Raw genomic sequence first — 135306 nt, 5'->3', positions numbered from 1 at the left:
TCTCCCACTCCCCCTGCTTGTGTTCCCTCTCTCGCTGGCTGTCTCTATCTCTGCAAATAAATAAATAAAATCTTAAAAAAAAAAAAAAGAAAAGAAAAAGCATTTGACAAAATACAGCATCCTTTCTTGATTAAAACTCTTCACAGTGTAGGGATAGAGGGAACATATCCCAATATCATAAAAGCCATCTACAAAAAGCCCACAGCAAATATCATTCTCAATGGGGAAAAACTGAGAGCTTTCCCCTTAAGGTCAGGAACATGACAGGAATGCCCACTCTCACCATTATTGTTCAACATAGTACTAGAAGTCCTAGCCTCAGCAAACAAACAACAAAAAGAAATAAAAAGGCATTCAAATTGGCAAAGAAGTCAAACACTCAGTGTTCACAGATGACATGATACTTTATGTGAAAAATCCAAGACTCCACCCCAAAATTGCTAGAACTCATACAGCGATTCAGCAATATGGCAGGATACAAAATCAAAGCACAGAAATCAGTTGCATTTCTATACAGTAACAACTTGACTAAGAAACTGAAATTAAGGGGGGCGCCTGGGTGGCACAGCGGTTAAGCGTCTGCCTTCGGCTCAGGGCGTGGTCCCGGCGTTGTGGGATCGAGCCCCACATCAGGCTCCTCCGCTATGAGCCTGCTTCTTCCTCTCCCACTCCCCCTGCTTGTGTTCCCTCTCTCGCTGGCTGTCTCTATCTCTGTCAAATAAATAAATAAAATCTTTAAAAAAAAAAAAGAAACTGAAATTAAGGAATCGATTCCATTTATAATTGCACCCAAAACCATAAGATACCTAGGAATAAACCTAACCAAAGCGGTAAAGAATCCGTACTCTAGAAACCATAGAACACTTACGAAAGAAATTGAGGAAGACACAAAGAGACGGGAAAACATCCCATGCTCATGAATTGGAAGAATAAACATTGTTAAAATGTCTATGCTGCCCAGAGCAATCTCCACATTCAATCCAATCCCTATCAAAATACCATTGCCATTCTTCACAGAACAAACAATCCTAAATTTGTATGGAACCAGAAAGACCCTGAATAGCCAAGGGAATGTTGAAAAAGAAAACCAAAGCTGGGGGCATCACAATGCCTGACTTCAAGATATATTACAAAGCTGTGATCATCAAAACAGTATGGTACTGGCACAAAAACAGACACATAGATCAATGGAACAGAATAGAGAGCCTAGATGTGGACCCTCAACTCTATGGTCAACTAATCTTCGACAAAGCAGGAAAGATTATCCAATGGAAAAAAGACAGTCTCTTTAATAAATGCTGCTGGGAAAATGGGACACCCACATGCAGAAGAATGAAAATGGACCATTCTCTTACACCTTACACAAAAATACTCAAAATGGATGAAAGACCTAAATGTGAGACAGGAATCCATCAAAATCCACAGAGGAGAACACAGGCAGTAACCTCTTTGACCTTAGCTACAGCCACTTCTTGCAAGACACATCTCTAAAGGCAAGGGAAACAAAAGCAAAAATGAACTATTTCATTAACTTCATCAAGATAAAAAGCTTCTGCACAGCAAAGGAAACAGTCAACAAAACTAAAAGGCAACCTACGGAATGGAAGAAGATATTTGCAAATGACTAATCAGATAAAGGGCTATTATCCAAGATCTATGAAGAACTTACCAAACTCAATACCCAAAAACAAATAATCCAGCCAAGAAATGCGCAGAAGACACGAACATTCCCATTTGGGTCATCCACTTAATAGTAAGAGTGTTAAACTAGATGCCACAATTTTGCTATTGTCTGTAAGTCCTGAAATCCCATTGTCCATCAAATTCCCAGGCAGGGCCAGCCTTCTTCCTGGATGAGTTAGCATCCTCTTGCATAGGACCCATTCAGACCTTTTCCTCAAGCCCTGAACTAACATTCAAATGTAAGCTATGCCTTTAGTTGACAATAGAGAATACTGTTCATAATGTAGTTATTTGGAATAGAGAATCCAGTAGACTATACGCAGCTATTAATGCCTTCTCTTAAATTACTAATTTTTCCAGCCACTTACCAGGGAGGCAGGATGTTGGGTGAAGGGAAGCTGGAAAGGCAGTTTTCTGTCTCTAGAAGATCAGACGCTCCACCACTGTATACTGGATGTGTAGGGACAAATACCGTGTCCTTTTCATTAGCTCACCAGTCCGCAGGGACTCATATCCAGTCCTGATGGAGAACCCTGTGAACTCCTAGGCTATTATTTCCCATCATTAAAAAAATCACATATTTAATGTAACATAAGTCAGTTCTCTTCCAAGGTGCCTCCAAGAAGGTCCCAGGTGAGGCCAGAGCCGTCAGTGTGGGGCCAGCACTTTGTGAAACACTGGGACCTTTAAAGGTATATAAATGTGTCTGGCATGAATGATGCTGGAAGACTTGAATTTGTGTGGTGGGGATGAGTCTTGGAGACATGACTAGATTCTGAGCCTCCATCTTGGAAAACAGTAAATAGTTTCCATCAGTGCCCTACGGCATTCCCCAGGCCTTGGGAGAAAGACTCAAGATAGCTAAAAACAGACAGAGGCCTGAGGTGGACACTAAAATGGCAAAGAATTCGACTGCAAGAAGAAATTACCATCACATGGACAGCAACACTTGTACTGTATGATTATCCAACTCCGTGCTTTATGTAGATACACCAGAATCAAGTGAGGCTAAATACCAAGTCAGGGGCGTGGGGGTGGGAGGGGTGGAAAAGGCATTAGATGAATTCAGTATTTAACACACCAGGCTGGCTTAACACGTCCATCTCACACAGGGCAAGCATCAATACTCAAAATCCAGACTCCCCTGCTTTAAACACCAATAGGAAGGTAGCCTTACCGTTGGGACTAGAAATGCTCAAAGGGCTGAAAGTCCGTCAGCTGGACACTACCGGTAGGCTGGTCAGACTCGACTTTTCTTGTATTTTCACAGACAACTGCCTTCAGATTCATGCTTTTTAATGATATGCTAATATAGTCAAATAGTTTATATTCAGCAACACTCATCCCACAAATGCTTACGAATATGTGTCAGTTGCTGAGGGCACAGTTGAAGAAAACCAGTAAGCTCCCTACACTCACCAGGCGTCCCGTCTACAGGAGACTGTGAAGGGTTCACGGTCGGGTAAGAAGAGTAAACTGCATACTACATGCCCTCATCAGAGCTTCACAATGTTCAACAGGAATAAATAAACCCATTCACTCTCTTTTATCACCATGTCTCAATCTCACTGGGTACTTTTATCATGACAAACCCATTAATTCTTCTAGAACCCTGAGAAATAGTGATACAGGTTAAAATAGCGACAAGAACTCAGGAAAATGAGAGAACAGTAAAGACAGAACAGTTAGAAAGGCTTAGAGGAAATGAAACTTGCCTGGAGAAGTTGGTTCTTATTTTCAGACTAGTTTGCCCTCAAGCATTAAAGATGAATTTGGGGGGCACCTGGGTGGCTCAGCCAGTTAAGCATCTGACTCTTGATCTCAGCTCAGGTCATGATCTCAGGGTTGTGAGTTCAAGCCCCACATTGGGCTCCACACTGGGCAGGGAGCCTACTTAAAAAAAAGAGAGAGGGGGAAGGATGTACCTAGGTGGCTCAGTCAGTTAAGTGTCTGCCTTTGGCTCAGGTCATGATCCCAGGGTCCTGGGATCGAGCCCTGCATCTAGCTTCCAGCTCAACGGGGAGCCTGCTTCTGCCTCTCCCCCTGTTCATGATCTCTCTCCCTCTCTCTTTCTCTCTCTTTCCCTCTCTCTCTCTCACTCTATCTCTCAAATAAATAAATAAAATATTTTTAAAAAGTGAGAGAGAGAGAGAGAGAGAGATGAGGTTTGGTCTCTGGTTTGCTAAATACTCCAATACCAACAAGCTTGGTTAGCTGGCTCCTCAAGGATGTGCTTGACCCAAGCTCACCTGCATCAGAGTGACCATGTCTGTCTCTTGGACCTAGAGTGAAGCAGGAATCTGGAGGAGGCTTGCCAAGGAGGAGCGCGAGTCTGCAAACAAATGTCCCCTACTTCATGACTTCCCCTGAACCTGGCCTGGTGGCCAGGGAGGCAGCCACTAATACACAGGATTCCTGAAGCTAACAAACACCCCACCATACCTAAGATGTGGAACATAACCTTCTCATCTGGAAAAAAAATCTAGTTGATTATTCAAATATGCTGATGAGTCCCATAAAATGAAAGAGCTATTCATTCACTGGGAAGAGGTATTTTCTTACTTAAAAGCAATTCCATAATCCCTCATTATTCTACTTAAGAGTCTTTCTACCTGACAAAGACCTGAAACGCTACCTAGCCCCGTGTTTATGGAACTTTGATTGCAACCACCTATGAGTGAAATCAATTCAGTAAGTTTCAACCAACATTTTTCTCTAAATGAAAGAGATTGGAATGGAATAGATTAGAAAATACCAGGGCATCAGCTATAGAGCAAGAATTATTCTTTCACTATATTTGTATGTTTATATGTATGTATATATGAATAGATATATGTATATATGTACACGGAATAATAATGTTAAATGTAACTGGACATATTTGAAAGCTAGTGAGGCAGCCTCGTGCCTCCAATGTATGTATGAGTATATTGAAGCCCAGAGAAGTAAGCCAACTTGCCCAAAGACACACAGCTAGTGAGTGCCAAAGCTACACTCAGACTCCAGCAACTCTGAATCCCTGATCACTGCTCTTGGCACTAAGCCAACTAATTTTGTCCACAAACAAAATTACATCTCATTTCCACCTTTTGAAATGCACATTCCCGATGACAAGACTTGTTCAAAGATGGATTTTCAATAACTCTCTGTTTATTGTCTTAAACAAAACTCTCAACAAAATAGTAATGTTGCCCTTTGCTGAGATCTATGCCAGACAGAAATGGAGCCTGAGGCAAAACCTGAAGGTGTTTAATTTTTTACCTTGTAAACTTCCTCACTAAATATGACAGAAGGGAATACAGCCAGAAGCACTGTAAAATTCCTATTAAGCAATGTATCTCTTAAGTGGGTACGGCTTACAAAATAAACCACACTGTCCCATTTTCTCCTTTATGATCTAATTTTCTTGTCAGCAGAGCTTAGGCATTCTTTTCCTGAAGAAGAAAAAGATAACTTCAGCTGCAGTAGTGACCTTACCCCCCAACCAATGAGAGCTTGTTATAAATAATAACAATGTGATCCTCGAGGTTTATAATAGCCTTTAAATTGCACAGCATACTCTCAAGGGATTTGGGTCAGGGAAAAAAAAAACCTGAAAACATAGCATTTTCAATTAAGCTACATACTGGAAAAGTTGGTAAAGAGGAAGAAAATGGACATGAGTTTTCATTGTTTTTCTATCTTCTTCTTTTAATCTTTACAAATATTTATGCAAGGAGCTTCAAACTACTTAAATTGAACTCTGAGCCTGCAAAAAAAAATATTTATGCTCATGTTTCTGAAGAGAATTCTCTAAAACACTAACTGGCACATAGGAAAATACATGCTGACAGGTGTTTCAAAGACAACTTTTATTTTTGTTTTGTTTTTTCCCGCAGGGCGACTTTGTGAGCCATTATTTCTCTTGAAAGGCTTCTCTCCCCAAGGTGTTCCACATATATACTATAATAATAAAATGAAACAGATGCAATTCAAAATGTATGTAAGAGAGAATGTGGGCAGAATAGATTTTATAGAATCCCATGGCGCTGGCTTGAGTGATGGGAGACTTTCCACTGAAATGCCCTAGTCCCCTGAGTTCATGTTCTGTCCAGAGGAAACAGAACTGTCCACCTAAGTGTCTATCCTGTACCGGTGTGTGGGCCCACTGAGCAATTGGGGCACTTAATATGACAGAATGATTTTATATAAAGCATTCATTAGGCCCTGACACAGCTCCATGAAAGGCAGGTCCTGACTTACCTACATTCATCTTTCATATATTTGCTTTTTAACACAGTTCCTTGCTACTAGGATCTCATTCTCACATTAAAAAAAAAAAAAAAGCAGTACAATGCTCATAATAATCATTGTATTTATAATTAATATTTACTATTTTCTTTGTGTCAGTCATTGTTCTAACTGATAAAGTAGATGCATGTTAAGTTCTAAGAAGGCAAAGATTTTTGTCGATTTGGGGTTCACTGCTTTATCTCTATCATTCTAAATAGTTCTGGCATATAGTAGATGCTCAGTTATTGTGGTTGGAAATCTCCATTATACAGTTGAGAAAAACGAGACATAGGAAGGTTTCTTATCCGAGGTCAAACAGGGAGGAGGTGGCAAAGCCTGGATGTTGTCAAATGAGTCTACGATACAGACGTAATGGCTCATAGTGTTATTTCGTGGTGACTTGCTGTCAGTTACTTCTACACGCTGTGTTTTTTCAGAACATCATTTTTAATAATATTTGGGTTTTTCTAATTTGAAAGTTCTTCTCACAGAAAATTTTTTAAGTTCTGAAGATAAAACGGAAAATAAAAAATTGCATCCCACTAATTGACAGATAATCACTGTTAACATTTTGGAGTGTTTTTAAATCTGTGATAAATTTCTCTGAATGTAATTACTAGATTAAGGGATATGATCTCAAAAATATGCAGTCTGAGCTTGGAACTGATATAACAGAGCATTCTACCCACATAAAAAAGGCAGGAATAGCCCTGCCCAGTGATGATAGAGAAGGTGTGTAGTTGCCAATAATTTGCTAAATGCATATTAGATACAATATTATAACAAGATATTATAGCTATATAACAACATAATGTTACAATGTTATAATGTGTTCTGTCTTATACAAGTAAAAGTATCCTCCCCTGTAGTCAAAACTCACTCTCCCAACAACCATTCGTGTGTAGAAGCCATTTTTTAAGATTATTTTTAATGGGAGTACTTTATTAACAAATTTAAATAATGTGAAAATGCTTTTCCAGTCTCTTGCCTAAAAGGACTGGGAAGATCAGATATTATCAGCTCACACTAGAGTACATCCTTCTGACTCCAGACCTAATATTCTTCCCACCATGTTGCTTTATTTTAGTATAGGATTCACTAGTAAACAGGTCAGGGATCTTGAGAATGAGGGCACTCTCATGGGCACTGAAGTCAAAAATAAGGTCCAGTGCTTTGAGATTACAGAGTGACCCAAAACACGACAAAGACCTGGGAAAGGCTAGAGTGATGAGGAGAGCAGGAAGGAGTGGGAGAAGCATGTTGCTCTGCTTCTAAGTGCTGACCGCCCTAACCAGAGTCCTGAGTGTACACAGCCAATGAGTAAGAAGCTAAGGGCCACTTTCAAAGGCAGAAGATTAGCACCCACCCAAAATGTTCAACCGTCCATGACCCGCCTAACCAAGAGGAACTAAAATTGGATGGCCAAGTAACTGGGTTCAAGTTACAGGGAAGTTAAATCAGTACAGAAATATGCACTGAAGTAAAGGAAATGCATGAGAATGCTAAACACCAGAGGGACTGCAACAGAATTAGACCAGTGGCCTCTATTTTTCTTTATTTTTCACCATTACCAGGAAAGCAATCTAAACATCCACTTCTTTTTTTTTTTTTTTAAGATTTTATTTATTTATTTGACAGAGATAGAGACAGCCAGCGAGAGAGGGAACACAAGCAGGGGGAGTGGGAGAGGAAGAAGCAGGCTCCTAGCAGAGGAGCCTGATGTGGGGCTCGATCTCATAACGCCGGGATCACGCCCTGAGCCGAAGGCAGACACTTAACGACTGCGCCACCCAGGCGCCCCTAAACATCTACTTCTAATAGAGGTACTTTTCCTACAGCATATGCGCAGGTATCACGGCATTCATATATCATAAACCATATGCCAAAAACAGATATTTTTAATGAAATAAAATTAATTTTAAAATAAATGTTAATATTCCTGTTCCACCCACCAGTGGGTCATCTTACATCCTGGACTACATTCCCACTCCTGTTTGGTAAGCTGACTAAGGCAGCCTGTGTTTCTGGTTATTGCGTCATCGTCCTTTTTTTTAGATTGATTTATTTATTTGAGAGAGAGAGAGGGCGCATGAGCAGGAGGAGAGGCAGAGGGAGAGGAAGAGAGAGAATCCTCAAGCAGATTCTCCGGTGAGTGTGGAGCCTGACACAGGGCTCAATTCCAGCACGGTGAGATCATGACCCGAGCGAAATCAAGAGTCGGACACTTAACCCACTGAGCCACCCAGGCCTCCCAATGTGTCTTCTTCTGTTTGATTCAAGTCATCTTTGTCTTAAGGGAGCCTTGCTCATGATAGCAACTGAAGTTTAATTTTTTTTCCTGTTCACAATTTTACTTGATCTAGATTTTTTTCACATGGTAGTCAATAAAAGACAGATAATACCCAAAATGCTATGCTGGGTCTCACATCACAATCTCATTTCATGCCACTCCCCAAAGCCAGAAGAGATAAAGAAACTTCTCCTTTCACATATCAAATAAGTAATTAGCAGCAGATATTAATAGGCAATTCAAAAAAGAAATAGAAATAGTCCATGAAATCATGGAAAGAATAGCTAAAACAATCTTGAAAAAGAACAAAATTGAAGCACTCGTATTTTCCAAATTCAAAACTGACTACAGTCTTCAAAACACAGTAGGGGCACCTGGAAGGCTCAGTTGGTAGAACACATGACTCTTGATCTCAGGGTCAGGAGTTCAAGCCCCACTTTGGGTACAGAGATTACTTTAAAAAAAAAAAAAAGACAGTATGGTACTGGCATAAAATGGAATGGGATTGAGTGTCCTGAAATAAGCCCATACACTTCTAGTCAACTGACTTTCAATGAGGGTGCTAAGAAAACTCAGTGAGAAAAGAATAGTCCTCCCAACAAATGCTGCTGGGACAACTGGATATTCACACCCCAAAGAATGAAGTCATACCCCTCCCTCATACCACATATTAGAATTTACTCAAATTAGATTGGTCTTAAATGTAAGAACTAAAACTTCAGAACTCTTAGAAATCATGGAAAGATACTTAAATCACTAATAATCAAAAAATTAAAATCAAAATAATTAGAAACTATTTTTCATCTCCCTAATTGATGAAAGATATTCTGAAGACCAGTACAGGCTAGGTTGGGAGGAAAATGTACCCGGATGTATTCTGATGATTATGTATATTGGCACCTTCTGGAAAGCAGTTTGGTAACATGAATCAATGTTAGAATGTACATACAGTTTGTCTCAGTAATTCCACTCAAAGGAAATTATCCTTTTAAGAAATCTGATAAGGATACACAGTTGTATGTGTGGAAATGCTTAGAAAGTATTGCAGAGAAGAGCAGAAAATTGGAAGTATAAATAAATACATAAATTTATATAAATGTATAAATGTCCATCAGTTAGGGTTTGGTAAAAACATACACAATGAAAAAATAAGCACCATTAAAATTGTTGATGGATACATATATTTTAATGACAAGGAAAGACAGGGATATTTATTATTAAGGCAAAAAAGAAGCAGGAATCCCTAGGCCAGATGGGGAATACAGAAAAGAGAAATCAACACTCAAAGGGAATACCCGAAGTGCTAAAGTTAAATTTTGTGTTCCTCTCTGTTTTTTCGTAGGTCAGATCCGGCTGTATACTTCTTTCCCCTATGCTAACGTTTGATTTTTTTCTCTTATAAATATTTCCAAGAAGTACATCATGCACTCCAAACAGCTTCCTGTCCAGAAACAATTTGGACGTTGGAAATGACAATTATAGCTAATGTAACAATTCTAAATGGGCTGACAGATGTTGAGAAGGCTGGAAGCATCATTATACAGCTTCTTCCAATTACACTAGCCAATGGCAAGAGGTTCTGATCTTTGGATAATTGGGATTGATAACCCTGAGTTCCTGGATAATCCCAAAAATTCTAAATCCTCTTATGCAAAAGAAACAATAACAGCCGACATTCCCAACTAATTAGTGGTAATCCTTTGTAGTATAAAACATGAGTCTAAGGAATCCTTCTATATTCACACTTAGTTAGGAAACTCTGGGAAAAGGACCTATCTGACCCACAGATGTATTTATTCCTCCCAACAAATTCTCTGGGGACAAGCATCTGTCAACACAACTTAAACCTAACCCACCCAAAATGGAGCAAAAGTCAGTAGCTTTGCTTCCCATCTCCTTCAAGAGAGTGTTTACAGCATTAAAACAGTCCATGAAAGATGAGAGATCAACTGTTTTATCACTTGTCAACTGTTTGAGCCACATTTCATAACAATTGCAGTCACACCTCTGATAGCCACAAAAAAAAAAATTTCCCTAGACACATTATATTATGCATAAGTCCATGGGATCAAGGAGCCTGTAAAGCCCCAGAGTGAGAAAATGCTGAGGACCCGGTCATGCCTCAAAAACTCCCCTTCCCTCCCAGGTCTCAGGCGACAGCACACACTCTCACAAACTATCCATGCATCACCCACACCAACAGGAGATTGACATTCCAGGAAATCAATCAAGTGTATATTCAGCTTCACTTCTGAAATGCTCAATTAAATGTGGCTGTAAGTCCTTAAAATTAGAAACAACAACAACAAAGTAGGCTTGAGTAAAGTGAATGATTCCAGCAAGTGTCACATCTCCAAGTGTTAGTATTCCCCAAGGAGGAGGAAGAGGGGCTACTTGTCATTAATTTCAAGAATCACTCAAGAAGAAACCTTAACTTTCCACTCTGTCCCATTCAAGAGAAAACTGGTGCTTCTAGACTAATGCTAATGGCAGCTCAATCATCTTCAATGATTTACCCCCATTATATTTTATCTTTTTCTGTATTCTGTTCTTCCACATTCTTGCCACCAACTCCATTTTTGAAACTCTGTGGGATATTGGGTATGGCATTTATAAAGAGAATCACTACTTAGCTGTTGAAATTAGGAGAGGGATGTATTTAATGTCACATGGGAAGCACCTGTCCTACATTTCTGTCCAACAGAGGATCCATTTTCAGCTCTCACTCTGATCAGAGAGTTATTTTTCCTGTCAACAATGGGAAATCATCTTCCTCCAAGCACTAAAGGGTAGATCACAGCAAACACAAGGGTTGATGGCAAAAGGCTTGAGAACAATTGGAGTAGAGGATGAGAAAACTGTGGGAACAAACAACTCTTATCCCATTCTTGGGATAATAAGAACAATAATAAAATGACAGTTTTGCTGGAGGTAAGAGGCTTCATGATGAATACAGTAGAAAATACTATAAGTAAAATAATTTTTTGCCTCTTCTTAAAAACAAAAACAGTATTTTCAGCCAACTGAGGCCATGACAGAAGCCAAGTGAAATCTCTGAATACACCAATATGGAAAACTAGCACTGTGAAATATACTTCAGAGGGTAGTCACAATTTACGTAATAGAAGAAGAGATGTCCAACTGGGCAGGAACAGGGCTCCTTCTGTTTACATTCACTCATCATTTCCTTAAGAGGAAGAATTATCCCAGAACCCAATTATGTCACTTTTAATTTGTTGTATATAGTTATTTTTAAATGTACAGAAACTCGTGTAACTTCCATCCCAAAGCATGAGTTCCATCATTTTAAACTAATATATCTTCACAAATTTCTGATTTGAGGACCACCTCCAGATAGCATGGGAAGGAGATATCTGAATATGGTGGACCCAAATGACCACAGCAGGCAGGATTCAAGCACCTGGCTAGGAAGGTACTGACTACGTAAAGAATGGTACCCTGGAATGTCACCTACCATCTAATACGTTACCTTATCAGATTTCTAATGTGTCTGGGAGTACTCTTTGCATTTACTTTGGTACTTAGATGACAAAGATGTGATTCTGATTCTTCTAAGAAAAAAGGAGCCCTATTTTTTAAAACTTTATCTGCTTATATTAACAAGCAAGGTTTCCAGCAGAGTTGATTTCTTTGTATTGACCTAAGAAATGCCTCAGTTCACAAGCCCGATTAGCCTGAGGTGTAACAGGATAGTCAAAACTTTTCAATGAAATAGGCATCATTTTCCCCCTCTCCCCCTTCTCCCTTTACTTCTCCTTCTCCTCTTCTTCCTCCTCCTCCTGTTGCTTCTGCTTCTTGTTGTCTTTTAGTGTTTCCAATGCTTCATAGTTATTATGATTCAAATATAGCCACAATTTCTAAGCCAAACACTAGTGTTTATTATCCACTATTTCAGATGAACCACAATACATAAGTGCTTCCCCCGCTTTTTGTAGATGCTTTGTTCAGATGTCAAACTCTTGCTCTTTCTGAAGGTATCAGTAATTATGCAGTAGATTACTAAATCTTTCACCCAACACGCTTTCGTGAAATAGTATTATATGCTAGGCACTGGATGACTAAAGATGAAAAAAGCAAAGCTCCTGACCCCCAAAAACTCCTAGAGGAAAAATCAAAAACAGATCGCACTATAGAAACCTAGGTACCATTGTAGAGATATGAACAAAGGCCACGAGAACACGAAGGACTTGGTGATTTGGGTTGTTTTTTCCAATGTGGTATACCAGTTGTCGGTAGTACTTTGGGACCTGAAGAATATTCCTGTGTTGTTGCTCAGTGTTCTGCAGGAATGGATCCACTTTCCCTTGTCAGGGAATCCTGACAAATCCTCCAGAGAGGATTTTACAGGCTCAGATCAAGCATAATACCACTATTACTATTCATCAGGCTAATGGGTCATTTTTCTTGGATTCATCTCTAGGTGTCTTCTCTGCTAATTCAAGCTCAGTGGATTCTTTGGCTTCATAGGGATGTGAAGCAATTGAGTTATATATGAGTTGGTAGATGAATAAAAAGAAGTAATTCCACGTTGTAGACTTAGAGAAATTAGAATGAAATGGGAAAAAGAAATGAGGAGGGTGGTCAAGAGCTCTTTCAGAAATTTATTAATAATATGCCCCAAACCGCTATCTGTGCAATCATGTCTCCATTTATGTATTATACGCCATCCCAAAAATGGGACTGTGAATCAACATTTGAGTCAAATTCTATTTCAAATGTATCCCGGGGCAATTTAAAGAAATAATTTAGTAAATTTCCTTGTAAAGCAGAGACTATTTTACAATGTGAATAATCACTCCCTTTTTTTATGTCTTATAAGTTGGAGTTTCATCAAAGTTCGCTTAATGCAAGGCAAACTGCACCTTATACTTGATGCTCAAAGAAAAAAAGAAGTATAAAGGAAATGCCTGTAGACTGGCAAACTTTATGTCCATATGCGTTCTAGTCATTAGGTTCATGACATCTGGTGTTCTACTTTTGGATAACTTGCACTGGGTAGACCAGTATCCCAGCAAATACGCAGAGTAAGAAGGGGGAAACTCTACTCTAGAACGCCCTGGTTTAGAAAGAGAGAGAGAAAGAGCTCTAAGCCAACACTTCTCAAAGTTTAATGCACACATGAGTCAAGTGGATTTTTTAAAATGCAGATTCTGACCCAGGAGGTGTGGGGTGAGGCACAGAAGTTCTGCATTTCTAACAAGTTGCTGGGTGATACCAATGCTGCTGGTCCATGGATCATATTTACGTGGCAAGAATCTAAGCTAAGATCCTGAAATAGATGCTTAGATGCATGTCTTGTACTATGCGGTTTGTCAACAACTTGAATGTCCAGGCATAACATCTTTGAGGTCCCCAAACAATATCAGTGAGGGGAAAAGACAGAGAAAAAGGAAACTCCCTGAGACCGTATTTTCTGTTCCTCATGTTTCCTTCCACTGCAACAGTCCCATCCAACCCCACTTTTGCGTGGGGTTGGAGGTGGGGGAATGAGGGTGCTGTCTGGCATAGGGAGTCAGCTACCATAACATTTTCAGCAGTCTTTGTATTTCCTAACAGCAATGAAAAGGCAGGACATACTGGAGATGGTCAAAGGTTTTAGCTTTGATCTCAGGCACTATCATTCCACTGAGCCACCCTATGCTCACTCTTTCAACAAAATTAATGCAATGCCTTTACTCTGGCTCTCTTCCGCTCTTGAGATGTCCCTGGAACCGTGCTGGATATGTAAAGTTTTTCCTTTGAACTACGCAGGCAAAGAGAGTATGTAAGCCCCAGAACACCTTTGGGCTCTGAGTGCTGTATCAACTTTGAAACTAACTGTGAGACAATAGTTTGATATTTTTAGAAACACATATTTACTAAAAAATAATAGATATGCCATTGCACCGATTTTTTAAAAGCCATGGCCCAAATAAAGGTATATAAAGAACTTCTCTTTATCAGGGCCTAGGGATAATGTCTACTCATTGGTTTTCTCAACAGACAGAGAAATCCATAGTAGTATGTATCTCCCATTGCCATTATAATGCTCCATTTCTATGTGGTTTAGAGAACTCCCTAAAACCACAAATCAGCTGTAACATTCACCAGGACTTAACTTCCCATTCAGTTGGAGTAAATTAGCAAAAAGGATACTCAAAATCAAAATAGTCCCACCTAGAAATTGCAGACAGCTCTTCTCCACGCTGGGGGGACAAAAATCTTGACATAGAAATAAATCAGTATATCAGAACTGTTGTTTCAAAAACACATAAGACAAAAGTAGGATATAACAGCAAAGATTCTTGCAAAATGGCATGCCATGCCAATTAATTCTACATTCATTTCTTCTTAAAATCTCCTTTGTGATGTATGTCTTCTGCTTCAAAGGAAGTCTGGCATAACAGGAAACAATTTCTATAGCTAACTACTCTTTCCATGTCCATAAAACCACTATCAGTGAAAGTATAAGTTAAACCATTCTAACAATACCCATACTCACGTAGGATAGATATTAATATTCCATATACTAATACACCCTGTAGATCCTTGTAAATATTAAAGATATACAGAGAAGGACACAGGAACATAATTTTTATGTCACCTTTTTTATTAATACGGTCTTTATTGTAAAGCATAACCTGAGCGTGTTTCAAGACATAGGACAGATCTGCCCTCTGGTGGAAAGATGGGAGCATTTCAGGCCTTACTGTTCGGCTTCCCGCAACAGAAATTGGCCCGCAACTAGAGCAGTATCTTTACCTGAGGGGCAGAAGAGTATGATTTCATCCTGATGGTGTTCAAAAGAGACATCCGGGGACGTCTTCAGAGTAGTTGAGTCACTTCCGCGCAGACATAGTTACATGAGACATGGGGAAGCCCTGCATGAGAGGTCATCCGGCAGGAAGCTGACAGGCTCCTGCTCCTGGTCCCACAACAATGTCCCGGAATCCGAGGGGAGGAAGCATTTCCAGCACTGCAGGGATCCTTCCCTCAGAACGTCCTCTGGCCCAAGGAGCTCCGGTCTCATGTTAGGGTTTTAGGAAGCCGAGGGCCACTTATGAAAACTGAAACATCTATCTTCATTGTTATTTTAGAGGCAGAAGGTAGCAGTGCCTTGGAACCAAGAGGGTGTGACACAAAGCTGGGCAAAAGATGTCACCTCACTTTCCATGTCAACAGAGGTAGCACTGTCACAGGAAGGGAGCCGGCCCTCAAATGGCTCCGGCAGCATCCGCGCATTCACACAAGGCCACAGGGCCGTGCGGGGTGGGCACAGCACAGCTTCCAGCATGGGCCGACGTTGCTGTACAGAGCAGCTCCGCCGGCAGCCACACCCGAACCCACAGCATCACCGACAGCCTTGGCGGGAAATGTCAGGAGCTGCTGTCAGAGGAAAGGGATAGGAGAATGCCTTCCTGGCAGGGGCTGACAGGGTTATTTTCATGAGCAACCTGAGATATTCTCGGAAGACCCTAGAAATAACTGGCTGTTGGAGATCCTGAAACCGGAGGACAGGAAGGAGCCAGAGGAAAGAGTATTTGTTATTATAAGCATCTTTTTCAGATCAAGCTGATGTGACCCCATTAGGAAAGTGACATCAGTCCTGCGCACAGTCGGGAACCTTTAGATGATGTCATGGAATTAAGTCTTGTCACAACTCAGCAATATGCCACGTAAATATTGTTGCTGCTAAAACAGCAACGGCTCTGATGAATGACGAGAGGTGAAGAACTAAGGAAACAGAAGAGCGCTGAGGAAACTAGTTTGGTTAACAATGGAACCACCCAGACTCCACAGAGATGAAACCCTAGAGGATCTTCAATTGTCGAAACCTCACACACACAAGGAGCCTGTGGGCATCTCTTGTACTTGATTACTCCCACCACCGGAATTCATGTTTGGGGAGGATATTTCAATAGGGCTTTTCTTTCAGGCGTCTGATCGCTCCCTTTTCCAAACTCTTCATCACCATTCATGGGACACTTGTTCGGAAGTTTTCACCTGCAAATCTTTCCATGTCGCTTTTAAATGCCATTTCTGGGGTGCCTGGGAGGCTCAGTCGGTTAAGCGTTGGGACTCTTGATTTCAGCTCAGGTCATGATCTCAGGGTCACGAGATGGAGCCCCACATCAGTCTCCACACTCAGTGAGGAATCTGCTTGAGGTTCTCTCTCTCTCTCTCTCCCTCTCCCTCCCTCCCCCTTGGCCAGCCCCCCCCCATGCACGTGCACAATCTCTCTCTCAAAAACAAAACAAAACAAAATGCCATTTCCTCCACAGTGCCTGATACTAAGGGGCCAATAAGTCTTAAACATATTTTTATGAGTGACATATTGTCTAAAGCACAGAACGTAAACCATTTGAAAAACTCACACAGAAACCAGGCTTCAACTTCACTCCTCCTGCTGCTTCCATGTCTTCCTTCAGAATGAATATGACATTGGGAATATTCTAGGAATGGGATATCAAAAACACAAGATGCCTAAATTCTCACCCGTAATTCCTGCATTATCCAAGTTTTCTAAAATAAGCATGTGCCACTTTTGACATCAAAATCAAAGGGCAAAAATGTTTCAAATTTTCCCCACTTAATTATCCTTCCCCAAGCCATTGCCATCTACTCTTTTAGGGCCACCACCCTCCCAGCCACCCAGTGTCAAAGCCTCAAATTTTCCTGGATTCTCCCTGTCCCCGTTTCTTCCCTCTCAAATGCAAACCATCTCCAGATGTCATCTGGGTTATAACCCATCACCAAACAAATGGGTCTGTTCCCAGTCCTCTACCCAACTGTTGGATGTGCCATGTCATAGTCATGCTCACTCCCTTTCCCTCACTGAACACTTTCTCCTACCTCCTGTTACCACACCAAATCCTCCTCTTCCTTTGAGGCCTACGTCAAGGCGCCCCTCTTCAGGGACTCTTTCTGTGAACTCCCAATTTCATAGTGATGACTTTCTCCCCTGAAACTAGGACACCTGTAGTCCACAGGACATACCTGACAGTCTCCATTAGTGTGACTATCTGTCTGGGTTTGTGTGTCACCGTCCTGGTTTGTACCTATATTCCTGGTGAAATACTTCATAGCACCCCCTTTCCCACTCAAAAACACCCCAGTCTGGATGATAAATTGAGATCACTCTACTTATTAAATCCACCTTTGCAAAAATCTCACCTCCTTACCTGACAGTAAATGATTTAGTGATGGGAACTTTATCACACTCCTCTGTCCCCATCTGCACCTGCTGCACATTTGCCCACAGTAGCAGTTCAAACAGCATTTGAAAATCAACTGGTCTTATTATCTTTGACAATGGGCAAGCTTGGGATATGCTTATCTTGCTTATAAACAGTCTACCCAACAGATAATTCTATGGGCAATTACCTATCCTACTCCCCACCACCCTCCCCTACACACACACACACACACACACACACACAGACTGGCCAGAGTACTCATGCAAACTCTTCCACAAGCCCCATTTTTATTGTGCTCCTCATTCCAGGTGGGTGGGGCCAGGAGCAGGGCTCCCTTGTGCCTTCTAGAGCCCAGAACCGCACTTCTGGATTTTAAATGCTCTTACTAAGGACTGTTCTGCAGCAAAATTGTAACAAACAGCTTGTCATCAATGATGCTCACGTCTTCTTCTGGCACATTCACAACCTCCTTTATTCACAAAACAATTCATGAGCACTTGCTATGTTCTAGCTACCACGAAAGGCACTAGGGACACAAAAACCAAGCAGACCGTCCTTCCCGGTAAGAACTTAGAATTTGGTGGCAAAGGAAGGCACTCAATGAGGACACTGCATAACACACACTATTAAATGCATCATGTGCTAGGGGAGCACACAGCAGAGAGTATCTAATTCTAATTGGTCTACTTGCATGAGTTGGGGAAGGTTTCACAGTAGTGACATTTGAGCTGAGTGACCAAATAAAGAATTAGGAAAAAAAGGTACACCTGGAAGATAATTGCAAGAAACATGCCCTGGAAACAGGATCTAAATTAAGGGTGCAAAAAACATGCTGGGCAAGGGAGCTGGAAGTGGAGGGAAAGGATGGTAAATATGGCTGGAAACATAGACTGGAGCCAGACAGAGCATCAGGTAACATGCTTGGAGTTTGGGGCTTTATCTCACAGGCAAAGAAAAACTGGCAAAGGTTTGTTAGAGAATACTGTGACTAGATTTATGCTTTAGAAAGCTTGCTTTTGCAAAGAGCACCAAAATCCACATGCAGGAGGTTACAGGCTGCTTTCCTATAAGGAGAGGTTGGATGGGAAAGCTGTGTTTGCAGAGTAAATATGCCATTTATACTTAGTGTTATGTTTACATGGGATGGCTGGGTATGAGCGGTAGTTCAGTGGAGACTATGAAGGTGCTAAAGTCTTCTCCACCAAATAAGAACTCATTCCACTCATTTGGTGCTCCTCATATCCACCCTCTGTTACTGGCTGAAGTCTGAGGGGCAAGCTGGTGATGTAGGAGGTAGGGGTAGGAGGAGATTGCAAGAAAGGAAGAGAAGCTTCTAGCTTGAGCTACTGGATGGATAGTGATGCCACTAACAAAGGTGGAAAATACAGGAGACCCAGATTTTAGGGCAGTATAATGATGAGCTTGGTTTTAGACATGTGACATTAGAAGTGCTGGTAGGAGTTCCAGATGAAAGAATCTAATAGGTTATAGAAGGATCAGTGTTAGAAATCAGGGAAAGACTTGTTTTGGAGCTAGGGCCTGGGGTGTTTTTAGCATATGGAACCCATCGAAACTGTGGGAGGAGGATGTCATCCAGGGAAAGGATGGATATCAAAATGAAATTCTTTTCATTGTAGGAGAGATATAATTAAGGCAAGCTGGACGGCAAGACAGCCATCGTGTCAACTTTGATCTGTTGGCAGAGTCTCCTTGGAGCCACCAAGAAAGATTCTAGGGCCACATTCGGAGGGGGGGCAGGATGGACTCACAAGGTTTTAGTAGAGAAAGAGATCTAGACATAGTGGCGCCAATACCATCCCAGATTTAGGAGTCTGTGAAACACAACAGTGCAAACAAAGGCAAAAACACATCAGAAAGAAATGTTCAACAGGGCCAAGTGCCTCAGGAGAACACGCAGAATCAAGGGCTGGAGGAGGGAGGTGGAAGCTGGACTCTCTCAGTGATGGAGTGGGTTGAGGAGTAAACGGGAGGATCTGAAATTACCTCAACGAGAGGAAACTGTACCTCAAGAAATCCCCAGAGTCTTTCTTCCCACTCCTGCAATGTCTGTCCAGGGATCACCAACAGCCAAGCTCCATCCCCACCCACCGTTTTAATGGTGCGGCCTTTTCCCGCTCTCTCCCACACACACCCCCACACCGTGCCCGAAAGCTTACCTATCCTTTGATAACATTATGAAATAAATTAGGACTTTTCAAATTTGAAAGACGAAGGCCAAAAGGACATCTGTATACAAAAGCACACAGGCATGCGAGCACGCGGGCTCTTTCACTAAGAAAATAAATAAATAGAAGGGAAGGAACATAAGGTGAAAAAGCAGCAGGCCTCTGCCCACCCTGGGATGGAGCTTCGAAAGGACAGTGGGAGGGGGCAGCCTTCTGGGTTCCAGCAAAACAGGTGAAATGCAACAAATATTTAAGACAGCCCTAAATTTCAAATTAGAGCTGCTTTTGATTGCAAATGTTTAAACTTATATTAAAGGAAAACGGCCATCAAGGGGATTGCTTCTGGAGCCAGGCGCAGCGTGAAGTAATGGGACTGTTCCCTCATTAGAATGAAAAAGGGACAGAGCTGTGATTAAAACCTCACGGATTCAGCGCCCCGGCCCGAGCTTCGGCCATTTTTTACGCTGCACTGACCCCTAGAGGTTCTCCCTTTCATTCAGAATGTGCTAGGCATTTGGCCCAGGGGAAAATAAATAAGTAAGTAAGGGAAATGCAGCTCTGCTTTCTTAAAATCAAAAGGGGTATGGAGAGCAGGGGGAAAGAGGAAAACAGGATCTCACTGCCAAGCGCCATCAATTAAAACCGCCTTAATAGAAGCACCCTTTGTCAGTGCATTTCTCATGCCCCAAGCGCCGGCAGTTAAGCTTGCTACAATATTAGTCAGACAGATTGGAAACAAGCGCTTGCATTTTAAACGTGCATCTTTGATTTCCTGCCCCATGTGGCAGCTGAGACCCTAGGCCAGCTGCCAGCCACTCCGGTCCCCTCCCAACACAGGGGGGCGGTGGGAAGTTGTGTTCTGCTCTGAGCACCAGGCGCCCGGATCTTGCTTCTCACTTTGCCTCCTTTCCCTCTGAAAGACGAGGTAGAGTCCCGCTAAGTAACCAGAGCTGTCATGGGCATGCCTGCTGCCTCAACGCCCCAGGGTGGGGGAAACTATGGCGTGTCAAGCTCTCCCAAGAATCTTAACGGCATACTTCCGGCACCTGAAATTTTGACTTGTAACACGCAGGCCCCCAAACGGAGGAAGAAAAAAGGAAATCAAGCAATGGAACAACGGGGGAGCTGAGATTCCAAGTCTGCAAGTCTGACTTTGGGGGACGGTTGATTCTGAGGGTGCACGCCAGGGTTGCAGTAAGGGGTCAGCCCCACCAAGGGCAGACTGTCCAAGCTGATTGGTCCACAAGGGGCTGGGATATGTGCTCTAAAATTCAAACGGTCCACAGTTTCCATCAGGAAATCTACAAAGTGTCACAAATTGGGACGAAGGAGGAATGTAAGGGTCTTTGTAAACAATAGTTCTAAAACCATGGCTCAATCCCTCTCTAAAACACCATGTAGGGGGCGCCTGGGTGCCTCCCTCCTTAAGCGTCTGCCTTCGGCTCAGGGTGTGATCCCCGCGTTCTGGGATCAAGCCCCGCATCAGGTTCCTCTGCTGGGAGCCTGCTTCTTCCTCTCCCACTCCCCCTGCTTGTGTTCCCTCTCTCACTGGCTGTCTCTCTCTCTGTCAAAGAAATAAATAAAATCTTATCCCTTTCTTCCCCTACCAATCTGCCTAGTTCTTATGTTCCATAGATGAAGAAAGGGATAAAGAAAGGGGGGGTAATCAGAAGGGGGAATGAAGCATGAGAGACTATGGACTCTGAGAAACAAACTGAGGGCTTCAGAGGGGGAGTGAGTGGGGGAATGGGATAGACTGGTGGTGGGTAGTGAGGAGGGCACGTATTGCATGGTGCACTGGGTGTTATATGCAACTAATGAATCATCGAGCTTTGCATCAGAAACCAGGATGTACTGTATGGTGACTAACATAATATAATAAAAAAACATTAAAATAAAAAAAAAGAAACTAAAAGATTTGACTCCCCTACACGTGCTAACCACAGAAGTGTAAGTTATTCTGAGTTAAAAAAAAGAAAAGAAAGAAAGAAAGAGGGGCGCCTGGGTAGCGCAGTCGTTAAAGCGTCTGCCTTCGGCTCAGGGCGTGATCCCGGCGTACTGGGATCGAGTCCCACGTCAGGCTCCTCCGCTATGAGCCTGCTTCTTCCTCTCCCAGTCCCCCTGTTGTGTTCCCTCTCTCGCTGGTGTCTCTCTGTCACATAAATAAATAAAATCTTTAAAAAAAAAAAAAGAAAGAAAGAAAGAAAGAAAGAAAGAAAGAAAGAAAGAAAGAAAGAAAGAAACTCTTTAAAAAATAAAATAAATAAAATAAAACACCATGTAGGACCTTTTTATCCTTGAGGCAGCTCAGACCTACCTAAGGGGCCCTGTCCTTCCAGAACATCTCTGGTTTGAAAGTGGCTTTGCTTGCACCTGGCCATACATCTGGACTCGGGGCTCCCTGATGACCCGTGCACCTGAGAGGGAATGCCGGCTGCCCTAGAGAGCTCACTGGGGGTAACGGGAGAAGCAGCACTGTGTCGGGCTCCTCGTTCCCTGATTGTCCTGGTCTGAGCAGGCAAGGGTTCAGATGAGGCTCCCAATCAATATTCCTCTGGGCAGTAACGGTCTCACCTACAAGACGCTACCCAAAGCTCCTTTCCTCAGCAGAGATAATCATTAACACCTCAAACAAAACCAGCCTCTCCGGAGCACGCACCTGGAAGAGGCTGAATTTATTGAAAGGTGGTGAGCCTGAGAAATATAATCTCAGATAAATCTCTTTATCCCCATGAACTCTGGAAGAAGGATTTTAAGCCTGTATATACATGGGTGAATTTTTTTTCTTTTTAAAAATGAATACCTACGGGGCTTAGGGGAATGAAGTGGGGGAGGCATGATTTCTAAACACCTGATTTGATACCAAAAATAAAAATGTGGAATGTCATGAAACAACCCATACCCAGTGGCTAAACCAGTTGCCAGTCTCATGAAAATTACAGTTGTGCCTTCGACCCTGTCCCAGACGCTATACATCGGCATTTCAGGCTGCCTTTACTACTGATAACTCAGTAATTGATTGGGCAGTGATCTGATTTGACGGGTGACTTGGCTGAAATAATTGGATTGACAATTTCCACAGATGAGGAGGTTACACACCATCTTTCACCCATTAGAATCTCATGCATTTCTTTCAATAGATTCAAGGGCATCCTAATTACTCACAAAATTTTCCAACTCCCCACTGTAGTTGTCACTCGGAAAGGATGCCAAGAAGCTAAGCAAAAGAAATACATAAATTTGCAACTATTGACCACATGTGTCCACCTTACCGTTGGTAACCATTCGTCCGAGGCTCCCACTTTCCTTCCCAGGGAATCCTGACACTAACACGCAGAGGCCCACTCGTACCTTTCAAATATATCTTTTTTCCCCACACACATCTGAGTTTCAAAGAACTATCGTAGCAAACACTGCTACCAAGTCGTAAGGCTTCATGGTGACATCTACAATCTCTGAGAAACTGGGAGAACACAAACCTTTCCAGATGACAAAAAGAGGCGATTCGTACTTACTTTCCTTTAAGCACCTTTCACCCGAGGGAAGGAGGCGGTTCTTCTTGTCCCGTGGGGTTGGCAGGTAGAAGGCTGCGGAAATGAGGCAGCCAAGTACGGGCGTGGGAGCAAAGGCCGCTGGCTAACTCCTCCCAGCTCAGCCCAAAATGGCGACTGCTCCGCTCCTTCCATTGAATCTTTGGGCCTGGAAATGATAGAATGTTGTTGGTTCTCGACCTCAGGAGTTTCCCGGGTGAAATTCAAAATCGGCCCCCTTTGCAGAGGGCGAGGGGAGACCACAGGCAAGTCACCTGAGATCGGGAGGCGGCAGTTTTGACAAACAAGGGAACTTAACTATAGGAGGTGCGTCTTGGGCTCCCCAACACCAGCAGATCTCTGCACCGCCCCTCAGAATCTTCGAACTTGGCACAGAGGCCTCACCTGCGTTCTGTCTCCACGTACAGGGTTCAGACGGTCTCAGCCACACCTCACTCTCTCGAGGTTGCATCCAGGAAATGACTGCTCTCGAACGCACGTCCCAAGGCCCGGGGAGAGGGCGGGGCGCCTCCCATGGCCCCGGGGGCAGCTGGAGGGTCAACCGGGGGTTACGTCCTCTCAATGACCTTCTCCAACAGTTTCATTTAAAGAAGCTCAATGACAACACTATTGTTCTTCCGAAGTCTACAGAAAACGAAAACTTCTATGGAGAATGCCTTCCTTTTCCCTCCAAATGTCGGGTCCATATAGAATGATTGCGATACGGTAAAGAGCCTGATAGAGTTTTAAAGATTATTACTTGAATTATGAAAGTGCTGATTGTTATTCAATTTAGGAGCAATTCCCACTGCCCATACATCTGAGTCGAACAGTTTCACTTAAATGAGGGATGGTAGTTGCTTCCATGCGTGTTGTAGAAACACATTGACTATCGGCTAAATGGAGGCAAAGGGTGTTAAAACTGAAAGTTGCCAAAAGCGACAGGCAAGTCCTGCAAAGGCTGTTGATCACTTTGAAACCCTTCCAATATAGATTTGGGGTAAAAAGGGAAGTTCTGTCAAGGGTTGTGAAGATAATTGATCCTCTAGATGCAAATACCATGGCTTGGCGTCCTGACGCATCGCAGAATGGGAAAAGAGAGTTAGTGGGAAGTGGTAGTTAGCACTCTTAAAGCAGGCTACTTGGGTTTGAATCCTGGCTCTGCCAGTAGCTACCTTTATGATCTAAGCTACTCAATCTTTGGGTGCGTCCGTTTCCTCATCTATAATACTATATAATACATCTATAAATACTGCCTTCCTCGTAGCGTCTCTGTCTCAGAGTTCATATATAACTGAGTTCATATTTGTGGAGCACTTACGACAGTGTCTGGGAGGTTGTAAGGGCTGTACAGTGCTCTGTGTGTGTGTGTGGACTATAAACACAATGGTGAAGTGTGCTTGTTATTTATTGGAAAAATATTCTGAGATGAACAACAACGCCTTTTCCATCAGCCATTAGATCCTAATGTTTTTTTTGCACTACGAACCCTTTAAGAGTCTGATAGAAGCATACTCATAATGCATGACAGTAAGCTTTGGCATATAATTTCAGCACATTTCTGGACCCAAAGTAGTCCGTGGGCTCTAGATCAAGAGACTTGCATTAAACCAAAATCAGGTTTACAGTGAGAGTAGTGGCACAACGAACATTAATATAAATTCCAACAAATGTCAACATGTAAGATGTGGTATCTGGTATTTAGGGTGTAAAGAACCAAATTAACACACCCCTGCCCCGTAATCCCTACATTGAGTTCTAAACCCCAGAACCTCAGAATGTGACTTAAAGAGAGGGTCTTTAAAGAGGTAATTGAGTTAAAATGAGGTCATCAGGGTAGGCCCTACTCCAATCTGACTGGTGTCCTTGTAAGAAGAAATTTGGACTCAGACATGTAGAGAGGAAGGTGACCATGCACAGGTCAAGGAGAGAGAGGCCTCAGGAGAAATCAAACCTGCCAACCTCTGATCTTGGACTTCTAGCCTCCAGAACTATGGGAAAATAAACTGTTGCGTAAGCCCCCCGGGGTCTGGGGCACTTTCTTTCAGCAGCCCTGGCAAACCAATACACAGGGTCATAGAAGCAGTGAGAACAATGGCCCTGGCCACACCGAAGAGCTGAAAGGGTTGCAAAAAAAGAGGAAGGACACTTATTTCTTGATGCTTTGATGTGGGGCTGTTGAAAAGAAGTGAAGAAAAACAGTTGCTATTATGAATTCTACAGAGACCTCGTTTCAAAATCCTACCTCTTTTGAAATTCTTCAACCGTCACAATGTGAGACCGTAGGAGAGTGTCCAAACGAGCCAGCAAGACACGCAAAGCTTTCAGATCCAGATGGATTTAATTATGTGGTGAGAGAGAAAGACTTGAGAGGCAAGTGCCTACAAGCACGGATGATGTGGATGTCGGTGTTGGGGTGGGGTGGGGCTGGGGGGGCGGGGGACTGTGGCTGTCCCGTGTCAAGCACACTAGTCAGCTTTGGCCAGGGAGCAGAGATTGTATCTCCCTGTACAATACTTACGCTGTCGCCATTCATAATTGAGGGTAATGGCAGGGCTGTGTCTGCAGGCGGATAGGACATGAATGTTAACACCAAATGCCGGTTCTAGGAAAATAAGAGCCCCATTCTGTGAGGCAGCCCTGCCTGTTTTTCCCTCTCTTAGAGCAGGTCCTGAAGGGCCGCTCTGCGGGCTGTGGTAATGACTGATGAGAAGGAAGAGGCAGGGCGAAGGAAGAGCAGCCTCATGATGCAAACAGGTCCCTTTGATCTGGTCCCGGCTAGGATTACATACCAGCTCTGGGAAAGACTCAGGACAAGATTCTGAGAACGCGTGGTGAAGAGAACCTCCGGAGCGCTATTTTAGAAACTCAGCCCTGACTTTCGGCACCGGCTTCATTTTAAGTATTTCATGGACATTGATGAATGAGCTGGCAATGCTCGTTTTAAATTTTCTTGAATAAAAACAATTCAGAAACTAGCTTGCATACATTTTTTAGGCTATTTTTAGAAAGAATGTAGCATTCAGGAAATATGTGAAATTGATGACTGGCTCCCAAGAGTACAGAAAGTTTCCCATTTACCCTGCCTGGGTCATTACCTCAGCGTGGCCCATCTGAACCTGAGCTATCCTGACAGCCAGTAAAATATGAAGGTAATGAGGCTGCCTGTCCCACCAAAGGCTAGGGAAAGTGAAGCATTAAAGAAATAAAGCATGCCATTTCAGTGAAGATGCGAAATGCTGAAGCAGCAATATTTTCTAAAATATCTCAGTGTGGCTTCTTTCAACACGGGACGAGTGCACCTATTTCCCTTTGGACTTTGACACACGCCCTTTCTTCACATTTTTATCATTCCCTGTTTTAAAAGATATATATTTCTATTACAAGACATATTTTCTCACTTTCTCCTTCTGCTCTCATTCCCAGATCCTCTGCTCCCCTCAGATTCCCCACTCTCCACTTACTAAAAGTCATGTTACTTCTCTCAGTTCTGGGGTTTTCACAAGAATGGTGCCAGAAAGGTTGTTCTCTCATTTTCACACAATCCATTCCTTTCTAGAATCGTGGTGGTCCCTCATGCTGTTCTTTCTGTGAATGTTCTTTTTGTCCCCACAGCCAGAATGGACAGGTGCGGACGTTGTCCTGCATGCACCCTCTGGCACCTGGGTTCTGCCCTGGATCTGGTGTCCACCAGCTGAGAAGTCTCGCTGAAGGTCCTCTAGGACTCTGTTTTCTCATCTGCAAAGTGGGGATAGTAACACTTCTCTTGAGGGGGTACGGTGGGTCTGGAATGTGATGAGCTAGCTATGTGTCTCGCATTGTCGTTTATTATACCATAAGCTATCCTCTGGAAGTTCTGCTATGAATATAGCAGTAAGAACTGCTGTGCTTTTTTCGTGGAAATAAAAACAGACTGTAACAGGAAGCAAAGGCCCTATGCTGGAAGTGTTTGATCCATGTCACTTCTCTCTGCACTAATAGAAAGTTTAAGGCAGGGAGGTCATCATTGCAGAGATCAAACCTTTTTCTTGTGCGGCACCTTAATTAATGTGACTGCAAGAGTGACCCTGGGCTTATGCCCCATGTTTCCCCTTGTCATTTGTATCTTTACACATAGTTCTAAAAGTAGTTGGATTGTTTGAAAGCACATCACTGGGTCAAACTGTTAACTATTTACTAAGTTCACTAATCCAGACAGCCAATTTTCTATTCTTTAACATCACCAGAGAAGACCAAGTCAGATGTCAGCACTGTTTCCTTCAGGAATTAACCAAAATCTGTCACCAATACCATCCAAGAAAACAAAGAAATGAGTCAGCCACCAAGGAAGGAAAGAAACTGAAAAGTGAAATTTACAATAAGGAAGATGCTACAGTAACAGAAGTTCCTCATTTGACCAACACCGACCAAGGTCGACCCAGAAAGTCTGCCTCTTCGCTGATAAATGAGAAAGGCAACATTGCCCTTTTCCAGACACATCAGCTGGATCTATTCTGTGCGTCAGCCATATGGTAGATGTTGCAACCAGAAAGCCCTCCTCTCCATATTTGTTTAATGCAAAGATAGCCAAAGAAATTCTCATCACTAAGGGTGAAATAGCTTAGTGTCTTTCTCAAAAGACAAGAAAGAGATCATTCAAAATACTTAATAAAGAGATGTTAAAATGAATATCGGGGTTAAGTTATGAATCCATAAGAATATCATTAAGATTCTAAGATAACGTCTTCCTCTTCCACAAAGATTGTGATGACCACGCAAACAGCATTTCCACATTAGAGTGGATTAGCCCAGAGGACAAAGATGATGTCTAACTCACCTGTAGCGTTTGGAGAGTAGTCTGTATTTTCATTATTGTATCCAGCACAATCCTGAGCATATATATTAAAGTGACCGGATGCAACTCGCTAAAGCAAAATACAGAATGATTAAAAATGGAGCAATTGATTCATATGTGTACCTGACTTACATTGAATTTAGAACTTGCCCATGTACAGAATACAAGGCTACTCTTTTGTTTGAGCCTCTCAATAATAAAAAAAATCCTTTAAGATGTGTTAAGATTTTTTAAAAAGCTATGTTGTGTTGCCTGTGTGGTTTAGTCGGTTAAGCGTCTGCCTTTGGCTCAGATCATGATCCCGGGATCCTGGGATGGAGCCTCGCGCAGGGCTCCCTGCTTAGTGGGGAGTCTGCTTCTCCCTCTCCCTCTGTGCTCCCCCTGCTTGTGCTCCCTCGTGCACACTCTCTCTCTCTGTCAAATAAGGAAATAAAATCTGAAAAACAAAAGATACGCTAAGATCATCAAGTTTTGTTATTGAAACAGTGGAGTAATGCCCTTCAACCGATGAATGGATAACAATGGATAAAACAAGCATTCATAGCAATAAAAGAATGAACCATGACTTATTCTCAAATGCGTTATGTTAAGTGAAGGAAGCTAGTCCCATAAAGTACACACTGTGTGATTCCATTCATATGACATTCTAGAAAAGACAAAGACTCTGGGGAATGGAGAACAGATCAGTGGCCCACAAGGGTTTATGGTAGCGAAGGGGTTGACAGCTAAGGGGTAGCACAAGGGAATGTGGGAGGATGGTGGTGATAGAACTTTCCCCTATCAATTATGGAGACGGACATAGAACTATTCATCAGACAACACTCATAGGCCTGTACATCAAAAAGGCTGAATTTTAGTCCATATGATTTAAAAATAAATATTAAAAAAAAAAAACCCAGAGTGATATGTAATCCTTCGGGCATGCGGGAGCACTTTAGAATTCTCTACCCACCCACCCCCATTCACTTCTGTTGAGTAACATTTACCTGAGAGGCAAAATAAAATGCTCAGATATCCCCATAAAGCCTTCTTTTTTTAAGTCTCTTTCTTCACACCAAGGTTTCGGCACCATGGACAGTTGTGGGCGCTGTTCTGTGTCTTACAGGATTTTTAGCAGCGTCCCTGTGCTCGCTCATTTGATGTCAGTAGTCTCTGCACCTCTCCCTTCTTTGTGGGAATCACAGATGTTTCAACATTGCCACGTGTCCTGGTGGAGGGAGCGGGGGAGGTGGGCAACGTTACTCCAGACTGAGAATCACTGCTTTAGACTAATGTTTAGAATCACCTTATAGAGTTGTGTATGTCAAACCATGTATAGCACACTGTATAGGAGATTTAGAGCTTTTGAGGGTAATTTCGACTATATATGTTTTCACTTTTTTTGATGACTTTGTAACCTCAGGACCCCCAGATATGACTCCATTCTGAGTTGGTTTACCACTTTTACTAGAGTCATAAGTTTAGAACCAAAAAACTCTAATATGATAGAGATAAAAGGATGGATTTTTAAAAAGGTCTAAAAAGTATTAAATTAAAGGTAGGGAAGACCTATGACTTTGCAATTGCTGCAATAATTATTATTGCTGAAGTTTAATGGAGATTATTGCTTTTTCTTTGCAGGAGGCAAAGTGTTTGCAAGATTACTCGGTCTGTGGCCTTGTTATTCATTCTTCCACCATTTATTTGCTCCAGATTGAGAAAAAAGAAAGCAATTATGTCTTAATTATCTTATATAATTTGTGAAGAAAGAGCAGCAGAGAGATTCTCTTGCTTATTTTATGTGATGAGTGCAAGGAAGTAGTCCTGTGTAGTAATAAAAGTTGAAAAATAAGGTTTTAGCGGAATGGCACTAAACGCTAATTGCTCTCTAAGTATGATCATTCTAGAATACCTAAATATTAATTTGATTATCAACAGAACTTTGCTCAAGATCCTGGTAATAACCAAGTTAGTATCTGCTACCAAAATACTTAACACAAAGCATATGGTAAAGAATTTGGCCTTGATTAAAAAGGACTAGGGGCACCGAGGTGGCTCAGTTAATTAAGTGTCTGACTCTTGGTTTTGGCTCAGGTCATGATCTCAGCGTTGTGAGATCAAGCTCCCACCCCTCCCCCACCACCCCACCTCTGTCAGGCTCTGTGCTCAATGCAGAATCTGCTTGGAATTCTCTCTCTCTCTGTTCCCCTCTGCCCCTCACCCCACTCTCTCTCTCTCTTTCTCTCTCTCTTTATCTCTCAAGTAAATAAATTTTAAAAATCTTTAAAAGAGTTCCTATTAAAAAAAAAAAAAGGACTAACCGTGGACTTCAGCTTGTGGGAAGTAACGTATCCATACTTCATAAGGGTGTCTCTGTCTTAAGTAAGGGTTTTAGCTGGGGGTGTCCACAGGTAAGCTGTGTAGACCAAGGACAAGAGTGTCATCTGAGGAATTCAGACCTGGTCCAAAAGGATAGATACCCACTATAAATGTGACTCAGAACATCAAATAATCTAAAGGCATTTGAGAAAGACCTGGCAGCAATATTTAAAACGGCATGGGGCTGGAAAAGTTAGAGGCCGGGAGAGCAGAGAGAAGTCACTTTATTTTTTTTTTAAAGATTTTATTTATTTATTTGACAGAGAGATAGACAGCCAGCGAGAGAGGGAACACAAGCAGGGGGAGTGGGAGAGGAAGAAGCAGGCTCATAGCGGAGGAGCCTGATGTGGGGCTCGATCCCATAACGCCAGAATCACGCCCTGAGCAGACGCTTAACCGCTGTGCCACCCAGGCGCCCCCGGGAAGTCACTTTAGTAACCCAGACAGGGTTAACAAAAGTCTGGCATGAATAACTTAAGAAAAACAATAATGAGAAAGAAAACTTGACAGAACTCCTGGTGACTAATTGAACATTAGTGCGCAAAGCAAAGTCTAAATTTGGGCATGTACCAGTTAGCAATAGCTTAAAGAGAGAGAGACATTCATTCATTGCATGTTGGCATTATTGATTTAACAAAAAGCCCAGGGGAGGGATTATCAGAACTGGTCTAAGAATTTAACATTATCATGGCGAATCTGGGCTCTTGCTGGTTTTTCCGGTCCACCTTCCTTGCAGTGTTGGTTTTTCATCTTCAGATTTGTCTCTTCAAGGTCACATGACAGCTGCTGCTGATCTAAGCATCAGATTTAATTAGGAGCGTAAGGGAGGCACAGCACATCTGTGAATGGCTGGCGGCTTAACCAACCTCTGTGTCCGCCACCGATGGTTCAATAAGGAAATGGAAAAGATAAGAGGTTTCCTTTTCTATTTGAGGATATGATCTAAGTTTAGGTGTAGACATCGGAATTAACAAGAGAGCGCACTAAGTGGACATGTTTGTGAAATTATATATTTCTTCCTTGTCACATTTCCCTCTTCCCCAAATTCCTCCCTATCAGGTAGGGATCCCCCATTATTTCCTCTTGCCTCTCTACTGGTCTTTAAGGATATGGCAGTGGGGCCTATAGGATTTCATTAAAAAAAAAAAAATAGACGAACAAAGATTGTGACTATTCCCTGAACGAATTTAAAGTTCCGGGAAAGCGGAACGTGTTTTGCTCACTGAGTCACTGTGTTTCCCCAGTGCCGCGTGTTAGGTGACTAATCCGTCCCTTCTCACAGCAGCTTCGGGAAAACTCAAATCTGGTTTGCTTCAAGGCAGCACCACAGTTTTTAAAAAATAACTGTTCTAGCTATACAGTGTGGTTTTTCTCATTTATAACATTATACTGAGTGACTCTGTTTTGGGAGACGCAGGGGAGGGAAAGAGAAAGATTTTCAAAGAAGGCATTCATGCTGACCATAAACAGCATTTTCTACCATGTTGCCATTTGTATCTTCCTCAATTTCCAAATGTTTCCATTTACACACAACTAGCTATTGTTGGGTCCCAGGACTTCCAGGATCAATCACGCTGCGATCAACAAGGCACTCGGACAGCTCACCATCCACCTTCCCCCCCCCTGCCCCCGACACACAAAACTCCCTGCTTTGGTTCTCTCTTGGTCCAAGGAGTATTTGCCCAGTCACCAAAATTCAGGGAAGCTCCTCAAAAAGCAGATTCTAATCCCCCAGAGTCACTGGGCTTGTTTTGAGGGAGAGGGCTGCTACCATTTGTGAAATGTGTACCATGTACCAGGCACTATGATATATATTCTCTATGGAGAATTTTATGGAAGCTATGGGCATGTTATTGCAAACCTTGCCATCCAATGGCAAGAAGAGGTTCTTCGACTCCAGGAAACATGAACCCCAGATGAGGAGTCCTGCACTGAAGTAGTGGTCTCAAAATTCCTTTAATAATAAACCCTCTCTGGGGTGCCTAGGTGTCCCACTGGGATAAGCGTCTGCCTTCGACGCTGGTCATGATCTCAGGGTCCTGGGATCGAGCCGAGCATCGGGTTCCTTGCTCAGCAGGGAGCCTACTTCTCCCTCTCCCTCTGCCCCCCCTCCACTTGTGCTCTCTCTCTGACAAATAAATATTTCTTAAAAATTTAAATACTAAACCCTTTCTGGGGCACCTGCGTGGCTCAGTCCATTAAGCATCTGACTGTTGGTTTCAGCTCAGATCATAATCTCATGGGTCATGATCTCATGGGTTATGGAATCGAGCCCCGCATAGGGCCCCGTGCCCCGCCCCCACGCTGTGGGGAGTCTGCTTGAGATTCTCTCCCTCTGTCCCTCCCCCCCTGCACACACTCTCTCTCCAAAATAAATAAACCTTTAAAAAAATAATAATCCCTTTCAAAAACAAAAGCACATATCCCAATTATTACCAGATATTTACTTATAAATTTCATACGTGTACTACTCTAATAGAATATGCGTATAATAAAACACGCAAAAACTTAGACATCAAAAGGATGAAATGCAAACAAGTATCAAAAGTCAGATATTTTTCCCACCCCTGCTGAACGCTTTCATTCATGCCCTAGAGGCATGTGTAGACACATCCCACTTCAAACCCCTTGCCCCGGGGTCTACGGTCCGGTCTCATCTTACTGCTGGACTTGGCACAGCACTGAGCTTATGATGCAAAAAGTTGAATGTACTACAGCAGAAAGAAAATGCTAACCCCCCGGAGAAAAATAACTCCCAACATTCTGTGACAAAGTAAGAAACTGCACCTGTTCCAGCTCTTATAAAAGAGAAGCAATCCTAGTAAAGATTGCTCAGCAGAAGAGATCAATGGGAAAGCTTGGACTATTCCCACATAAAAGAAGCAGGTGTCCTATAAAAAAGCCCTCTGCCCTATATAAGCTTTCAGGCCACAGTCACACTGTACTTAATAAACCAAACTGTGTTGTTCTCCGTCACAGAAAGAAATGCAGCTTGAAACCCGTGAGGAAGAGCATTGGAAGGTTGCAGGGCATTCTAGAAACAGAAGACCTCTGCGTATGAGCTCCCTTCTCCACACCTTTCTGGTCTGAGTAAGTCATTTAACTTATCTGCTTCTTAGACTCAACTCTTAAAGGGGGATAACATGCGCATATAACATAGTTTAAATGTAAGCTAAAATTCAAACATGACATTAATGGGGTGAAAGTGTTCTATAAATTATGAGAAGCTATATAAATGAAATAAAAACTTGTCTTCCTGCTATAAAAACAAAAGCTGAGTAATTGACAAAATAACTTCCAAATATATGCTCTTGTAGAGAACTCAGTGTGTAAGTTAGACTTTTGAAGTCCACCCCAGACCCTTTGAGACATGCAGATTTATAGCTCACTGTTCCCGTTCCCAATCCCACAGCTATTCCCAGCGAATCCTGTTGGAAGTGACTGATGGGACCGCCATCATGCAGCTGGAACTTCAGTAGAGGCCACTGGAGTGTATTTTGTGCAGAGGTCACATCTGCATCCCAGGGTGAAGGCAGGCAGGATGGGGGAGCTGTGACAGCTCTGGTGGGGGCTTCGAGGCTACGGCCTCACAAGGTCTAGTGTGGCCTCCCTCTGCTTCTGTGGAGAAGCTTTCAGTCCTTTCTGCTCAGTAGACAGACCCACCTATGATGAAGCAACTGTCTCGGCAAATGAAAGTAATGTCACTGAATAAGCTCCAAACGCTTTGGGAACCTAAACCCCCATCGAAAGCCCCTTGTGTCCAGGAAGCATGGGCCATAGTCCTTCGTGGATTAAGTCATTGAAAATGACTTACACAAACATTTTTAAAGCTTCAAAATTTATTGCTGTACATTTTCGCATAGCATTTACTATGGAAATACTAATAGTGCAAATATTTATTTTGGACTTCGTAGCATTTGAGAGATCACAAAGCTTTTTGATATCTTTTGCAATCATTTACGAAGATCTATATTATTCAACTTATCTTTAAAATTCAAACAAGTCATCTTATACTCAGAGAGATTACATAATGCTTTCTAGATCTCTTTTCTAGAACAAAGCCACCAGTGGCACTCCACTCCTTGATAATACATACGTCTCGCAACACCTGTCCAACTGCAAGACTCTGTTCATTTACAAATTCATTCAACAAATATTTATTGACAAAACTGTTTATGTGCTGGGCACTGTGCTAGGCTCTGGGGACATTAAGATGAAAAGATGCAATTTCTGCTTTCACGGTGCTTACAGTCTAAAAGTAGAAACAGACATGCAAACAAATTTACAATACAATACAGTAAAGTGCTTCCATGGAGGTATTTACAAAGTGCAGCGGGGACTTGGAAGAGGGAAGAACATCTGCCTGGAGAAATCAGGGACAGCTTCACAGAGGAGGTAGTCACTGAGCTGAGACTTGACCAGTAACCGGGAATTTGCTGTGTAGACAGGCGGGCAAAGGGAATGACAGGTGCAAAGACACAGAGGCCCAAGGGGCACTTCGAAGGACCGAGTGATGCGGTTTTTCTTGAGCTGTAGGTGCAATGGGGACAGTGGCAGGATGAGCCAGACAAACAGGCGGGTATCAGATCACGAAGAGCCTTTGCATCATTCATCCGTTTATTCAACAAACATTTATTAAGTGCTCACTACGTGCCAGGCACTAGGCTAAGTGCTGGGGTTGTAACAGGGAACAAGACAGACATATCCTCGCTCTCGTGGAGCTTACATTCTAGTAGAGAGATAGACAAAAAGTTAACAAATAAATACAGATTTAGAAGACTTCTACAAAGGAAATAAACAGAGTGCTGAGGCAGAAAATGAGTATTATGGGGGGTGGAGAGTAGTTACAGTTATTAGAAAAATGCCTCTTGGAAGTGACAAAACAGACACCTGCAGGGGTCATAACAATAGCAAGTCCCAACGGGAGCACTCACAGTGCACCAGGCACTGGGCTAAACACTTTATAAACAGTATCTCACTTAGTCCTCACGACAGCTCTATGAGGTAGGTATTATTATTCCTATTTCACTGAGGAGGAACAGGCTCAAAGAGATTAAGTAACCTGACAAGTCACACAAATGGCAAAATCAAGGTTCAAACACAGGTTCTCTTCATTGCAAAGTGCTCGCTCTTAAAAAATTACTCTTGAAACAATTCTTAAAGATTACACAGAAAAGTGAGAAATTTTGAGTATGGAAATGACATGGTCACATTTGCTTTGAGGACCATTCTGATGACTATATGGAAGAGAAAAGGGAGAGAGAGAGAAGGCAAAGGGAANGAGGGAAGGAAGGAAGGAAGGAAGGAAGGAAGGAAGGAAGGAAGGAAGGGAGGGAGGCCCTGAAAGTCCAGAGGAGAGGAAAGGAGGTTGTAGGAAGGCAGTGGTTGCAGGAATGGAGAAGAGGTATGGGTGTGAGAAGTGCATTTAGTAGTTCTAACAGGACTGATGGGACAGTGGAGGCAAGGGAGAGTAGCATCTGGAATCACTCATGGGCGTCTGCCATGAGCAATTTGATCAGATTATTTGCTTTTACCCTAGTTAGGGGATACAAGATGGTGGTAGATTTGGGAGATAAGATAATGAATTTAATTCTGGACGCGTCGTCCTGTGGGTATCTTGGGAACACCTGGATTTATGGGATGGTCCCAGTTGGACACCATGTAATGGCTTTCATACCTTGTTCTCTACCTGAGCAAAGTATATAAGAACAAAAATCAAAGTTGTATATGTGTGTACATTGTGTTTTTGCTTTTACAAAAGCTGTTTATAAAAGCATGTAAATCTTGGTTGGATAGCTTTGTAAAAAGAACATATGATCACCAAGGTGAAGTTACCCCAAGCTTGATTACAAAAGAGAACTCATGGACTTGGGGGAAGTCTAAGAAAAGCCTTTGGACATCCATTCTAAGTAGTCACACTACTTACAGTCACACTACTTAAAAAGAAATCAGTATTAACTTCCCACTGCCAGCCCCGCTGGGGCAGTTTGATGGGTCTAGAGCAGGCCTCCTTGGCCAATGGTCTGCCCAGAGTCTGCAAGCATCCCTGCTCACTTGCCAGCGAGACCACTCTGAGGATACTAGTGGCCTAAGGCCCAGAGATCCAAGTTGAATATAGATCAGGAATTCCAAAAAGGTGTTATTTATGTAGTTTGGCATAAGGTCCAGAGAGACAACAGCCCCAACCTAGCCAGTTGTATTGCTCTATTTTCTTTCCCTTCCTCAGGAACAGCAAGGGTGCTGGAGGTAGCCGTAATAAAATGTACAGGTGACATTTACATGGAATTGGTCACACTGGTGACCACGTCAATTTCTGGGTCTAATTTTAGAACAACTCAGAGTGAAGAAGTACATAAACCCTTCCCATAGAATGATATTATTTCTCAAAATGTATTTAAATTTGTTTATGAACACTCCCTCCTTTCCTCAGATTAACTTAAGTATGTTTTGATTTTAAAACTCATTTAATAATGTGGTGCCAGTTTTAGTAATTAGGTATCAAGGAATTTGAGTGGGAATGAAGTTACACTTAAGAGTTTCAATAACAACAAAACGTTAATACTGTGGAGGCCGGGTACTGATTAGTAAAGTATTACAGTCTGGTTCATGAAGCAACTCTGTCTGGAAAGCTGCCTCTCTCTGTGGCAAAGGGTCTAACCCGCACCTGTTAACTTGTAGGGCCAGTGGACATTAGAAAATGCAAAGTGTCCTGGAAAAAAACGACAGACATGGACCTTCCAGTACCATCTGAAGGGCACTTGTGTACCTCACTCATGCCCAAGGGAAGAAAATGCTTTATTTTATAGAACTAACAAAAGTACTCATCATGGGCAAGGAAGAAAAAACATCACACATGCTAGATGGCAACTTAAGAATTCAGGGGAAAGCGGGCGTGTTTCCACACTTTCCGGAGGCGAATTGCAAATGGATGAGCTATTCTCCACCACCTCCATTTGAAACCTAAGGCCCAGGGAGGACAGCTGACTGTAAATCAGGAATCCTAAGGGGGGCGGGGAGGGGAGGCTATTTATTACTATTTATTATGTGTGCTCTTTAACAGAAAGAATTCCAATCAGTCTGTGAATATAATCATTTATTTGTCTTTACAGTGATGATGGAAGAATGTACAGGTGTCCTCTTTCAATAAAGTATAAAAATCTGTTTATATACAGTGAAGTCACAATAATCTTTAATTGGGAGATTTATTCGGTACTCCTGATCGGTTCATATTAAAACAGGGGGGAAAACAAATATTTCACGTTAAGTGCTACATTTCCAGTAGATTGCACCTGGCATCAAAAGCTCAGCTTCATCTTAAGGGTCCTGCTTGATATTACAAAAGTCTAATTTTAAGTCCTAGGACTCAAAATAAACATCATTTTTTGAATAATAGATATATACATCAAAAATACATCTAAAAAGGCATTGGTTAGCGCTATTAAAAAGCTCTATGTGCTCGGGTACGTTTTTTCTTACAGGCAAAACCCAGTGGAAACGCTTTTGTTCAATTCTAGAAATTTGCTCTTGGGGAAAGTTGGTCGAAAGTTACCTGTAAGGAAAAACAAACAAACTTAAGTACTGCAATGATTTCTCAGGTGAGGTCAGCAGAAGCTTAATAAGTAGTTAGAAGCTTAATTTCACTTAGAACCATATTTTTAAAGCCTTAACAGTTACAGCACTTTGTACATAAAAAAAATGTTCAATATATCCCCTCATTATTTCAAGTGCTTTAATAATAAATTTATATTCATTTCATTTTCAGAGAAATCATATGCACAACTTTGTATGCTAACACAAATATTTTCTACCTATAATTAATTAAACCTGTACAAAAAGAGAAATCATAGGGCATACAAATAAAAAAAGAAAACTGTAATAGCCAAATCCAAACATTTTTGAGAAAATTTAGGAAAACATCTACTAACCACGATGTATTTTCCTTCGGAGCATTTATGGGGGACAGATACGCACTGAGGCTTTATCATTATTTAGCCCGGCTGACGTGGTACGGTGCGACCACAGACACAACCATTTATATATCTGATCCCGTATCTCATTTGTAGCTAAATATTTTGACACCTTTGTTTTTACAGTTTCCTTTTTCTTGCAAGCACTCCTAAAATTCTGATAACCCGGGTACCCCTCTATGATTGTAAAATTTTAACTAACACAGTAAATCTCAACCTGTTATTGAGGACCTACGTAAAACAAATCAATAAAGGCCCACGTTGCTAATAAGGAACGTGAGAGAAAGCCGTGGCATGAAGAGGCTGGCAGACCCAAACGGAACTACGCGGTACTGGCTCCATCTCCTACCAGCCATGGGAAGCTGGCCATGACCTACACCCTTCGGTGGAGCCACGTCCTATCCGTCCTACAGGTTATTATGAACACCTAATTAAGTCAAGCGGCAGTGCTCTGGCTTATAAAAGACTTTAGGTGTAGACGGGGCTAAAAGAGTCAAGCAGGCGAATTTAATTTTGATAACGAAGAAGTGCTTCTGATTCTTCCACAACCTTCAAGCCTACTAGCCTGGTCTAATAAAACCATTCTCCAGTTTAGAATGTGATACACATACTATGAATCTCTCTCTACCCAACACAGCAAAATAATGGCTCTTTAAAGTATATATTAAAACTCCAATCACTCAACATTCATTATTTTGTTCCCACCATTAGCCACCTCCGTGCCAGGCAGTGAGCGAAGCCGGCTTCTACGGGAGCGAAGTGCGTAGTCCCTAACACCCACGCTTGCTCACATCAGTCAGGGTGCTGCCTTGACATCCCCCCGCAAAGCCATCTGCGGAGTAAGCAAGGGTCTGGTAAAGCCTCGGTTAGATGACCCCTGATTATCTTAAACTGTCTTCAGGAGAAAAGCCTGAGAAACAACAAAAAGCTAAACAGCTCTGAAGAAGAGGAGGGCTTTCCCAGCGTGGGTTCCGGGGCAGCACACACACAGCCATCCCAAGGGCCACCCCGCGCTCCAGAGACAGCGTGGCTGAAGGCCTCAGACAAAAGAAACACACTTCAGGCTTCCCTCCGACTTGACACATACCAAGCACACTAGTCAGAGCCCATAAAACGCATCCTTGCCAGAGCAGAAAACAAGATTCAAGATCAACACGGCCTCTTCCTGTGCTCAGTAAGGGGGAAAAAAAACCTTAAAATCGCCTGAACTAGATCCCAACAGTCCCGTGTGTTCAGGAAACGGTCACAAGATGGTGACGCTTCACTGAATGGGCAACGCAAGGCATTAAAATTACTACCTGATTTCTTGTCCCTGCGGCACGAGCTGCTCCCCGAATTCGCACAGAGGCGCTGACGGGAAGGGAGCGTTGTGTGGACGCGGCCTCTCCGCACACAGCACCCTGTCTGTGCCCGTACCAAACAGGCCCCCGGCCATCCCCCGGGGCTCCAGTGAAAAACCTGGAGTCACCCCGCCACTCTCTCCCCGTCACTTCCAATCACTCACCTGATCGATTTCATTCTTTCTCCAGCACATTTCAAATGGACCTTTGCTTTACCTCTTTTTCTCTGTACCCACTGACAACACCCTCGTGAAGCCACTGCCTCTCGCTGCCAGACTACAGCAGTCTCCTCACTGGTCACCCCGCTTCCAGGCTCTCCCTGCTCCCATCCTCTGTGGCGGGGGGGGGCGGGCAGCCGCAAGGATCTCATATGCATAAGCACATCTGATCACCTTCCTCAGCCAGCGGTGGATTCCCACGGCTTTGATATTAGCCAGCAAGCCAGGAGGCGAAGCATGATGAGACTGACTCTTCACATTCTTCAAGCCTCCCCAGGTTACATTCCAACTGGTAAGATCTCTTCTTTGTTCCCTAAAGGCATCAACTTCTCCTTGGTGTTTCTTTTGATGGGAACACTTTTTACCCAAACTTTGGCCTACTGCGGCTTGCCCTTGAGGCTCAACGTAAACGTAACCTCCTCAGAGAGGCTTTGGTGACCCTTCACATCATATCGGCTCCCCTGCCATCGGCGGGCACTTTTTCTTTTCCTTTGTAGCACTTATCCCAGTTGGTAATTATGGAGTTATGTGAGCATCTGGTTAATACAACTATAGGGCAAGTTCTACGAGCATAGGGACTGTGTGATTGTGGCCACCACTGTGTCCCCAGGACTAGCACCGAATGCAAGAACGACTAGTGGGCAGGTCCCCAGACTGAAAGGGACAGGGAGGCCAGGTTCCAAAACACTAGGAGTTAGGACTCTAATTCACTCTGTTCATTCTCCCTCTGTCTCTCTTTCTCTCCCCGACACCCCTCCGTTTTGGCTTCAAAGGGCACAAATAAAGAATCGGCATATGGGGGGCACAAAGTAAGACAGACCTGCCAAAACAAAGCAGGATGGCAGCTGGAAAGCAAGGTGCCCCACGAGCCCTTGGGGACTTGACCTCAACCACCTGAAGACAGAATACAGCCATCAGGACAGAGCCTATGGCGCTCACGTGAGCTCACAATAGAGTCCACGTTTGTATGTTATAAGGTAAGTTATTTAATGTCTTTGAAAATGCCCTTGCCATTCTTTCTGCATTAAGCCTGTGCTAGAGAGAACCTAGAAAAAGAGGGGAACTTTGCCTACTTTACAGCCGTAATTTTAAAGAGGGGACAACAGACCCCAGAAAGATCGCGTGGTGGGGACGACAGCCACCTTCCTCTCCTGCAGCCACTGCCCTACCTGGCAGAGCCTTTATCTCTTCCCCTGATTGTTTCTAATGCCACCTTGCAGGTTTTCCACCAGGCATTAAAGAAGGAGGTTAGATCCCTTGCAAGTGGCTGCAGGGTGTGGACGTCTTCACATCAAGAGGACAAAAGGATCGGATTCTCAAATAGAGAGGAGGTCACACAGCAGTCCATGCCCCCTCCACAGAGGAGAGGCTCTTTTATGTTCTGCTGAGTCAGGCTACAAAGGGCAAACTCAAGAAAATAAAACACCTTCCGCTGCAAGTCTCTCTCTCTGCTCTCAGTTTACCTGATCATATTCTTAGGCTTCATCTCCACTGTCCACTTCAATATCCATCTCTTCTGTATCAGCAGCTCGAGACAAGATGTCTGCCATCAGGGCTTCTTCCAATTTTTTGCGTACTTGCTGTACTCGCTCTTCCTGTTTCCTTTTATAAAACAGAGTAAATGCACTGAGAATCTGGCAAGTAATGGAAACATGCAGCTGGTACTACAGTTTATCTTTAGTTCAAAATCATGAAAACTCCTGAGAAGAACACATTTCCTTCTCCTTAGACTTTGCAAGACTTTCTTCTACGCCCACAAAACCAAACTGCACAGGAGGCGAGCCTTGCCAAAAAGAGGAATATTCAGACAGGCAGGTATCCCACACTTCACGGAGAATTCTGGTAGGAGTAGATTTATTTCAGTGACTTTTTGTTCAACTGCAAAAATTTCAAGTATGTGAAGATTTGGGGTTATTGCTATAATGGATATTAGAAATAACCTGAAAGCAGGGATAAAAGAAAGAAATTATATGGAAAATTAAGAAGAGATTTTTTTCAACAAAGCAGAGAGTGGAGGAAGTGGGGAGCATGACTGAGTTTGGCATTCTATGGCTATGTTAGGGGAAAGACAGACGGAGCTCTCTCCCGGGTTCCCAGTCCTACTGGCAGCAGGCCACCATGAAGAAGCCAAGAGCACATGATCCTATGTACCAAGGAGAGAAACTGAACAGCATCTCTTTGAGATGAGCTGAGTAGTTAAGAACACGCCACAAGTTTCTCTGTGTCTTGGGGATTGCAGTGGAAGCTCAAAAGTGAAAGTTAATAATGCCAAGTCATTAAAAAAAAAAAAAAGAAAGAGGTTCTGAACCATTTGATGGGAAACAAAGCACAGGAAGAAAGCCTATTGGTAAATTTGTTTAAAAATCAGAAAAAAATTCAGAGTCACTCCCTGACAGTACAAGAGAGGGATTCCTAAAATAGTTCTAATGAGACAAGATGGTAAATAGCAATTCATATCCAGAGCCAAGGGGGAAGGCCAAGAAACAGAAGAGACGGGAGAACACTGGAAAGTAAGAATCTTAGGAAAAAACAAGAAAGGGAAAGAAGCAAAGGTACAGGTGGAAGGGTTGGCCCTGACTAGAAAGCGGGACAAATCATCCCCTGAGACCAGAGGTTAGGATGGATGCAGAGTGGGAAATGGAACAGCCCAGTAACAAGTAAGAGACACAACAAGGACTACTGAGGGCTCCACAGTGGGGGAAACAAAAGTGATTTTCTCTCTCAATATTGAGGAAAACAAAGTGCAGCACTGCCTCGAACCTGGGAACACGGAAGGGTAGAAGGGCAATGTTCTGGAAGTTGATGCTAAGATCCACTGAGTCTGTACTTCTTGTGTCCTCAACCACTTGTAAAGTTACATTTACTAGATTCCAGCTGATACGTCTATCTCATGAGACTATATTCAAAGTGAGAAGCTAACATAAACTGTCCAGCTGCAAACGCTTTAGATGTCCTCTTTACCAAAGTCTAAAACAACACAAGGAGTTAAAAGGTACAGGCTTCCACTTTTTAATTGAATTTTCACAAAGACGGAGGCTGTCACTGAGATAGCCTGAGCTCTCTGTCATATTACAAGAAACAGGAGTTGAACAGATTTTCATGTAGTTGGAGCAGGGTCAAGAAGAACACAGTGTTTATTTCTTACATAGTTAGTCAGTCTTGCCTCTGGCCTCGTGACTCAAGGTTTATGACAAATGCCATATCAGTCTCATTAGCAATCTCTCACTCCTAGTAAGAGAGTATGAGAATCTGCACAAGTGCCCTAGAGTAATGCCGTTAGGAAGAAAATAGAGCAAATGGTGCTTCTGGCTGGAGAGGTATATCTTAAACTCTAATGTTTGCTTTGATTCTCTTTTGTCTTGAGCATTACTTCCCATATTTATGTAAGCTGAAATTAAAGCATTTGCCCTTTGTGGCAGGCAGAATTCTAATATAGTCCCTGGCCCTGGATAGACTCCTTGTATAATTCCACACACCGCCCCCCCTCTCCTTAAGGGCAGGCAGAACTTGTGAATGGGCTGGGATATCCCTCCATGACTAGGTTACTAATCAATGGACCTTGAGTTAATCAAAAGAGATTATCCCACAGGGCCTGACCTAATAAGAAAAACTCTTAAAAGGGTTTAGATATGCCCTTCCTGAAAGAAGTTGGAGAGGGAATGTGGAGGGGACCTCAGGGCAAGGAACTGCTATCCACCTCTAAAGGCTGGGAACAGCCCTATCCCACATCCAGCAAGATACCCAGAGGCCCCAGTCCTACAACTAAAAGGAAACAAATTCTGCAACAGTCATAGGAGCTTGAAAGAGGACCCTGTGCTCCAGAAGGGAATGCAGTCCAATCGACACTTTGGTTTCAGCCTCGTAAGACCCTGGGCAAAGAATCCAGTCACATCTGGCCCAGGCTTCTGGCCTATGGAACTGTGAGTGGTTGGGTGTTGCTTTAGGCTGTTAAGTTTGTGAGAACTTGTTACTTGTATTAAAAAACAAATACAGGGGCACCTGGATGGCTCAGTCACTTAAGTGACGAACTCTTGATTTGAGCTCAGGTCTTGATCTTAGGCTGTGAGATCAAGCCCCACCTCCGGCTCTGAGCTCAGCAGGGAGTCTGCTTGGGATTCCCTCCCTCTACCCCTCCCCTGTTCTCTTGAGTGTGTGCTCTCTCTCTCTCTAAAATAAAAAATTTCTAAAAAAAAAAAAAGAAAGAAAGAAAGAAAAAAGAAAACAAATACAGGGGGTGCCTATGTGGCTCAGTCGGTTAAGAGTGTGACTCAATCTCAGCTCAGATCTTGATCTCAGGGTCATGAGTCCAAGCCCCACCTTGGGCTCCATACTGGGCATGGAGACTATTAAAAAAAACAAAACAAAAAAAACCCCAAATACATCCACGGGTGAAAATATTATCAAATATGATGAAAAAAATATGTACTTAATATTGAGATCTTTAGTTAAAGGTTTAATATAAAGATAATATTGGCTGCACAATTACAGAAAGGGTAACAATTCCATTTGCAGCGATTTATTTTGAACCTGCACTAATTCAACAAGAAATGTTTGCTTAATAATTTCTGTTATGACAATGAAATCAAATGGACAATTTGTTAAACAAGTTTACCTTAAAAGGAAATCATGCAGATCTGGCTTTGAGATAGTTTCCTGTACTATCAAAAGATCTGCTATTGAAGCCATCAGCATTCCCATGACATCACTCAGAGGCCCTCAGTCAACACCATGATGCCCTGGCAGAACGCCTGCTGATTAACTGGGTATTCATTCCAAGACAGGTAAGAACTTGTCTCCAGAGGAATTTCCTTCCTCGAGGGTAAAAATAATCCAAAGAGCAAGCTGATTCCTCCCTTGATTTTACATTTTGTTTTTCTTTAAAAATAAAGCTGATCATGAATTCCTACAATCAATACACATGAATGGAACTTTGAGCCATGTTACATCTTTGCAAAAGGAACTACTTTAAAACCCAGGAAGGGCCTTCCAATTACAAACCTAGCTAGACTCATTCATTTAAAAACATTTTCATGCCAACTTTTATGGATTTAGAAAAAAAACATAAACATAAAACATATTTTTAAATTATATGATTCAAAAGTGCCACCTGCTGGTTTTGTCTAGGAATAATACTCCACAAAAACCTGATTTAACATTCAGAGGGTAGAAATAGTGAAGTATACACACTGTCCTATTTTTAAAGAAAATACAATACAGTACAGTCTCGTTATAAGGTAATGATACTCAAGTTCATAAATCCCATATAAGAATTTCTTTCTGGTCTCAATATCCAAAATAGTTTGCTTCTTCTGAGCAATGGTTTGCTTATATTTTTCTAGGCATTATCAATCTGAGTTGTACGTTTTCTTTTCACTATTTGGAGCTAAAAACCTAATTTGTAGCCCAGTCTTAGAAAGCAAAAGATGTTAAGAGATGCAGCTTATGCCCTCTCCTTACTCCTGACTCTGTTTTATTGCTTTATGCTTTTCCCTTTGCTTGATCTTTGCCATTTGCTTCTCATCTGGCTTTACCGTGTGTGTGTGTGTGTGTGTGTGTGTGTGTGTGTGTGTGTGTAGCCACCTTAAATTTTTACTTGAAACAAGATGAAGCAGAGCTAAACAAATCTCTAAACTGAGTTTAGGAGAGTAAACATAATCAAGATAAGCATACTGAACTCTAAAAACACAACTCAGCTTAAAGCAGCATGGCTGTGATCTGCTTTAAAGAGAGATTGGTTTGCAGACAAACCAATGCAGGAAGCAATCACAAAAGGCATCACTGAATGAGAGGGATTCTTTAGAGCAGAAAGGCAGAACTCCAAAGTGCAAAAGACACTCAATAACAATGTGGAGAGAGTACAACTGATGGGTCCTTCGGATACAACCATGATGCTTCCACCTTTTTCCAAGCACGTATTTGTTTTAAGCGTTCTATATCACCTTCTGTTAATTTCACAAAAGATCTAGTTAAAAAAAAAATGTAACTTTCTGACTGATGCCTCACTTACTAGATGTGCCACAGAAAGGACGAGGCAGTATAAAATGTATCCAATGTAAAGGACAAGTTTTTGAAGTTATGTTAAATTGCCTTACCTAATGTCTTCATCTGTGACAATGAAAGCCTTGCAGAGGGGTTGAGATGTGTTCAGCCAAACAGCGGGGTTCTTTTCCACAGCAGCGGAGGAGACCTGCCCTGTGATTGGTGCAGAGCTGGTGTGCAGAGCACTGGCAACAGCAGATAAGAGGGTCTCATCATTACTACCTGGACCAACTCCTGCAATTAGAAATATATACCAGCTAAATTTTAGGAAATTTCTAGATGTGCTAAACAAATCTTACGTAACCTAAAACAACTGATATTTTTGTTCGTTTGGGATCATATATTTAAAACTGACACAAGCCGAAGAAGTAAAAGATAATATCGTATCCACTTCATAGTTACTGTATACCAAAGAATTAATATTAAAAGAAATAGTAACAAGGCGCGCCTGGGTGGCGCAGTCAGTTAAGCATCTGACTCTTGGTTTCAGCTCAGGTGACGATCTCAGTGTCGTGGGATGGAGCCCCATGTGGGCTCCGAGCCCAGCGCAGAGTATGCTTCACTCTCTCTCCCTCTGCCCCTCCCCGCCAAAATAAATAAATAAATCTTAAGGAAAAAAATTGCAACAAAATGGCCGAGCACTTTAATAAAACTTTAACACAACTTCAACATTCTCCAAGGTACGAAGCTTTTTAAAGTTGGCTACATTTCCTCAAGCAAGGTCACTTATTTTAATGATCTAAATGTGTTCTAAAGTCGCCTTATACCCAAGTTTCCCTATTAATGTATCCCTGGAGTCCTAGAATAGTTTCTTTTGTAGGTTTTAACATTAATTTCTAGCAATATCTCAACACTTTTGTTTTGGGACTTCAAAGGAAAAGCCAATGCAAGCATGCTCTACCTGCAGCTTTCACATCTTTTTCAAACACCAAACAAAATATCCAAGTTAATAGAATTAATAATTGCACACCTTGACTACTTACAGGAGACTGGCAACATGACCACATTTAAACGCACTGCTTAAAGTCCTAAACTTATTAAACCAGTTAAAGCAATAATTTTCAAGAACACAGGGGGTGACACAATGTTCTAACCATCAGTGAGGAGAATTTTTGAGAAATCCACACTATCAACATTTAGAAGCCGAAGTACTAATGCTTGAAAAATAATGCTTCTCTAGAATTGGAATTAACATGTGCTATGACAGGCACACTAGGTAACTGAGTTCTACACCCCACACCCCACTTGCTGCTGTTACTGGACCAAGGTGCGCCTGTTCCCACGGCTACAGGCAGCAGCAGTCTGTGCAGGGACAGGCAGAAGAGTTGTTAGCTGTTCTTTTGGTAAGAGGAAGAGTGAAAGAGCAAGTGCTGGAGCCAGATGCCGCTTTGAGCAGGAAGCTCGAGAAATGCCACCACTCAGCTGCATTTGGTTCTAAAGGCAGCACATGGGTTGATTATTATGATGAACCTAACCTAAAGCCAAAATTTTTAAACAGAAAAAAATCCGAAACATCCCTGCAACACACAAGCTTTTCAGATACATTTTCCCTCGGTTTAATAAAACACAAAAGGGAGGTCATCCAGCCAGGCATACAATCCCCCAATGTAAGGACACTGTCTTCTTCATTTCTGACTCCGCAGCGTCTAACATAGCCTGGCATACAGCGGGTACTGCTCAACTGGATTTTGATAATACCTTGAAGACCTTTAGGTAGTTCCATGGTTTTTATAATTTGTTCTGTTACATCTGATGCACTAAGTCCTTGTAGCCTCTTCTCCCAGAAAAGCTGTAAGGCAAAACATCACTGTTAATATACATTCTTGGAACAAGAAAGTAGCGCATCGATGCTGCTGAATGATGAAATTGAAATCATTTCGAAAGTTTCCTAATTTCCCCATTTTTTTCCTTACAGATACTAAATGACACTCCAAATATGAATTATTTCAGCACACCGTAATTCCTTCAAATGATATTAATCAAAAAATGTTTTCTTATTTTATGCAATCTACTCAGTTGTTACAGCAGGTCAGATTTTTACATGCTATATACTACTACATATAGTACTTCCTAAGGTATCTTCCAAAGAATGTAACTTGAATGCTTAAAGATTCATTTGGTATGAAAATTTAATGTTATAATTTATCAGGGAAAAGAAAACAAATTATATTACGCAATACCCCTTTATCCAATACCATTAGGGAAAGAGCTCCTCCATCTGTGTGATTTTTCCACAATACTGAAGGTTAGCCCTTTGGCATACTTTTAAGGGGTAAAGAGCCAGTTTTAATGGAAACGTTTCTAAAACGTTTTGCATACTTCCTTGCTCTTTAAAAAGGGTGTCCCGTTCATGGGCAACTTTCCCCCTGTTGTGCAGAGCCCAGGTCACCTTAGTCACTCGGCGGCCCTGCATCCTCATTCTGGGCATGAGTCAGCACACTGAAGGCTCCTCATATTCCATGGGGCCACTGAGGAATGCTATTGCTTAGTCAAACACTGAACGGTCCAAGACAGTTCTGCTGTTTGACTTTTATATCCTGTCTATACTTCATTTTCTCTCCGAGTTAGCTATTACTTCTCAATCACGTCATTCATCCGTTCCACATTTATTCACTGAGCTCCCACCAGGAGCTGCCCTGTGGACGCAGCCCTGGAGGAGACACACTGTGTCTTTGTCCTCAAACCTTATCTCGTTTCTAGGCTCTCTCTTATTTACTGCAGCCCCAAAACAAATACAGGAATTCCTTAGGACTCTGTATAACTGTTCATAATCCCGAATACCTGGGGCCTGTCACAAGTAGGTACTGAAAAAATATTGGTACTGAAAAAAATATTGACTGCCTGAATATGGGAGGAACAAGACTCAGAATGAGGATCTTGAGGGACTCACAAACCCAAGCTGAAACTTTGGCTCTAGATGTCTAAACCTTCCACTGCCTCTTCTGTAAAATGTGACAGCAGTGAGGACTACGTAAGATTAATGTGGAGTCTAATAAGGTGATATATACAAAGCGCCTGTCATGGAGTAAAGGTTTATCATATTTACTTTTAGCAAATTTTGACCACTCTGAGGACTTATATTCTGACTTCTAGATACATAAAACATATCAGGTAATTGCCTCCAGACAAATGCAAGATACAACAAAATCTCTTTTTGGCAGAAGAGTAATATGCTGGATCTCTAATAACCCCCATGCTAGCACCAAGAGTAACCTGCAATAGAATGGTTCAGTCTCTTCTGAAGACCTTTGGTACATGGTAACAACTCCTTATATCTCCCTATAAATTATGTCATCAGCAGAATATGTGCTCAAGACATATGAGGACATGAACACATTAATCATCATGGGTGAAAAACAGGTGAAGATAATAGTTGATAAATGTGATAAATGTCCCAAGAAACCCCACCTGCTATTTCCTTTCTGTAGGAAATAATATCATCTATGCATTGATTATCATGACTATGGAAAAAAACAAGGAAAACAAATGCCAGTTAATGCCCAAAGAAAAAGGAAAAAGTATCCGGAAGAATCAGTGAGTATGGGATTAGAAAGTGCTTTTATAATAAAATTATAACTTAACTTACAAAATAAATCAACACTACCAAAAGACAAAGTATAGAAGTTATATACAGGTATGATTACTAATATTTTAATACTACTATTTTACATAAAAATCCAATTCTAGATATCAAAGTTCAATTTTTTACATTCTATAATTTTTCATTCTCAATTTTTTAATTCCTATTAATTCAAAGGAAAATGATACAAAATTCAGAAAGAAAAATTTTGTAAAATAAACCCTGGACTGAGAAACGAGTGTACGGGTCTAGATTACAAGTCCTGGTATCATCACACACCATCTGACAGCCCTCAACTGAGTCTGAAGTTGAATCAGATATGCACCGATGACCTCTCTATAGATGAAATGCTTATGCCATGAAAATGGAGATACATGGATTTACGTATGTGTATGTATGTTGAGTGTGTATTTCTACCCCTACTCACGCTCCCCAGCGGAGATGGGGGATGTGGGAAAGGTCAGAGAAGGAAGGAAAGAGACTAGTTTGATCAAAGATGATGCATGGTGGGCACAGGTCACCAGTGCCTTGTTCTCCATCCTTTCCACCACTCATTCAACACTGATCAGCTTACCTAATTTTCGTAAGAACTGAAACAGTCTTCGTGAGATAAATGTCTGTTTACAAATCCGTATGTTCCTAACTCACCTTTCCTACATTCATCTTCTCAGGCCTCCACCGGTTTTGTTTGTTTGTTTTGGGGCTGGGGGCTTCTTTGCATTTTAAAATATTTTTTAAATTGACATAGGCATTATGCCAAGTGAAAGAAGCTAATCTTTTACATACTGTATTATTCCGTTTATGCTAGTCTTTTACATACTATACGATTCCATTTATACGATATTCTGAGGAAGAAAAAACTATAGGGATAGTTGCCAGGGATTAGGGGTGGAGGGAGGGTCTGACTACAAAGGGTCAGAACAAGGGAATTCTTTTGGGGTACTACAATTGTTCTCTGTTTTTTAATAAAGACAAACTTTAGCCATGGTAGAATTACCATTTTCTTTATTTTCCAAGCCAGTTCCTCAAGGAATGGACAATATGCACTGACTCCATCCCCCAGGCCCATTTCAACTTGATTACCCAGTCCCTTTCCTCATAAATTTTCACCAAATTTACTCTAGGAGGCAGTTAGCTCCTCCCACCAAATTCAATGACCTTTCCTCTTTATCTCTGATCATTTTATAACCCTGCATGCTGTGGAGAGGTACAGGGAGGGGAGAAGTCTTCCTCTGCCTAAATTTAAAATTTCCTGAGCTGCTCATTTATGAATTCCATGTTTTTACTAGGTGACAAATTGTGGCCATCTGGAGTTCTTATTACATTACTTCTCCAGCCATTAAAAGTCTAAAGACACAGGGCGCCTGGGTGGCTCAGTGGTTGAGTGTCTGCCTTTGGCTCGGGTCGTGATCCCAGCGTCCTGGGATCAAGCCCTGCATCCAGCTCCCTGCTCAGGCAGGAAGCCTGCTTCTCCCTCTCCCACTCCCCCTGCTTGTGTTCCCTCTCTCACTGTGTCTCTGTCAAATAAATGAATAAAATCTTAAAAAAAAAAAAAAGTCTAAAGACAAAAAAAAGAAAGAAAGAAAAGAAGAGTCTCCCTAAATTTGTAAGGAGTCTCCCTCTTACCAAAGCTATCCAATCTCTTCCATCACACCTTCATAAGCACTATGGCTTTCATAAATCCTAACCTACCCACTGAATATCTGATTTCACCTGCCAAATCCAATGATAATCGCAGCATAACCCTGCTGCTGGTGCGAGGCCAAATAATCAAGGTAACACTTTTAAGAAGCAGTGATTGAATATTTGGAGAAAATCCCAAAACGTGCTCTCACCCTCAGTTATTCTATCCCTTTCTAATCCCCAATAATAAGACCCTCCAGGTGCCTCTAATACCTTGGTTTTTTTTGTCACCCTCCAGTACATAAGAAAATTGGATAGCTCCAATTTTGGAGCATCACATTCCATTGCCAAAAATCTGGGCAATGCCCTATCCAGTTGACTAGCTGATGGAGAAGCAGAAGCTGGGATTAAAGTCATTCCGAACCACAGCAGTGTCTAAAATATCAGGGACAGGGGGGCGCCTGGGTGGCGCAGCGGTTAAGCGTCTGCCTTCGGCTCAGGGCGTGATCCCGGCGTTACGGGATCGAGCCCCACAACAGGCTCCTCCGCTATGAGCCTGCTTCTTCCTCTCCCGCTCCCCCTGCTTGTGTTCCCTCTCTCGCTGGCTGTCTCTATCTCTGTCAAATAAATAAATAAAATCTTAAAAAAAAAAAAAATATCAGGGACAGGGGCAGCAGAGCTTTGGAGGAACCATCTTCCTGGACACCTGAGTTCATCGCCACACCTTTGCTCCTCACATGGATGTAGGAGGCATGTCTACGACATCAGTGGAAGTACAGACGCATGTATTTATCTCAGAGTCCCAGGGGACACACAGGACAGTGTGTTATGAAAGCTGCTTCTTTAGCGGGATGATCAATCTGTCTTCTGAAAATAAAACCAACCCAGATACAATTGTAGTAGCATTTTCTTTTCTTAGTTGGTGTGGATTTAACTGGGACTTTGGGCGATTTGTTCAACTTGTCTTCCAGAGGGTATCCGAAGAAGAGGATGAGGAAGAAGCAGGGACTGCAAAGCAACTGCTCACAACCACACACAAACACACATCGCTATTTGGATGCACTGGGAACTCGGGCTAGTTATGTCTGCTAGCAGCGTCCTCCAACACCCTGAGCTTGATCATATGTACGATGAAGGAATGTGCGCTCTGCTGCGGAAGTCAGGACAAGACGGTTTACTGGAAAAACGTAATTAGAGGATCAATCCAAATTCAACAAATACTCTTTTAGTGCCCATTATATGTGAAGTATTTTGTTAGGCACTGGGGATAGTTACGAGGATAACTGGCAATCGCTGCCCTCTCAGAGCTTACCATTTGGTGGGAAACTAGCAAAACGCTACAAGGCAGACCATGAGAGCCGCAACAGTGAAGATACAAAATTAACTTCAATTTGGGAGAATCTGGGAAGGCTTTCAGGAAGAGGCAGCTCTTGAAAAAGAAGTGTAAGAATTCTACGAAGCAGCAAAGACTACTGCAAGCCAAGGGACTATCTTAAAGAGGCAAGGAGGGGAGACAGAGAGTACTGCTCAGTATTTCTAAGTGTTCTCATGCAGAGGAATAACCACAGTGGCTTATTTTAAATGTATATCCCAAAGTCTCAGCCCTAGGGATTCTGTTCAGTAGGTCTGGGGTATGGGGCTAGATTTATTTATTTATTTTGTACGTGTCTTAGGTGATTCTGATGCAGGGCCAAGGATCTCAGTTCGAGAAAGACTGGTTTAGTTTGTATTGAAAGAATGGTAGTGCACACATAAGGCTGGTGTACACTGATCACCAACATCTCTGAGCTTTATTCCTCATTACACCAGAAAAGTAAAAAATATATTATTCTATTCTGTCCCTTGCAGAGGACTGGAAGAAGATACTTGCCTTTCTCTTTTTCACTGCAGGAAGACATGTGTCAAGGTATATTTAAGAGCATACTAAATTGTTCAGGCGTGAATAGAGAAAGGGCTGACCCAAAGTTCTGCTGATGCCCAGTCACATTCTCTTGGCAGAAAAGAGGAGGAGGAAGAGGACAACCTACCACTTACCCACCAAGCCCTTTCCAGAGGCCTGGCACTGTGCTCAGTGCTTTATGTACAGAAATCCAGTTAATCTTTCCGACAGCATTTTGAAGAAGGCACTATTAGTCCCATGTACAGTCACTTACCAAAGGTTGCGTAACTAGTCAGTGGTGCAGCTGGAATTAAAACTCAGGTCAGTGTGATTAAACGGTCCTGATCTTACCAATAACAGCCCTGCAAGAGCATTTACGTATTTGGCTCTATGTTAGATCAGAAGGTAACAGGCCTCAGACTCTTTCACTCATGAAATCAAAGGCTGATGAAAGTTCAATAAATGCCAACAACACTGTCAAGTTACTCTTAATTTGCCTAATACTGTGTAAGTCGTTAATTGCAGGCAATTTGTGCTGATGCCCACCTCCTCGTCAGGCAGCATTAAGAAGCCCAGGCTTGTAATGTTTAGACTACAGCTGGCATGGAGTTTTACGGTAGCAAACCATAATCTGGGGGTAGCTTACATGATAAAAACCAAAGAATTGATGTAATATATATTTTCTGCAAATTAGCTTTCTTAGAATTAATTGCAAGTATCAACCCCATTGAACATCACATTTTTATTTGGTGGATGGAAATTAAAGTCTGAGACTCGCCTAATCCAAGAAAATGCTTTCAGATGAGTCCCACTAACAACAGAGTGGTAGCAGGTATGTCATGAAACAGGAGAGGGGGAGTGGTTTCCCGAGCATAAAAACGGAAGACTTTTGAATTCTTTCTATAAGAACACTGTTTTAGGTTAATTATATTCATATCTATTTCTCATGAAACATTGAAAAGTATGTAGCTCAGATATACCAGCATTATTTCCATCCACCATTAGATGTAATTTGAAAAGCACTGATACGTTCGTGTAGTGTCCAAAAAAAAACCTCACTGATGAAAAGAACTTGACCTTCTGTTTATACTCATAACATCAACTTGACAGTCAACTGTCAAGGGTAGGAAGGGTAGGAAGATTTAACGTCTGAGTAGCAGAGTGACTGGCAGCGGGCTTGAGTTCAAATTCTTACTTTGTCACTTACCAGTTTTATAAAGTTAAACAACTTAACCTGTCTCAATGTCAGTTTCCAACTCTATGGAAAGGGACAATAAAAACAACCTCAAAGAGTTATAGCAACTAAATGAGGAGGTTTTACAAACATTTGAACATGCCCAATACAGAGCAAATATCATTTTTACTAAATTTTTCAGCACACTGACCATACAATAGCATTCAATAAGTAACTGGTCATCTTACTAAAATTAATAAATATGAACAAATTAAAAAATAATCAACTCTGAAAGGTGAGTATTCATACATGAAGACTGAGCACATGCATCTGAATCCGCCCTTCCCTCCCAGATTTTCAGCTGGGGTTTTCTTTCTACAAATATCTTAAAACTCCTCCTTTTCCTCTTCTCATCCAAGCCAGACTGCCTCTCACCTAAACCAAAGTTGGTTGGGAGAACTCTGGTGAGCAGGACCGACCACATAATTTGCAGGACTCAGTGAAATGAAAAAGAAAATACGAGGTCCGTTGTTCAAAAAGTATTAAGAATTTCACGATAGTAACAGTGAGCATTCAACCAGGCATGGGACATTCTAAGCACGGGCACATGCACCCCCATGACATCCGTGGAGGCAGGAAACACACTGCAAGAGGAAAGGAGAAACCGGTAGGGAAAGGAGATCCCTGTGCCACGCAGCAGGACTTAGGAAAATGCTGTAATATAATCTCATTCTGTGAATTTCATAAAAGGAGGAGGACGACAGAAAATAGTTCTGGCTGGACCTATCAAAGAAATCTTCCCCTAACTCCCTGTTAAAACGATGCAAGAATTTTTCATCCCTCCTGCCACTGCTCATTTGGAGGACTGTGAAAGGATCACTGCCGAGGCTCTCCACAGTTGAGTAGAACGAGTGAGGAAGGAGGGAACCCAGGGAATGAGGAAACCACAATGGGGAAGAACGGTGGGAAGCCCAGAGAAGGACCAGAATTTTGTTCTATTTAAAGTCCAGCGGATAACATGGGTAGCTTTTAATTAAGATTTCCTGAAACTGTAATTTTCTTGTTATTTTTACTCCATCTATTTCCATGTTGTGATGATAGTAAAGCCCTTAGAAAAACCTCAAAAGGGCTCCGAGCTTATTTCAAGAACAGAAGGTAGGAGAGAATCAGGGAACACGAACTACATTTCTGGTCTGCAGTGAAGCAAGAAGAGAAAGAAAAACAAAAAAACCAAACTCGAACCAGGAAAGATGGCTTCAAGAAGTTTCCCAATCTTGGCATCATTAACGTTTTGGGTTGGATAATTCTTCGTTTTGGAGGTTTAGGAGCAGCCCTGGCCTATGCCCACTATATATCATTAGCACTACCCCAGTTGTGACAACCAAAAATGGCTCTAGACATTGCTAAATTTCCCTGGGTACATGGGGGAAGACGGACAAAATCAGGTCTGTTAAAAACCGCTGGTTCAGAGAAAGACAAAGAGGACAGGTAGGAGGTTTACAACGCTAGAGGCCCAAATCTCATTGCTGAAACAGAAAGAAGAGCCCTCCATTGGTAGATGCCATGACTGTAGCCAGCTCCAAGAGTCTCTATCCTAGCTCCTCACTCCTGGGCCCCAAGTAGCTTGGAGCTGGGCGTGTCTTCTGTCACTGCCAGGCAAGGGTGAAAGACAAAGCAGAAGTGGGAGAAGTATTTCTGACCTTCAGAGTTGAAATTTAAGGCACCTCCAGATAGAAACATGGTTATAAACAGTAATTATTTTTAATAATTCAGACACACCTAAGATTAAATGGTCTTTTATAGGCTGGTCTGGGATGCTAGAACCATTTATAATATCATTTCCACCGGAAGCCGTAGAGTTCCAAACACCTAAAACACGACCTTTGATATTCCAACCCGTGTTAGAAAAGCATCGGTATGTACAGATTTCAGAAGGAGCTCTGTCACTCCCAAAGGATCGGAGACCACACCCATGTGCAAATCTGCCACTGACTACTGAGAAATGCACACCTCTGTTCAGAACGATTTTAGGTATTCAAGTACAGGCAGAGCAACAAAACAGAACAAAAGGTGGATCTTGAACATGTTAATTTCCGTAAGATCTTAATGTGTAGCTACAGGTAGGGCCTGGGCAATTCGAAACTAAAAGCCCCAAACTGAGCCACACAAAAACTTAAAACCGATTTTAGCCCTCATATATTGTTTGAAAATACATCCTCCCTTACCTTTTGAAATTATAATCTCCACTAAAAAAATGAACTGATTATACAGAAACACACTGAAAATTCAATAATGAAACTAAGTTAAAGTTCATCTAAAACTCCCATATATCTGAACTATTTCTCATTGTTTATTTTAAATATGTACCACAAGCTGAACGTCAGCTCCTATGCTAAGTAGCTGTTAATAACAGACATTGTTGACCAGAAAGCCAAGAGTTCAAGCCTAAGGGCCTTGAGCCTCCTCGAATATCCCTTCCACAATAGACCCCCTCCCGGCCATTTACTCTTTACTCTTTCTTTTCTTATCTCTTGTGTCTGAGGAGTAAGTATCCTGCTGCATTTCTAAGATTATCTCTACACTTGGCTCTTGGTGGTATCTTCTGCCTCCTCCTGATCTTGCCCTAACAATTTGCCCAACTTCTCCTCCTACATTTTCCATTTTCCCTCTTCCTCTCCTTGGGCTTCTTCCCCTGAAGGGACTGATACACTCCAACACTGATAACCTAAAAAATGTCCCTATGCACACTACTTCTCCCTCAAACCAGCTCTATCTTCTTTCTACTAGAAGAGAAACTTTCCCTCTTATTTCCTCTCCTTCCATGCATTCTCTTCTTCTAAACTCTACTCTACTCCTATTATTATGTTAACACTGACCTGCCGAAGGTCACAGTAACCTTGTAATTACCAAATCCAGTTCCTGATTCAAGCCCTCACTGTTGAAATCCCCTGCTATCAGAAGACTTATGAAAGACTGCCTTTTATAATGGTTCTCTGTATGTTTCTGTATTTTCTATTACTGTTAAGCAACAAATTAAAACTAATGGTAAGAGTCAAAGAAATAAGACTATGAGCATTTTTTTCTAACAAAAACAAATATTTAAAATGCATAAATGTGATGTAGCTTTTAAAGTGTCTGTTAATAATTTGTAAAATAGAAGAACCAAAAGTCACCTTTAAAATCTCGCCATTTTAAGAGTTTTAATCTGCACAGTCTTAATCTCTGTCAAGAGCATGATGTTAAAAAAAAAAAAAAGAGCATGATGTTAGACACAGTGCAGGCACTCAAATGTTTAGAGATGACTTTGTGGCTAAGCAGGAGTACAGGGTGACGGAAAGACACTGGTTTGGGAGCTGAATGTTTTCATCCTGACTCAACTATTAAAGAGATGTGCTGCCTTATTTACGCAAGTCATTTCATCTCTTTGGATGTGTTTTCACTATTAAATAGAAATACCAATCACTGTCTCATCCATCTCAGAAAAGGTCATCAAAACACCGATTAAAAAATGAGAAAATTCTTTGGAAATATGCAATTTTTATTGAATTTCTCATTTTCTAATGTTAGAATTTCATAAATTCAATGAATATTTTATTCACTTTTCTAAGGCTTTTGCTAAATCCAATCAAAGAACAAAGGGCCTTGTCATGTATTTGTAGACGAAAGCAAAACCCAGAAAATGTGCACTTTATATTCACTGACTCATGAAAAGCTAAATATGCAAGACACTGGGTTAGGGCTATACAGAAGAATGATGCTTCCTGACCAGAAGGAATTCACCGTCCAGTTTAGAAACTATTTCAAATCAACCCCTTATGGTATCTGAGTTGTCTAGTTCTGGTCAGCAAAAACAACTTAACTTAAATACCATGGCCTGCAAACATCAAAGTCAAACCCTAGCCACCTCCTTATTTTGTGAGAGGGGCCCAGGAAGAAACGGCAAGATCATGACAAGAAAACTACTATGTAAATCAAGGAAAAGCTTGACTCATGTGGCTGTGCAAACTATAGTGAGATCTCTTGTTAAGGCAAAAGATAACAATTTGGGCTACAGAGGCTGGAAGAATGACGCAAACAGCAAAACTCAGGGTTGAGGGGGATGGAAGTGCAGGACCATCTGCTGCAGCTGCTTGTCGAGTTTGTCAGGAGCACATCTAACCTACACCGAGTGGGCATGCAATACTTGTCAAAATGTTAGCAACAGTCTGAAACTACTAAATTTGAAAATTATGAAATCTACAAATTCCTAGAAAAACATATTCTCAAATTTGACGTAAGAAGAAATAGAAAATATGAATATTCATGCACATACCTATCAAATAAATTGAACCTAATTTCAAGCTTTGCCATTTAAAAAAGGGGGGAGGAGATGCCTCACAATTAACTTCCAAACACATAGAGATAAGTACCAATTTTACACAAACTCTTCTAGGGAACATAAAAGAAGGATAACCTCCCAGCTTACTGTACAAAGCCAGCAAAACCTCCATACTAAAGATTGAGAAGAAAATTACAAGAAAAGAAAAATGCAAGTCAATCTTTTAGGGAATATAAATGCAAAAAAATCCTAAACCACATAAGAGCAAATCTAAACAGCAATAACAATGATAATACATCATAACCACACTGGGCTTAATCCAGGAATTCAAGGCTTGTGTAATATTCAAAAGAACCAAGGAGCACAATCCACCACATAGACTAATCACTGTAAATTCACTATATTAACAGAATAAAGAATAAAAAACATTTCAGCATTTAGCTAGGTAGAGAAAAAGATTTTGATAAAATTCAATACCCACTCATGAAAAATATTCTTCGTAAACAAGGAACAGCAGTGAATTTCATTTCCTTAATCTAAAAAAGGTATTTACCAAAAAAAACTACAGCAAGTATCATATTTAATGGAGAAACATTAAAATCATTCCCTAGTAACATGAATGAGAGAGGGATATCTGTTACCACTCCTATTCGAGACTGTATTGAAGTCCTAGCTAGCGAAATAAGACAAGAAAAAAAAGGTTTAAGCGTCAGCAGGGAAGAAATAAAACTCTCATTTGCAGGTGACAGGTTTGTTTGTTCATGTATAAAGTTGAAGAGGCTCACTGACTACGTTTAATAAGTGAATTTAGAAAGATAAATGAGTACAATCTACAAAATCAATTTATTTCTACATATTAGCAACAACTAGAAAACAAAAAAAAATGTAATTACTTACAGTAGCATCAAAATACATCAAATATCTAGAAATCAAAGATATATAAGATCATTAGACTGAAAACTATAATTTTAATATAATTTTATGTTTTAATGGAGGGATATATAAGATTTGTGAATTTTAAGACTTAACATTGTAAAAATGATAATTCTCCCCCATATTGTCCTATAGATTACAATCCTAGCAGGGTTTGGAGAATAGTGGACACAGTCAATCTAAAATTTATGTGGAACTGCAAAGAGCCAAAACTAACCAAGATAATCTTGAACCAAGAATAACAAAGCTGGAAATGTATACTACCAGATATCAAGACTTTTTATAAAACTATAGTATTGAAGACAGTGAGGTATTGGGAAAGAAAAGACAAACAGACCAATGAAATAGACCTGAGTGTAGAAACTGATTCACATGTACAAATAGACCAAAAATAGAACTGGGAGCCCAAAAACTGACTTTCATAAGACTTCCACCCTTTCGCATTTCATTTATGACATTCGTGACCATGCAGAGCAATGAAAAAGAATGCTCTTTTTGGTAAATGATGCTGGGCCAAACCTGATTGTGTGCAGGAGGAATAAAGTTATTTCTAATGTACAGGTTCTCAAAAACTTTACTTCCCACTATATTTTATGAGAAAGGTACTGGAGGATTAGCTACAATTAAGGGTATATACTGAGAGAGAAGAAGACAGAAATCCAGAAAAGTCCAGTGCAGAAGTACAGCACAGGAAATCCCTAGAGCCACAGCTACCCAGCAGGACTAGAGAACAAATCCAGCCTAAGGGGAGTCGAGGTGACTCCAGGAAAAACACAAGACAGAATCCCATGGATTTCAGCATAAGAAAAATATTATTGATAGGCCTGTGGCAGAAATAGCAAAGCATTACGAAAAATTAACTATAATCATAAAGAAACCTAGCATACAATTCTTAAGATTAACAACAACAACAAATTATGAAACCCATTCTGATGATGATGATAGGGCATTATTTGCCCTGTGCATGAATATTTTCAGTCATAATAATGTAAACCCTGACTATTTAACCAAAAACATGATACAACTATGTTGGGAACATGAGAGCAGACAGAGAACTATGTACTCATCTACCATTGTGAGAAGTCAAGAAATAATGTTGAAAATTAACAAATAAAAAAATAGCAGAATAAGTATATTATTCAGAAACAGAGAGGTAATTATAAAGGAAAACAGCCAGAATTAAGAATAAAGCCTCTGGAAATGAGACTAGAAGACATAAAAGATAGGAAACTACTCTTTTGAAACAAAATTTTTAGTATTTTTTTTCATCTATATTCCTATGTTACCTAGATAAATACTAAAATTTTGAAAAATGTCATGGGTCTCCCCACATGATAGCTAAAATATTTTTAGATGGACTACAAAAATACAAGATGATTAGAGGTTACTATGAATGAATAACCCATGAATTCATTAATTTAAAAAAATATTTACATCTAAACTCTCGGCTACAACTCTTACCTCCATAAAGACTGACAAGTCTTCAAACCAGTTTTCTCTCCTGGGCTCTAAACCATCATCTTTTACTACCTGGAGAGCCCATGATTGCTTTAAGGGTACAAATTTTCTAATACTCATATTCATATTTTATTATTTAAAAAAACTGATCTACCCCTCAATATTTCCATATTCCTGTCAATGGCATCATTCTCCCAGTTACCTAAATTCTGAGACTCCTTCTCGCAGGCATGGCTGGTAAGTCAACAAATTTTGTCAATGACTTTATGACCAGCAGGAAACAGATCTTATCATCTATGCCCTAATTTCCTACAGCTTCTTCAGTGTTCTCCTGGCCTTAAGTCATCCCTCATATTACATACAATACCCAGATTAAGACCTCTAAGATGTTCTCCGCATACTTCTCTGCTGTTGAAGACCATATATTTTCTCCTTTGCTTTTTTTTTCATTGCACTTTTCATACCATGATAATTACATATGTATTTGTCTCTCTCCCTATTACAGTAGGAGATAAGATCCACTGAGATCAGGAGCTGTTGTTTTGTTCACTGCAGTAACCCTACTACTTAGGTAAGTGCTTGGCACAGGTTGAAGGCTCAGTTAAAGACTTTTTAATTTAAAAAGTTCATTAATTCATAATTCAACAAACGCATATCAAGCACTAACATAGTGAAGATACTGTGGATAAAGCAATGAATGACTAATACAGTTAGAGCAGAAAAGGAGAAGGGAGAGATGCTAAGGAGGATCTCTAAAGCCAGACTTGATAAATCAGTGGTTTTCTGAACAGGTAAAGTGATATCTAAGTTCAGACTTGAGGGAGGAGTAGAAAATAGGTAATTAAATGTAGAAAAGAAAACAGCATGAAATATGACCAGAGAATGCAAGGGCGTGATGTGGGCATGGAGGGGGGTGGGGAATGAATAGCACATTCAAAACTCTGCAAAAAGTTTCATGTGATTCGAGTGTAGAACAAGAAAAGAAAGTGAGGCCAAGGAGATAAGCAAAAGCCAAATTATGAAGTACTCTGTAAGTCATGTCAGGTGTTCTGACTTTGTACATTATATTTAGCAGGTTTTTTTCCCCTAAAAATTTAACAGGAATCATTAAAAGCTTTCCAGAAGAACAGCATTATCAGATCTTCATGTCAGATGGAGCTTCTGAATGCAATATGAAGAATGAATTGAAGAGAATAAGCAGAGAGATGAGATGAAATGACATCTACCTGGTACAGCGATGGAGCAAGTGAGTATTTATGGAGACAAAGTCAATAGGACTAGTTGGCTAATTAGATGTTTGAGGTAAACAATGGCAAGAGTCTAGGATGATGCTCAGGGTTCTGGCTTAGGCAGCCAGGTAGACAGTGGTACTTTCACTGAGATAAAGCACATAGAAAACAGGGCCGGTTTGACAGGATGATGGAGATTATAAAATGAATTAGAAGTGCTGGTAAGACTTCCAAGCAAACAATGTTAGTAGGTGGATTGATACAAACAACTGAAGCTCAGGAGAAAGACGTAAACTTGGAAATCATTAACATATAGATGATAACTGAAGCCATGAGAATGAATGAAATCATCCACGCAGGCTTTACATACAGAGAATGCACAGTATTCCCTGGGAAACCCCATGATTTTAAACGATGGATACAGAAAAAGGAACCTAAGAAGGGGAATGAGAAAAAAGAAGGAAGGAGGAAAACCAAGAGTACAGTGTCACAGAATAAAAGAGTATTTAAGAAGCCAGGGGTAGTCACAGTACCTAAGTCGTGCAACTTAAGGACTGAAATTTGTCCATCATCAGCAACCTTGATGAGAGCCATTCAAATGGCAGAGTGGGAACAAAAGTGGTATTTCAGAGATATAAAAACTAAGAGATAAGGGAGATATTAAATACACACAATTCCAAGAAGTTTGACTGTAAAAGGAAAAGAAAGAAAACAAATCTTAAAAGGGACAAAGAGTAAAATGAATATTTTTTTAAGAGAGGGAAGATTTGTGTATATTTAAAAGCTTTGAAGAAGAAGCCAGTTAGAGAAGTCGATGGTGAAATGTAGTTGACATAATCCATTGAGCGAGATCTCTGAGAAGGTAGGAGGGAATGCATTTGGGGAGCACAGATGTTGGAATTAGCTTTAGGCCACAAGGAGATACATTTACATTCAGTTCAGAGGGGTAATAAAAAAGCTACCTCCTTATTCAAAATTCTTTAAACATTTCTCATTTGCAAAGTTAAACACAAATGCTTTAGTTTGTTCAAATACATGAGTATTCAAATAAATGCAAATATACAATGAAATACCATTTTTACATATTGAGTTACCAACAAGAAAAAGTACTAATAATACTCAATGGCAATGCAGGTAAGCTAAAACTGGAATGCACATAACTTATCCACAGACTTTTAAATTGATGCAACCCTTTGGCAATCAGTGTCCCACTATGTATCAAAAATCACAAATATTCACACTAATTGTATTTCTGGAATCTAGTCTGATGAAACAATGTAAAATATAGAAAGCAACTTATATATATAAAGATAGTCATTGGAGCACTACCTATAATAGTGATAAACTGGAAATAACACTATGGAAATGGTCAAGTAAATCATACGCTAGTATAATACACAGCTGTTGGAGCAATATAAATTAATTATAAAATCACAGCACATAAATTATATAAGACATGGATAACGTGTATAATATAATGGTATGTATACATATTAAAGTATGTATATATATGTATATATATGTATACATACTATGATCATCAAAAGATGATCAAAGACACTATCAAAAGATGCATTAAAATACTGAAAGAATAGGGGTGCCTGGGTGACTCGGTTGGTTGGATATCTGCCTTTGGCTCGAGTCATGATCCCAGGGTCCTAGGATCGAGCCCTGCATGGGGCTCCCTGCTCAGCGGGGAATCTGCTTCTCCCTCTCCCTCCCCCTACTCGTCCTCGCTCACTCTCTCTAATAAATAAATAAAATCTTTAAAAAATAAATTGAAAGAATATAAAAAGTGCTAAAATACTATTCTAATTGCATTTAAAAAATGATGAGAAATTTTTTCTTTTGTTTATCCCAAATTTCTCTCTTATAAACATACCAAATGATGGTTAAAATTGTAAAGACTGACATTTAAGGAAACCCCTTACAATATTCTCAATTCCCACTACTTCCCATGAAAACCCTGATATTCAAACAACTTATCTTCTCATTCCTTGCCCATTGCCATTATAAGAGCTTTGCTAACACTATTCTCCCTAATTGGAACGTCCTCATCCTCCCATCTGCTTTTCTAAATTCCACTCAATCTGCAAAGTCCAGCATATGTCCCATATCTTTTCTAAATATTTCCCCAACCCTCCTAGCTACAGAAAAATCACCCTTCTGGAACACCTACAGCACGTGTCTGTACCAGTTATTTAACCTTTGTACACAGCATCTTTCCTACGTCACCCAGAATAATGCTTTTAAGTAGTACAGGACAACATGCCATCTATTTCCTCTGCGCAGGCAGCCAATTGTTCTATCTAGAGAAGAGGAATATAATATCCTCCATGGAACTCTGTGCTTTAGCTTGTCTATTTCTCAATCATAAAAACATTAATATGCAGCTATACTAGAAATAACCCTCTGAAGTTAGGAAGAAGTAAATGTTGTTAGAATGTCTAGAGCGAAGAGTAATTTTATGGGTTATAATAACTAAATACTGAAATATTTTGCAAACTTTTCATACACAATGTCTTTAGAGTGCACACATTTTTAAAATTTAACTTCGTCTTAAAAGTTTCTTCTAACATATTTAAAAATATTCCCTCTTGGTTACTATCAAAAAGACAAGAGACAGTAAGTGTAAGCAAGGATGTGGAGAAAAGGGAACCCTTGTGCACGGTTGGTAGGAATGTAAATTGGTACAGCTGCTATGGAAAACAGTGTGGGGGTTTTCAAGAAATTAAAAATAGAACTCCCATTTGATCCAGCAATCCCACTTCTGAGTACACATCCAAAGGAAATGAAATTACTGTCTTGAAGAGGTATCTACAGCCCCATGTCATTGCAATATTATTCCCAATACCCAATATTCCCAATATTATTCCTAATATTGGAATTCCCAATATTAATTCCAATATTCTTGGAAAACTTGGCTATTGTCCATCAACAGGTGAATGGTTAAAGAAATATTATCAGCCATAAAAAGGAAGGAAATCCTGCCATTTATAACGACATGGATGAACCTTGAGGGCATTATGTTAAGTGAAATAAGTCAGAGAGAGAAAGACAAATACTATATGATCTTTCTTACACATGGAATCTAAAACAGCTGAACTCATAGAAACAAAGAGAAGACTCGTGGTGACCAGGAGTGGGGGTGGTTGGACAGGTGACAGTCAAAGGGTATAAACTTCTAGTTATAAGATGAATAAGTTCTGGGTACCTATGTACAGCATGGCAAATGTAGATAACAATACCGTACTGTATACTTGAAAGCTGCTGAGAGAGATCTTAACTATTCTCACCACCACCACCACCACCGCAACAACAAAATGGCAATTGTATGAAGTGATGGTCGTGTTACTGAACCTTATTGTGATTATCATTTTGCAATGTTTATGTGTATAAAATCATCATCACATCATAGACCTCCAACGTACAGAATGTTATATGTCAATTATATCTCAATAAAGCTGGGAAAAAATCATTCCAAAAAAAAAGGCTGACTTCTAGAAGAAAGTAAAGTTTCTTATCTTTTGAGAGAAGAATTAGCAAATACAAGGAAAAAATCCAGGATCAAATAGAACATTTAAGTCCACTTCTTCGCTGATTTTTAAATATTTATTTTTTGGTAAAAAAAGTGAATATTCTGTAAGATATGTAATTGATATTCAAAGACTATCAAAAACACCCATAGCCTATGAGCATCCTATAATATACTAATTAAAAGAAGTAATGGCTCAACGATGAAGTTTGAGTTGAGGATAAAAGAAAAAGCAAGAGACCAGAAAGTGTCAAAGATGACAGCAGAAACAGAAACATGAGTTCTTCATATATTGAAGGAAGAAAGCCGGGAAAGACATCCTTAACAGCAAAATCATAATTCAATTAGGTTAAAAATTCTGGATATGTTTTACATATCTGACCCAAAAAGGACATTTCAATGATCTTACTGTTTGGGATAATAGTCTTATAGTTGGTAGAGTACCCTTCACCTCACTCCAGATTCTTTTTTAATCTAATGAAAAGACAAGCACTTATCAAATATGCTGATAATATACCTATAAATATCTCACTATTCACCCATCATAACCAGGTTTTACAAATTCCATCTCTACCATATAGTTTTAATTGTAGGCAGAAATCACTGCTGAATTCTGTTTAATGCATTTTTGTTTCCATGCCCTAATTTGCCATTTTAAAGCTAAGGCAGTTTCAAGGAATCAATACATTAGAAATTTATAATTCATATATTTTACAGAATTCAAATCAGACTGCCATATAATGACGCAGGCATAGGATGTTTGTTATATAAGACAGAATTATTTGGGCGCCTGGGTGGCTCAGTCGTTAAGCGTCTGCCTTTGGCCCAGGGCATGATCCCAGGATCCTGGGATCGAGCCCCGCATCGGGCTCCCTGCTCCACTGGGAAGCCTGCTTCTTCCTCTCCCACTCCCCCTGCTTGTGTTCCGTCTCTCGCTAGCTGTCTCTGTCAAATAAATAAACAAAATCTTAAAAAAAAAAAAAAAAGAATTATTAATTTCTATGATTGCTTCACATCTAAATTAATCACTTCAACCTATTCAAGGTGGAACCTAGTTAAGATCCAAAAATCTAATCCTAGTTCTAGGTCTCAAAATTCAACCCTCTAAAAAGAATGGCAATACCAGTAGCTTGAATACCTTATTAAAAGACTGTGACACAGTTAAGGAATAAAAACATTTATATCCACAGGAACCTCAAAAATAGAAACCTCTTTGTCTAGTTTTTTTACTGGATGATCAAAATAACTTCTCCAAATGGACTATCTGGCAATTTATACTGCCAATCTGGTTCAGCAAGGCTGTGGAAAAGCACAGTTGGAAGAATTACTTTTGCCAATTTTTTTTCAACTATCTCCTCAACAATAAGAGTTGATTAACACATATCTGACATATGTATGTCAAAATATAATTTAAATCAACATCTTTCCTTTACTTAAAAACCTGGATTTATACTGGAATTGTCAGAATGACATTATGATTTGCAAAACATTAATTTAAAGTTGTCTCTGCTATTTTCCTAGAGTTGCTCAATGCCCAGTCCTTTATTCTGAAATCCTATTAGCGAGACAGTAGTCAAATATTACCTCAATTCTTATGTTGAAGATAAAGACAGGGGAAAGACAACTAATGTCTTCGTATAATCAAAAACAGCAAAAACTGTCAGGTGACACGAGGATAAAGGGAAAAACAGTTCAAACTTTCAGAGAAGTAACCTCCTAAATAATTTTAACACTTCCTGTCTGTGCAAGCTAAAAGGAAGATAAAACCCTCAAAAGAGCTGGGTTAAAATGACATAAGATGGGGGGGGGGGAGATGGGATTTAACTTTTTTGACATATACTTCTCATTTGAAAACAATGTCATAAACTTTAGTAAAAGAAGGAAAATGTAAAACTACCCAATGTATCAGTGAATAAGGAGCAACTGATCTGACTACTTCAGCTTTAAAAATCTTCATTACCAGTGTCTCTACAGCCAGGGAAACACCCAATAAATACAATTACTACAGTTGTTCAAATCTGCGACTGAACTAGGTATAGAAAACGATTAAATTACTGTTTAAAGCACCATAATTTGCTACTCAATTGGCCTGAAAATATTAGGGTTTATAGACTATTTTGAGAATGATTTGACAAAGAAAAGATGAGGATAAAATCCATCTACTACCTAGTCTCAATAAGACAACTCAAATTTCCAATATGGAACTATTATTATTAGTTATTCCACTTTCTTTATCTTTTGGGCTTTTTGAAGCAAACGGTCTTATCCAATTACAGACTTTGGAAATTTCAATCGATAAAAATCTTTACAAGGAAACGATTTAAAAATCACCAAAAAGCCAAAGGACAAGATGTTCAAGACTTTAGACAGTATCTAAGAAAGAATACAATCAGGGAATGGCTTTTTCAAGGTGGGCAAAGTTCAGAATGGCAGAACTCCTTCCCTGTTGTCATGACTATACTAAAACTACGGGAGGTCTGGTGACTATCACTGGGTGCAGTAGTGAAACGGAAGGGAAAAGCCTGGTACAGAACGCTGAATGGCCCAAGGGAAACCTAAGTGCTGACAAGAGCCTAAAGGCACATGCAGGTACGCATCTTTTACATTGGATGTGATACACTTACATGGCCCCTGTTGAATCTCTTGGGGACCAACAGTAAAGCAAGTTTAGAACTTCAAATCTTGAGACATCTATAGCAAGATGCTGATCCAATGTGGCTCCAAATATCTTCTGTTTTCCTGGCTCACCTGAAGAGGAAAAAACACTACAGAGGATGTGGGAACTGAATTTCTTTATGTAGTTTCTTCTAGAGCAACTGCCTGAAAGTTTTGGCCCAATCCTTTATGAAGTCTGGAGATGAGACACTTGAGGGACTAGCGAAAACCAAAATTCAAATGAAAAGGTGGAGTGAGGCATCTAAACGGGGAATATGAGAGCAAAAGATAACCGTCGTAGATAAATCAGCATTTCTAATCTGTAAGTGGGAGGAGGCAGAGAAAGGAGAGAAAAAATATGCACAGATGTTTCTCCCTCCACTCCCTCACCCCAATTGCTACTAAAAATTCCAGAAGTACCTAAACTTTTTGACCACAATTAGGGAGTGAATGAGCAAGGTTATTTGGAAAGGTAAGCATTTTGTCAAGTCTCCCTCCCCTGGCTATGTGACATTATTAAGCAGCAGGGAGGCCTCTCAGGCAATACTTTTTTCTAAGAACAGATTCTGGTGCAATACAGCTCGAAGCAATAAAGAAAGAGAAATATAAACTCAATTTCTGCAAAAATGGAAGTCACAGGACAATATACCATATTAACAAAGTTTATTTAATTCTGTTTTTCAAAAGGGGAGGGACAGCTTTCATATAATACGAAATCAGAACAAAAAGTAGTTTCTATATAATAGAAAGTATTTTTAAACTAAGCAACACAAACTGCATGCTTCGTCCCCTTGGGAAATATTACTCCCTGGAAAGATAATCTTTAAAAAAAACTAAGATTAGCAGAAGCAAATCTCATGTACATTACCACACAAAACCATAAAAATGTAGTCCATATTAATTTAGATTCATTTTTAATTAATTTTTTTCCTAAAACATTTTACCTAAATATTATATTATTATTCTCTAGCATTCATGCAATAGCCTAGCACATAAAACAGTTTTCTTTCCAAATATTTTCCATTTTAACCAGTTTACTTGAACTATGTCTGGTAAAAATACCAGAATTTTTTGACAAATAAGATTGGAGAAAAAATTAGATCCTTACCTGACGTGGCTGCTCATTCATTCGTTGTGGGTCTGATTTCACTTTATTACTAGGATGATTTGTGACTTTGGTTACTGGTTGTTTGAAAATTGATGCGGTTTGTCTAATTGGCAATGTTGTATTCAAGTCTGGTTTACCCTGTGGATATAAGCATGTTTTCATTAGTAAATATTACATAGAAATATAATTTGATGAATTTTTTAATTCATTATCCATTACTTTTTTAATTTAAATTCCAGTTAGTTAACATACAGTGTAATATTAGTTTCGGGTGTACAATATAGTGATTCAACACTTCCATACCCAGTGCTCATCACAAGTGCCCTCCTTGATCCCCATAACCTATTTCCCTCATCTCTCCACCCACTTCCCCTCTGGTAACCATCAGTTCTCTATAATTAAGAGTCTGTTTCTTGGCTTGTCTCTCTTTTTTTACCCCTTTGTGGTTTTTTTTTTAAGTTTATTTACTTATTTAAGTAATCTCTACACCCACTGTGGGGCTCAAACTCACAACTCTGAGATCAAGAGTCACGTGCTCCTCTAACTGAGCCGGCCAGGCGCTCCTGTTTTGTTTCTTAAATTCCACATGAATGAAATCATATGCATGGAGCTAGAGATTATTATGCTAAGCAAAATAAGTCAGTCAGAGAAAGACAAATACCATTATCCATTACTTTAAATCAGATTATTCCAAACTTCTCAATCTCAGCACTTTAAGTACTCTAAAGCACATTTTTAGCACTTCATTATGCAAGACATACATGAAGTTTTCTCATTTAAAAGCTTTCTGTGTACTTTAAAATGTAAAATTATCTATATGAAATTCATAATTAATTTGATTAACAAGGTACTTGGGACTTTTAAATGAACAAATGTATTTATGGGTAACACAAAAAGGAATGTTTTCAGAACAACAATCAGGATAGCAATGGTCTAGACATTAAAGAATGGAGGAAATAATGGCATACTTGGCCATTAAAATGTGAATGAAGTGGTCAGCGATTAGGAGGCCAGGCTTACATAAAACCATGTAAGTTAAATTTCACTCCCATATAAAAAGATAATTAGAAATGGAAGTTATAATTCTAGCAAACAGAACTCAAATTAGCAACAAACTTATCTAATTTTAATCAACCAATAAATAAAAATCTACAATGTGTTCTAGTGAAGTCAAAATGTGGCAGGGTTGCTATTAAGTTCATTTGCAATGCTCTAACAACCATTGGGGGGGCGGTGGACCTGCAGGGGAGGAAGGCGGGAGAAAAAAAAAAGAATAAAATGTGATTTAATAATTGTATATTCTGTTGCTGGCAAAAAAAATATAAAAGCTCATCTATATCTGAAAACAATATACCTCTGATATTTTTGATATAGAAATATACTTGATAAATCTACAGGATATTCAATGAACTTGTCTTTGCATCTATCCCCAGACAAAAATTGTGCTATCAACTTCCAGACTCCAAAACAATGGTTCTCAAACTTCACACATCGGAACCACCCAGAGAGTTTATTAAAACAGATTCTTGGGCCTCACTCCTAGAGATTCTAATTCAGTAGAGAGCTGAGGTGGGGCCTGGGAACTTGCATTTCTATTAAGGTCTCAGGTGATGCTGATGCTGCTGATCCAAGGACCACTTGCAGAACCACTGCTCTAAAACAAAGGTTGTAAATTGGTGGCAGGAGAGCCAAATTTAACCCATAGATGTATTTTGTTCACTTTTTAGTGTCTAATAAAATGAACGAGTATCTACAAATCTGGAGATTTCACATAAAATCCAGACCCTAGCTTCTCTTAAATAAAACTCAAAGATCTAGAAATACTGGACTTGATTTGGCAACAACAGGCCATAAAATTAACTGATAATGGCTGCTCACAAGAGGTGTCAAGGGTCCTCTTCTAGCAAAATTCCTCAACAACTCATGTTTGCATTACCTGTGTGGGCCCTACGTGTTGAGTTTGTGACCTCTGCTTAAAGAATGTTACCAATGTCTAGAAAGGTAAGCATCAAAATAAACTAAACTGACAATTAGCACAATTGTGGTATTACTTGGACCCAATACTAAATATGTCTCCATCACCATCCTCTCCACACCCCGTCTTCTCCCATCCCTTCTTCTCTACATGTACTGGGCATGCTTGTCGTTCCTCTATCTCACTCGATTTTCTTCCAATGTATGTGCTTACCTTTAGGAGATATATTCATTGTTTTTTAAGTTTATTTATTTTTTTTAGTAATCTCTACACCCAACTTGGGGCTCAAACCCACAACCCCAAGATAAAGAATTGCCTGCTCTTCCGACTGAGTCAGCCAGGCGCCCCGAAATAGGGTCATCTTAAATAAGACTAAATATCTCTTAGGTATTTAGCTTCCTTATCTTTATAGATTTTCAAAAAATTAGTTAGAAGTGAGCAAATTTGACTGACAGGCTGCAAATGACCACTTAGAATGCCATCTTTAAAAGTGTGAAGCCCAGGAATGTGTATTTTTAAAAGCTCTCCTGGATGGGGCCCCTGGTTGGCTCACCCTTGATTTCAGCTCAGGTCATGATCTCAACATCCTGAGACTGAGCCCCACATGGGACTCTGTGCTCAGCAGGGAGTCTCCTTCTTTGCTTCTCTCTCCCTTTGCCCCTCTCCCCACTCAAATGCGCACACACAGGCACTCTCTCAAAGGAACAAATGAATATTTAAAAAAAAAAAAAAAAAGCTCTCCTGGGAATTCTGTGATGCACAAAAGGTTTGGATATCTCTGATTTATGACATCTAGAGCATTCTGAGGCCCTAAGTGAGGCTACCCAAACTATAAAATAGTTAATATTCAACCCTAAAACTTACGGAGAACTTTTCCTGTCACTAGTTATACTTAGTATATATCACTAAATAATACCTTGTTTGGTTTTCAATGTTTTCATTCCTTATTAAACAATATATTCTGCTGGTATTAGAACAAGACACTATCAGTGGACACAATTACATTGCAACTGTTTGTATGAGCAAACAGTGGAGCCTCCAAGATTCTCATTGTTACAAAGGATGACTAGAGACGGCAGGGATTATTCTAAATGAATCCTGAACCCACAAAGACTGGAAGGAAGCACGAAACATATAAAATTATTGGTGCTCTAATGATAAAAGATTGGTTTTTTTTTTTCATTAACTATGTTTTTGGTGCAGTAAGTAAAAATTAGAAGAAAAAGCTGGCTGAAAGGTAAGCATCAGAATAAATTAAACTGACAATTAGCACAATTGTGGTATTACTTGGACCCACTACTAAATATGTCTCCATCACCATCCTCTCAAATTGTGTGTTCAAAAAACACAATTCCACTGTCTGATAAAGAGTGCATTCCTCAGTGGAATGAAGTAAGAGATTATTCAAGAGCGTGCTGTGTTACTTTTCTCTTGATCTTATTTTGATTTTTATTACATTTTCTCCTTTTAACTGGCTTGAAAACTCTGAAGACAGAATTTTTTACTAATTAATTTTGTATTCCAAAACAGTGGCTTGTAATCTGAAAAACTGGACTAACTGGTTTTCCCAGAAACTGTCACAAAAACACTAAATTTTATTACCACTCTCACCTGAGGAGTGTCAAACAGTTCATGTCAGTTGTGTGTCTGAATCCTTCAAAATAACTACCAATCCACCATAAACTTAGGAGCTATAAAGCAAACACTTTTTTAATGGGACAAGATTAAAGCTACTCTTACAGTTGCAATATAAGAAAAAGTAAAGCAGAAGTTTCTTACATCAGAAAATTAAAATAGCAAACACACACATTCTAATATTAGAAAGAAAAGTATCCAGCTTTGATAAATCTCAGTATATACACCAGCCCTCAAATCAAAATTTAATGTATTTTATAATAATGTGTATATTCGCTGGAAGTACTCAACTCAAATAATTTTTGAGACTCTATTCTATCCCCTTACGTGCTGGGAGGAATACAAAAATAAATCTTTAAATTTTTTAAAAAAGTTTACTTCATTTTGTTCCGATAAATATCTGAGATGGGTCTTTGTACACTCAGGAAGAATATGCAATAAAAATTAATTTTAAAAAACAGAATCAGTGACAGGGAAAACAAATTTCCTTTTGAAAAGATTAATAGTGATCAATACTAGCACTGAGCATCAAAGGTGGATCTGAAATTATTAGGAGTCTGGGTGAAAAGAGAAACATTAAATCATATAGATATCAGGTCAGAGAGAAGGAAGCATACCAATTAATAAGGAAAACAGAGCTGTCCTGGTATTAAATCTAGAAAAAAATTAAAGGGACTAACATCACAACAAATATTAAGCAAATCTCAAATGCTTTTTCTTTTTCAGTGACTTTTCTTAAAAGCTATGAGCATAAAATTTAAAGGAAACTAGGAGAAGGTGATTCTAAAAGGGACTAAACACCAGTGTGGTCTAATTATCATGTAGACTTTCAGCTGACCTAACCTGACTAAGGCTAGAAAAGGGGATAATTAAAGAGGTGGATGAAGAGCATGTGTCATACACCAGTGATTTTCAAACATTTTCACATTCTTACGCGCTAAAAAATTTTTGAAAATAACTTACCTACGTTTCAAAGCTGACATCAAGACTATTTCAAACCTTAATGTAAGTACAAAGAATGCACTTACTACAGTATTTTAAATATTGACACTTTGATAATAAATATATCACTTTAAGATGTATCTAACACAATCTAAATATACCCACCAACCACTTACACATGAACAAACTCTTCAATAGTTACATTTTATTTCACTCTTTTTTCTCTTTGAGTAATTCCATTCCCAAAGTTATTTCTTATTTTAAACCTGAAAACTTTTCACTGATCATTTATACATCATGAGATTACTTTTCTAAGCTTTTTGTTATCCTAAAGTACTTAGTGATTAAAAAAAAATTAATAAATTTCTGGTTTACTACATCAGTAGCATATAACTGCCCCAAAACAGTAAATCACATGTTAATAGATGAAATAAAAATTAGATGTATTAAAGAAGAGATTTTTTTATTTAAAATTAACTTCATGGGCTTCGATGAGTATTGCTAGCTGCTAGATTGTGCCAAGATTTGGTACCAATTTTGTTCCAAGTCTTCATTTTTTAAAGATGGAACACCAAGAAACCTTGTTCGCATAAATGAGTAAATACAGTGAGTTTTATTATCAATCTTTGAACTTCTTTTGAGTTATATGTCAAAATATTGCATAGTGAACCATCAAAAAATTTTTTAATAATCAACGTCTACATTCAGTTCTCTGTAAATTTCAGACAAAGAATTATACTGGCAGAAAGACTTGACCGTTACCAAGTAATTCATTGTCTTGGCATCAACACCAGTATTTCAAATGATTCCTTTACTAGAGATCAAACATTGTGCACCATGGTAATACAGCAGACAAGTAAAAAAGTGTGCTCTTCTGTAAAATGAGAGAAGGTGGACTATGCGAAAGGCACAGGGGAAAAAAGAGCCCCTGTCTCCAGCTCAGGTGTGTGCTCAGATCAACAGCAGGAAAGAGTATACCCAGAAGTTAAGGATACAGAAACACTCTCAACATCATCCCTGCTGTGTATACCATGTAAGCCTGCACATAGCATAGTTTGAACAGCAGGAATTTAATTTTTTATTCTAAATACCACTTTTCCCAGCCTGGCTTTGAATTAAAGCTGAACGACAGTTGGGAATTGTACATATTCTATGACAAGAGCCAAAGGACTCATTTTTATCTTTAATCCTGCAAATTTTGCACCTTATGTTTAAAATTAGCCATGTTTGTTTTCATTTTTTTTAAGATTTTATTTATTTGAGAGAGCATGATGAGCAGGGAGCGGGGGGGGGGGGCAGAGAAGCAGATGCCCCACTTATCAGGGAGCAAGACCCGGGCTCGATCCCAGGACCCTGGAATCATGACCTGAGCTGTAGGCAGACGCTTAACCAACTGAGCCACCCAGGCACCCCAGCCATGTTTGTTTTAATGTAAAAATGCTGCTCTGTCGACCCAAAATGCTCAAATAAAGCTGATACTTCCAAGTATCATTCAAGTATCATTTTAATACTATGGCTTTCCATATAGTACATACCCCCCAAGAGATATTCATGGCCCAATCTGAAAAGCAAAGACTTTATTTTTCTAAGGTCACTTTCTCGTCTGTAAATGAGAATAACAATAACCACTCATAAGGTTCTTACAAAGAGCAAACAAGATAATAGTGCAGCCTTCATTCAGTCACTGGACAAATCCCAAACAAGTCTGCCTACTATGTGCCAGGCACAGACTGGTGGCTAAAAAGTTGTCATCAAAACACAGAAGTCCCTGCCTCACACCTTACATTCTGGGGGTAGGCGGAAGACAACAATTAACAAAATAAGCATGTCTTTTATAGTCATGTTGGCATGTAAATTCTGAATAAATAGCTGCTATTTCCATTAGCAGCATTAACATGGTTTTGACTATGCAACTGAAATTTAGGAACTTAAACCTATTAAGCTTTTCCAGGAGGAAAGCCATCCCCTGGTTCACAAAGAGGGGAGCCTGAGTGGTATCTTTAGACCAAACCAGTATTATTGCCAAAAAAATAATTTCAGATTTGTTCCGGAATATGTACAGTAGCCTATAGTAAATGCCTTTACACAAAATCAAAAACCAACAATGCAAAGCACTTCACAGTCTTTCTGATTTTTTAAAAATTGAGATATAATTCACATGCTATAAAATTCACCATTTCTAAGCGTACAATTTAGTGTTTTTTTAGCATATTCAAAGTTGTGGAAACTCCATAACCTTTGCAAAAAGTAAAGAATATCTGGGATCTATGATTTTGTACTGAAAATCCACTTAGTGTAAAATCCCAAGTGAGGAACAAGATTTTTTTTTAAGGAGATCAATGAGATCATATTAAAAACAAAATAGGTGGACCAAACTTTGAGCTCATTAAAAAAGACTTCTAATTAACTGAAGAGGTGGAGTATTGAAATTCATCACTGAAAACAAGTTTTGAAGAGTTCTACTTGAAAAATAACTTCTTGCAGCTTTAGTGAGTAGGAGGTCATTAAAGGACTTACCGCAAAAGATGGGAATGAGTTTCAACCCAATACTTAGCAAGCAGCTCTACTCAAACTAAGGCAGCTACTGTGTGAAATTGTCTCCTTTGCATCTGGGCTGGCACTAGCTGTGTACACATCCTTGGGAGAATTGTGGAAATAGTCACACAAATTATTGTCTGTAGGGCTTAATTCTCTTTCTGACCTACAGTCTACAGTGTCAGGGAACTTCCTTTGCTATATTCTGAGAGTCTGCAATAATGCCTAAGTATAGAATGTGCTAAAAAATTTCTGTGGGATAAATGGATGCATAAAATGTCCATTATATGTAAAATCTTCTGCAGACCTTACCCTTCGACAGTTTCATTTTCTGCTTTAAACTTACAGATGCTAAATAGGTAGAAAATATAATTCAATGCAGTGTATAATAGCCATCTCAATTTTATTATGTAAAGAACAGAGTCATCTGTATTATCTGCCTTGAGATTATCAATGTAAGAGAAATAGTCCCAAGACTTACTCCATCTATTACTATTTAACATATACTTATAGGTATCTGGCCAGTGTCTTCCTTTAAGTCATACACACAGCCCACAGTCAGGACCATATTTCAACTGCGTACTCTGCTCTAACATTTATCAAAATTAATACCACTGCACATCACATTCCTATCTCTCAGTAGTAACCAAATAGTCAAGTCCCTCTGATCACACATTATTACCCATCACTCAACCTCATAATATTCTGTACATCCACTCATCTACCCCATTGTTCAATGGCTTTCAAACTTTTTTGACCCATCCTACCTCCAATCCTCATACTATATATTCCTGAATGACTGACTAGGCTTTCCTATGTTCTCAATACTTTCTCTAAACATTCTTTCCAGATCCTACACTTACTGACTTGGCCATCCCCTGAAGATACTATCTCCCTTTCCCTCCTCCACCCACTCCTTCCTCCCTTTACCTTCTCATTCTCAACTGCATATCCAAAAGCCAAGAGGTGGTATAGGTTTTATCCTTTCCCCCATTTTTCTCAAATAATTTCTCCATTTTTGATCCTTTAAAAACACCAGTTCTTTGAAGCTCGTATCTGGCTATACCACCTCTTCCTCTCCTCCTTTTCTCCTTCCTTCGCTAGACTTTAGTTTCCATTTCAGTCTTTCTCTCCATCCCAACTCTTGTCCTCATTCTGGGAGACCTCAATATCCATGTGGATAACTCACCCAACATCCTGAGTCCTTTGACCCATTCCCTTGCCCACCCTCACTCACCTAACATTATAGCCACAGGTTTGTCAACACTAGTGACTACGCCATCTCCAGTATCTGAATCAAGCATCCAGCTCTTCAATTCCTACTTCCTATCCTGGCAGCTCACTTCTCAGAACAGTCCTCTGCATTTCTTTCACCCCCGCAATATCTCCTATCCATTGACTGTCCTTTTTTTCTCACTCTGCCTTAACCACTTTCACATTCCACCCTACCCAGTACAGGTTCTATGGTCCATCATCATTACACTGCAAATGTGCTTAACTTTCTTGACCTCTGTGGTCTCTCCACCTGTGCTACAGACCCCATTCTTCTTAAACTTTTCAAAGTTTTTTAAGTTGGGAGATTAACCAAATGACCATCTCTTTCATCTATCTACACCTAGTGATTCTCTTCTCCATCCAAACAAAATTTACTGAAAGATTTGTCCATGCTAATTTTTTCTCTCACTCATTTTCAACCCCGTCCAATCTGGATTCTGTTGCCACTGAAAATCAAGATTATTAATTAGCTTCATGTTGCCAAATTCAATGGAAGTTTCTCAGTCTTCCTCCATTCCACCCTTCAATGGCATCAAGACTACTCTTCTTTTTGAAGCATTCTCCTCTCCCATGTCTCTCCTATCTTACTAGCCAGTCTTTCTCAACCCACTTTGCTGATTCTTCTCCTCTAACCAAGTTCTAATTACTAGATTTTCTCAGAGATTGGTTCTGGATCCTTATGTCTGGGTAATCTCCTTTAGTCCCATTACTTAGAATACTACCTATGTGCTGATGACTTTCCAGCTGAGACCTCTCAATTAGCATACCCACTGCACACATGACATTTCCATTTGGATGTTTAATAAACAACTCAAACTCTGAATGTTCAAAATTCATTTTATACATCCATATAAACTCTCCTAAGGTGACCTCAGTGAATAGTAACCCAATCCACCCACTCATCTAAAAACTAAGGTCTCACACTTGAGTCTTCTGTCATCTTCCCCGCCCAATCATTAGTGAATCCTGTAAATTCTACATTTAAAACAGATCTAGAAACTGCCCACTTCTCTCCACCACCACCTGTCCAGGCCATCATTTATCAGCAGACTACTATAATAGCTACCTGCTGCTCACTTCCACTTTTGTCTATTTCATTTCAAATTAACAGAAACTGAACAGTGGCCCACATTAAGGGAGATGCCAATAAACCCTTATAAGGACTTCAAGGCCTAGAAACGCTAATTTATCACCTGTGATCTGCTTACTCCCCCTCTCCACCCCCAACTATACCCACTAGAGAGATACCAGAAGACACTCCATTCAAGAAATACTTAATACAGTGATGAAGAGAACACCAGCAACTTTGGAAAATATTTTACTTTCTTTCTCTATAGGTCAGGAATGTTGGTAGAAGAAATGAGGTCACTGTTTTCAGTGTGGATGGAAAGATTCTAGGAAGAAGCCAAGGGGCAGTTCTTACCACACAGTGTGTTCTATCAGGAGCTTGTAATCAGAACTGATCCTACCACAGAGCTGGTTAGTACTGGTTAATTGACCATGGGGTCCCAAAGACAGAAATAAGTCAGCCCACTAAGGTACTGCTTCAATAACTGAAAAAATCCCTTATCTGTTCAACAAAGGCCTAATTTGAGCTACAGCAAGTGAGTTGGTCCCGCATATCTTTTGGTCCTGCATATCTTTTGCCAAGGCCTAGCTTCCTCTCCTCTTTTAAAACAATGGTTATTAGCTTTCTTAGTTACATTTCCCTTTGAGAGTTTGATAAAGAAAACAGACTCTCTCCTCAGAAAAATGCATAACAGAAAATACTTCACTCAGTTCAAAGGTTCCTGGAGGGCCTCCTGAAGAATGTACTCTCAGGTTGGACACCTGCCTGACTTCTCTACTGGCCTCTTTCATCCACTAAAGGAAAAAATAACAATAATGAAAATGTTCCTTGGTCATACATTCTCTTCTAAATATTGTCCTCTCTCCTCCACCTCTCATTCAAGCTCTGTTTAAGAGTAGTCAAACCATTTTTATGGGGAGAGGGGTAAAAATGCACATATATGCATGTTTGTAAATGCACAGAAGCTATGGAAGGACATACCAAAAAAAAAAAAAAAAAAGAATAATAATAGTTTCCTCTTGGGAAGAAGACCGCACATGAAAGGCTGGAGAGGGAGGGAGATTTTTTTTATTGACTATCCTTTCATCCTGTGTACAGATTACCCAATCAATAATAAATCAAAATTTTAAAACTTTTAAATGAGCAGGCTACATTTTACTTCTAATTTCTCATTTCCCAGAAATTTTCTAGCTTTTTAAGAAAGACTTCTGGTCCCTCAAAATTGGTTATAAAAGGTCATCAGATGCCTTCTAATTTGAAAATCCAATGGATACTATGAAGTCTTTATCCTCCTTGATCTTGCCATGTCATTTAACAAAAAACTTTCTTTCCTAGGCTTTTAGAACACCACATTTTCTTGATTCTCCTCCTACCTTTCTGGAAGCTCCTTGTAACTCCCCAGAAGACTAATTTATTCATTTATTCACTATCAACAGTGTGATAAGATACTTTTCTCCTATTTGCCCCTTTGTGAGGCGATCCTAACAACTTATGAGGAACTACAAGGACAGGAGTTCTCAAAACGTGACCTCAGAGTTCCTGGGCACGCACCAGATCCTTTCAGAACCCCAAGAAACAAAACTTTTAATTCGGTCTTCTTCACCCCATCCCCAAAGTTGCTCTTCCTCCCCTATTCTTTATCGACCTTCACCCCAAGTGACTCAGGCCAAAACTGCAGCAGGCATTAATAGTTCTCTCTACGATCATCAGTACTTAATACCTACTAATTTCTCTTGATTGAATTTCACACCTTTCCATACCTCCTGCTATAGTGTTAGTTGCCATCATTGCTTTTCTAGACTACAACAGCCCAACCAACTATCCCTACTTCTAGTTTCACCTTTTCCCAAATCCATTCTCCACACTGCACCCATTCTATATCCAATATTCAATCCGATTCCCACTATCACCATCTGTTAACTTTCTCAAACTGCAGATACTGCCCCCAAGATATATTAGCTCTCCACAAGAATTTTATTATTTTGTTGAGGATAATTAAAACAAGCACATTCTACATCATTTCGTTACATACCTAGGACACAGCCATATAGAATCCAAGGCTATGTTTATAAAATCACAATCTCATACTACCATAAACCAAAGCAATTCATGAGAAATAAATAATGGCAGACTTGTACAACTGATTCCATTCAAGACAATATGATGCTCTTTATTTCCACATGTATCAAATCTGTGTGAATAGAGAAATGTGATGAAAGAACTGAGTCTTTCCAAGGTATTAGTAGCATGGACAAGCCAACCTAAAAAGTAACTTGTTCCATACCAATTCATATTGTGAGCATTTTATAAAATACATATGTCACATTAATGTTAGGGAACTTGGTTATTATTAGTTTTGTAGCTTTAATTTATACACATTTCAGTGTGGTTAAGAACTAGAAACATAAGAAATTCAATTTAATATTTACACAACTGAAACACTGAAACAAAAGGAATTGCTAATAACAAAACCAAACTACTGGAGTTCCCAAAACATATTTTGCACCCAGAATCACTGTACTCTTTTTTTCCAATCCTAGTCTTCCCAATTGAATTTTTAAAGAAACTTACCTTTTTAAGAAATTAGCTTCCTTTTTAAAATGTTGAAGGTTGTATCTCTGAAACCTTAAAACATCTCCCCTCTTTAAAAGATCAGAGCCTGGATGAATGCCTATATTATTTAGCTTTCCAAGCAAAGGTTTTGGCGTCTTATTTACATATTGAGAGGCATAACTCTCAATGCTGTCCAATAAATAGCCACTAGAAATATGTGGCTATTTAAATGTGATTAAACAAAACTAAAAATCAGTTATTCAGTCTCACTAGCCACATTCCAACTACTCACTAGCCAGCCACACATGGCTGGCTACAGCATTTCCATCACCACATAACTATAACTTCTCCCTCTGAAGTTTGAGAAAGCTGCTCATCACTTCAAACTCTATACTGATGACTTCCAAATCTTTGTCTAGTCTTTTTCCATTAACCGAATGGAATATCTTCAGCAACCTACTTGACACATACCTTATCGGCTAGAAAGATGGAGGTAGCAACTGGAAATATTTATGGTAGTGGCAAATCAGTAAGACACAATATGATCAAGAATGGAACAGATTTTCAGAGTAAGGTGAAGACTGAGACTGAGGCAAGCAGGAATAGTACTGCAAAAACACCAAATATTAATCAAAAGACAATGCCTGCTCCACTGTAGCCTCTCATCCTAAAATAACTGCCACTTTGCAAAGATCTTCAAAAGATATTTTCTCAACCATACCTGAAGTATTATGCACCCACTAAACTCACTTTTGAAATGGAACATATATTACGATCTCAGTTTATAATCAGTCATTATAAACTACAACTTAACCTGTTTCAAAGTTTATTTTGTTAATTACATTTCAAATTCTTTCGAGGGTTTTTAAAAACCTCAAAAACAACACAATAATGCACTTCAGCCAAGTTTGTAACTATATAGCAAAACTAGGTAACATTCCTATTCATCAATTTGTATCTCCCAGCCTTCTCCATACTGTATTATTTTTTAAAAAGATATAATACAGAACTAGCCACGAATACACTTTCTGCTTTTATAGAGATATTCAATGTTGGCATTACTCCAAAAGAAAGCTTATTTTTAAAACTGCAAAACTCCATTTTTGTGACTGCTTAATTAAAATAATATCAGGTGTAAAACTAAGACTATGCCCCCCCAAAATTCAGATAGAAACTTCAGAAAACAATGACAATGAAAGGCACTTTCAAAATAATGTATGGTATATTAATTTATTCAATATTTATGACCACTATAAACTTCTGGAATGAGGTGGATATTAAGTCAAATAAACATGAAGCAAACATTTACTAAGTACCTACCGTGTGCTAGGCTTTGGACTCCCTATACAAAAAACAAAAAACAAACAAAAAAAAAGACATAGTCCTCGCCCTCATGGAGCTCACAGTCTAGCTGAAGCAGACAAACAATCACAAATACAATGGCAAAGCACCAGGGAGGCATTATGGAAGAAGGGACTGGTTCTGCCTGGAGAATGCAGGGGCAGGCTTCACAGAGGTGGAGACAATGGAGCTGGGCCTTGGATGAGTAGGAGTTCACCAGATGGAGGGGAAGGGGGGAAGCGCATTCCAAGCAGAGGAAACAGCACATGAGCAAGCAGAATCTTGAAAGCACATGCCATGGTGCAGGATGATGAGCGGTCCAGCGCAGCTAGAGCATAAAGGTGCACACAAACTAAAGAGACGAATTAGTTTTTGGTTTTTAGTGAATCATAACTATCAGGAACATATCTTCATATTATACTTAGTGTAGTTTAACTGTGATTCTGAGAACAATAAGGCAGCTTGAAAGCATTCCATTCATTTCATAAATATTTGAGCCCTTCTGACAGGTACCCAGCATTGTGGTTAGAGGTTTTTTTAAAGGCAGTTTTAGAAAACTAAATCTTAATTTTCCTCTGTATATTTAAGAAGCAAAATGAACCCAAAATAAGGGGTTTCTTAAGCTGAATCGCAGAGCTATACACACTAAGGTCCTCACTTTCAGTAATTTGAGCTCCCTCTACCACCATCTTTCTTCACACTTAACACCTCCATAGCTATCAACCCAAAGTAATCCCATTGTTAAGCAATAGAGAAAGCAATTTCAGCAGTCCCTTTCCATTCCGCCTATAAACAAGGTACTTGACAATGCCCCTATGGTAAACTGATGCACAGTAACCAACGCAACAGATGAAACAATGTACTCTGACCCTCATACCAATTTCTGGAAATTAAACTATTATTAACAAACTATTAAGCTGAATTCTGAAAAAAGTTTAGATATGAAGAAGAGACCCATATCCTTCAGGAAAAATAAAAAGATACAGAGGAAGAGATCTTGGGTCAAAAAATTTCCATGTACACTGGCCACCAAGCAACACTGTTCACCAAGGAAGCTTGGTGCTTGGGAAGGTGCAATGGAGAAAGGAAAGGAACTCACATGGGTCAAATACTTTATTAGATGTTTTCATATAAATTCCTATTTACTCCTCGCAATAATGCGAAAGGAAAGAGTTCATTACCTTAGTTTTACAAATGAGAGATCTGAGGCCATCAGAGGTTAAAAAGAGTTACCCATGACTGCCTGAGCTAATAGGTGGCAGAGCCAGTACATCAAACCACGCCTGCCTGGTTTCAAAGCCCATCCCATCCTACACACTGCCTCAGGGTTCCTAAAATGAATGCAGTACTCCCAAGCAGCAAGCGAGGTTATAGTAAGGTTATATGTACCCTGGAAAGAAAAGCCCTTACTTTTCCCTCCACTATTTTCACACAGTCAGTGTAAAATGACCATGGTGGCAATACACATAGATCTCTAAAATTTAGAGGAAGAAAATTCAGACAAAATGGTTATATAAGATTAGTTGCCCTTGTGGGGGTGGGGGGTGGATTTCTTGATAAAGATATTGGGTGTTCTGATACAATTAAATTAGCGTAATAATTCAAATGCTACTTGTTTAAATTCCCATGCAGTAAAAGACCTAAGCAGCTCAATAAAAGTAAGAGCTAATGGAAAAATCCCCAATCACAGTATTAGAATGAGAATATTATTGCTAAAAGTCACTATCCTCAACATCATCAAAAGTCAAAATAAAAACTGCCCTTTCTCAAATCTTAATTCTGAAAATTGATAGGTAAGCACAAACTATGTGGTAAGGATACTTGCCACATTAAAATTTTGTCTCTCTGGGCAACAGGAACTATTTTAAGAAAAAAAAGAGACAATTAACATCAACACAGAAATCTTTTGTAAACAGTCCCAGTGGGCCAAAAAATGTGATGTTGACCTAGACAGATACTGGAATACTATTTTCAACTGTGCACAATTTACTTATGCAAAGTACTGCCAACTACCAGAAAATTAATCAGATTTGTAAGTCCAAATGTTTTGCGGGGGAGGGGGAGAGATTGGGACGTTCAGACAGCCAAAATTCTAGTGACATAATTACAATGTAAGATACTTTGTGGAGAGCTTCTGAAATAGCATCCATACGCTCTAAGTAAATTCACCAACCTTATTTTGATTGAGAGGATCATTCCGCAGTCTCTGTTTGTTCTTCTGTAATTTACTAGGCATCATCTTTCCAGTTCTGAAGTCAAAACTGCTGAGGTCAACAGTATTTCCCAGGTACCTTGCCAACTGAGGTTTGCTTCTGAACTTCTTACCACTTGGACTAGAAGAAAGAAGCATTCATTGTAGAAAAGATAACAGTGTTTCCCCTGGATCTCTACATAAACCTTTCTTCACATCTTTCTTTCTATCCCAATTGTTACCACACCACAATTTTACATGTTTTTTTTTTTCAAAGAAATGGTAAAGTTTAAAGGAATTTCATAACTTCCCTGTAAGAAGAGATAATGTATCGCTGAATATTACACTCCACCAGGTACACCACTGGAGTACACAACAGATGTTACTGCAGATTACCCCACCTGGCACTCAGCATCCCCGTACAAACTGCATGCACAGCACAACATGCACACTGCCACTGTCTTCAATATTACAAACTTATTTCCAAACTGACTTTTGAAGTGCTTTTTATTTTTTGTAAGTATTACATATACACAATGTCAGCAGTGATCAGAACTTCAGAAAAAGTCCTTCTGAAGTCAACAATCCTTATTAAAAACACACACAAAAACACCTGGAATCCATATATTCTTTGGGCTACCAATCTGAACTCACGACATATACAACAGAAAAAAAAATACGGAATTCTAACAATATTTAAATGCTCCCTAATGTAACTACTCAAAGGAGGAAACTAAGACAAACATTTGCAAATGTGTTTGTACGCTGACATGAGTTTTATTAGCCAAACTCCTATCCTGGAGAAGCTTATCAATAACTTACTTTTCATAAGAAATATTGTCAAAGCTAGAAAATTATAAAAGTGTCAGAATTACACAGAAAGCTAAACTAGTTTTTCTCAAAACTTTTTTTTGCTATATGGCACTGATCTATAAGAAAATTTTTACAATGGGGCGCCTGGGTGGCGCAGTCGTTAAAGCGTCTGCCTTTGGCTCAGGGCGTGATCCCGGCGTACCGGGATCGAGTCCCACATCGGGCTCCTTGGCTGTGAGCCTGCTTCTTCCTCTCCCACTCCCCCTGCTGTGTTCCCTCTCTCTCGCTGGCTGTCTCTCTGTCACATAAATAAATAAAATCTTTAAAAAAAGAAAAAAAAAAAAAAAAAGAAAGAAAATTTTTACAGGAAGAATACCCCCATCTTATCTAATAAATTTTCTGAGCCAAGTACACTAAAATCAACTGTTAAAGTCAACATAGATATGCTACTAGAAGAAAACTGTAAGAATTCTAAAATATTTCTCCAAAAAACTAACACGTCCTATTTAGAACTTAACCTTGTATGAACTGACCACAATAAAAGAAAAATAATTGAAGAGGAAGACAAAAGAGAATTCTGGCTGGGAAACCAAGTAATAAAATACTGCCCTGGAAGAGCAAAACTTCTCTCTGGGTCAAATCCAAACCAACACACTGCACTCTGTCGCAAACTCTATGGTATTCTGCCACCACTGGTTTCGAGACAAAAAATGATCGATCATATCAGCATTTTTTCCCCACAATCACATAATTTAAGTATTCCAGAAACACAATTCAAGTTCTAAAATTCAACCTACAGATAGAGGTAATAACAACTGACATTCTCAGTCAGATATCACTCTAATGAGACATCTCATTAGTGCAATAAAAGCCGAGCTTAAGAGTGGACTTAGTTTCGACAGACTAGTGTTTCAGAAGATGAAATTACTAAGGTAGCAACTTCTATCAAAAAGATAAGCACTCTTATTTTTAAGGATATAGCTTAAAGACAACTAGAAAGTCATTTTTTGAGAAATCAATTGACAATTTTCTCAAATGAGCCCTGCAATAAGTCATTCCTTCTGGAACAGTTGACATGCCAGTTACCTACTCCGGCTGAAAGCATACTAGAGCCTCACTACAACATTCCTCCATAGAACAAAACTCATTAGCTATCAGTTTTAGACACTTCTCCCCAAATTAAGGAAATCTAAATACTTAAGAACTCCGTTAAAAGGCCATACTCATAAAATGTGATTGCCTCGTTTATGATCTAGATTAGCAATTTAATATGGCTTAAACTGTTCCTCTGTTTATTGATTTTAAAAACCAAATGGAAACTGAAAGCCTGAGACACCCTACTGATAAACTAAATTAGCAATGAAGTAAGAAAGTGGAAATCAAGTTTTAGCTATTAACATATCCCGAAAAAGATGGAATATCAACTGGTAACCAGTCAGTTACTCATACCAAATTCACTGTCGCCTGTCGTAAGATGGAATTCTATGAAGCATCTGTATTGGAGAGCTACAAGTACTCTTCATATACACTGTGCCTTCAGAACAGTGGTACAAGCCATTTTCTTCTCTGTAACTGCTATAGCTTGCGCTTGGTGCTTTAAGGAAAGTCAACCTGGCTGCCCCAGGAGATTTTAAACAAGGGACCTTCTTCCTCACAGGATGAAGGCAAGCACATAGAAAGGCAAGGCCCAAGGGAATCGATCATTAAATAAGAATTCTGCCCATCAGATATAAAATATTTGCACAGCACCAAAACAACCCTAGAAGTGGCAGACGAAATAATGCTAGATGAACAAAAAGACTTCATGTCAATTAAGCTCTGGACTTAACTCAGACTAAGCTATCAGTCTGCCATCTAAGATGGCTGCGGTAGGTTGCAGTCTTACACACACCAGAACTTAACGTGACTAAGCTTTTATTCTAAAAGTAGCAAACTATAACTAAGGAAAATTACTTTTTAAAAAAAATTCTAGTAGACTAGTGAAGGATATTAGTCATTTTCAGTTTCTAACCAAAGTGATTACTTCTAATCCCAGTAATGAAATACTAATATTTCACTTTCAACCACAAAAAAAAATTCCCAACCAACTGCCTCCTAGATATGCCAGCCCTGAACCAACTTGTGATTTCACCTTTAACTTCTCCTACCCTCCAAATACCCTAAAGTAATGATTAAATGAAAATCAGAAACATGAAATTTTTTTCATATAAAAACATTTCATCATTTGAACTGTGTCTTTGCTTTCATTTTGATTAAACTGTTTAAAGCACTTCTTAAGCCAAACTCTGTCTTAGAGGTTTCTAACTATAGATTGTCAAAAAGAAAGAAATTTTATTTGGCATCTGACTTTCAACTCTAAAAAAACTTCGATGAGATACCAGAAACTACTTAAATTGTGGTCATCTTTATTTAGTGGTATTCACATTTTATCACTCTATAAACTCACCTGTAATCATCATTCCCTGAGCTAGACAACTGTAACATGCCCTGCTAGTCTCCATATAAAAATTAATTCTTCTGAAAACCTGTCGCTTGCCTGTGCAACTGCACTCTGAAAACACTCCTCTAACACAGCAGAACCTCTTTTTTTCATGTTACTTGGGTAACACGGATCATCGTGACGTTTAGTCAAACATTATGAGGAGACCAGAGTCTGAGCAAACACAAGTGTATCTTCAAACCAGTTTCTAACAGGATGAACTGTGGGGGTGGCAATAATCAGACTGCAATAAGGTGAAACTGGCCTATGAGTGACAAGATGCACTGCGGACAGCAGATGGTAGCTATACGGCTGAAGACCATGTTCAGAAGGGCATCACTTGCCAACAGCACTTTGTGAGGAATAATAAAAACCTCCACACTAAAAATTCTCTAAACTACAGCACTGGAAAAGTTTTGAGAATAAAGAAACATCAACTTTCTATTGTTTTCTCCCCTTTAAGTGTTAAAGCTTACTTGTTAGTTACAGAGTACATATTGAAAAGAAAAAGATTTCTCCAACTTTCAATACCAATTGTCTCCACAAGTCAAGTTTTGGCTGAGACTAAGATCTGAAATTAAAATTAACTTTTTGTACTTCAGTACAAAAACATGCAATCGGAAAGCTGTCAAATCAATTAATTCAAATATACGCCATTGCTTCAAAGCTGAATGCCATATACACACAGAGAAATCTACCTACAAGTCATCCCCCTTCTCTAAGTCCTTTCCTCCCACTCCTTACATGCAGGCCTTTCCTAAAGTGACCCATCCTCAGGCCTCCTCTGCAGATTTTATCTCTTGTCTTACTTATATTCTCCCATCTTCTGTCAGTTACTAAATCCAGTTCCTTCATACCTTTGAATCCATACTTCCTTTCCATTGTTGTTGCCTAAATCAAGTCTTCGTCACCTGGGGTCTAAATCACCAGGACAGGCTAAGTGACTCCATTTGCTCGTCTGCCTTCTCAACTAACCAAATTACTCTTCCTAAAACACCACTCTGACCATAGTTCCAATTTAAAAGCCTTCAATGACTTTAACCCATTAGGAAATGGGGGCCAAACATCTTAGCCCTGCATTTAAGACCCTTTTTCATCTAGCCTCCTTGGAACCTTTAAACCCCACTTTTCCACTCCCCTTAACCCAGTGACCTTTGCTCCAACTATATTGGTTTATTCCCTCTGTTCTAAACAGGCTGAACGGTTTCCCTCTTCAGCCCTCTGCAAACCATATCTTTTACCTGATCTATAATGCATGACTCCCACCCTGATCCCCAAGAGCCCAGAAATACCAATTTACATTATACTTCTTCCATAAAGCCTTCCCAGAATGAAGCAGTGGAATGTTTTCTTTCTCTGAACCATATAGCAATTGCTGCCGGTATCAGGTAAATAATCATGAACTGCCTGTTGGCAACTCTTGTATTCTGGTTTTTGAAATACTGAATTCTGCATGGTTATAAAACTTCTACAAGTTTAAGTCCTATCCTCACAAACAGCATACCAAAGTAGTTATTTATGAATGAAATTATTATCTAATGTCAGATTTGCTTCAAAATAATGAAGGTTGAGTCAGGGATAGTGGATTGGGGCACCGAAGAAATAAGATTAACAATTATTGAGTACTTGGTAATTTCTTGTATGATTTTCTCTACTTTTATATATCTGTTTGAAAATTTCTTTTTTTTTTTTTTTAAAGATTTTATTTTTTTATTTGACAGAGATAGAGAGAGCCAGCGAGAGAGGGAACACAAGCAGGGGGAGTGGGAGAGGAAGAAGCAGGCTCATAGTGGAGGAGCCTGATGTGGGGCTCGATCCCATAACGCCGGGATCATGCCCTGAGCCGAAGGCAGACGCTTAACCGCTGTGCCACCCAGGCGCCCCTGAAAATTTCTATACTGAAATGTTTAGTACATTAAAGTATACAAACTGAATATATCCCCTGAAAACTGGAAAGTAGTTTTTTTTTTAAATATGGAGTTTGGGCAAATTTGAGCATTAAATAATTTCCTTAGCAGTTGGGGGAGAAGTAGAGAATTATTTTTAAAGTATCATTAAGGAAAATAATTATTTACAATTTGGCTGCTGGTAAAATGTGACAGCATTCCACCTCTTCCCTTGACATATATATTTACAGAATCACCAACACAATTTTAAACGGTATAAAAGACCTTAAATATAACTCAAATTCTGTACCAATCATCTCATTACATAACTAGCATTTTTGTAACAAAAATAACATGCAAACAGTATATTACTGGTAGCAAATTCTCTTATCGCTACATTATAGTTAATTAAAAATGAAAGCCAGGGTGATCCACTAAAAAATAAAAAACGAATGAATGCAGAATTATACTTAATCTCATCCCACTGCCTTAAGGCACTCGCTTTTTGAGAAAGGGAAAAGGAAAAACACTCGTTATTTTGGTTGAATTGGGGACTGGACACTGTTATGGAAGTATCAGAAATTACATCGGGGAATTATCTCAAAATATAATGGGGTAAGGGGGCTGAATATTGATGAAACAAGCTTGGCCACGAGTTGATAATCGTTAAAACTGATTAATGAGCACATGGGAGATTCATCATACTTTTCTAACTACTTTTCCTCTTGTATGTGTTTGAATTTTTCCATAATAAAAAATGTGCAGGTAAGTATACCCAAAAAACAGACTATATTTTGAAAAAAGCGAGGGGCCTCTGGGAAAGACCTTTTTAAAGAGATGCATATATCACTGCATACATGTTAAAAATAATTTTGAGGATATTCATCTTTGATCTCATCTATGGATTCTTTCAGTATAAAAAGAACAGCAAAAGAACATAAACACATAAACACACAGAATTGAAGGCAATATACCAAAATCTCAACACTGATTCTCTTTAGGACTATGATGCTGATCGTCACTGCTTCTCTACACTCTTCCATATTTCCCAATTTTCCATACTGAACATGGGTTGCGGGGCGCCTAGGTGGCTCAGTTAAATGTCTGCCTTCAGCTCAGGTCATGATCCCAGGGTCCTGGGATCAAGCCCCACATGGGGCTCCCTGCTCAGCGGGGAGACTGCTTTTCCCTCTCCGTCTGTCTGCTGCTCCCCCTGCTTGTGCTCTCTCTCTGTCAAATAAATAAAAGCTTAGGGGGAAAAAAAAAAACTGAGCATGGGTTACTTTTATAATCAGGGGAAAAAATATTTCTAATAACTCTCATGAACATATATAACAACCTAGGATCTGCCATAATCACATTTCAAAATAAAACAAAATATTTGTGAATCTCCACATAATCAACAAGCACATGCTTCTGCTTAGGTTGGTTAATTAAGGGAAAGAAACTACTATTGTATTGATCTATTGACCATCTACTACATGTCAAATGCCTTACACATACTTTCATTTAATCTCAGAAAATTCCATGAGCTAGACTTCTTACCTTCGATTTACGTATGAGGAATCGAGCTTATGTTATGGAAGCTTATAAAACTGTCCAAGTTAATGGGGCACCTGGGTGGCGCAGTCGTGGGGCGCCTGGGTGGTGCAGTCGTTACGCGTCTGCCTTCGGCTTAGGGCGTGATGCCAGCATTCTGGGATCGAGCCCCACATCAGGCTTTTCCGCTAGGAGCCTGCTTCTTCCTCTCCCACCCCCCTGCTTGTGTTCCCTCTCTCGCTGGCTGTCTCTCTCTGTCAAATAAATAAATAAAATCTTTAAAAAAAAAAAAAACTGTCCAAGTTAAAACAGTAAAGGAAGATTCAAGACTCAAGATCCAATTTTCTGACTCAAAAGTCTCCATTCTTATTCTAAACCAGTGCAACATAAGTGTGGTCTACCGACAAAGTTAAGTAAAGGAGTGGAGAGAAAGCATTTAGAAACTGCCATGGCAATCTGATAAGTGAGTTTATAACTGTAGGATCTAATGGTAAAAAGTTGCAACATGTATTTTGTACGTCCACTTTTACATTATTTTTATTATTATAAACTACTTCCTACCAGATACTAAAGCAACTTCACAGTTATAGCACAAAGAAATAAAAAAATAAGTTAAAAGTAGGTAGAAATATATTATCCTCTCATGATGATACAAAAGCAACTTTTGATGGTAGATGTTTAAAGCAAAGGATAAAAGGATTTTTCTAATATGAAAAGGGAAATCGGGGCGCCTGGGTGGCTCAGTCGTTAAGCATCTGCCTTCGGCTCAGGGCGTGATCCCAGCGTTGTGGGATCGAGCCCCACATCAGGCTCCTCCGCTGGAAGCCTGCTTCTTCCCCTCCCACTCCCCCTGCTCGTGTTCCCTCTCTCACTGGCTGTCTCTCTCTGTCAAATAAATAAAATCTTTTAAAAAAAAAAAAAAAAGGAGAAATCAAAAGCCCTACTACAGATCTACTATAGCCCTCCTATAGGTCTAAAAATCTATATACAATATATACACAAACACTAAACACAATTCTAAAGAAAAATCTGAATACTTACTTCAGCTACTTAAAATTTGCATACCTAGTATAGTACAAGACAGGATGCTGGGTACAGCAGGAGACACAAGATGACCTCTACAGTGCAGGCCCACTTATAGCTAGCACTAACCAGAAGTTTCTTGGATTATTCAATAGAAAACTGTATTAACTACTTGCTCCATTCAGCAGGCAATTCTTCAGAGCTTTCCACATAGCAGGGACTGTGGTGGATACCAGAGATTTAAAAATGAATCAGACTCAGCCACTGACCTTGAGGAGGTTAAGAATCTGGTGGTCAACAAGACTGCCAACTATTACAGCAAATGTGGTAAAGGTTAACAGAATTATGCTCAAAAGGCCATAGCACTTGCCCATTTCTGCTAGAGGCCTCCAGGAAATTCTTTTAAAGAGATGCAGACATCACTGTATACATGTGAAAAATAACTGAAGACATTCATTCTTGCTTTAACCCATGGATTCTTCCAGTTTAACACCAAAATATATTTCAAAAATCTTTAATAAAAGAAGATATGTTCCTCTTCCTCTCATTTGTAAATAACTCATAATTGTTCCTGACAAACATGAAATGCTCAATTTTAAAACCTAATTTTAAGGTGTATTTACTATTATTTATATTCACATACAGCTTATGCAATCAAGTTCCCAAACAAATGAGTCTGAATTTGTATTTGTATTATAAGACAAAGCAAAATCATAAGATCCACAGATATTACTTAAATTTCACTCTATTCCATACTTTTATTCCTCTTTGGGAGTTTTAGTTTTTAGAAATTCTGCTAAAAGGATGTCTGGGTGGCTCAGTCAGTTAAGCATCTGCCTTCGGCTCAGGTCATGGTCCCAGGGTCCTGAGAGCAAGTCCCCCATTGGGTTCCTTGCTCAGCAGGGAGTCACCTTCTCCCTTTGCCTGTCGCTCCCGCTCCCCCTACTTGTGTGCTCGAGTGCTCTCTCTGTCTCTGACAAATAAAGTCTTAAAAAAAAAAGTTCTGATAAAGTTAAGAAAAACTTCATTTTACAATTTGCCTGGTCATTTCTTAGTGGAAATGGCAAACAGTAGTAAAAGACCACTAAAAAGGGCTGCAAAGGGTATTAATATTCCAAGCCAAACAGTAAGTCCATAAAATAAGAGCTGGTGATTTCTTTCTTTTTTTTTTTTTTTTAAGATTTTATTTATTTATTTGACAGAGAAAGAGGCAGCCAGTGAGAGAGGGAACACAAGCAGGGGGAGTGGGAGAGGAAGAAGCAGGCTCCCAGTGGAGAAGCCTGATGTGGGACTCAATCCCAGGACTCTGGGATCACGCCCTAGGCCGAAGGCAGATGTTTAACGACCGAGCCACCCAGGCGCCCCTGGTGATTTATTTCTAACTCACCATGCACATCTAAAATGATCTCAAACACAGGCTAAAAAGTTATGAATTTCTTTTTTTTTTTTAAGATTTTATTTATTTATTCGACAGAGATAGAGACAGCCAGTGAGAGAGGGAACACAAGCAGGGGGAGTGGGAGAGGAAGAAGCAGGCTCATAGCAGAAGAGCCTGATGTAGGGCTCGATTCCATAACGCTGGGATCACGCCCTGAGTCGAAGGCAGACGCTTAACCGCTGTGCCACCGAGGCGCCCCAAAGTTATGAATTTCTATTAGTACCACTATGAAATCTAAAAAAAGACCAAAAGAAAACAAAAAAAACCTCCACCAAAGTATCACCTCCTTTGCAAATCACCAACTTCTGTTCCATTAATTAAAATAATGAAAAATTAAATTATGACTTTATATCTCACAAATGAAATTTTAAAAGCAATTTGAAAAAAATCACCAATTTCTGCTAGAGATTATTTTTAGAATGTATGTGTATCGGTTCCTTCTGAGCTATGTATTTCCTCTATTACAGGTATTGTAGGGGTTCTGGCAGGTGAGACTTTGCATGTCAGATTTTAAAAATCAGATGTCGGACAGATGGCAATGTTGCACCCTAACAAAATTTCCTCTAGCACAACACAAAAAACTGTGATGGTTCAGCTCTGAGAGAATTACCAGAGCACAATTTTCACCATACCTATGTATCTTTTACTTCCAGATCCAGGCTTCGATCAGGCAGTATCAAGAAAAGCAGTATCAAGAAAAAAGACGAAAAGGGCGCCTGGGTGGCTCAGTTGGTTAAGTACGGGCCTTCAGCTCAGGTCGTGATACCAGGGTCCTAGGATTGAGCCCCCCCCCACCCCCCTCCCTGCTTCCTGCTTAGCGGGGAGTCTGCTTCTCCCTCTGCCCCTACCCCTGCTCTTTCTCTCTCCCTAATAAATAAAATCTTAAAAAAAAAGAAAGAAAGAAAAAAAACTAAAAGCAAGTCAAACTTGCAATTATGCAATAGGCACTTAGTAATAAACATTACATTTTGTTCCTCCCTCCAACTAAAGAGATTTTTTAATTGGTCTGTAAGGCACATTTCAATTGCACCTCAACTCTGAAAGAAGCACATGAACTGTTTGCAGGAAATACATAAAACTATCTCATAAGCTACATTTAACCCTCAAGTTACAATTTGATTTCCTCTAATTTAAGTGAAAGCTTTTAAAGTGAAGATGATCTATAGCTTGCTCCTTAGAGAAAATGTTGCCTATATGAGTATCTGAGAAATAATAGGGTCAATCCTAAATTACATATATATGGAGAGAGCAAGTAAGAGAGAAGGCAGGAAACATTTCTGAACAAAATGATCACTTCTATTACCCAGAATAAACCTGCTTTAATTATGTTAATTTACCACAATATTTCCATTTTTTTTTTCTCCCCAATATTACACAGAGCTGGAAGATCATCTTCTGGTACAACAGCTTCGCTACCAAAGAGGATTTAAAATTTACCCTTTGTCAACTTAAGGGTGCAAATATAATAGTAACTAATTACATGGTTTTAGTAGCCCGCCAAGCTCAATAAAGTAGATTAGGCACGAAATGTTGCAATATTTGAGAATTACAAGTAGGGATCTCTATGGGAGGCAGCAGAGCAGGGTGGTTAAAAGTTCTGTGGTTAAATCCCCTGCGTCAGGATTCTGACTCTGCCCTTACGAACAGTACAACTTCAAGCATATTACTTAACTTCCCTGTTCCAAGTCCCCATCTGTAAAATGGAGATAATTGTAACTATAGCTAACAGGGTTATAAGGGCCCAATAAGATAATACATGGAAAGCATTTAGCAAAATAATACTAATAGCTGCCAAAACTATGAGAGCTGTGAGACAAAACACACACAGAATTAAAGACACATAAGACCCTACATAAAAACAAACAAAAACCCCTGTATTATAGACTCAATGAAATTCAAATGCTGAGTTCTCACTTGTATCTTTGCACTATGAGCATTTTACTTACCATTTTCACTATATCTCTAAAATGCTTTCTGGCCTTCTATAATATCCTCAACATTAATGATGAAAATAAGGAACTGGAAAATGTTTGGACTTAATATCTCAACCAATTTCATCCCAGCACACCACCAGATAATATAAAGCAAAGGCTAAGAGGTCATTTAAAGACTTGTTTCACAAATTTTTAAGAGTCACATCAATTGGTAAACACTCATTTAGCATCTGTGCGTTCAGCATTGACCCTGGGGGAAAGACGACAGCTATGTGCAAGAGCCACAGGTTTTATTGTAAATGAACATGAGAGTAACACAGAAGACACCAGGCTGAACTACACAGGGATGGTCAGAAAGCAGATATTAGGGGAAAAGACAATTTACTGAAAGCCAAAGAGACTTCAGTATTTAAGAACTGTGACAATGAATCTCTCCCCTGGTCCATTCAGCTTGTTTTTTCCAACAAAGACTACATGGCAGAGTTGTTTTAGGGATTTTTTTGTTTTTTGTTTTTTGTTTTTTTTTTTTAAGAAAAAAGACAAAAAAAAGAGAGAGAGAGAGAGGGAAAGGCCTGCTTGAACTCTGACATGCTCAATGATTCAGAATTCACGCCTTCAAAGCAGCATACCAGCCCTTGGTAACAAGTCAGATGTATCTATACATTTTTTTAAAACCTATTTATATGTTCAGCCCATACAACTTAAGTTAATGAATTGTTTTCCTTAATTAGTCCTTAAACATATCTGAAGTTTCAAGAGATCTATGTATTTATTTCAGTGATCTGAAATTGAATCCTTGTAACACTATGAGGTACAGGTAAAATCATATGCACTTCACAAACCGACAAACCACAGGACCAGGAAGTGTAAGTGACAAGCTCAAAGTTGCACCAAATGGTTAAGTGCAGAGTTAGAAGACCAGATCCAAACCTCTTCATCCCTGTGCACTGCTGCCTTCCCTAGAGACTTCTACTTTTATCATATCACTCATGATTTTACAGACCTCAGTTACATTGCCTCTGAGTCCTCTTCTTTCCAGGTCAAAGTGAAATAACTTCAGTCTCTCTTCATGCACCTGCTCCCTATGATTATTTTAATTGTTCTCTGGTTCCCCTGTATCTTTTTTTCAGGGAAGTGATCAGGTCCAAACGCATCATAATTTTGATACAAGAAACAAAAATGTTTACTATTACGTTTCCAATATCCCACCACATATTTTATGGCAGCAGCTTAAGTTTACCATGACTCCCAGATCTTTAACCCTAATTATACCTGTAAGTCTAGAAACCAACAAGTTTAGACTTGATAAAAATGGCATGAGTTGGCTCCTATAGGGTCCTATGCAGAGGAAAATAATATTTCAAAAATATCAGTCAGCAATTCCAGGGAACCGAAAACTAGAAATCACAGGAGTCAAGTAGACCAGTTAGAAAATTACTGTTCACATAATGGGTTCATATGATGGCAACAAACTTTTCAGAAATTATTACCAATGGATCCAGCACTTTATCTAACCACACCTTTTTTAAAAACACACTTTGTATGATAATATATGAACTGCCACAACACTATCAGTAATCCTGACAGAAGGCATAATTATATTGCCTAACTGGCAACTCGAGGCACGCCTTCCTATTTGAACTTGGCAGTCTCGGGAAACGGCCAACACCATTTTACCAAAATTTGAGGCCTTCCCGATGAGCTTAATTTCAGCCCAATTAATAAGTGTACGTTAACAGGCACAGATTTGTTTAAATTAATCTCCCCAGGGGCAGGCTAATTCAGGAGTTAGCATTATTAGAACGTGAGTGAACAAATGGGTGCAGGTGTTCACATTACCAATGGGAGAGTTAACTCTCAACCCACCTATTAACAGAGATGGCCGGTGTTTGTGAGCTACTGGTTTTTTAACGGGTGAGGCATATATGGGGATGCTGATATGCAAAGCTGAGACAGTTTGGTTGAAAAAGAATGTGTTCACCTTCACTATGAGTAGATGCCCTCCAACATTCATTGCTGCAAACGGAAGTCAAAGTCTTAGTAACTGCTGTATTAATACCACATCAGGCTACCCTGTGTCCTACTACCTCTGAATGTAACCTCTCAGAAGGGAATCAAGAGTGAGCGTTACAATACTGGAAAGTAACATTTTGTAGGTAGTCAATAAACAATTAGACAACATTCCTTCCAACCCTGAACTAAACACATGTGGCACAAATCTGTTCAAAATGTCTTTTCATTTTGTATAAACAAGTAAAAAGCAAATCATGCTGCACTGTCTAATAAAAAGACTTTAATTCTGGAAAGTATCACTATACTGGTTTCTCATTTATTGTAAGATGAATTTGTTTGGAAAGTTCATTTTAAGTTGATTTTATCAGCTTTTCTACCATAAAATATTTATTGAGTTTGTATTAAAAAAGTTAACATTGAAAAATTTACAACACATTTTGAAAAAATATTAAGTGACCACAAATCAAAATGAGCACTACAGTAAGGTGCCTTTTGAAATAACTTTTCCAGCTACTGCAAGGAAAACAACAAAAAACACTTTGCAATAACCCAAAGTTAGTCTGAACAAATACGTCATCCCAAAACCAAACAAACTATATCCCAGGAGAAATGCCATAGAGAGTGAAATTCAAAGTCTAAGATGCTCTACTGAGAATAGACTAGTCACCTATTCCTCAAGGAGTTCAATCCCAGACACAGAATAGTCTTGTAAAATATAATTGGCTACAAGACAATACATAGTTCACAGAAAGAAGGTAGCATGCTACCTGCTTAGAAAGAAAACATAAGTTGTTAATGAAAGAATGTGCAAAAGTGTACAATTGTGAATAGCACTAACTGAAATAAGTGAACTTGAGAGAGGTAACAATTTGTTCCACAATAACCTTTTTAGTATTACTGAAGTAAATTTAATATTTAATAATGGGGAAATATGATTATCACCTTGAATGTTTAAAATAAGCCTGCCATTTCATCATTTAAGATTTCAAATCAAGTGGTCTCAGATCAAGCAACAAAATAAGTTCTAATGCAACACCACTTTCATTTTTTTTTCTTGAAGAGGTGAAATAAATTTACAGGAACTATTCTTCCATATATCTGAGCAACCATCAGGAATATGTCCGTATTTACATATTATACCAGTGGTGATCACATTCCTGTGTGTATAAACACATACACACAAATGTTTGTATATTTTTTTAACCTTTCAAGTCTATTTAAAAGTACTCTCAATTCATAAACATTGTAGAGTGTATGTGTGTGTATTCTCCTCTACCCCCTCAGAGGCAATGCATTAACCTCCTTGATGAAGAAAGTAAATCCTTCCTAACATTATTCCAATGACTAAATGGCTGGCAGTAACTGGCTCCAACACCCAAATGTATTCCCTGAAAAACGAACTCAATCAGCCCACAAAAATGGCCCTCCACACCACTGAATATAACATATTTATATTCTCTTCTATAAACAGGATGGTTTATTTTTAAAAGTTAGTAAATTTGTTGATAAGAAAATTCCACTGATATCAATGGCCACAGGCACTTTCCTGAGCTTACTGGTTTATCCAATGACATGGACAGCATGACCACAGGATTGCAAGATCACATCAGGGTGAAAACCTGAATCATTTAGACCAAGATTTCTCAAACTGGTGACGTTTGCGCCAGATAATTCTTTGTTGTGGGGACCATCCTGTGTATTGTAGAATATCTCACAGCATCCCTGGCCTCTACCCGCTAGATACCAGGAGCACACCCTCCCAAGGTATGAGAACCAAAAAAGTCCCCAGACACTGCCAAACATCCCCTGGGGGACAAATTTTGGTCTAGGAGTCTAACAACATATTACAGTGTTTCAGTTTTCAAAAGCGAGTAAGTTCTGCAACACCAAGAGAGTTCCAAGAAACTTCAGGCATTCCAAGTGGCTACTTTATACTAAACTTTCCTGGATCTCACAAAGTAACTCAAACCTTATTACTGCAGATAGCGAATTCTTCCACATGTGCATGATTAAACACTCCTGCGATGATGAATCTGGGAAAGGCTGGGACAGGAGCCAACAGTGACTGGGTTTTACAGTTTCGACGAATTACACCTTCTTTTAACCCTTCTATGGACTAACCATCCTTGCCACAGTACCCTTTTTTTCCACAAACCATTTTCCCTAGCACGGTCAACATTAAGACGCTCTCCTCCGGTTCTCCATTCAGACACTGTGCCTGCCCTGTCACTGTACTGGGGTCAACTCTCACCCAAGGGCTCAGGGACCTTCCACTACCAGGCCAGCCTGTCTTTGCCACTTCCCTCGGGCCCTGCTCTCATCATGACATCCCCTGCCCAGGTCAGCTGCTAACCCTTGACCCCGACCTGACCCCGCTGACCCCTCCCCGCCCCCAGGGCGGTACCTGAAGTAGTAGACATCGCTCTTGCCGGCACTGAGCCCAGATTTTCGGATCACTTCCTCCTTCTTCCATCCGGGGGGGAGGGCCGGGCAGTCCATCCTCTTCCCGCTCTCCGTGGCCCGGGGTCCCCTGGGCCCCGGCCCCGCGCTCCCCGACGGGAAAGGGACCGGCTCCCGCCGGGGGGCGCCGCCGCCACCGCTGCTGCCGCCGCAGCCGCCGCCGTCGCCGCCAAGGCCGCTGCCGCCACTCGGGGGACGGCCGCGGCCCCGGCCCCGGCCCCGGCCCCGTCCCCGGCCACGGCCCCGGCCCCGGCCACGGCCACAGACGCCGCCGCCCCGGCCCGCCTGCTTCCACCGCCCCCGGCCACGGCCGCCGCCCCGAGCGCCTTCCCTGCGCACGCCGCTCACCGGGGACGGAGCGAGCGCGCTGCCCTGGCCCCCCTGCTCTATGGCGGAGTCGCCGCCAGCGCCGCTGCCGCCCGCCGCGCTCTCCCCCTCCTCCTGCTCCGGGCAGCAGCGGCCTCCCCCCGGGTGCGCGCGCATCCAGCCCCCTCCCCAGCCGGCGCTGCGCTTCTTCCGTAACCGAGCCCTTGGAATCCCGGAGACCCGCCCCGCCCGCAGCGCGGCGCGCGGGGGACGCGCGCAAGCATCATAGAGCGGACGCGCACAGAGCGGCCCTCCCGCTCGGGGCGTGGCCCCGGCCACCGCCTCTTAGGTCCTCCAAGCGCTCTGGGCGGCCATATTGTCTCCGCCTCTTCGAGGACACGCCCCCGACCCCACCCGCTCCGCCCCGGCCGCGCCCTTCCGGCCCCCACCCCCACGGCGTGCTCAGAGCCCGGAAGGCGGGTCGGGCCCGGAGTCATTTGTGGAGGAATGTCAGAAGGACTGCGGTTACCTTATTTCCTGTAGGGTTAACTTCCCTCTCTATATGACTTTACCTACGTTTGCTTCCCAATTAATGAATAACAAAATATCTCATTTTATATTCACTAACTCGACAATTCATTTAAGGAGGTAATAGATACCCAATACCCACTTTCCCGCCTCTCTCTACCAAAACTTGCCAGGAAGCTCAGATTGAAGAAGTGAGTCAAAGTGTCCCATTAGATGAATATCAGCATGCCCCAAAGTATGGCTTCTGGGTTTAGGTCCCTGGAGTGATTATCCTCCAGAAACTTTGTAAAGCTGTAAGAAGAAAAATGGCAACTTGGAACATTCCCTCCACTTCTACGGGGTTTACCCCTAAATTCTCCTTAAAATGACCAGAACTCCTGAATCCACCTAGAATTTACCATATTTCTGAGGATTTTTTTCTTAATTTAGACTTTCTGTGTAATGGCCTTTGACAATTATCAGTGGCCTTTGTCTTGGTAAATACTCGCTTATGTTGAAAGACTAACCTAACCCACTCTGACAACCTTTTAGGAATCTGTGTGGAATTCATTTGGATCTGCCAACTCATCATTCAGGATTGAGTTTAAAGAATAGCGCCAAATTGATTAAGAAAACTGATTTAAATTCCAGAGAAGCGCATTTTCTATATGACGCTTAATACCTACAGAAATGTACTATGGAAATTTGAGATGATATGTGAAGAACTGTTTGGAAGACTGAGAAATGTTATGCACCTTTTATCAGATTGATGATAAACTTCAGTTTTTGTACACATAGGACTTAAAAGTTGAGGACCAAGTTTAATGTACAGAAAAAACTGATTAATGGAAAATCAAAATTTATTTGACTTGCCTTTGCAGTATATGCAAACACTAGCTCATACACACACATTTGACTCTGAGCTTAACCTTAGATCTCTTTTGATGTCTTTGATTTGAGATACACTAAGTTATAGCTTCCTCCAATAAAACAATCTAGAAATGTGTCCAGGAAAGAGTTGGAAATTCAAGTCAAGTTCTCAGGAGAGTGGTCAGTTCTGGAGTTGTGTTTTTAGAAGTCATCTTGTGAAAGTGGTAATTTAAGGAAACGCTGCAAGCAAATAAGATCTCCAAGGAAGAACATACATGGTTAAAAACTATTAATAGTAATTTTAAAATAACAAAAATTAAAAAGTGGACCAAGAATTAAATCTTAAGGAATACCTACAATTTGGCTCAGGTGAAGGAGTTAAAGTCAGAGAAAAATGAGATCAAAGTTTGGATGACAAACACTCTGTAAGAGAAAGTGTTTTGATTTTCACACCTAATTAAACCTAAAGGATAAACGAGAGCAAAAATCTCAGTAAAAATGATAGTTGAGACAATACATGGGAAAAGATATACTTTTGGAAGTTTTTATTTTTCCACACTTTGTCACAGAAAGGCTATATAGATCAAGTGGTGTAATGGATATAAAAAGCATGTTTAAAGGAATAAATTATTACGAATTCAAGGTAATTACTTTGACTTCTACTACCAGATTTCATTTACCAAATCATAGTTTAATGTTCCCTCCATTAAGAAAAATCTCATGTAGGTATTTCAAAAGATTTTCTGGGTCACAATTGAATTTTTCTGCTGTGATACCATAAAATAAAGTATAATTTATTTTTTTATTTTTTTATTCTCCCACTAAAAGAAAGAAATTGAATTAAGGAAACATTAAATTCTTACAGGGTCTGGATTGAGACCCTAAACGTATTGAGAAAAAGTGCTAAGTACTTAGAAGATAGATCACTTTGTTTCCCTTAAAATATTAGACAAATAATATTCTACTTATAATTACAGGAAAATGCATTTTATATCACTCCTTGTCAAACGGCAACATTGTTTTTCTCAAGCAGTAGAGTTGTGACCAAATTTTTCAGTTTTATCTCTTTTACAGTGGAAAAGGTCTTGCTAGCCTTACTTTATGGCAAAAGTGAAAAACAACAATGAGAGAAAATTAAGTATGAAATCTGGTCCATTAAACAAACAATAGAGATTTAACCACCTCTGATCTCTGCTTCCCAGGTGTAAAAGCAGGTGCTGAAACACCAGCTGTCACCCCTGGAAAACTATCCATTCTTTAAAGTGTTTTCTCCTTTATTGTGTACCTGGGAAAACTGAGGTTAAACCCCTAAAGAAAAAGCAGTTTCCAAAAAAACACCGCACATGTTAGTTTTTGTTTTTATTAAGAAAAAATAGAACAAATTCATCAAATGAAACTAAAAAGACCTGTTGGGAGGTAATGCCTGTTTTGAGATCTGCGTAATTTATTGACAAATATATAACCTACGTTTGAATTTATGAGTGTAATAAGATACTCAATAAAAGAAGGATTTAAACATCAAAAAAACCTTACTTTTTCCCATGAGCATATTTGGATCAAGTGACGACAGGGGCATCACTTTCCTCTTTTACAGAGTTCAAGAAGCATGGTCAGAATTTATCAAGATACTAAATACGAGCGAGGGTATAGCCAAAAAAAACATTTTCCAGCTTCAATTAGCAGGTTTTATGATTCACTGAGTTGGCCCAACTACTGTTCACTTAATTCCCAAGCAAAATGAAATGCTGCCGGCCTGGCATGTCAGGAAGCCGATTGACACTTTCAAGTACATGCAGTATAAATAAAGATTTTTTTAATTGCTTTCCACTTGGAAGGACTACAGAGGAATCTTGCACTGCAGAGTTCAAACTAAAAAGAGGAGTTAATTACTTGAAAGGCAAGAGAAGACAAGGAGAGGTAAATTTTGAACCAAGGAAATTTATTTCAGAAGACAGCGTCCGGTACTTTAAAATTGTTCTGCTCCTTGTTACATTAGCTATAGGCAAGTGGCTGGTATTAAGTGTTGAGGATTAAGGGATGGAGAAATGCTTATTTGATTTAAATTCCTAAAAATAGAAAACACAGTACTACCAGTAAGAAGAAAATGCTCTTTAGGTTTCAGAGCCCCATGGTACCACTTAACACACTAAACAGTGGTTATTAACCTTCATTCTGGCTGCAAAACACCAGAATGCTAGGACACACGATCCATGAGAAATAAGGGCTGAATGTGGCTGGTGTTCACGAGAGGGGGAGGGGTAGCAACCAAGCAAATAGATAAGTGGATCTTGCCAGGAGATCTCGTGCTACAAGTGGCTTTCACGTGTCTCTGGAAGTAGCAGAGCTAGTACTAGAACCCAAGTCTCCTGACCCCAAGTTCAGAGTCTTGTGTGCTTAGCTGCTTTCAAACTGCCATATTATCTCTGGCTTCTTCACCCTGGAATTTGCTCCTTTGTTTCCACCTCCACCCCCACCTCAGTGCCTTTCTTTTGCTGACTCCTACTTATCCCTGAGGTCTCACCTTAGACATCACTTCATCCAAAGAGCCTTTCTTGATCTCCCCAATACCTCCACTCCTGCACCCCCTGGGCTGTGTGCTACCATTAGGTATTTCCCCCGTCCATTTATTGTAATTAGTTGTTTCATTGTCTTTCCCCCTACCAACCCAGAAAGCTGTTCTTCGGGTTCATCATGGCATCCCCATGCAGAGTCATAACAACTGGTCTAGTTGGAAAATGTGATGAGGTTTCCATGTCCCAAGAGACATTGAACAATAAGTTTGACTTAATTAAAGGTGAGGCTTAAATTCACTTTACAAACATGTTTGATTGTAAGATAGTTTGAACATTTTCTTTACAGTAGTCTCTTCTACACGAATTGAAAGTAATTTTATTCATTAGTTCCTCAAAAAGGTTGTGGAGTGTGCACCGTGAAAGACTTAATCACAAAATGAGACTGACTGTGCTTCTAAACAACCATTTCTGAATTTGTGCATTTATCTACGTTTACGTTTCTGCTCTTTGACTACAAATATGGTGATGCCTAATATTCTCTAAAATAATGTGCACACACATATATTTCAACGTCTTTTGTTTATTGTGAAATTTTTACAAAGTTTTCCTCAGAGTATTTCTTTCTGGCTTTGCTAATTTCCAATTTACCCCTAGTCTGTGGTTTTAGTGTAGCGAAAGAAAGAAAGAAAGAAAGAAAGAAAGAAAGAAAGAAAGAAAGAAAGAAAGAAAAACTAATAGAGAGGGACGCCTGAGTGGCTCTGTCAGTCAAGCGTCTAAGTCTTGGTTTCAGCTCAGGTCATGATCTCATGGCTGTGAGATCCAGCTCTGCACTAGGCTCTGCACTCACAGGGAGTCTGCTTGAAGATTCTCTCCCTCGGCCCCTCCCCCAAGTCACTCTCTCTATCAAATAAATAAATGAATCTTAAAAAAAAAAAAAACTTAATAGAGAGCCCATAATTTGGCTTAACAATCCCTTTCTGAACGACTTTCAGACTATATCCCAACCCTTCATCTACCTCAAGACTTCCCAACAAATTCATCACAATTGTACAGTTAATCTCATAGTCCTCATATTGCTGATTTCTAGGCATCTATTATTCATGTCACATATTCTTCTGCATAGCTGGGAAGTCTGTCTGCTGAGGTGGAAGGTGGGAAGAGCAGTGATCAGGCAACTTTCTCTGTCGCCATCTGTGAGAGACACATTGCTTAATCTAATCCAACACCCATTACCAACCTGATTCTCCCTTGCCGACCTTCACTATAGAGACTAGGAAATCTAAATCCTCACCCTCCCAGGCTAGTTGAGGTGAGAACAGGGGAGAACTGGGAGTGATTCTGAAAAAAGTTTTTATTTCTCTATTAAAACAAAACAAAATAAAAACAGGGTTGACCCTATCCTCTTCCCTTTGTTCCTGCCTTAAATATGGATGTGATTTCTTGAGCCGTGACAGCCATCCTACATCTATGAAGCAAGGAACAAAAAGAAAAGAGGCAAGCACCATAGGAATAGGAGAGCCAGAGGATGGAGAACTGGAATGAACTTCCTAAGCAGCTGAACCAAGTCTTGCAATTATTTATCTCCAGGCCGTTGTAGTATAGGAGAAACAAGACCATTTTTGGATTAAGCCCCTGTTGGGTTCTTAGACAACCGCAGCAGAAAGCATTCTTTACTGAGATACAATTCCTTCCCTCAACAGGTCGTGTATATCTTACCGAAAATCAGGCAGCTCCCAAGCTTAAAACCCCTGGGTAAGAGATTGCAAATACTGAAGGAGAGAGTCAAAGAGAAGGGGAGAGAGCAAAAGAGCAAAGGAGAATAGTTGGTCAACTGTGCCCCTAGCGGTAGCAGGTGATCCATATATACAATGGAATATTACTCAGCTATCAGAAAGAACGAGTTCTCAACATTTGCTACAACATGGACGGCACTGGAGGAGATAATGCTAAGTGAAATAAGTCAAGCAGAGAAAGACAACTATCATATGATTTCTCTCATCTATGGAACATAAGAACTAGGAAGATCGGTAGGGGAAGAAAGGGATAAAGAAAGGGGGGGTAATCAGAAGGGGGAATGAAACATGAGAGACTATGGACTATGAGAAACAAACTGAGGGCCTCAGAGGGGAGGGGGGTGCAGGAATGGGATAGACCGGTGATGGGTAGTAAGGAGGGCACGTATTGCATGGTGCACTGGGTGTTATACACAACTAATGAATCATCGAGCCTTACATCGGAAACCGGGGATGTACTGTATGGTGACTAACATAATATAATAAAAAATCATTAAAAAAAAAAAGAAATAAGAAAAGGAATAAGAAAGGTGATGTCCAAAAAAACTCCTTTCTCACTGAGAAAGTCTAGGTCAGAGGGCACATCATAGTGTGAGAGCTGAATGGGCTTGTTACCAAACCCAAAATCTAATCAACTAACCTGTGAGCTTAGGACCAGACTATATAGTCTCTCCATCCACTCTCTAGGGATCCAGTCTTTACAGCTCATCTTTATAACATGGCCAAGAATAATCAAGAACAAATGGGCTGGGCAGGCAGCAAAATGCCAAAGAGGAAGAGAGAAGAAGGGGCTGAGCTGCAAAGATTCTATTCCTTCCTAAATTCTCTGTTTATTCTATCTCTTCAGAGAATTGAAGCAAGAGACCAGAGTGTTTAGGAAAAACAAAACAAAACAAAAACATCTCTCTGTTTAAAAGCTAAAGAGGCATTTCCTTTTAACAGTGGTATCATTTATAAGTGCTGAAAATTGTCCCTTTCAATGTTACGTTTCAAAATTATATGGTTTTTTTTTTTCTGAGAAGTTTGGAAAATATTCAAATGAGTTAACCCTAAACTTAGAATAATAACTAGATTACAAAATCTGAATGGTCTAATAACATAGAAGGACAAGATACTGTCATAATATTTCTGTAGAGGGGAGCAAGTTTTGATATTTCCCTGGGGTGTGTATTGCAGGGCTAAGGGGAATGCGAAGAGAGAAGTGTGATTTTATTCAGGTCTAGTTTTTGCCTGATCTTGCTTTATCATGGAACAGATGAGATAAGGGAATAATCTCTGAACATACTTTGAAATGCAAGCCTCTTGTGACCAGTATGAGGATGTGAATTTTCTTTGCCAGAGAAATATCATTTTAGAGTATATGCTATTTAATCATTCAAAGATACACATGAATGGGGGTGGGGAATAGGGGGGCATTGCAGGTAGAACTTTTTGCATGTCCCTTGCTGAGATAATTGGATTGTAGAATATATAGAAATAATCAGAATACCAGATATTAATATTCCTTTTACTCTATTCATATTTTGGTGTTGGTCTTGTCTTCCTAAGCAGAGGCAGACCATGCTATATGTCATTGTCACCCCCATAGAGGCAGTACAATGCCCAGACTACTGACTTCTCTTTCTTGCACTAAGGTTATATTATCAGTGGATTCTTCAGTGTAACAGCCTATCCTTAACTCACTTCCAAATGTTTTCTCTCACTATCATTTGGACCAGACCACCCCATTCTTAGGTTCTTAGGGTTCTTTCTCACTGCATCTTAATCAGGTAGATCCTTCCACGGATTACATTTCAACCTATTTTCTGCCCATCCTATGTCTTCTCAAAAGGTATTATTTACTGGGGCGCCTGGGTGGCACAGCGGTTAAGCTTCTGCCTTCGGTTCAGGGCGTGATCCCGGCATTATGGGATCGAGCCCCACATCAGGCTCTTCTGCTAGGAGCCTGCTTCTTCCTCTCCCTCTCCCCCTGCTTGTGTTCCCTCTATCGCTGGCTGTCTCTCTCTCTGTCAAATAAATAAATAAAATCTATTAAAAAAAAAAGTATTATTTACCTCTTCAGCACTTATCCCCAACTCTTCTTCAAGGTATGTAAATGCCCTGCTTTCTGTGTATTATACTATTTCTTTATTCTATCAGGACAGTCTTAAAATCTTTCCTGTCTGTGAGTACAGAGCCTCCAAATAGCTTTTTCATGTTTTACTCTTTAATACGGACAGCCTAGAATCTCTAGAAACTTGAAGAAAGCCCTTAACACAGAAAAACAGAGAAAAAGAAAGTGGAAAAAAGTAACTTTGGAGGAAACAGAGCAATGAAATGAATTGAATAAACCTTTTTAAAAATCTAATCAATATACTCAGAGATTAAGATACTCAGATGTTTCAGGATAAACAAGATGATATTAAAGAGAAAAAATCAGAGAATAAGAATGATCTCTTAGAAATTGACTATGATTGCAGAATGTTTTAAAAACTCAATAGAAGTACTGAAAAATTAAGTTAAGAAACTCTTCCAGAAAAAATATTGAAAAAAAAACAAACTAGGAGGTCCAACATCTGATCAATAAGAATTTCAGAAATAAAGATAGAAAAAGTAAATTATTTATATATGTATATATATATGTGTGTGTGTGTGTATATACATATGTGTGTGTGTATATATGTGTGTGTGTGTGTGTGTGTATACACTTAAGAACTTTCCTAGGTCATGAGTCTCCAGACTGATAGGCCCCAGTACAATAAAGAAAAGCACAAACTCACCTCTAGATAGAGCATCATGAGATTTCAGAACACCACTGGTAAAAGAGAGATCCTAAAAACTCCCAGAGAGAAGAAAATCCACATACTAAGCATTGACAATAAGAATACCACTGAACTTCTCAACAACACTGAAAGCTACAAGGGGAAAAAAATGCCTTAAATTTGTTTTAAATTATTTTCAAACTGTGGAAAGAGCCGAGATGTCCATCAACAGATGAATGGATAATGTGGTATATATACACAATGGAATATTACTCACCCATCAGAAAGGATGGATACTTACCATTTACATCGTTGTAGATAGAACTGGAGGTTATTATGCCTAATGAAATAAGTCAATCAGAGAAAGACAATTATATGGTTTCATTTGTATGTAGAATATAAGAAACAGCACAGAGGATCATAGGGGAAGGGAGGGAATGAATGTGAAGCAATCAGAGAGGGAGACAAACCATGAGAGACTCAGCTATAGGAAACAAACTAAGGGTTGCTGGAGGGGAGGTGGGGGGGGATAGGGTAATTGGCTGATGGGCATTAAGGAGGGCATGTGCTGTGATGAGCACTCGGTGTTATATGCAACTGATGAATTACTGAACTCTACATCTGAAACTAATGGTGTACTATATGTTGCCTAATTGAATTTAAATTAAAAAAATATTTTCAAACTAGAATTCTATATCCAGTCAAAAAGCATTTTTCAGAACTGCAAGATAGTTATCAAAACATGAATTTCCTAAGGAGTCTTTCCCAAGAAGCCACTGAAGGATGTGCTCTACCAGAACAAGAAAGAAAAACAAGATTGAGAAAGATGATCCAGGGAAGGATTTCAACGATACAGGAGAGAGGCCAAAGAATGTCCAGGATGATGGGAAAGGAGCTCCTAAGAACTGTGCAAGTGCCCAGAGAGCAATATTCCAGGTTGGGGGGAGAGGGCAGAGGCTATAGGAGGTACATCTCTGGGGCAGGCACAGAAAGGATTGATTGTCTATGCTGATGCCTATGCAGAAAATTATATTAAAAACCCCTTTGGAGACTGGGGGGGAAAAATCAGTGCAAATTACACAGAACACATAAGTTTTGAAAGAGATCGTCATTAACTTCAGAAAAAAAAAAAAAGAAAGAAATAGAATCATGGTCATAATATTGTGATACTATGTAACATGTAGTAACTTTTTTGTTGATTTAACCACCAATTGGGGAGGTGAACCTATGTTAGAGGAAGCAGCTAATAATAAAACAGAAGATTGTTGCCTCTGAGCAGTGGGACTGAGGAACAGAGAGAGATGAGAGTAGTACTGCATATTTTCTTTTTATACTTCTTAGTATTAATTTTTTGAACCACGTACTTGTATGATTTTGGTAAGAATATAACCATTTTTTAAAATTATAATGTGGCTATTTTTTGTTACCTCACTCACAACTTCATTGATATTAAGGATAATTACCATTTTTTCCTGGATAATTTACCATTTTCCCCTCCAATTTATAGATGAAGAAACTAAGCCATTGAAAGGATAAATTACCTATCAGAGTTCACCTAACCGGTAAATAATAAAGCAGCTTTAAAACCTGGGCTCTTTCAGTTACACATTGTGGTAAACTAAAGCTTCACCTCTGTGAACATATAATTTTAAGTTTTGCACGTGGTGATTAATGATTTCTGGTGAAGGCTTTATGTATGTGTGGGTCAGTGTTGTCCATTATGCTGTCACTCCTTAAGTTGACATGTTCAGTATGTAGCTTACATACCTTCCTCAGGTTCCTAGTGTATAATTTTGAATAAGTCTTCATATTGTTTCTTTGTTTTACTCTTTAATACGGACAGCCGTATTACTCTCAGAGATTACTCTCAGCTCTAATTCTGAGCTTGAAGACATTTTTAGCACAGAAATGATAGTCCTAAATTGTTCAGTGTTGGTTCGCAAGTATGACTGCTTGGTGTAGGGAGAAGAACAGCATTAGTTGAAGGTGACATGCGTCTAGAAAATCAGAGTTTCTGTAGGCTGCCTGTCTGAAGGATAAAATATTATAGTGGCAGCCTCAGGAAAAAGAGTAAAGCTTGCTCTCTTGATCTGATTTCTTTCCCTTACTCATTTCTATCTCTTGATCAGGGAATAATTATTCCAACATAGGGGTATCATGATGGGAAAAATGTATGAAAGTATTAAAGAAATGTTAAAAAATTAATGGGAAATATTTTTCTTTAAAAGACGTATAAACACAAAAATGTTTACGAACTTTTCTACACATGTGATTTGTCTCTAGTAATTATATATGAAGAAGGTATTTCTTGGAATCTAGTTAAGAATAAAAAGAATAATGTATTGATTTTCTTAGCATCTAAACTTATGTCAGAAAGAAATGGTTTTCCAACTGTATATTTCTTGTGGTTTACACTAATATAACATTTGAATATCTACCATAGATTTGCTATTAGCCACCACAACTTGCAGAATCCTATAAATAACTGGTCCTGAATAGTAAGTAGCACTGGAGGATGCATAAGGGAAAAAATCCCAAGCTACATTACATTTTATAGAGAAGTGGAGAACTAATGCATGAAAATATGATAAGAGAAATTTTTTTAAGATTGAATGATTGATTGATTTTAGAGAGAGAGAGTGTAGGGAGAGGAAGAGAGAGAATCTTAGGCAGACTACATGCTAAGCATGGAGCCCAGCGCAGGGCTCAATCTCACCACGCTGAGATCATGACCTGAACCGAAATCAAGAGTCAGGCACTTAACTGACTGAGCCACCAACAGAAATTTGTTTTCATTCTAGCAAATAACTCCTGCAAATTTTTCAAAGCTCATGATTATGCAAATCATAATCTATTAAAAAGGGAAAAAATTAAGCAATTAGCAAAACCGCAGAACAGAAAAATGATAAATCTTACGGTTTTCAAAATAAATAGAAAAAAAATTTGATGGTTGCCATATAGATTAGTGATAGTTTTATTTAATATTGCATTCATTTTGGAGAAAAAATAAAACAGACTTTCAAAATCAGAACTCCATGAGAAGCACTTTGGGGATTCCCCAAATGCATACTTTCTTAAAAGTCGAAGTATATAGTTTCTGTGTACCTTTTATTTTAGAACAATCTCAAACCTCCAGAAAAATTGTAAGAATATTTGTTTCCTCACTATTTGGAAGTAGATTGCTAACATAATGTTCTATAACCCCACATACTTTAATGTGTAATTCTAACAAACAAGGACTTTCTCCTTTATAACAAACACAAGAAATTAATATTGATAGACAACCACGATCCTGAGATGTCGTTCAATTTCTACCAGTTGTTCCAACAATGTCCTTTGTGGCAGAAGGATGTAGTCCAGAATCATACCGCACATTTGGTTGTAATGTCTTTTCTGGTTTCCTTTGATTGTGTAACAATTGTCTACTCTTCTGTCGACTTTCATGATCTTGAAGGTTTTGAAGATTTCAGGTTGGTTCTTTTGTAGAATATCCTTCAATTTGGGTTCGTCTGATGTTTCTTCATGATTACATTTAGGTAATGTGCATCTTTGGTAGGAACCCCACAGAAGCGACACTGTGTTCTTCTCCTTACAGCCTCTCAGCTGACACAGGATTTCTTTTTGTCCCATTACGGTGATGTTCACTTTGATCACTTGACTAAGGTGGCATCTGGAAAGCTCTTTCACTGTAAAGTTACATTTCTTAGGGGCGCCTGGGTGGCTCAGTCGTTAAGCATCTGCCTTCGGCTCAGGGTGTGATCCCAGAGTCCTGGGATCGAGCCCCACATCACGCTCCTCCGCTGGGAGCCTGCTTCTTCCTCTCCCACTCCCCCAGACTGTGTTCCCTCTCTCGCTGGCTGTCTCTCTATCAAATAAATAAATAAAATCTTAAAAAAAAAAAAAAAGAAAAGAAAAAGAAAATTCAGCCTTAAAGCTTTAAAAAAAGTTACATTTTTTAAACTTTGTAATTTATACATATTTAAGTACGTAAACTAAAAATGTTTAAATGATAACACACTTGAATATGTTATAAATCAACTGTTAATTCATTGGAGGCCATTTCAAGTTGGTGACTTAACTCATTTTTGCATAGAGCTTAGGATGTTGCTTACTATCTCCCTCAGGTTCCTACCAAATAATTTTGAATGCCTCTCCATATTGTTTTTTTCTTTAGTTGATCTGACGTGAGATTACTCTCAACTCTACCGCTGAGCTTAAAGAATTTTTAACACTGAACGGTAGCCCTGAAACGTTCATAGTATTTCTTTGCCTGGGAATAAAGCATCTGCATTTGTTTTCTATTGCGGGATAACAAATTACCACAAGTTTTGCATCTTAAAACAGCACACATTTATTATCACATGGTTTCCATGGATCAGGAACGTGGGCACAACTGAGCCGGGACCTCTGCTCCAGGGAGTATTAAAGGCATTGACTGGGGCCAGCGTCTCAATGTGAGACTTAGGTTCTTTTCCAAGCTCACTTGATTGCCAGCGGCAGTCATTCCTTGAAGCTACAGAACTCAGGGCGCCTATTTCTTCAAGACCAACAGAAGAGTCTCTGACTTCTGCTTCTGATCTCGAGATCCTCTTTCAGAGGGTTCACTTGGTTAAGTCAGGCCTATCAATTATAACCTCCCTTTTGATTAACTCAAAATAAACTAATCAGAGACATTTATTACACCTGCAAAACGCCTTCACCTTTGCCATCTGGATTAGACACTTGAACTTCTTGTGTTACTTCACTGGCTGTTGACTTTGTTACTCAGTTCTGACTCAGCTTTTTCTTTTTTCGTTTTAATTCGGAGTTTCACATGTCTGAACACATAAAACTGTACAAGGAAAAACACTGTTGCAACATGTGTCTGCCATTGTGAAACGCCAGGCGAGGCTTGACTGCGTCTGCTCTGTGTGTGCTCACCACAGAATAAAAGTTGTACAATAGTAAGTAAATGTGCAGCACACCGAGTTGTGATACTTTCATAGTACATAATTTTAACACTTACTGTAAATTGTTAGTGCTTCTTGCCTGTGGTTTTTGGTAAGGAATGGAATTGGTTGTTAGATATTATTGGTGATTCCACTTAGAGGCAAACATTTATTAACATTCTCTCCAGTTTCTGGATCAGTTCAACTGGAGGGCATACTCAGTTTACAATGGGCACCGATTAAAAAAAAAATCATATATATATATACATACATACATATATATATATATATACACACACACATACCATTTGAAATTGCTTATCTATATGATTCTGGAATTTCTGAAATCTCTGTAATCCAAACAAGATAAAGAAATAGATGTTGAAGTTGATATATGAACAACAATCCCCCACAAACCTATACGGCAAATATGGTTACTATTCTCTAGTTACATTGCTCTTATTGATAAGAATTTAAAAAAACATAGAGTCATAAGTTTCTACTTTACAACAGAGACAATGATTGGGGTGGGTGTTTTGGATGACATTTTACTTGATTAAAGAGTCTATTGCTTTAAAAGAAAGTTTGAAAGTCACAAGAAGTTTGAACAAAATAGTAATGGGAAAGCTGGATCTGCAGCTAGTGAATGAATCCAGGAAATTCAGAGCTTAATCAAGTAATAATTTAATTCAATTATTTCTTTAATAGGACTTATGGAGCTGCTATATAATTGGACCATTTTTATATCCACCCAGTGTAAGAGGACTACTGATGTCACACCCTCCAGCGAAGGGCTTTTGTATCCAAGCAAGACCCCGTTCATGCTCTCCTATAGAGATGTACAATTGTCTGGCTTATGTCCCTGGATAAGCTTTATAAATGAATAAATAAGTCTCCTACCACCAACATCTGACTATATGCATTTTATCAGACAAGGCCAGTTCTTTTAATGGTCACTTATAATTTTACTTAACTGTAGGCTGCATACTGTCTATGACACAATATTGCAGACCCAGTAGAGTCCTTGGTGTATGCCTCCTAAGTGAGTAAGATTTTCTCTCCTGGAATGGGGCCAGGAAAGACCTAAATCTAAAGTGTTAGGTTTCTCAGGGTGTTTTTCCCCCCTAATCTTATTGAAGTGTATCAAACTACACATATTTAGAGAGTACAATTCAATCCATCTTAACATACGCATATACCACAACCGAGGTAACCGAACATTTCCATCAGCCTTAAAGGCTTCCTTTGCCTCTTGGTAATCCCTCCTTACCGTCTCTCCCTTCCACAGGAAAGCACTGATCTGCTTTCTGTCAATATAAATTAATTAACATTTTCCAGAATTTTATACATAGGTTATCAACCAATCGCTCTTTTTTTGCCTGGTTTCTTTCACTTAGCTATTCATTTTAAGATTCATCCATGTCATGATGAACATAATTGTCCATCCCTCTTTACTGCTGAGTGGTGTTCCACTGTATGGATGTATCAGTTTTGTTTATCTATTCATTACAGATGGACATTTGGGTGGTTTTCCAGTTTCTACTATTTCAATGACCCTGGTAAGAACTTCCACGTACAAGTCTTTGTGTGGGCATCCGTTTTCACTTCTCTAAGGCAAATAGCTAGGACCTAAATGACATGTGGCAATGCTATGTTTTTAAGAAACTGCCGCACTGCTTTCCAAAGTCATCACATCATTTTGCATTCCCATGAACCACGTATGAAGAGTTTCAGGCGCTCCACAGCCTCATCTACACTTGGGATAGTCAGTTTTTAGCACCTGAGTTTTTCTAATGGGTCTGCAGTGGTTTTAAGTTCCTTTTCTCCAATGATTAATGATGTTAAGTATCTGTTAAGTGTTCAAATCTTATGCCCATGTGCTTGCTAGGTTGTCCAATGTATTTTTAATGCATATCTCTGGAAACGACTTGGGTTTTAAATAAGCCATTTCCGTATGATGAACATTTTGGCTTTGGAAACGATAAGTCAACCATTTTGATTTCCACGGATTTCGAAGCAACTGCTACTTTTCTCTCTTACAGTAAGTTCTGTTTGGTGCTGCAAGAATTTGGTCTATACTGCTTGACACCTAGTATATTAGATGTCCTCTACCTCTATGTTTATATCTTTCATACCCTATGGCAGATATTATTTTTAGAGATATGAGCACTAGAATTGGTACAGAAGCTATTGACAATCTCCTTACAATCAATGTAGAATGGGCGAAGGGTTTTTGTGTCTTGATGTATGATTATCCTTCCAGGGAGAGCATGCAAACTTAAATGGAAAACTTTTCTCTAGCTATCTCAATAAATAGATGAGATATTGCCAGTAGAAATCAAAGGGAAGCCTTACATTTACCCTTAGACTTAGCATGACCTATTTAAAACAGGAGAGGTTGATTGAAGAAATAGTTGAGCTCTCTTTGCTCACTACCATCCTCAGGGTAGATATTTTGGACTCTATAGACAGTGACTGATACCACTTTACTCTAAATCTCGAATTGCTGTCTCCAAGTGAAGTTGTGTGTGTAACCGGACTCTGAAATCAATATTGCCTGATAAGACAAAATACAAGTAAAAGAATGGAGTCACACCCAAAATAATCGTGGTTATCTCTTTTTCCAACTATTATAGATTGAGGGGGGGTGGGGGTTGTTAAACATTTGCTCTTAATATTTTAGTAATGAAAAGGACCTCTGCTCTACTCCCCCAGAGGCAATGTATTTACTTTCTCTCTCTCTTTCTCTTTCTTCATCCTCTTTGCTCTTCCCCCAGGCCAGAACAGGTATTTATTTAATTAGTGAGGAGGAGGGCCTGACAATCATAAGGCCAGGTGGGGTTAGCGTGCTGTGGCTCAGCCTTCAGAATCCCTCCTGGATCGCCTCCCTGGAGGCATTGCTGGCTTGCTGTGCTTCCAGGTTCTAATCAGTCAACTGGCAGGTGAGTTGGGCCTCCTGCGTGCCCAGACAGGCCTCTGCTGTCTCAAAACCGGCTTCTTACTCTGTTACTGGGTGGGAAAGTCAGGTTGGCTGTTCACATGGGCCTATTTATCTTCAATTCATGGTGGGGAGGGCGATGCGGGAGGTAGAGAGAAATAAAAACAAAACTTTGTCCTTCAAACCTAGTTTTGTGGAGCGCCTGGGTGGCTCAGTCAGTTAAGCGTCTGCCTTCGGCTCAGATCATGATTCTGGGGTTCTGGGATCAAGCCCCATGTTGGGCTCCCTGCTCAGCAGGGGACCTTGCTTCTCCCTCTCCTCCTGGAGGTGCTGTCTCTCAAATAAATAAATAAAATCTTTAAAAAAAACAACAACAACAACAACAACAACCTAGTTTGCTACTAGTAAAGTTGAGAATGAAAACATCTTCTGTCTCCTTGGGTCTATTTCTGAGTTAGTAGATTTGGAGGGGATTTGACCTATGGACTGTGAGATTAAAAAAAAAAAAAAAGAAAGAAAAAAAAAGCTTGAATTGACTTCTATAAATGTGCGACTCGATTCTGTTCCATCATGGAAGCATTGCCCAGTTCAAAGGAAACATACATGATGCGGTTCATGGTGAGCTCTGTTTTTTGCCCCACCCTCTCTGTATGTACCTTCAAAACTAGGCTCTCTTCTCCCTCTAATACTGAAGTATTGAGATACTTTGTAAAAAGCTGTGTGTTACACAAGCATTTGCTGAGACTTGCAAAAAAACCAAACCAAAACAAAACAAAAAACCCGAAGGGAAGCATAAGTAAAAGAAACATAAGTAAAAGAATTTTCAAGGCAGAAAGGGCTGATTCGAAAGCATTAAATAGAGTTACAGTCTGATGACGTGATGTTAATGTGAGAATCTACCCTAGCAATTTTTCCCAGTGGATGAAGGTGATGCAGGGTAAGGGTGACCCTGCTGGCGAAGGTATGTAATGCCAACAAGTCTGGTTTGTTGCTAAAGCAGATGCATTCTACTTTATTGAGTTAAACACATACAGAATATTTTTATGGCGTGCATTTTCTCCTCACGCTGCGTGTGTTTTGTATCAGGATTGTAGCAATACTTTATTAAATAGCCTGGTCAAAAATCATGGGCTTTCAAATTCTATTATGTCTTGAAATTTGCCTCAGATATAGCAAAACAGATCAATAGCAACCTAAAACTGACTTTATCCTTCTCATGTTTAAACTTCCATGACTAGTGAGCCAGCTAGAGGCACAGACACCAATGAGGCCACCTGAGAAATCAATAATTTTCATTCTTATTATGAATTTAATATCTGTAAAAATATGTATAAAATCCTGGATCTGGCCATTAAGACTTCACTGAGGACAGTGGAATAATGCTGGTGCATGAGATTACAGAAGCCCAACTCTGACAAAAATTTGGGAGGTCTTCTCAGTTCTAATACCCTAGGACAATTGTCCTGAACTTTGTCCACTGCAGTCTTTTCTCTAATTTGACACCTAGTAATACTCCTTATTCACTTGAATAAAAAGTTTGAATTCAATAGGGTATAGAGAGAAGACCTTTGTGATCAGAACATTTCAAAGATCAGAGATATATGACCTGGGAGGCTTGCCAGCGGTATCTTTCCTAAATTCTATGAGTGAAATTCTGTTCGAAGAGACAAAGAGTGGATTCCACCCAATGTCCAAGAAAGTATTCTTCCAAAATTCAACACTGTAAACAGATTAATCTGTTGCCTATTTCATCTAAAACCTATGTCAGTATCCTCTTCAATAATTCCAAGTCTAAATTTTTACATCAATTTGAGTTAACTTTAGGCAAGACCATTTCACTATTAACCTGTTATTCCCTGTTAGTGTCTTTGTAATGAAATCATTTGAAAATGATGATTATTGACAGCTTATGTTGTCCATTTTATTGACCCTGAAGTAAGGGCTAATCTGTTTAAGCTTAACATAAATCCTTGTTACTGATGCTTTTATAAAACCTGCACCTCAGTGAGCAAGAATCATTTCCAGACAGATATTTCAAATAATGTGAAATAAAATTCTAAGTCATCTATAATCCTTGTGCATTTATCTTTAAATTGTCTTGCTCTTTGTAAACTTGTATATTTACTTATACTCTACAGAATTGGTGTTTTAAAAGTATTTGGCTGGGGTGCCTGGGTAGCTCAGTTGGTTAAGCGACAGCCTTCTGCTCAGGTCACGATCCCAGGGTCCTGCTCAGCGGGGAGTCTGCTTCTCCCTGTTCTGCTCCCCCGCTTGTGCTTTCTCTCTCTGTCAAACAAATAAATAAAATCTTAAAAAAAAAAAAGTATTTGGCTCTTGGGATTGTGCTTTTCACACTATTAAAGTATACAACCTGAGAGGTACACTCTGTCTAGGAAGAGTTCGCTGAGATGAAAAAAGCACTGGTTTGGGAACCAGGAAACCTGGCTCTGCTAAAAGGCTCAATGACCACAAGCAAGTTATTTAATCTTCCTGGTTTTTACTCTCCTCCTCTGTAAAATGAACCAGTTGGATTGGATAATTTCTATGATCTCTCCCTACTCTGGAGGTGTGAGCAAATACAGTTTTAAAATATTCTGGCATTCATTTGCAACGATGTGGATGGAACTAGAGGATATTATGCTAAGCAAAGTAAGTCAATCAGAGAAAGGCAATTATCATATGATCTCACTCATATGTGGAATTTAAGAAACAAAACAGAGGATTGTAAGGGAAGGGAGGGAAAAATAAAACAAGATGAAATCAGAGAGGGAGACAACCCATAAGAGGCTCTCAATCATAGGAAACAACCTGAGGGTTGCTGGAGGGAAGGAGGATGGGGGATGGGATAATTGGGTGATGGACTTTAAGGAGGGCACGTAATATAATGAACACTGGGTATTATATAAGACTGATGAATCATTGAACTCTACCTCTGAAACTAATAATACATTATATGTTAATTGAGTTTAAATTTTTAAAAATTTTAAAAATAAACAAGAAAAGAAGCAAAGATGAAACGAGGAAAAAAAGTTAGAAATAAAACCAGTAAGTGTTGCTCCTTATATCTAAAATAAAAAAGAATAAAAAAGAATAATAAAGTAAAATATTCTGGCATTTCTTGTAAAGCCCTTTCACATATACTTTATCACTTATCCTCAAAAGAATCCCTAAAGTAAACAAAGCCGGTCTTTAGAGGATAGATAGAGGAGTGGATATAATTTTATTTATTTATTTTTTAAAGGTTTTATTTACTTGTCAGAGAGAGAGAGAGAGAGAAAGAGAGCGCACAAGTGGAGGAGGGGCAGAGGGAAAAGCAGACTCTGAGCTAAGCAAGGAGCCCAAGGACCCTAGGATCTTGATCTGAGCTGAAGGCAGATGCTTAACCAACTGAGCCACCCAGGCTTCCCAGGAGTGGGTACCATTTTAGATGAGGTAACTAAGATTGTGGGAAGTTTGGTGATCAGCAGAGATTACCTATGTGATAAATAGCAGGACTGGAACACGAGCTCAGGTCTTCCAGCTCCCACAAATTTCTGTGTAGGCCACAAAAAGACATAAGAGAAAGCATAACTGTTTAAAATCCCTACTTATACGCATGCATTACTTCTACTACTGATACTGTCTTTAGTTACTAAGACCATGCTAAGCTCAAAGTAAACGTAAATAACAGAAATAAAAGTAATAAAATCATCAGTGCTCTCTTATGACATGAATATGGGGGTAATTACAAGAGATTGAGAGATAACAGCTGTGCTCTGGGTGGGTCAGTTTGAGGCGGCAGTGTGGAGCAAAGTTATGATTCAGTTACGGCCACTCCTTACCAGAAATGCAGAGATAAGCCACAGGAGGAGGTAGGCAAACAAAGGCATGAGCAAAGAAAGACAAGGAACTGGGAGACCCTCACTAGTCAGCTAGGTAAGATAGGAAAAGTCATAGACTAAAAGGATTTGAACAGCAAAAGCACATGAAAAACATAAAATATGTACCATGTTGGAAAGAATTAAAATTAGGAAAGGATATAAACCCAATAGTTAGACTGCAGTAAAAAACAATTTGTGATATAAAATTATATGCCAAAATGAGTTAAAGGATTTAGGAAATAGACACTGGAATATTACGGGGTGAAGGATGTGATATATGGTTCCCCCCTTCTTCATACAAAATTTTTCTCCCAAAGTTACCAAACTTTAAGATCTTTAAGAATGATTTCAGTTATGAACTAATGGAGTTCAACTGTTTGGGGGAAGCTGTATTGTATCAGAGGTTTACAAAGAGGACCCATGAGCCAAATCCAGCCTACAGACGGCTTTTGTAGGACCCAGAACTAAGGATGGCATTTACATTTTAAAATGGTTTTTTAAAAAAGAATATTTTATGACTCATAAAAATTATGAAATTCTGAGGTGCCTGGGTGGCTCAGTCGGTTAAGCATCTGCCTTCAGCTCAGGTCGTGTTCCCCTGAGTTGGGCTCCCTACTCAGTGGGGAGACTGCTTCTCTCTCTCCCTCTGCCTCTCCCTCGCCCCTGACTCATGCTTTCTCTCTTGATCTGCGTTCTCTCTCTCTCAAATAAATAAATAAATAAATAAATAAAATCTTTTTAAAAATTATGAAATTCAAATATTTCAGTGTCCATAGATAAAGTTTGGAATATAGCTATGCCCATTTGTCTATGGCTGCTTTCACTGACAAAGGCAGAGCTGAACAGCTGTGATAGACACCAGAGACCTTATGTCTAAAACACTTAGGTATATCCTAGCTGGCCCTTACAGGAAAAGTTCACCAACTCCTATGTTATATAAAAACTAGTATAGATTATAAATTTCAGGAAACTCAGTGACTTCTGTGCAGATACTCAATTCAAAAGGAAAGTGGCCTTTTAGGACAGCTAGATTAGCTGGGGCAAGCCCTTTAATTCAATTGGGAGATGACAATAAGTTGCATTTACTCATCCCTGCATTATAGGTGTCATTTTTAAGTTGGTTGTAATTGGACAGTTAATCTTTGCCGCTTCCCACAAGTCTTTGCCTTTTCCCATACAAGCACCCAAGGGAACTTCTGTCAACTCTATAACTCCCCCAAGGGATATTTGCACTGTACAAAGGGCTCTACCAGAACCCTTTTCAAGGGTGGGAATTTCAGGCACCTTGATAGTACTGCGGAGATGTGAGAGGGTGTAATATCCTTAGGTAGTGCCCTTCAGATCTCACCATTTCCATATCAAGGTCTTAGGTCCGCCTTTCCCTTGATTTGCCAGAGAGCCAATTTCTGCACAAACCAGAATAGATATGTTCTGCTTTCTGTCGCTCTCTGACACAATTATTCCTGACTGGGGAAAAAAATCCTATCCAGTTCCATAAGGATATGGGAGGTCAGCAGGGCCTATAGACATTTTTAGCAATATAGACAAATATTAGCAATGTCCCTGGTACTTGGCCCCATTCTTGAAGGTAACGTGCTAAGCTCCTGTGTGGCTCCAGTTTTCTGTGAAGATCAAAGAATTAACACATAAGAAAGTATTTTGTAATGATAGTGAAATAATACAAGTGAAAGCATTCCTGAACTGTGGCAGGCTGTATGACTACAATAGTTACTATAGTTACAATAGATATAGTTGTTATTCAGCTAAAAGCAAGCCAAGGTTAAATTGAAAAAAAAAATCATTGTATCAGTAGTTTTGTTGTTTTATACTATAAGCACATTATAGACAGTTTAGCTGCCCTAATCCTGATAGATACAACATCCCTTGCTGTCTGCTCTTCCCAGTGACTCATGAGGTGTATTAACTTGCTAAGGCTATTGCAACAAAGTGTCACAAACTGGGTGGCTTAAACCATAGAAGTTTATTGTCTCACAGTTCTTGAGGCTCGAAGCCCCAAATCAAAGTATTAGCAGGGTTTGTTTCTTTTGAGGTAAGAATGTGTTCCGGGCCTTTCTCCTTGATGTGATGGATGGCCATCTTCTCCCCATGTGTCTTCAGACTTCCCCCTGTGAGTGGCTGTGTCTAAATTCCCTCTTCTTATAAGGACACTGGTCATATTGGATTAGGATTCACCCTAGTGACCTCATTTTAACACGATTCCCTCTGTAAAAACCCCATCTCTAAGTAAGGTCACATTCTGAGGTACTGAGGGTTAGGATGTCAACATATGAATTTGGGGACCACACAATTCAACCTATACCGTGAAGGATGGTTTATTTGGTGAATTTAGGTACAAAACCCTTTTTGTTGAAGACCTAATTCTTTGGTGACCCATTGATCTTAGTGACAGATGTTCTCCCTTACTTTCTCGATTTCGAGGCATGTCTCATTTTCACTGTTGAATCTATTCAACTGAAATGGAAAAGAGCAGGTAAGTCCGCCCTCCACACCACTGCAAAGGACGGGTGGTGGGTTCAAAGAGCTACATGTGGACTGCAGGCATACTCAACTTGGCATTCAATCTTTCCATATACAGATCTTTCCCCAAGAGCTTAGGAACAATAGGTAAGACTGAATCTACCACCCTCTGCAGAGCATAGGAAACATGAGAGGTGTGGTTGTGGTTGAAGTCAGTCTGCTGGCTTAGCTACAGAGTGTAGTGTAAGCAGAAGCCTCCGAGGATGGGTGTTCACCTGTGTCAAGGAGAAAATCGAAGACTATTTTTATAAGGAACATAGGAGTGATAGGACACTAACAAAGACCAGACTTCAGTAAGTTCTGCTGGGGAGCAAACTTGTTAAGAAACACATCGCGTGGAAGAAGACTCTATTTTTGTGGCTAGAATACCTATAAAACTGAAAAGTAGCTTATTTTTAAACACTAAACTAAGTTTATTTGCAGTTTTAATAGAAACAGTCCAGCTAAAATGTTCATTGTAGCAGTCGGCCTTTTGCATTGCTCCCTGAGTGCACCCCCGACGCTTGAAACACAGTCTTCATTTTCATTTGTCGTGTACTGACATGTGCTGCTGCACATCGTAACGTAGGCACTTACTGAAAATGTCTTTGATGCAGTAAGACAGGTTCTACCCAATTCTCCTCTTCTGACGCTGCAGGGTTCAACGATAAATCTGGAAGGAAAAAAAAAAGGGAACCCCAAAACCCTTTTATGAAACCTTCCCCAAATTTGTATTCAAGTAGCGACCAGTTTAATCATTAACGATAGGCCTCCCCTGCTACCAAAAGTTGCTACATGGTAGCAAAACTGTGCAGGAAAATCTCAGTGAGAGGCACGTAGAGAGGCTCTGAAATAATCCTTAGAAGAGACTGTAAAATGACTGTTGTCGGCTTCATGCCTGGTACAATGTGAAGGAGCAGAGGCAGAAATCCTCAGAGTTACCTTTTGTGGTAGCCTGATTTCCAGTCCATGCATTTGTTTATTTATGGATGCCCTTCCACCCTGCAAGAGAGGCAAGTGTGCCTGCTGGGCTGAAACCAGCAATAAGAAATGGTGGTGACAGTCACTGAGCTCCAATACGGAAGTATTGGTACAACGACTGTAATGAGAAGGAAATAATCTAGCATTTCCTGAACACTCACGAAGTGGCTAGGTTGGGGCTTCACCAACGTTATTGTGCATATGAATCACCCAAGACATCCTCCTAACAAGCATGTTCAGATTCAGCGGGTCTGGGGCAGGGCCTGACATTCTGCATTTGTAACAAGTGCTCAGGGACTGCTAGCTGCTGATCCCCAGACCAGACAGTCTGGAGCCCAAGCAAGAGCCTGGATCCTTCCTATTTAATACTTACTATAAATTTAAGACATAGATATTATTATTATTACCTTTTAAAATGGACATTGAAGGAGAGGTTAAAAAATTCATAAATGAGGAAAACTGAAATTTGACAAACAGCAGAGTTCTGTTTCCAGATTCCAATAACACCCCATAGGAGCACCAGATGCTTTATTTTGTTTTTTAAAATTTGTGTCTCAAATATGCCTCGTCATCTGTGACATTTGCCTAAAATTCAGAACCTTAGGCCTCACTACCATCTATTAAATTAGATTTTCTAGACGACATGCCTAGGAAAAGGTATTTTAAGTTGGCATCTAGATTATTCTTGTGCTCAGGAAAGTTTAGGAAACAGTGATCATGCAGGTCACACTACAGTTCTGAAAACTCAGGTAAGGAGTTCTTTGTTTATTACACCCCTCGGAGAGAGCATTGTCTGATCAGACAGTGGGGATCTCAGAACCCCTTTACTCCATTTCGACTTCACTGAGAATGGCTGCTGATGCACAGGGAATGAAACTTGTTGGTTTTGTGATGTAAGGGATAAGTTTAAACCTGTATCCTATAACAGGGTGAGAAAGTATACTACCTAATTATGTCTCTTTAATTGTAAGGTGAAAGCAGCAACAGGCACAACGTTTTTCTTCCCTCTTTATCAAGCAAATGATCTTTGTCTACCAATCCAATTATAGAGCATCTGTATTCTAGAATAAAAGCTCAACTGAATAATATTTCCCATGTCCAAAGTCCATAATTAAATTCTTTAGCTGGAACTCTCAATGAGATCAGAGTAAGATTGGTTATTTATCTTTGCTTTGAAATGGTAACTTTGTGCCTAGGAGATTACCCATAAATTTTTCACTATAGTTCTGAATGGTAAATAAAGGGCCAATGAAGTAGACTTTTTAAAGTAAATGTTGAGTTACTTGTTTTAGATAACTAACCTCTTTTCTGGCTTTTAAAAAGCACATTTATTATACTGCAATACCATACATTATTAAAAAGCACTCTAGGATCCTGATATAGTTAAGTTAATGTACTTATGAAATACATAATTTAATAGCTTAATACATTCCATTACTAAAAGAACCTAATAACTTGATAACTAGAAGACCTTGGATTTTCTCATCTATTTCTACATATTGAAGAAAATAGAATTATGTAAGATCATTTTCCAGTATCACATTTCCTCTTAAAATTAGCAGAATATTTCAAATATGTCAGAGGACTTGTATTACTGAAATTTCACTATGACACAACTTCACTAAAGGTAGAATTTGTTTCAGGCTAGGTCAACCCATACAAATAATGAAACATTTAGAGAGAGCGCATTCTGAGGTCAAAGCCTAGATCGGGCCAGTTGTTTAACTTTTCTGAGCCTCCATTTCCCCTCCTCTGTAAAACAGAGACATTTCCTTCTTGAGTTATGTATTAGACTAGAGAGAGAGAAATGGGCAAGCATGTGCTAGGTGATTACTGAAGAGTAATTATAAAGTGGTATGATTGCTGAACTGCCGAAAGGACTTACTTTTAATGATTTTATCATTTACAAGATGATCTCAAAGAGTGAACTCCCCCAGCACTCGATTAGCAAAATTTGTGGGTATTTACTTCCTCCACTGGACCACAATGAAGTCAAATGTTATCTACATTTTACTTATTCAAATTCAACTATATGCACTTGACAAGAAAGAAAAAAAATGGAAAGAGGAAAAATTTCCCCCAATTTTAAATTATTTAGGCAATTCAGCCCAATAGCCCACTCAATGAGCCAATACTCTGGCATAAATACAAGACGAGAAATGTGGATCGTTCTCTCAGTTGGTCTTGCCTCCAATGGGCTTCTCGAAGTACAGACATTTTGCAGTGCAAAGTATAATTCTGGCACCTTGAAATGTATATTTCTGTACAAAATATTTCTAAAGCACAGGCCAATAACTGTACTTTATCTGCTGTTTAGCTAAAGAAACAATGCTCTGGTTCAAAGCTGGAGGGGAAACCAGCTCTATTGGAACTGTTGAGAAATAGTATGTTTCCCTCTGAAGTAACAACTTCCTGAGGAATTTTCCAACGCAATAACAAAAAAAACCTTTTTATTTTGAAATAATTTTAGACTTACAAAAGTTGGAAAGAAGTTGCAAAAATAATTCAGAAAGTTGTTGTCTCCCCTCTATTCAGTTTCTCTAATGTTAGCAGCGTACATAACGATAATAAAATTATCAAACGCAGGCGACAAACACTGGTACAAAACTAGTGACCGCATAACTGACTCAAATTTGCCTGTTTTTCTCCCAACGTCCTTTTTCTGTCCCAGGATCTGATCCAGGATCCTAGCTCTCATGTATTTGTTACATTTTCTAAGTCTCCTCCAATCTGTGATATTTCCTCATCTTTCTTAGTCTTTCCTGATTTGATTTGTGCCCCTGTGAAGGGAAAGGAAAGCAAAGCAAAGTCAACATTTTTTATAAATGTCCTAAGAATTGATTTTTTTTTTAAGATTTTATTTATTTATTCGACAGAGAGAGAGACAGCCAGCGAGAGAGGGAACACAAGCAGGGGGAGTGGGAGAGGAAGAAGCAGGCTCATAGCGGAGGAGCCTGATGTGGGGCTCGATCCCATAACGCTGGGATCACGCCCTGAGCCGAAGGCAGATCTTAATGACTGTGCCACCCAGGCGCCCCAAGAATTGATTTCTTAAGTAATGCTGTATAAATCCAAACCCAGGATATTTCCTGCAGTGGATGATTTATTAATTTGTCATTATACAAGTGAATGTAGCAGATGCCATTATTTGAATGAATATAACAGCCTGGGTGACAATAAAAGTAACAAAGTGCTTTTGCTCTTGCATAGTTACTGCCTTGTAGTAGGAGTCATTTCAGACCCTGGCAGGGGAATCTGTTACTAGTACTCCATGTCCATCACCTCAGATGGATTACATATCCAGCAATTCTGACTTCAGGTTCTCATTACCACGGATTTCTTAATAATCTTTCTGGCTTTTACTTAAAAGAAAAATAAGTTAAAACTTATAGACAAGTAAGAATCATCTCATGTGGAAACTCTTTTTATGGAGTGATGATTTTAACAGCAGTAATTATCTGTCGGGTGCCAGTATGTTCAAAAATATCCTTCAATTATGAAAATTAAATGGCCATTAACCGCATAGATAGCATCTTTTAAGGAATTTTACAGTATGGTAATAGAAATGGGAAAACAATAGTTGAGACCAAGGAGGTTTAAAAATTTGGAAACATGAATCAGAAGACAGTAGTTATCAATTTATACACATGCTAACAAATAAAAAGACAAACTGTTCTTTGCACTTTTGAATATCAGCAGCAACTATGTAAGTTTCCCCCCCAGCTTTATTGAGGTATAATTACAAATAAAAATTATATATATTTAGGGTATGCAAAATGATGATTTAATATACGTACTCATTGTGAAATGATTACCACAATCAAGTTAATTAACACAACCATCACCTCACAGAGTTAGTTCCCTTTTTGTGTGTGAGTATGCTGGGTTTAGAGAACTCTCTTTTTCATTTTTGTCTTTTATTTGTAAAGATTTGAAAAAATATTAAGGTTTATTTAGGTTCTAGTTTGTGATTATTTTTTAAAATAAGCTTTTTATTTTGGAATACATTTACACTTACAGAAAAGTTGCGAAGATAATAGAGGTCTCTCTCAGCCCTCACCAGTTTCCTCAGGTGTTTACATCTCACATTACCACGGTACTTCAGTCAAAACTAAGAAACCAGGGGCGCCAGTTGGTTAAGCATCTGCCTTCAGCTCAGGTCATGATCTCAAGGTCCTGGGTTTGAGACACGCGTAGGGCTCTGCTCAGTGGGCAGTCTGCTTCTCCCTCTCCCTTTGCCCCCCCCACTTGTGTTTTCTGTCTCTCTGTCTCTCTCTCTCAAATAAATAAATAAATAAATAAATAAAATCTTAAAAAAAAAAACCCACCTAAAAACCAACACTGATGTATTTCTACAAACTTGACATTTTATTTGGGTTTCACCAGTTTTCCCGTCGGTGTCCACTTTGTGTTCTGGAATTCAATCCACATTGCATTTAGATGTCAGGTCGTAGTCTCTTTAACCAGGAACAGTTCCTTTTATCTTTTCATGACCTTGCTGCTTTTGACGAATACTAATCAATTGTTTTGTAAAGTTCCTCAGTTGTCTGAGGTTTTCTTATGATTACATTGAGGTTATACATCCTGGGCAAGAATTCCACAGGTGTGATGTTGTGCCCTTCAGAATGCATCTCACCAGTGGTGTATGATAGCTACGTGATCATTTGGTTGAGTCTGTGACTGCCAGGCTTCTCCACTGTAAATTTATTATTCCTCGCTTTCCATCCTCTATTCTTTGGAAGGAAATCCCCATCTAGTCCACCTGTAAGAGGAAGAGATTAAAATCCACCTCCTGGAGGGGGCTTATCTACATATAGTATTTAGAATTCTTCTATAAGGAAGATTTGTCTATACAGGACTTTTAAAAATCTGAGGCGCCTGGGTGACACAGCGGTTGAGCGTCTGCCTTCGGCTCAGGGCGTGATCCCGGCGTTATGGGATCGAGCCCCACATCAGGCTCCTCCGCTATGAGCCTGCTTCTTCCTCTCCCACTCCCCCTGCTTGTGTTCCCTCTCTCGCTGGTTGTCTCTATCTCTGTCGAATAAATAAATTTAAAAAAATATATATATATATAAAAATCTAACATTATTAAGTTAGCCAACTGATGTTGAAATAGCGCCATTCCTTTACTGCACATGTGTTCTGGTAGATATCAGTAAAGTACAAGGCATACTAGGTGCCTGCCCTAATACAATTCACATTCTAGTAGGAGACAGAGATTAAAAACTAGTAAACAGCATATAAACAGTTACATATTTGGGTGTTATAAATGATACTCAGTATGTCGTGAGAGAACATGATTCTGGGGGAGGCCATCTGAGAGAGTGTGGTTTGGAAAAGTCAGTTGGAGGTGTTGACATTTGAACTGAGAACTGGAAAAAGAGAACAAGCCAGTTAATGTGAAAAAACTTTCAAATGATAGAGTGGTCTGGAGGCTGGAAGTTGTCCTGTGGTTAATTTCATGCATCACTTTGCCTGGGCCACAGGGTGCCCATCTACTGGTTAAACACTATTTTGGGTATGTCTGTGAGAATGTTTCTGGATGAGATTAACACTCAGAGTAGTAGAATGAGTGAAGTAGAGCGCTTTCCCCAATGCGGATAGCCTCATCCAGGGCCAAAAAACTAAGGAAGAATCTGCTTTCTCTACCTGTCATAGAGTCGAGACATTGGTCTTCTGCTTTCGGAGTTGGACTAGCACTGGAATTTACACCATTGGCTCTCCTGGTTCAGACGGGAACTGTATCACCAGCTCTCCTAGGTCTCCAGCTTGCTGACTGCAGACTACTATATGCCCCCAGAATAGAAAGGGGGCTGGTGTGGCCCAAGCAAGGAAAAAATGATAAACTGTTATGAAAAGAAGTAAGGAAGAAAGGTCAGTGGTGCTGTGAAGACCATGGCAAGAAAGGGGTTTGATTTTTACTCTAAAGGTTGTGGGAAGCTTTTGAAAGGTTCTTAGCAGGAAAACGAAATTATAGATCATTAAAAGATCATTTTTAGGGCCCACAGGTGGTAAAAGGCAGATGTTAGGAGGCCACTGCCATAGTCTAAGCCAGAGATGACTGTATGTGGCCTGGACATGGAGTGTGTCAGTGTAAATTCAGAGGAGTGGAGAGATCTGAGAGCATGTCCGGCAGTAGAACTGACAGGCCTCATGAATCATGGTGTGCTTTCACATGGTGTTTTCTTAATTTAAAAAAGATAAAGATAACATTCTTACTAGACTTTTAGGTTAGATTTGTCCTAGGGAAGGGTGGGTTCAAACTCCTGAAGAAGGGCAAAGATATATGTACAAGGATGTTTACTGCAGCAGAAAATCAGGGATAAGTGTCTATCAATATGGAATTGTAAAATAATGCAGCCACTAAAAAGAATGCAGTATATTTTTGTGCATGGAAAAGAAATGATGTTTAAGAGATACTAATTGAAAAAACATAGTGCAGAAAGTCTGTATGGTATGAGCCCACTCACCTAAACTAGAAATGATTATCACTATGTCTACCCTCTACTGAGCATTATAAGAAAAGGTCTGATGCAGTATATCTATATATTGATAATAGTGGTTAACTCCATTAACAGTGGTTATATTAAGGTGCAGTGGGGATTATGGAGGATTTTCACGTTATACCCTATATTTTTTGTTTTACTAGAAAATCTTAAAGAATGGATGAGAAGAAAAATAATTGTTTTTTAAAAAATGAGGGGCACAAGCAGTACTTTTAAGATTAATAGGAACTTTAATGAAGTCTTGGAATCAATTTTAAGAAATAACTCCTATACATATAAATATAATTTTCCTTTGAGAGTTTATAATAAACTCAAACCAGGTAGATGGAGATTACTGATTAAACTGAAATTATTAATATCTCCAAGATGATGCTGAGACCATATTTATTCATTTCCTTCATATTATCATCAAAAGCAAGTAAATGTATAAAAGTTTTTCTATGTCATTTGTTCTTACAATCCATCTCACAATGGTTTTTGTGGTTTGGTAAAGAAATAGATGCATGTATATATTTGTGAAATTTAAAAAAACCCTAAGTTGTGCTTTATGAAAAGACTATTAAAGCATGGTTATCTCTGAGCACCCAAATTATGGATTATTATGGATTATTTCTGTTTTCTTCTTACCTCCTTTCTATATTTTCCCAATTCTCCATAATAATCATGAATTACCTTTACAATCAGTAAAAGGGTTTCTTTTTTTAAAAGAAATTGTTACATCAAAGTTAGATGTCTATAAATGTAACATAGTAAACTTGATCTATTTCAATCTGGTTGCACTTTCTATATGACATCCAGTAGTTCTCTTTCCCTCAGTTGCTGAAGTTTGCGGACTTTATTTACAAGCTGGGACCCAGTGACTTGTATTGTGATCACACTGGTCCCCATCTCTCTCCAAAATGACAAAGCAAGGTCCATTGAGCACAACCTGACAAGCAACATTTTAAATGTCATTACTAAAACAAGTATGCATGCTTTTCATCAGACTTCTACAGAACCACAGAGAAAGGTCAAAGCAAAGAGAAGCTGACTGTTAGAAAAACTCCAGCCTCTTACATCTTCTCACAGCCACAGTCACATGGTATGACGCAAATATTTTTAGGTTACACGGAGAAAATTTGAAACTGCAACTTTGGTGTGCAATGGGATGTGCAAAGAGAGACACAGAGAGAAGAGGGTTTTTTCATGATGATTAAGGTTTTCGTGCAAAGGATTTGAGATCCTTGGATGAAAGTTAAGTAAATACTGCATGACATGCACATTGTATGACAGCGTGTCATAATTATAGTTTGCTTTCAACCATCTGAAGCCTTTCTGTGTTTTCTGGTTTTAGCTTCTAAGCCTTGTAAATTATTTCTGACTCATCAGCCTTTCACCCTAGGGGCAACTCACAAGCTCCATAAAAATGTGGATATTTTTCTTAAATCTCTTTTCTAGCAAATGCATTCCTTTTTAGCCTCAGAATGTAAATTCCCATAATGAAAAGCAACTAAATAATACTTCTCTCCCTCTCCTATATCCTCCTTTCTCTAAAAATGTCCATTTATAATTAAAAGTACATCCAAAGATCAGTTCTTCATTATAATTGGGGACCTGAAGCTGAGGAGAGAGTTGGGAGCAGGATGGTTTAAATGCTACTACGAGGTCAGAGTGCCCAATCTCTGGTCAGCCCAACTGACACTTTGGGCTGGATAATTCTTTATTATGAAAGGCTGTCCTATGCATTGTAGGATGTTCAACAATATCCCTGGCCTCTACACACTGATGCCAATAGGGCAGAGCTCCAACTCCCCAGATGTAACCAAAAGTATCGCCAAGATATTGCCAAATATCTCCTAGCAGACAAAATCAATCCCAATTGAGAACCACTGCACTGGGCCAAAACCCCTACAAAACCAAACGCTTTGTGCCTTTGCCAATTCAAATTGTTCCTTTCACCTCAGAGTCAACCTCTACTTACCTAGCTACCTACCAACATACAATACAGACACTCACAAACACCTTCACACTTTTCATGTCAAAGCCCTTGAACATTGTCTAGTTTTTCTTCTGAGCCATATGTGGCCAATTTGGCTAGAAGGAGAGAAGCAGGCACTGGTAACTTTCCCACCCTTCACTGACATGGCTGCTCATGCTTTTAACGTTCATGGTGTTTTAAGTGACATGGGTGTTTGTGTCTTTTAACGTTCATGGTGTCTTGACTATTGAAGCTTGTAAGTGTCTGCAGGTTTTTCTTCTTTTTTTTTTTTTATCTGCTAGTCATGCTGCAACCCCGTGCTCCCCCAGGAATATTGTTTCAACCATAATTTTATTTAATTAAATGTTTATTTTGCTTTATAATTCTCTGATTTGGTCTTTAAGTATGGAATTATGACCTAGGCTCAATATATTTATTTCCTGAAATTATCCTAGGTTAGAACCAGTTAATTAAAACCGAGGAAGGGATTTATAGACTTAAAAAAACACTTCCTAATTCATTCCACAACAAAGCAACACATATTAGCTCATATAAACGGTATTTTTTATGCCTCTTAACATATTCAAGGGACGTTTATTCTCCCTACTACAAGTTATCTGATGTTTGAAGCACCAAGGAAAATAGGCAAAGGGAGTGATTTCCTCTATGGAAGAAACATTAATAAATTCTTTTCTATGGAAAACTCTGATAAGTGGATTTACCATTACTAGATTCATAATCATGAATAAGCACCTTAGTCTCTGCTGGCCTGATTCATTTTTGGTAAAATGAGAATGATGACATCTACCATCTAGGGCATGAGATCATCTGTTTTAAACTTTTAGCCCTGTGCCTAACATACAGGTGTTTTATTAATTTCATTTCTGTGCTACTTCCCTCCTTTGTTCCTAGCACCGGCTAAATAGTTTGTGAGATTCAGTACAAAATGAAAATGAGTGCACCCTTGCTCAAAAATTAAAAATTCCAAGATGACAACAGCAAAACATTAAACCAAGTGAGGGGCCCTTCTAAGCACGAGGCTCTCTGTGTTACTGCATCAGCTGTATACTCATAAAGCCAGCCCTGCTTGCTTGCACTAGGGTTTTCAAGGTTCCATTTGTCTATTCTATCAAATTAAAAGCTCCTCTTCAATTTGACAATTGACAGGGAAATAAACGTAACTAACCAAATAGGGCTTGACTGTGTGTGTTGTTTTTCAATGCTGGCTCACTTTTACTCAAGCTGTTGAGTGTTAGTGGGCCTCGAGCTGTTATAAAGGAGCTATTTTAATCTGCCATGGCATTTCAGGGGTTTGTATCATTCTCAACGTGGAGGAACTAAAACAAAACAAAACAAAAAAAAAAAAAAAACAAAAACAAACACCTTAGTTGTCCATAAGAAATTGGACCTTGATGATAACCCAAGAGGCACTTAGTGGCCAAAGAGGCGCTTAATTGAAAAGCTCTTTATCCAGAGTTATCAAATAGCATTCACAAAGAAAGGAGCATAGCTCTAAACATTTTAGATCCCAGACTGGAGACTTTTAGAGACCTGGTCCAGATGCCTAAGAGTAAAATACCCAAAGAGGAAGACTTGGTCTCCAAACTGAGCCCCAGTTCTGCCTGTTATTTCTTTTTCTTTAGGCATGCATCAGCGTATCCTTTAAAGGGTTTGTCAAGGTTTTCACATCCTACTTGTAAGAACAGAATCCTGTAAAAAAGCAAAATATGTGTGTGTGAATGTGTACAAATACATAGAAACACACACAGAGAAATGACCAAATTTCCTCTATTAGAACACACACACGTACACAGAGAGGCACACAAACATCTTAACAGAAGGCAAAGAGAATTAACATTTATTGAGCACCTTCTATGTGCCAGGTGTCATGGGAATACTAAAGTATATGTTAGTTTTCATTCATTCAATCGCAAGACAGTGAAAACTTTTTTTTTTTTTTTTTTACAGTGTTGAAATTGAAGCTCAAAGCAACTATGCAACCTGCCAAAGTCACACAGTTAGCAAGTTGGAGGGTCTGGATTGGAAATTTTATGATTCCAAAAACGCATATATCACAACCCTATGGACCTTAGATGATTAAGAGTTCAGGGGTCTAATCTGTCACAGTGTCTTTGAATCAAACAACAAACAAAACGCAACAAACTTTAACATACTTGCTAATCATATTACTTTACATGGCCGCCTTGCTCTTACCGTAATTCCCACCCTTTCTCTCACCGTCCATCACCATAAGTCGTTCCGTGTCTAAGGGTTACCAATTTTGCTAACAGTTATCGGGAGAACAGGCTGGCCTCTTGGTAAAGCTAGAAAGTTAAAATTTGTGGTGTGGGACTCTCTCCAAAGATCTAAAAAAAAAAAAAA

General features: G+C 39.6%; 1 protein-coding gene across 2 annotated transcripts; it reads right to left on the bottom strand.

The window, feature by feature from the left end:
- Window positions 1–34178: 34178 nt before the first annotated feature.
- Window positions 34179–101005, bottom strand: MBD2 (methyl-CpG binding domain protein 2). 2 transcript variants are annotated; one of them, XM_008692224.2, is made up of 7 exons: window positions 100452–101005; window positions 84905–85064; window positions 69407–69544; window positions 47613–47703; window positions 45968–46148; window positions 41339–41477; window positions 34179–34880 (listed from the first exon to the last, which is right to left on the bottom strand). In XM_008692224.2, exons 1-6 carry the CDS (start codon window positions 100988–100990, stop codon window positions 41351–41353), a joined length of 1236 nt encoding a protein of 411 aa, XP_008690446.2. In that variant the 5' UTR covers window positions 100991–101005; the 3' UTR covers window positions 34179–34880; window positions 41339–41350. The 2 variants fall into 2 exon arrangements, with proteins under 2 accessions (XP_008690446.2, XP_040488430.1); XM_040632496.1 differs by lacking the exon at window positions 34179–34880 and adding an exon at window positions 37429–37899.
- Window positions 101006–135306: the final 34301 nt, after the last annotated feature.

This window comes from Ursus maritimus, unplaced genomic scaffold (genome assembly GCF_017311325.1).
Source record: "Ursus maritimus isolate PB19 unplaced genomic scaffold, ASM1731132v1 scaffold_18, whole genome shotgun sequence".
NCBI classification, from domain to species: Eukaryota; Metazoa; Chordata; class Mammalia; order Carnivora; family Ursidae; genus Ursus; species Ursus maritimus.
Note: the sequence above shows the minus strand (reverse complement) of the source record. Positions and strands in the feature narration are given on the sequence as shown.

Bases quoted from the DNA above. Each gene is read 5' to 3' on its own strand.
- MBD2 (XM_008692224.2), bottom strand. From the start codon at position 100,990: ATGCGCGCGCACCCGGGGGGAGGCCGCTGCTGCCCGGAGCAGGAGGAG. The intron at 85,065-100,451 runs GTACCGCCCTGG...TCTTTCTTCTAG, and splicing joins AGCGATGTCTACTACTTCAG to TCCAAGTGGTAAGAAGTTCA. The intron at 46,149-47,612 runs GTATTATCAAAA...TTCTAATTGCAG, and splicing joins ACTACCTAAAGGTCTTCAAG to GAGTTGGTCCAGGTAGTAAT.